Source organism: Ranitomeya variabilis, chromosome 2 (assembly GCF_051348905.1).
Source record: "Ranitomeya variabilis isolate aRanVar5 chromosome 2, aRanVar5.hap1, whole genome shotgun sequence".
Lineage (NCBI taxonomy): Eukaryota > Metazoa > Chordata > Amphibia > Anura > Dendrobatidae > Ranitomeya > Ranitomeya variabilis.
In genome coordinates this window covers 1,058,912,005-1,059,056,183 of record NC_135233.1, presented here as the reverse complement: position 1 = coordinate 1,059,056,183, position 144,179 = coordinate 1,058,912,005, and positions in this window count along the sequence as shown.

Sequence of the window (144,179 nt, the reverse complement as noted above, 5' to 3'; positions counted from 1 at the left end):
CCAGGAAAGAGCTCCATTAGCGCACGGCGCTGCACTGGCGGTCACTGCAATCAGATGCTGTATCGTGTGCTAGCTTTGTGGGTTAGCACTGTCAGGCGCTAGGTAGCTTGCACAATTTGCAAACAGTCAAGAACACTAGGGATGGGAATGATTCAGAGCTTTCATCCATTAACAGGCATACATCCACACACGTTAATAAGTTTATACTAGCGCATGGCCGTGCTGCCATGCAAACCATTTATAGCAGAAGCTCTCCAGGACCTTCCTAGTGGTCCAATAGGAGCTGCTACAGGGCCTGAGCATGTGACCCCCGACCTCCAATGAGAGGTCGTCCCTTGGGCATGCTCAGAATAAGAAAAGCAGGACTTAGTCCCAGGGATGCCTGCTCGCCGCTGATCAGGACTGGTTACAATGGCTGAGCCTGGAAGGACAGCACTAACCAGCCACACAGTATCAGCTTGAGCCAGACGCTGGGACCGACGTCTCTGCAGAGTATGCTCCACTGCGGCTAGACGAGAATGGGAGACCGCAGCGGAGATGGTTCGAGATTCCCCCTGTGCAGCGGTGGGCAATCAACACCTAACACGCACATTAAGAAAAATTCTAATTTTTTCTGTTGCTGAATGTGATACAGTCCACGGTATGCCAGATGGTCATTTTGTGGCGGTGATATGAAAGTGTCTGCAGACCTTAAGCACATTAAAATACTTATTTTTTTCTGTTGATAAATGTGATACAGCCCGCTATATCCAACCTTTTAATTTAGTGGTGTTGAAATTGTTCTGCGTGCAGAGCTGTTGCACATTGAATTTAATTTATTTTATTTTTTTTTACAACTGTGATACAGCACCCAAGATCTGAGTTTGAAATTGTTTGGAGTCTATTTTCTAGATTATGTCCATTTTTGGCATCCAATTTCTCATGGGCATCTTTTATAGCTAGCTTGAGACGAGCATCTGTTACACCTATCTTCTGACGAGCATCAAATGCTCTCTGGTAATTGGTGTTGGGCAGATGAGAAATAGTTGTAGGTTGGATCCTGGATCTCGTACTTCCCATAGCCATCCTGTTATTGATCCTGTTGTATGTTCCCATTCTCACTGTCGTCATGGCCCTTTTCCTGATCAGTTCATGTAATGTCACGTTGGTCATATTTCTCCAGCAAACCTGCACCTTACCAGCAGCAACTGTAGGAAAGAGGGTATTCCAATGCCACAGATAATCTTCTAGATTATACAGGCCTCATCCACAGGAAGAAAAAAAAAATATGTTACAAACCGAATACAGAAGGGGAGATCTCACTTTGAAATTGTTTGGAGCATCTAGTCAGTGTTATACATGCCTTATCGACAGGCCCCAAAATATTCTTCTGTTACTAATGTCATACGTTAGGGGACATATTACTTTGAAATTGTTTGGAGAATCTAGTCAATGTTATACAGGCCTTATCGACAGGCCCCCCAAAAATTCTTCTGTCAATAATGTCATACAGTAAGGGACATCTCATTTTGAAATTGTAACATCTAGTCAATGTTATACAGGCCTCATCCACACAAAACAAAAAAAATCTGTTACTAATGCCATACAGTAGGGGACATCTCACTTTAAAATTTTTTGGAGCAGATCTTCTTTGTCATACAGGCTTCATCGACACTAAAACAATTCTTTCTGCTGTGAGTAACATGATTAATCACTAGTGATGAGCGAATATACTAATTACTCGAGATTTCTCGAGCATGCTCGGGGGTCCTCCGAGTATTTTTTAGTGCCCGGAGTTTTAGTTTTTCTTGCCGCAGCTGAATGATTTACATCTGATAGCCAGCATAAGTACATGTGGGGGTTGCCTGGTTGCTAGGGAATCCCCACATGTACTTAAGCTGGCTATCAGATGTAAATCATTCAGCTGCGGCAAGAAAAACTAAAACTCCAAGCACTAAAAAATACTCAGAGGATCCCCGAGCTTGCTCGAGAAATCTCGAGTAACGAGTATATTCGCTCATCACTATTGATCACGCTATATTTCATCTTCTAATTTTGTGCATCTGAAATTCAGCTGTGTGCAGAGGTTATGCAGAGTGAAAAATCTATTTTTAGTTGCTAATAGTGTGCTCCCACCACACTATCTGAGCAACATGACTGTTAAAAAGCGAGGTCATGGAGGAAGGGGGATTAGGCCTGGTGTTCGAGGTGTATATGGGGTAGGTGTTAATGGTTCTGAAAGCACTATTGATCCAATAATGTGACGTCCTATCCAAAGACAACTGACAACTTCTGTTACTGGATGTTGTAGTTTTTAGTGTGCTGCATTGTTCTTGTGTAATTGCAGTCTCTGATATGTTTAGTGGGGCTTTTGTGCCTGCTGTTGCTGCTGGAGATGTTAACAATAATTTGTGGAAATGTGAAGAGTCCTGCTTGCGTGTCAATCTGCTGGGTTGGGTGTAGTGGAAGACCTGTAGGTCCCTATTATACTATTTCTACTGTGGTAAAATTGATGCCACTTTGCTAGTGTCTAACACAAATTTTTGTAAATGTATAGATTCCGCGTTGGGTCGTTTTCATGTGTGTTGTCTGTAGCAGTAGGCCTCCGATACTGGCAGTCCTCCACTGTCTTTGAGTTAACTACCCGTGTTACTATCCTTACATTTTTCTGACAATAGTAATATACCAGGTCTTGGCGCTGCTTCCACAGTTGTTGCAACACATGCAGAGTTTAATTCCATGTGGTGGTCATATCGCATATCAACCGGTTAACCAGTAGTCAGAAAGATCTCTATACCAACTGAAGTGGAATGGTGGAAGTCAGCACGACAGTGGTTTCTGCAGCAGTGCATCCAGTGGGGGAGGAATTGCTGTGCCATCAGGTTGAGGATGCACACCATGCAAGGCATGTGTGTAAGGTTGGCCCGGCATATGGCCACCACCTGGTTTGCACCATTATCACACACAGCCTTCTCTGTAGACAGCCATTGCTCAAACTAGGCATGGATAGCTGTCCACAACTCTTGATCTGTATGACTGCGATCTCCAAGGCATATTATTGTAAACACTGCCTGATTACGGTGAGCCCTGGTTGCGCAGTATGAAGATGGGGGAGGGATTCTCTCTGCAGTGTTGAAACTTGTGTTTAATTAATGCAGAGGTTGCGGGCACAGGTGGCGGCCCTAGAGGAGGTAGAGGAGGCAGAAGTACTGCAGGAACTTTTACATACAGATGTTTGTTCCGCAAGCCCTGGAGATTCCAAGACTTGGTGTCTAGTGACACCTTAGTGTCTACTGCTTTAGCTCTCCATTCCCTGGTGTGTGCTAGTTTAGTTCTCCACCCAAAGCTATTTAGTATTTTAGTTATCCAATCCCTGTTGTCTATTAGTTTAGTTCTCCATGTTCTGGTGTTAATTTGTTTAGTTCTGCAATCATAGCTGTTTTGTAGTTTAGTTCTCCAAACCCTGTTGTCTAGTAGTTTAGTTATCCATCTTATGGTGTGTAGTGGTTTATTTGCACATCCCCAAGTGCCCTGCAAACCTTGAGGATTTCAAGACTTGTGGAGCAGCCCCTTCCCCGACTGCCCCAACAGCCGCCAGAGTCACCCAGTGCCAAGTCATCTAGCTGTAATTCCCCTGTCCATGCTTGCTCGTCTAGTTGTCATTGTTGAAATGCAGCCTGGCAGACATAGAATTTTTCAGTGAACAGATGATATTGTCTCTGACTTGTTTGCTATAGCACAGGCACATCTTTTTAAGAGAAGTAATGGTGATGGGGAAACTGGTATTGGGGGGACTGCGACAGCCATCAGCTTTTGTAAAGAGTCTGCATCCATAAGGTGTAAATGCTGCATTTCTGTGGCCAACAGATTGGAATGGCTTGGCAATAATCACAGAGATCACAGGCCATGAGTCATACAGAAACAAGCGCTGTGCTCTTAAGGTACCTTCACACGAAGCGACGCTGCAGCGATAGCTACAACGATGTCGATCGCTGCAGCGTCGCTGTTTGGTCGCTGGAGAGCTGTCACACAGACCGCTCTCCAGCGATCAACTATGCCGAGGTCCCCTGGTAACCAGGGTAAACATCGGGTAACTAAGCGCAGGGCCGCGCTTAGTAACCCGATGTTTACCCTGGTTACCAGCGTAAAATCTAAAAAAAACAAACAGCACATACTTACATTCACGTCCCCCTGCGTCCACTTCCTGACTGACTGAGCGCCGTACAGTGAGAGCAGAGCGGTGACGTCACCGCTGTGCTGCTTTCACTTTCACTTTGCGGCGCTGAGTCAGAGGAGGAAGCAGACTGCAGGGGACGCAATGTGAGTATGTGCTGTTTGTTTTTTTTACATTTTACGCTAGTAACCAGGGTAAACATCGGGTAACTAAGCGCGGCCCTGCGCTTAGTAACCCGATGTTTACCCTGGTTACCAGTGTAAAATATCGCTGGTATCGTTGCTTTTGCTTTCAAACACAACGATACACAGCGATCGGACGACCAAATAAAGTTCTGGACTTTATTCAGCGACCAGCGACATCACAGCAGGATCCTGATCGCTGCTGCGTGTCAAACGAAACGATATCGCTAGCGAGGACGCTGCAACGTCACGGATTGCTAGCGATATCGTTATAATGTCGTTTCGTGTGAAGGTACCTTTAGTAGCCAATAGCTCTCAGCTGGCCCCTATCATCCAGACAATGACATGATTGGGCGAAGAATCATCCGAGGAGGCCACAGGCTGTTGACAACAATTAGTTATAAGAAAAGTAATAGTGAGCATATGGCTTAACCACATCCAGATTACAACACATGTAATATGCAAGTATCCCACTGTATGATCACTGCTAACTAGTGTTGAGCATTCCGATACCGCAAGTATCGGGTATCGGCCGATACTTGCGGGTATCGGAATTCCGATACCGAGATCCGGTACTTTTGTGGTATCGGGAATCGGTATCGGGATTAATATCAATGTGTAAAATAAAGAATTAAAATAAAAAATAGGGATATACTCACCTCTCCGGCGGCTCCTGGACTTTACCACCGTAACCGGGAGCCGTTGTACCTAAGAATGCGCGCTTGCAGGGCCTTAGATGAGGTCACTGCGCTCTGATTGGTCCATAGCGGTCGCGTGACCGCTACGCGACCAATCACAAAGCAGTGATGTACCTAAGGTCTTTCAAGCGCTTGAAATACCTTAGAAGACGTCACTGCTTTGTGATTGGTCGCGTAGCGGTCACGCGACCGCTACGGACCAATCAGAGCGCAGTGACCTCATCTAAGGCCCTGCAAGCGCGCATTCTTAGGTACAACGGCTCCCGGTTACGGCGGTAAAGTCCAGGCTGCCTCGGAGGGTGAGTATATCCCTATTTTTTATTTTAATTCTTTATTTTACACATTGATATGGATCCCAGGGCCTGAAGGAGAGTTTCCTCTCCTTCAGACCCTGGGAACCATCAGGGATACCGTCCGATACTTGAGTCCCATTGACTTGTATTGGTATCGGGTATCGGTATCGGATTAGATCCGATACTTTGCCGGTATCGGCCGATACTTTCCGATACCGATACTTTCAAGTATCGGACGGTATCGCTCAACACTACTGCTAACTCATCGATAACCCTACACTCCTCGCTGCCAACAACCATCTTGTTTTTATCCCAATAAATAAATGCAGGCCGATTTGAAACCATTCTTCTTTTGAGGTTCACTCTATCAGGGTGTTCCATCCCATCTCCCTCAGAGTAGCAGTCACATACCATCACCCAGGCTCACCCACCCACTTCCTTGACCACTTTTATGTGTTGCGGCCACACTTCATATCCTCACAATTCACAACCCTTATTCTGGGAGACTTCAACAGCTCCACCTCCCCAACTGCATCCTAGCTTCTATCTCTAGCCAATTCTCATGGCCTCTCACAATTTTCAAACTCTGAGACACACAAGTTACATAGTTACATAGTTATTAAGGTTGAAGGAAGACTTTAAGTCCATCTAGTTCAACCCATAGCCTAACCTAACATGCCCTAACATGTTGATCCAGAGGAAGGCAAAAACCATGTGGCAAAGAGTAAGCTCCACATTGGGGAAAAAAATTCCTTCCCGACTCCACATACGGCAGTCAGACTAGTTCCCTGGATCAACGCCCTATCAAGGAATATAGTGTATATACCCTGTAACATTATACTTTTCAAGAAAGGCATCCAGTCCCCTCTTAAATTTAAGTAATGAATCACTCATTACAACATCATACGGCAGAGAGTTCCATAGTCTCACTGCTCTTACAGTAAAGAATCCGCGTCTGGTATTATGCTTAAACCTTCTTTCCTCCAGACATAGAGGATGCCCCCTTTTCCCTGTCTCAGGTCTATGATTAAAAAGATCATCAGAAAGGTCTTTGTACTGTCCCCTCATATATTTATACATTAAAATAAGATCACCCCTTAGTCTTCGTTTTTCCAAACTATACAGCCCCAAGTATAATAACCTATCTTGGTATTTCAGACCCCCCAGTCCTCTAATAACCTTGGTCGCTCTTCTCTGCACCCACTCTAGTTCAGCTATGTCTTTCTTATACACCGGAGACCAGAACTGTGCACAGTATTCTAAGTGTGGTCGAACTAGTGACTTGTATAGAGGTAAAATTATGTTCTCCTCATGAGCATCTATGCCTCTTTTAATACATCCCATTATTTTATTTGCCTTTGTAGCAGCTGCCTGACACTGGCCACTGAATATGAGTTTGTCATCCACCCATACACCCAGGTCTTTTTCATTGACGGTTTTGCCCAGAGTTTTAGAATTAAGCACATAGTTATACATCTTATTACTTCTACCCAAGTGCATGACCTTACATTTATCCCCATTAAAGCTCATTTGCCATTTATCAGCCCAAGCTTCTAGTTTACATAAATCATCTTGTAATATAAAATTGTCCTTCCCTGTATTGATTACCCTGCAGAGTTTAGTGTCATCTGCAAATATTGAAATTCTACTCAGAATGCCCCCTACAAGGTCAATAATAAATATGTTAAAAAGAAGGCCCAATACTGACCCCTGTGATACCCCACTGCTAACCGCGACCCAGTCCGAGTGTGCTCCATTAATAACCACCCTTTGTTTCCTATCCCTGAGCCAGCTCTCAACCTACTTACACATATTTTCCCCTATCCCCATTATTCTCATTTTATGTATCAACCTTTTGTGTGGCACCGTATCAAAAGCTTTTGAAAAGTCCATATACACTACATCTACAGGGTTCCCTTGGTCCAGTCCGGAACTTACCGCTTCATAGAAGCTGAGCAAATTAGTCTGACATGAACGGTCCCTAGTAAACCCGTGCTGATACTGGGTCATGAGGTTATTCCTCTTCAGATACTCCAGTATAGCATCCCTTAGAATGCCCTACAGGATTTTACCCAGAGTAGAGGTTAAGCTTACTGGCCTATAATTTTCGAGTTCAGTTTTTGTCCCCTTTTTGAATATTGGCACCACATTTGCTATACGCCAGTCCTGTGGTACAGACCCTGTTATTATGGACTCTTTAAAGATTAAAAATAATGGTCTATCAATGACTGTACTTAATTCGTGCAGTACTCGGGGGTGTATCCCATCCGGGCCCGGAGATTTGTCAATTTTAGTGATTTTTTGACGCCGCCGTACTTCCTGCTGGGTTAAGCAGGTGACACTTAATGGGGAATTTTTATTATCACTGATCATATTGTCTGCCATGGGATTTTCTTGTGTAAATACTGATGAAAAAAAGTCATTTCGCATATTGGCTTTTTCCTCATCCTCCTCCACCATTTCCCCCAGACTATTTTTAAGGGGGCCAACACTTTCATTTTTTAGTTTCTTACTATTTATGTAGTTAAAGAATATTTTGGGATTATTTTACTCTCTCTGGCAATGAGTCTCTCTGTCTCAATTTTTGCTGCCTTGATTTGCTTTTTACAGAATTTATTTAATTTTCTGTATTTATTTAATGCCTCATCACTACCTTCTTCCTTTAATTCTCTAAATGCTTTCTTTTTGTCCCTTATTGCGCCCCTTACAGCTTTATTTAGCCATATTGGTTTCCTCCTATTTCTAGTATGTTTATTCCCATACGGTATATACTGTGCACAGGTCCTATCCAGGATGCTAATAAACGTCTCCCATTTTCTTTGTGTATTTTTATGTATCAGGATATTGTCCCAGTTAATTGCACCAAGATCATCTCTCATCCGTTGGAAATTTGCCCTCCTGAAGTTTAGTGTCCTTGTCACCCCTCTACTGCACATCTTATTAAAGGATACACGAAAACTTATTATTTTGTGATTACTATTCCCCAAGTGACCCCCAACCCTTATATTTGATATGCGGTCTGGCCTGTTGGTTAATATTAGGTCTAGCAGTGCCCCCCTTCTTGTTGGGTCCTGAACCAGTTGTGAAAGGTAATTGTCTCTCATAGTTGTCAAAAACTGATTACCTTTGCTGGAACTGCAGGTTTCTGTTCCCCAATCTATTTCAGGGTAGTTGAAGTCCCCCATAATAATTACTTCTCCTTGAGTCGCAGCTTCATCTATTTGCTTTACGAGGATATTCTCCATTGCTTCCATTATTTTTGGAGATTTATAACAAACCCCTATCAGTAATTTATTATTTTTTCCCTCTCCCCTTATCTCCACTCACAGGGACTCTACATTTTCATTAAATTCACCTATATTATCACGCCGGATGGGTTTTAAGGACGATTTTACATAGACACACCCCTCCCCCTCGCTTATCTGTACGGTCATTTCTGAAAAGGCTATAGCCCTGCAAGTTAACAGCCCAGTCATGGCTCTCATCCAGCCATGTTTCAGATATCCCCACCATGTCATAATTATGCTCCAACAACATTAATTCTAATTTGTCCATTTTGTTGGTGAGGCTTCTGGCATTAGTATACATGCACTTGATGTTCCTCTCTGTACCTCTATTCTTTCTTAAATTATTAACTGTTCTAACCCCACCCCCCATGCCACCGCCACCCCCAACTTCCTTATTTGTGCCCAGGTCTCTATCTGCCCTATCTTACCCTCCTATAAATTGAATACCCTCCCCCCAATCCCTAGTTTAAACACTCCTCCAACCTTCTAGCCATTTTCTCCCCCAGCACAGCTGCACCTTCCCCATTGAGGTGCAGCCCATCCCTAGCGTAGAGCCTGTAGCCCACTGAGAAGTCGGCCCAGTTCTGCAGGAACCAAAACCCCTCCTTCCTACACCAATTCTTGATCCACTTATTAACCTCCCTAATCTCCCGTTGCCTCTCTGGCATGGCACGTGGTACAGGCAGTATTTCAGAAAATACCACGTTGGAGGTCCTTGCTTTCAGCTTGCAGCCTAATTCCCTGAAATCATCTTTAAGGACCTTCCACCTACCTCTAACTTTGTCATTTGTGCCAATGTGCACCATGACCGCTGGGTCCTCACCAGCCCTTCCCAGTAATCTGTCCACCCGATCAGTGATGTGTCGGACTGGAGCGCCAGGTTGGCAGCACACCGTCCGACGATCCCTGTCTTTGTGACAGATTGCCCTGTCTGTTCCCCTAATAATTGAGTCCCCCACTACCAGCACCTGTCTGGCCTGTACTGCTCTCCTATTTTCCTTCTTACTGTAGCAGTCACTCCTCCGGCTTTCAGAGGACATGCCTGGCTGCAGCAGTGCTACCCCTGTAATGGCACCCCCCTCATCTGCCAACTTAGCAAACTTATTGGGGTGTGCCAGATCAGTACTAGCCTCCCTGGCACTCTTCCCTCTACCCCGCTTTCTGAATTTCACCCAGCTAGCTACTTTACTGTCCTGCAGCTCCATCCTACCATCCCCCCCTCATCTATCCCATTGAGCGTCTGCTCAGTGAGCAGAAGACTCCTCTCCATATTGTCTATGGATCTCAGTGTTGCCAGCTGCACATTTGGATTCAGAATCTGGGCTTCCAAATGCACAACGTGCTCACATCTCGCACAGCAGTATGCACCCTCAACCGGCTGATCAAGGACTGCATATATGTGGCAAGATGTGCACTGGATGGCATTAACAATAGTGGAGCACATTTCCTAATGGGGATTGCACCAGACAGAAACGTTAAATAAAAATAAATACAAAGTATTATTAAAATACAGACAGCAATTCCTCCCTTGGAAACTCCCTGATTCCTAAGTCACTGAATCACAAGTCACACTTACCGCCGTTCACACTTACACTCAGGTCACACTCAGCTCGTTCACACTCACTAAGCTGAAGACTTAAGGCCCCGTCTCACATAGCGAGATCGCTAGCGAGATCGCTGCTGAGTCACAAGTTTTGTGACGCAACAGCGACCTCAGTAGCGATCTCGCTATGTGTGACACGTACCAGCGATCAGGCCCCTGCTGTGAGATCGCTGGTCGTGTCGGAATGGCCTGGACCTTTTTTTGGTCGTTGAGGTCCCGCTGACATCGCTGAATCGGTGTGTGTGACACCGATCCAGCGATGTCTTCACTGGTAACCAGGGTAAACATCGGGTTACTAAGCGCAGGGCCGCGCTTAGTAACCCGATGTTTACCCTGGTTACCAGCGTAAATGTAAAAAAAAAACCAAACAGTACATACTCACGATCTGATGTCCGTCAGGTCCCTTGCCGTCTGCTTCCTGCTCTGACTGAGATCCGGCCGTACAGTGAGAGCACAGCACAGCAGTGACGTCACCGCTGCGCTCTGCTCTCAGTGTACAGCGGCACTGTCAGAGCAGGAAGCAGACGGCAAGGGACCTGGACACCGAAAGGCGAGTATGTACTGTTTGTTTTTTTGGTAACCAGGGTAAACATCGGGTTACTAAACGCGGCCCTGCGCTTAGTAACCCGATGTTTACCCTGGTTACCGGGTGCTGCAGGGGGACTTCGGCATCGTTGATGACAGTTTCAACGATGCCGAAGTCGTTCCCCTGATCGTTGATTGCTGGAGAGAGCTGTCTGTGTGACAGCTCCCCAGCGACCACACAGCGACAAAACAGCGACGCTGCAGCGATCAGCATCGTTGTCTGTATCGCTGCAGCGTCGCTGTGTGAGACGGGGCCTTTAAAGATTTTTTATTTTTCCCCTCAGCAACAATCCACCTTGCTGTTCAATGCTCTACCAAAAAGGACTTGAGTCCCAAACAGCTGCCCCTTATAACCCCTTAATTATGAGCCCCCACCCTAAGTTAGCCCCTTGTGAATATAGCTACTCCCAATTCAGCAACTCACACCAATTCACACAGGTATTTGTTAAAGGCTTTCCAAATACCTCTTCACTGAATCACAAGTCACACTTACCGCCGTTCACACTTACGCTCAGGTCACACTCAGCTCGTTCACACTCGCTAAGCTGAAGATTTAAAGATTTATTTTTTTTTCCCCTCAGCAACAATCCACCTTGCTGTTCAATGCTCTACCAAAAAGGGTAATGGGTAAAAGACGGTAACACCCCTGATCTGGACTTTGTCTGGTTCAGTTCAATCTCCTACCTAGATGACTCACCTCTTACCCTTTGTCCCCCATGAAACTAGGAGTATAACAACAACTTAGATATTTTTAGGTGCTCCCTGAAAACCTGTTTAGGGCAGATTATCATAAAAAACCTGTCGTACCCGATTATACTATTTCTACTGTTGAGAAATTGATGCCACTTTGGTGGTTTCTACCAAAAATTTTTGGAAATGTGAGCACTAGGGTTGAGCGAAACGGGTCGGCAATTTTCAGAAGTCGCCGACTTTTGGCAAAGTCGGGTTTCATGAAACCCGACCCCTGTGTGGGGTCGGCCATGAAGTCGGCGATCTTCTGAATCTGGAATCGGAATTCCGATACCGATTCCCAATATGTTTAAGATAACGGGAATTGGTATTGGAATTCAGATTTAAGTGTAAAATAAAGAATTAAAATAAAAAATATCGCTATACTTACCCTCTGATGCGCCCTGGTACTAAGCGGGAACCTTCCTTCCTTAGAATCAGCCTTCCAGGACCTTGCGGTGACGTCGCGGTGATGTCGCAGCTTGTGATTGGTCGCGCGGCCGCCCATGTGACCGCTCGCGCGACCAATCACAAGCCGCAACGTCACTGTGACGTCACCGAAGGTCCTGGAAGGGCTGATTCTTAGGAAGGAAGGCTGCCGGAAAGAAGCAGGGCGCGTGCGAGGGTGAGTATATACCTAATAGGAATATACTCACCCTCGGCTTCTTTCCGGCAGCCTTCCTTCCTAAGAATCAGCCCTTCCAGGACCTTCGGTGACGTCACGGTGACGTCACGGCTTGTGATTGGTTGCGCGAGCAGTCACATGGGCGGCCGCGCGACCAATCACAAGCCGCGACGTCACCGCGATGTCACCGCAAGGTCCTGGAAGGCTGATTCTAAGGAAGGAAGGTTCCCGCTTAGTACCAGGGCGCATCAGAGGGTAAGTATGGCGATATTTTTTATTTTAATTCTTTATTTTACACTTAAATATGGATCCCAGGGCCTGAAGGAGAGTTTCCGCTCCTTCAGACCCTGGGAACCATTGGAAACCCAATGCACTGCATTGGGTTTCGAGTTTCGGCCGACCCCGACCCCGACTTTTTTATAGGATCGGCCGATTTCACTCGACCCGACTTTTGAAAAAGTCGCGTTTCGTGAAAACCGACCCGATCCTATAAATGTAAAGGTCGCTCAACCCTAGTGAGCACTGCTGGTTGGGTCTCCTTAATGTGTGTTGCCTGTAGCAGTAGGCCTCCGACACCATCAGGCCTCCTCTCCCTTGGACTCAACTACACGTGTTACTATCCTTACATTTTTCTGACAATCGTAGTCTACAAAACTTATATTTGTGCCACCTGAGTGTGGCTCAGCATGAAAGCAGGTAGAGGTGTTGCATATGATATCAGGGCTCCCAGCAAAGGGGCCATACACTGATCCCTCATCCATCTCATTTTACTGTGACGTTCAATTGAAATCTGTAAATGCTGTGCCAGACTCCCATACCTCATGCCTGGCTGATTGCTGCAGTGCCATATTTAAATCTGTACTGTGGGTGAATTGAGGCCACTTCCCTGGTGTCTGTCCCTCATTTGATATGTTTTGACAGCATTTGGGGCCGTTATAAGATGCTGTGCATGCGTTTGTTTTTGCCTCCAATTGACGTAAATGGCATTTAATTACGTTCGTCGAATATTTGACTAATTAATCGGCGAATATTGCAAATTCGGCGAACGTAATCCAAACCGAACATTGAAATATTCGCTCATCTCTACTAATGAACAGTGTGGCACACAATCTTGGAGTTTTGTGAGTACCGCTGTATTAATTGCTTGAACTCACTGGTCAAGAAAGAAAACTTTTTGAAACACTTAGAAAACCCAAAATGAGGCCTAGCCAAAAGTATAGGCAATTACAAAGATTCCAAAAAACCTACAAAGAAAAGGAAGCAAAATGCCCAATCATAATAAATAATATAAATCTTTATTGAATCTAAAAAGATCAATACAACCCAAGTAAAATGAGATAAAAATGCAGAGTAACTGTGCCAGTCAGAAAGATATATTAAAGACCTTAATATTCATAAAGTGCTAATGTGAAATATGTAAATGCACTATATGATGCACAAGCAGCAGAGGGTACAGTATACCGTATTTTTCGGATTATAAGACACACTTTTTTCCCCAAAATTTGAGAGGAAAATGGGGGTGTGTCTTATAATGCGGATATACCTTACCGGTACCATTGCTGAAAGGCCGCAGACTGGGATGAGGGGGTGTCTGGCACTGCTGTGGGGGTGTCCGATGCTGCTGCGGGGGTGTCCGGTGCTGCTGCGGGTGTCTCCGGTGCTGTGGGGGCTCTGCCAACATTTTGTGAAGGCCAGAGCCCCCTCAGTTCCATGGTTTCCTGTGCGGTGGATTCCGGGAAAATGGACGCTGGGGGCGGCGCATGCACAGATGTAGATCTCGGCAACAAAATCTCTGAAGATGACATCTCAGCTCTGAGATATCATCTCCAGAGATGGAGCTCTCGGCACCAAGATCTTGGGAGATGAGATCTCAGCACTGAGATCTCATCTCCCAAGATCTTGGTGCCGAGATCTCTGTTGTGAAATTGGATTCTGGGCTCCCCCGGTGGCCACTTGGGGAATTGTACTTGTGTGCATCATCCCCTCTGTTCACCTGCTCCTATCAGGATGTGGGAGTCGCTATATAACCTTGCTCCTCTGTCAGTTTCATGCCGGTCAACAATGTAATCAGAAGCCTTTCTGTGCATGTTCCTGCTACTAGACAACTCCCAGCTAAGTTGGACTTTTGTCCTTGTGTGTTTTTGCATTTTGTTCCTGTTCACAGCTGCTGTTTCGTTACTGTGTCTGGAAAGCTCTTGTGAGCGGAAATTGCCACTCTGGTGTTATGAGTTAATGCTAGAGTCTTAAAGTAATTTCTGGATGGTGTTTTGATAGGGTTTTCTGCTGACCATGAAAGTGCCCTTTCTGTCTTCTTGCTATCTAGTAAGCGGACCTCGATTTTTGCTAAACCTATTTTCATACTACGTTTGTCTTTTCATCTAAAATCACCGCCAATATATGTGGGGGCCTCTGTCTGCCTTTTGGGAAAATTTCTCTAGAGGTGAGCCAGGACTGTCTTTTCCTCTGCTAGGATTAGGTAGTTCTCCGGCTGGCGCTGGGCATCTAGGGATAAAAAAACGTAGGCATGCTACCCGGCCACTTCTAGTTGTGCGGCAGGTTTAGTTCATGGTCAGTATAGTTTCCATCTTCCAAGAGCTAGTTCTCATATATGCTGAGCTATGTTCTCTCGCCATTGAGAATCATGACAGATCTCCATCTGCGCATGTGCCGCTACCAGGGAAAGCCACACCAGATGCAGTCACAATATAATTTAATATCACCAAAAGCTACATAAGTGAGTAGTGTACAAAATTGATGTAACACTGAACACTATGAATTTTGTCTGATTAAAATATTTAGTATTTTGTGCCAAACCCATGCAGCCACAGCTGTTTTGGTACAAAAAATGGTGGATAGGTATTTCTCTTTGATGCTGAGCACATGCAATTCATTCGCAAAAGGCAATGTCATCCAGGAGGTCTAGAATCAATTATGGTGGACATATGGGATGACAATTTCCACATAAATGGAAGACTGATCACATGTTTTTGGGAGCACAAAAAGTAGAATCAATGATGCTATTGTGGTAGACGAGTAAGTGTAAGGAAAGCAGTAGATGAGGATGATGATGTAGAAGTCTGCTACAATTTTTTTTTTTTTTTTTCCTCTAGTTCTGAGTGTGCTCTTAATTGAATCACTTGCTAGTCTGCCTATACTGCAGCCTTCCTCTCTTTCTCTCCTTCTTATCCTTGAATGGCTCTGTGTTCACCTGTTTCAAATGGATCTTCAGAGTGTAGCTGCAGGTTTGAATAATCTCGCCACAAAGGTACAAAATTTGCAAGATTTTGTTGTTCATGCACCTATGTCTGAGCCTAGAATTCCTTTGTCTGAATTCTTCTCGGGGAATAGATCTCACTTTCAAAATTTTAAAAATAATTGCAAATTGTTTTTGTCCCTGAAGTCTCGCTCTGCCGGAGACCCTGCACAGCAGGTCAGGATTGTAATTTCCTTGCTCCGGGGCGACCCTCAAGACTGGGCTTTTGCATTGGCACCAGGGGATCCTGCGTTGCTCAATGTGGATGCGTTTTTTCTGGCCTTGGGGTTGCTTTATGAGGAACCTCATTTAGAGCTTCAGGCGGAAAAGGCCTTGATGTCCTTGTCTCAGGGGCAAGATGAAGCTGAAATATACTGCCAAAAATTCCGCAAATGGTCTGTGCTTACTCAGTGGAATGAGTGCGCCCTGGCGGCGATTTTCAGAGAAGGTCTCTCTGATGCCATTAAGGATGTTATGGTGGGGTTCCCTGTGCCTGCGAGTCTGAATGAGTCCATGACGATGGCTATTCAGATCGATAGGCGTCTGCGGGAGCGCAAACCTGTGCACCATTTGGCGGTGTCTACTGAGAAAACGCCAGAAAATATGCAATGTGATAGAATTCTGTCCAGAAGCGAGCGGCAGAATTTTAGACGAAAAAATGGGTTGTGCTTCTATTGTGGTGATTCAACTCATGTTATATCAGCATGCTTTAAGCGTACTAAGAAGCCTGACAAGTCTGTTTCAATTAGCACTTTACAGTCTAAGTTTATTCTATCTGTGACCCTGATTTGTTCTTTGTCATCTATTACCGCGGACGCCTATGTCGACTCTGGCGCTGCTTTGAGTCTTATGGATTGGTCCTTTGCCAAACGCTGTGGGTATGATTTGGAGCCATTGGAGGCTCCGATACCTCTGAAAGGGATTGACTCCACCCCATTGGCTAGTAATAAACCACAATACTGGACACAAGTGACTATGCGTGTTAATCCGGATCACCAGGAGGTTATTCGCTTTCTGGTGCTGTATAATCTACATGATGTTTTGGTGCTGGGATTGCCATGGCTGCAATCTCATAACCCAGTCCTTGACTGGAGAGCTATGTCTGTGTTAAGCTGGGGATGTAAAGGAACTCATGGGGACGTACCTTTGGTTTCCATTTCATCATCTATTCCCTCTGAGATTCCTGAATTCTTGTCTGACTTTCGTGACGTTTTTGAAGAACCCAAGGTTGGTTCACTACCTCCGCACCGGGAGTGCGATTGTGCCATAGACTTGATCCCGGGTAGTAAATACCCTAAGGGTCGTTTATTTAATCTGTCTGTGCCTGAACACGCGGCTATGCGAGAATATATAAAGGAGTCCTTGGAAAAGGGACATATTCGTCCTTCGTCATCTCCCTTAGGAGCCGGTTTTTTCTTTGTGTCTAAGAAAGACGGCTCTTTGAGGCCGTGTATTGATTATCGACTTTTGAATAAAATCACGGTTAAATATCAATATCCGTTACCACTGCTTACTGATTTGTTTGCTCGTATAAAGGGGGCCAAGTGGTTCTCTAAGATTGATCTCCGTGGGGCGTATAATTTGGTGCGAATCAAGCAGGGGGATGAGTGGAAAACCGCATTTAATACGCCCGAGGGCCATTTTGAGTATTTGGTGATGCCTTTTGGTCTTTCAAATGCCCCTTCAGTCTTCCAGTCCTTTATGCATGACATTTTCCGCGATTATTTGGACAAATTTATGATTGTGTATCTGGATGATATTCTGATTTTTTCGGATGACTGGGACTCTCATGTCCAGCAGGTCAGGAGGGTTTTTCAGGTTTTGCGGTCTAATTCCTTGTGTGTGAAGGGTTCTAAGTGTGTTTTTGGGGTTCAAAAGATTTCCTTCTTGGGATACATTTTTTCCCCCTCTTCCATCGAGATGGATCCTGTCAAGGTTCAGGCTATTGGTGATTGGACGCAACCCTCTTCTCTTAAGAGTCTTCAGAAATTTTTGGGCTTTGCTAACTTTTATCGTCGATTTATTGCTGGTTTTTCTGATGTTGTAAAACCATTGACTGATTTGACTAAGAAGGGTGCTGATGTTGCTGATTGGTCCCCTGATGCTGTGGAGGCCTTTCGGGAGCTCAAGCGCCGCTTTTCTTCCGCCCCAGTGTTGCGTCAGCCTGATGTTGCTCTTCCTTTTCAGGTTGAGGTCGACGCTTCTGAAATCGGAGCTGGGGCGGTGTTGTCGCAGAGAAGTTCCGACTGCTCCGTGATGAGACCTTGTGCTTTTTTTTCCCGTAAATTTTCACCCGCCGAGCGGAATTATGATATTGGGAATCGGGAGCTTTTGGCCATGAAGTGGGCTTTTGAGGAGTGGCGTCACTGGCTTGAGGGGGCCAGACATCAGGTGGTGGTATTGACTGACCACAAAAATTTAATTTACCTTGAGTCTGCCAGGCGCCTGAATCCTAGACAGGCGCGCTGGTCGTTGTTTTTCTCTCGGTTTAATTTTGTGGTGTCTTACCTACCGGGTTCTAAGAATGTTAAGGCGGATGCCCTTTCTAGGAGTTTTGAGCCTGACTCCCCTGGTAATTCTGAGCCCACAGGTATCCTTAAAGATGGAGTGATATTGTCTGCCGTTTCTCCAGACCTGCGGCGGGCCTTGCAGGAGTTTCAGGCGGATAGACCTGATCGTTGCCCACCTGGTAGACTGTTTGTTCTGTTGTGAATTTGGATTCTGGGCTCCCCCGGTGGCCGCTTGTGGAATTGGACTTGTCATCCTCTTTCCTGTTTCACCTGGTTCCATCAGTAGTGGGTGTCGCTATTTAAGCTCATTTCTCTGGTGGTTTCTTGCCGGTCAACAATGTTATCTGATGCCTCTCAGTGCTTGTTCCTGCTTCTAGACAACTACTAGTTAAGTTGGACTTTTGTCCATGTTTTGTTTTGCCTATTTGTTCCAGTTCACAGCTGAAGTTTTGTTACTGTGTCTGGAAAGCTCTCGTTGATCAGGGATTGCTACTCTGGCGTTATGAGTTAATGCCAGAGTTTAAGGTAATCTCTGGATGGTGTTTTGTTAGTGTTTTTCTGCTGACCATGAAAGTATACTATCTGTCTTCTGCTATCTAGTAAGCGGACCTCAAATTTGCTAAGACTATTTTCCTGCTGCGTTTGTAGTTTCATCTGAACTCACCGTCATTATATGTGGGGGGCTACTGTCTTCTTTGGTATATTTCTCTAGAGGTGAGCCAGGTCTTATATTTCCCTCTGCTAGCTATTTAGGTCTTAGGCCAGAGCTGGGCATCTAGCGATAAATAGGAAATGCTACCTGGCTATTTCTAGTTGCGCGGCAGGCTTAGTTCATGGTCAGTATAGTTCCATCTCCGAGAGCTTGTCCCTCTATAGGCTTGCTATGATCTCTGCCTGCAGAGATCATGACAGTTTGACCGGCCAATAAAGTGTTAAAGACCCAGGTTGAGAAAGGAGAGTTATAAGAAGTCTGCTGGAATTTTTTTTTTTTTTTTTTTTTCCTCCAGTCTGCCTTGCTGCAGTCTTTTTTCTCTCTCTCCTCCTAATCTCTGTATGCTCTGTGTGCACCTGACAATAATGGATCTCCAGAGTGTAACTGCGGGTTTGAATAATCTCATCACGAAAGTACAAAATTTACAAGATTTTGTGGTACATGCTCCGGTATCTGAGCCGAGAATTCCTTTGCCGGAGTTCTTCACAGGGAATAGAGCTAGCTTCCAGAATTTCCGAAATAATTGTAAGCTTTATTTGTCCCTGAAGTCTCGTTCAGCTGGAGACCCTGCTCAGCAGGTTAGGATTGTGATTTCCTTGCTCAGGGGTGACCCTCAAGATTGGGCCTTCTCATTGCCAGCAGGGGATCCTGCGTTACGCGATGTGGATGCGTTTTTTCTGGCCTTGGGCTTGCTTTATGAGGAACCTCATTTGGAACTTCAGGCAGAAAAAACTTTGATGGCACTATCTCAGGGGCAAGACGAAGCTGAAGTTTTCTGCCAAAAATTCCGTAAATGGTCTGTGCTTACTCAGTGGAATGAGTGCGCTTTGGCGGCAACTTTCAGAGAAGGTCTCTCTGATGCCGTTAAGGATGTTATGGTGGGGTTCCCTTTGCCTGCAGGTCTGAATGAGTCCATGACAATGGCTATTCAGATTGATAGGCGTCTGCGGGAGCGCAAACCGGTGCACCATCTGGCGGTGTCTATGGAAAAGACGCCAGAAAGTATGCAGTGTGATAGAATTCTGTCCAGGAGCGAGCGACAGAATTTTAGACGGAAGAATGGATTGTGTTTCTATTGTGGGGATTCTACTCATGTTATATCAGCATGCTCTAGGCGTACAAAGAAGCTTGATAAGTCTGTTTCCATTGGCACCATTCAGTCTAAGTTTATTTTGTCTGTAACCCTGATTTGCTCTTTGTCATCCATTGCCACGGACGCCTATGTTGACTCTGGCGCCGCTCTGAGTCTTATGGATTGGTCCTTTGCCAATCGTTGTGGTTTTAATTTAGAGCCTTTGGAGACTCTTATTCCTCTGAAGGGGATTGACTCCACCCCATTGGCTAATAATAAACCACAATACTGGACACAAGTAACCATGCTTATCAATCCGGATCACCAGGAGATTATTCGTTTCCTGGTGCTGTATAATTTACATGACGATTTGGTACTGGGATTGCCATGGTTGCAGTCTCACAACCCAGTCTTGGACTGGAGAGCAATGTCTGTGTTGAGCTGGGGATGTAAGGGTATTCATGGGGACGTACCTTTGGTTTCTATTTCGTCGTCCATTCCCTCTGAAGTCCCTGAGTTCCTCTCTGATTATCAAGACGTCTTTGACGAACCCAAGCTTGGGTCGTTACCTCCGCACCGTGAGTGCGATTGTGCCATAGATTTGATACCGGGTTGTAAATATCCAAAGGGTCGTTTGTTTAATTTGTCTGTGCCGGAACATGCTGCTATGCGGGAATATATAAAGGAGTCTTTGGAAAAGGGACATATTCGTCCATCTTCTTCTCCCTTGGGAGCTGGGTTTTTCTTTGTCTCAAAAAAAGACGGCTCTTTGAGACCATGTATTGATTATCGGCTTCTGAATAAGATCACTGTTAAGTATCAATACCCATTGCCATTGCTTACTGATTTGTTTGCTCGTATAGAGGGTGCTAAGTGGTTCTCTAAAATTGATCTTCGTGGGGCGTATAATTTGGTGCGGATCAGGCAGGGGGATGAGTGGAAGACCGCATTTAATACGCCCGAGGGCCACTTTGAGTATTTGGTCATGCCTTTTGGTCTTTCTAATGCCCCTTCAGTTTTCCAGTCTTTTATGCATGATATTTTCCGCGATTTTCTGGATAAATTTATGATAATATATCTGGATGATATTCTGATTTTTTCTGATGACTGGGACTCTCATGTCCAGCAGGTCAGGAGAGTTTTTCAGGTTCTGCGGTCTAATTCTTTATGTGTGAAGGGGTCTAAGTGCGTTTTTGGGGTCCAGAAAATTTCCTTTTTGGGGTATATTTTTTCTCCCTCTTCCATTGAGATGGATCCCGTCAAGGTGCAAGCTATTTGTGACTGGACTCAGCCCTCCTCTCTTAAGGGTCTTCAGAGATTTTTGGGCTTTGCCAACTTTTACCGCCGATTTATTGCTGGTTTTTCGGATGTCGTTAAACCACTGACTGATTTGACCAGACAAGGCGCTGATGTTGCTAATTGGTCCCCTCATGCTGTAGAGGCCTTTCAGGAGCTTAAGCGCCGTTTTGCCTCTGCCCCTGTGTTGCGTCAGCCTGATGTGAATCTGCCTTTTCAGGTTGAGGTTGACGCTTCGGAGATCGGAGCTGGGGCAGTGTTGTCGCAGAGAGGTTCCGACTGCTCCGTCATTAGGCCTTGTGCCTTCTTTTCTCGCAAATTTTCGCCCGCAGAGCGGAATTATGATGTTGGGAATCGGGAGCTTTTGGCCATGAAGTGGGCGTTTGAGGAGTGGCGCCATTGGCTCGAGGGGGCTAGGCATCAGGTGGTGGTATTGACTGACCACAAAAATTTGATTTATCTTGAGACTGCCAGACGCCTGAATCCTAGACAGGCGCGCTGGTCTTTATTTTTTTCTCGCTTTAATTTTGTGGTGTCATACCTACCGGGTTCTAAGAATGTTAAGGCAGATGCCCTTTCTAGGAGTTTTGACCCGGACTCTCCTGGTAATTCTGAACCCACAGGTATCCTTAGGGAGGGAGTAATTTTGTCGGCCGTTTCTCCTGATCTGCGGCGGTCTTTGCAAGAGTTTCAGGCGGATAGACCGGATCGTTGTCCGCCTGATAGACTGTTTGTTCCGGATGATTGGACCAGCAGAGTCATCTCTGAGGTACATTCTTCTGCATTGGCAGGTCATCCCGGAATTTTTGGTACCAGGGATTTGGTGGCAAGATCCTTCTGGTGGCCTTCTCTGTCACGAGATGTGCGAGTCTTTGTGCAGTCATGTGACGTTTGTGCTCGGGCCAAGTCTTGTAGTTCTCGGGCTAGCGGACTGCTGTTGCCCTTGCCTATTCCTAAGAGGCCTTGGACACACATCTCGATGGATTTTATTTCAGATCTGCCTGTTTCCCAGAAGATGTCTGTCATCTGGGTGGTCTGTGACCGTTTCTCTAAAATGGTCCATTTGGTTCCTCTGCCCAAGTTGCCTTCTTCTTCTGAGTTGGTTCCTCTGTTTTTTCAGAATGTTGTCCGATTGCACGGTATTCCTGAGAATATTGTTTCTGACAGAGGTACCCAATTTGTGTCTAGATTTTGGCGGGCATTCTGTGCTAGGATGGGCATAGATTTGTCTTTTTCATCTGCTTTTCACCCTCAGACTAATGGCCAGACCGAGCGGACTAATCAGACCCTTGAGACATATCTGAGGTGTTTTGTCTCTGCTGACCAGGATGATTGGGTTGCTTTTTTGCCATTGGCAGAGTTCGCCCTCAGTTCTTCCACCTTGGTGTCCCCGTTTTTCTGTAATTCGGGGTTTCACCCTCGATTTTCCTCCGGTCAGGTGGAATCCTCGGATTGTCCTGGAGTGGATGCGGTGGTGGAGAGATTGCATCACATCTGGGGGCAGGTTATGGACAATTTGAAGTTGTCCCAGGAGAAGACTCAGCGTTTTGCCAACCGTCATCGTCGTGTTGGTTCTCGGCTTTGTGTTGGAGATTTAGTGTGGTTGTCTTCTCGTTTTGTCCCTATGAGGGTCTCTTCTCCTAAGTTTAAACCTCGGTTCATCGGCCCTTATAGAATATTGGAGATTCTTAATCCTGTTTCTTTCCGTTTGGACCTCCCTGCGTCCTTTTCCATTCATAACGTTTTTCATCGGTCGTTATTGCGCAGGTATGAGGTACCTGTTGTACCTTCAGTTGAGCCTCCTGCTCCGGTGTTGGTTGAGGGTGAGTTGGAGTACGTTGTGGAGAAAATTTTGGACTCTCGTGTTTCCAGACGGAAACTCCAGTATCTGGTCAACTGGAAGGGTTACGGCCAGGAGGATAATTCTTGGGTCAATGCATCTGATGTTCATGCTTCTGATCTTGTTCGTGCCTTCCATAGGGCTCATCCTGGTCGCCCTGGTGGATCTGGTGAGGGTTCGGTGCCCCCTCCTTGAGGGGGGGGTACTGTTGTGAATTTGGATTCTGGGCTCCCCCGGTGGCCGCTTGTGGAATTGGACTTGTCATCCTCTTTCCTGTTTCACCTGGTTCCATCAGTAGTGGGTGTCGCTATTTAAGCTCATTTCTCTGGTGGTTTCTTGCCGGTCAACAATGTTATCTGATGCCTCTCAGTGCTTGTTCCTGCTTCTAGACAACTACTAGTTAAGTTGGACTTTTGTCCATGTTTTGTTTTGCCTATTTGTTCCAGTTCACAGCTGAAGTTTTGTTACTGTGTCTGGAAAGCTCTCGTTGATCAGGGATTGCTACTCTGGCGTTATGAGTTAATGCCAGAGTTTAAGGTAATCTCTGGATGGTGTTTTGTTAGTGTTTTTCTGCTGACCATGAAAGTATACTATCTGTCTTCTGCTATCTAGTAAGCGGACCTCAAATTTGCTAAGACTATTTTCCTGCTGCGTTTGTAGTTTCATCTGAACTCACCGTCATTATATGTGGGGGGCTACTGTCTTCTTTGGTATATTTCTCTAGAGGTGAGCCAGGTCTTATATTTCCCTCTGCTAGCTATTTAGGTCTTAGGCCAGAGCTGGGCATCTAGCGATAAATAGGAAATGCTACCTGGCTATTTCTAGTTGCGCGGCAGGCTTAGTTCATGGTCAGTATAGTTCCATCTCCGAGAGCTTGTCCCTCTATAGGCTTGCTATGATCTCTGCCTGCAGAGATCATGACATTGTTCCTGATGATTGGACCAGTAGAGTCATCTCTGAGGTTCATTCTTCTGCGTTGGCAGGTCATCCTGGAATCTTTGGTACCAGGGATTTGGTGGCAAGGTCCTTCTGGTGGCCTTCCCTGTCACGAGATGTGCGAGGCTTTGTGCAGTCTTGTGACGTTTGTGCTCGGGCCAAGCCTTGTTGTTCTCGGGCTAGTGGATTGTTGTTACCCTTGCCTATCCCGAAGAGGCCTTGGACGCACATCTCGATGGATTTTATTTCGGATCTGCCTGTTTCTCATAAGATGTCTGTCATCTGGGTGGTGTGTGACCGTTTCTCTAAGATGGTCCATCTGGTTCCCTTGCCTAAGTTGCCTTCTTCTTCCGAGTTGGTTCCTCTGTTTTTTCAAAATGTTGTTCGTTTGCATGGTATTCCGGAGAATATCGTTTCTGACAGAGGGACCCAATTCGTGTCTAGATTTTGGCGGGCATTCTGTGCTAGGATGGGCATAGATTTGTCTTTTTCGTCTGCTTTCCATCCTCAGACTAATGGCCAGACCGAGCGGACTAATCAGACCTTGGAGACATATTTGAGGTGTTTTGTGTCTGCGGATCAGGATGATTGGGTTGCTTTTTTGCCTTTGGCGGAGTTCGCCCTCAATAATCGGGCCAGCTCTGCCACCTTGGTGTCCCCGTTTTTCTGTAATTCGGGGTTTCATCCTCGATTTTCCTCCGGTCAAGTGGAATCTTCGGATTGTCCTGGAGTGGATGCTGTGGTGGAGAGGTTGCATCAGATTTGGGGGCAGGTGGTGGACAATTTGAAGTTGTCCCAGGAGAAGACTCAGCTTTTTGCCAACCGCCGTCGTCGTGTTGGTCCTCGGCTTTGTGTTGGGGACTTGGTGTGGTTGTCTTCTCGTTTTGTCCCTATGAGGGTTTCTTCTCCTAAGTTTAAGCCTCGGTTCATCGGCCCGTACAAGATATTGGAGATTCTTAACCCTGTGTCCTTCCGTTTGGACCTCCCTGCATCCTTTTTGATTCATAATGTTTTTCATCGGTCATTGTTGCGCAGGTATGAGGTACCGGCTGTGCCTTCCGTTGAGCCTCCTGCTCCGGTGTTGGTTGAGAGTGAGTTGGAGTACGTTGTGGAAAAGATCTTGGACTCTCGTGTTTCCAGACGGAAACTCCAGTATCTGGTCAAATGGAAGGGATACGGTCAGGAGGATAATTCTTGGGTCACTGCCTCTGATGTTCATGCCTCCGATCTTGTCCGTGCCTTTCATAGGGCTCATCCTGATCGCCCTGGTGGTTCTGGTGAGGGTTCGGTGCCCCCTCCTTGAGGGGGGGGGTACTGTTGTGAAATTGGATTCTGGGCTCCCCCGGTGGCCACTTGGGGAATTGTACTTGTGTGCATCATCCCCTCTGTTCACCTGCTCCTATAAGGATGTGGGAGTCGCTATATAACCTTGCTCCTCTGTCAGTTTCATGCCGGTCAACAATGTAATCAGAAGCCTTTCTGTGCATGTTCCTGCTACTAGACAACTCCCAGCTAAGTTGGACTTTTGTCCTTGTGTGTTTTTGCATTTTGTTCCTGTTCACAGCTGCTGTTTCGTTACTGTGTCTGGAAAGCTCTTGTGAGCGGAAATTGCCACTCTGGTGTTATGAGTTAATGCTAGAGTCTTAAAGTAATTTCTGGATGGTGTTTTGATAGGGTTTTCTGCTGACCATGAAAGTGCCCTTTCTGTCTTCTTGCTATCTAGTAAGCGGACCTCGATTTTTGCTAAACCTATTTTCATACTACGTTTGTCTTTTCATCTAAAATCACCGCCAATATATGTGGGGGCCTCTGTCTGCCTTTTGGGAAAATTTCTCTAGAGGTGAGCCAGGACTGTCTTTTCCTCTGCTAGGATTAGGTAGTTCTCCGGCTGGCGCTGGGCATCTAGGGATAAAAAAACGTAGGCATGCTACCCGGCCACTTCTAGTTGTGCGGCAGGTTTAGTTCATGGTCAGTATAGTTTCCATCTTCCAAGAGCTAGTTCTCATATATGCTGAGCTATGTTCTCTCGCCATTGAGAATCATGACAGATCTCCATCTGCGCATGTGCCGCTACCAGGGAAAGCCACACCAGATGCAGTCACAATATAATTTAATATCACCAAAAGCTACATAAGTGAGTAGTGTACAAAATTGATGTAACACTGAACACTATGAATTTTGTCTGATTAAAATATTTAGTATTTTGTGCCAAACCCATGCAGCCACAGCTGTTTTGGTACAAAAAATGGTGGATAGGTATTTCTCTTTGATGCTGAGCACATGCAATTCATTCGCAAAAGGCAATGTCATCCAGGAGGTCTAGAATCAATTATGGTGGACATATGGGATGACAATTTCCACATAAATGGAAGACTGATCACATGTTTTTGGGAGCACAAAAAGTAGAATCAATGATGCTATTGTGGTAAGTGTATGGAAAGCAGTAGATGAGGATGATGATGTAGTTGCTTTCAGCAACTACAAGGCACTAATTGCAGATGCAGACTGACTAACAGAAAGTTATTCAAGAGGAGAAGGAGCAGTACAGCTTAAGCCTTGCTCATTTTTCTGGTCAGATTGCTTTCTCCATATAGAACACCTTAAGCCCTGTTCAAGTTTCTGGTCAGCTTGTTTTCTCCATATGCACAGGTGATGCATTTTCATGTGGTGAAAGAGTGACATAATTCTTAATCCATGTGTGTCAGGATGTACCCTGCTTATTTTTTAACAGCACAGCCTGTACACTGCAACAGATTGGTACACAGGCAAAGGGAAAAGAATTCCCACACCCAAGATGCCCAAAATTTGGAATTACCACCACCATAACTTACAGGTACTGTTGAGCCTCCTTCATCAATAGCAGTCCTGACATCATCTGCTCTTGAGCTGACTGCAGAACAAGCAGATTTTGCCAAATATGTTGTACTATTTGCACATCACCTGCACTGTGCATCAACAAGGCCAACACCCGCCTCCCCTGATAACCTCACTCCGTTAGCATTTCTGTCTGGTTTCCAGGTCTTGTTCACCATAGAATCATCATCACCATGAATTTGAATATCATTTACGTTTATGCGGTAAATGGGATGAGTTCTTTTCACCAACCTGAATTTCACCTTGAGATTTCTACTGGCTCAGAGGGCTACTATTAATGCGAGTGCTCCTACCACATGGCTTGCAGAGCCATCAATCCAGTTTGGTTTTAGAACTGGATCCTCCATCTCCACAGGCTCCATATATTCCAAGTATAAATGATGAATGTTTATCTCCTCCAGTAAGTCAACTTGTGGAAGTTGTTTTGGTGTAGTATCTTACTTAGTCCACAATGTGCTGTGAGTTAGGGGAATAAGGGGCAGAAAAGAGACAGGTATCAGTTATGAAATGGAAATTCTTCTTTCCACAACTTATGTGCTATGGCAGTGGAGGAGTTAATGGTGTCACTGTCACAGGCTACGTAAACCTGAAATGACTCATGCTAGCAATGTGACATATATTCCATTACACCCTTTGCTTTATCCACACTCATATGTTTTCAACAGGCAAAATTGGCCAATTATTATGTGTGTTTTGTACTTCTACAGCCGAGCTGATTTCTGCCAGAAGTGCCGATGGTGCTGCTGCTAGTGGTTAATAGATGAGCCTTTTCTGGAACGGCTGTGGGCTGCTATTTTTATCTCCATGGTAACGGGTCACATGGTCAACAAAGTGATTCATGATGAGCAAATGGAAAAGCTCCTAAAGTGCATTCGCTCCGCTCCCCCGAACGTGCCATGGCACCAAGCGTAACCACGCACACACGAGGGCATATGAAGATTCACAGCACATGGTTATGCATAGAGGCTAGATTGCACGCGGGACAAATGGCAGCAAGATGTGCACAATAGTTCCATCAGGAGATGTAATATGAATGCATAAGGTGAACAGTTTTTTTTTTATATTTCCTCCTCTGTTCCCAGTATGGATGACATCAATTTCCCTAACCATGAATGATTTAGGATCACAGTTGTGGTAAGCCTTAAAAAGACAGGGGATTGATTTGGGATCCGAGGGGTCGGCCACTGTGTTGGCCGCACCAATGTCCCTCACATGTTCCCGCACCCGTACTTGAAGTTCTCTAGATATCAAGCCCACATACACTAGTGGGCAACTGCATGTAGTATAAGAGATTATGTACATTCGGGCTACTGCATTATATAAGATGTCTAATTTGAAATTGTTTAAGTCTATCTGTCGAATCGAATGTGGAGCAGCAAAGGACATTGGGGCAGACGTGACAGTGACCGCTGGAGAAAACATCCCAGCACTGGTCCTCTTGATCCAAAGAAATTGGATTAGGCCAGCACGTAGTGACTTTTCACTAAGAGATCGTGTGTTAATATAAAATAATGCTGTTATACAGCTGCTCTACTGTTACTGTAATATATCACAGATAAATTAATTTACAGTCACACTCTTTTCGGTCCCTATGTTGAATGCATTGTGTACTGTGACCTCCTATCCCTACATTGTAAAGACATAAAGTTTCACTCCTTGGCCAGCCCTCATCTTTTATACTGGCTGAGAAAGTCCCACTTGACTAACTACACTAAACCATGTGAAGTGACAACTGCAGGGCGTTATTGGTATAGCCAGCCCAGCCATGTCTGAAACCATTATTGCACTTTGTGACTCTACTGCAGTGTGACTTGGCACTAGACATTTATTTTTGGGGGCCAACTGAATCACAAACTGTTTGATTTCACAGTAAATGGAAATTTCTGGAAATTCCACTCAAAGTCCATTCTTTGTGAATTGATTCGATTATCTCTAGCCATAAGTCTTGAGTGCCACCAGGGTACCAAAAAGACACTTTGCCTTGGCCAGATACACAGTTTTGATAGCATACTGAAACTTTACACCAGGTGAAAGTCTAACCATGGCTCTGTCCTTAATTCTTTAGTTAGAATCTTTACTCATGTAGGTAAGTTGGAACTGGGAGAACAACCTCTCTGAAAATATATGTAGAAAATAATTATGAATTACTTTATTCCCATGAATTTAATCATATATTGGCCTAAGGTACTCTTTAGCAACAACGTATGTATATTTCTATTTGGCCACTATCTTGTCTACCATTCATGACACCTCCAGAATAAACTCCAGTTGACTCCTCCAGCATAAATTCTTCATTAAGTTGCGTGCTATGCCACAATATATCTGCCACGGAAATCAAGTTCCCCAAAATCTTATTTAACATTTCCTGTAACAAAACATAAAAACATGTCAAAAAGAATTAACTGCAATGTTGGACAGGATTTTTTTTTGTTTTGTTTTGCTGGTTCAAGAAGTTCTGTTTCAAGCATAGGTGATTTATCTAAAGTTCTCTAACCTGGCGGCTTCTGTAATTGAAATGTTGTATTAGTTATGGTACAAATTTATGATACACATTTACATAAATGCATATTCAGATGAAACATAGACCTATTGACTGCCTTTTAAAGTCTCATCCTCCCTTGTAATGTAACAGACTTCATGAGTTCACACCATATGGCACAGTAATGATGACTAAAGTTATATTTTCAGGTTGAGACATTTTAAGCATACGCCATTCTCCGGTAGCCTAAAAAAATTCAGTATTTTATCATTTCTCAGCTCTGTTTACTCTGAAAATCTATTTTATGTTTCAAACACAAATGGAAATAGATATGATACATTAAAACTTCCCGATCTACAAATCTATACAGAAATAAAAGCCATGGAATAGCATAAAAAAATGAAATCTGTGATTATGACTAAGTGATTTTTTCTTTGATTTTCTTCCATGACAGATGGTACGTTAGGCAGTTCATAAATTATTAAAGAAAGCCCAAACAAATGTTATAAAGTATGACACAATAAGGACATTTACTGGGAGTTATGTCAGGGAGGCTTGAAGGTTACAGCTTACAGTAATGTTATGAAATAAAAATAGAGAACCTTCTAGGAAGAATAGGACAAAAAGGCCAATGAACAACTAATATAGGACTGAGGTATATAGTAATTTTACTTGGTATTTTCAACCATTATTAAATGGAAAAACATATGAATTACGCACCTGTTACAGTTGGAGATTTGTAAATGCAAGTTTAAGGTATCACTGTTTTAAAAATTGAAATGAATTTTAGTTTTAACATATGCAGTACCATGCAAAAGTTTTAGGCAGGTGTGGAAAAAATGCTGCAAAGTAAGAATTTGTTCAGTTATAGAAGTGCTAATAGTTTATTTTTGTCAGTTAAAATGTAAAGTGAATGAGAGGAAGGGAAAACTAAAATAAATCAACATTTGGTATGACCGCTCATTGCTTTCAAAACAGCTGAGATGTGTTAGGTGATTTGCTCACTGACAAGTTTGAAGCAAGTGACAGAAATCAGTTTTATTAGTTTAGATGGGTTTAGTTGGATATATAAATAATCAAAAGTAAAATATAAAGGATATAAAAAAAAATCCTAGGCCAGCTAGCTGCTATCTGTACAACAAACAATTGCTTCACTCACACAGCAGTTTTTCCTGGAGGCATTGGCTTGTAGACTTTTTGCCCTTTTCTTAACATACTTAGAAATTGCAGGTGATTTGCCACGAGTATTATAAAAACTAGCTGTGGCTAAACAGAGCAGAGAAATAGACAGATCTCTGTTACCAAACTCCCCAGCTGATTTATTTACACAGTATAATACAGGAACCTAGGAGAAATGTACAGTCACAATCAACCCTTTATCGAGTCGTGCAATATGACTTAAGGTACCGTCACACTCGGCGACACTGCGGCGATATAGACAACGAGCCGACCTAAACTAGATCGCTGGAGCGTCGCTGTTTAGGTCGCTGTAGAGACGTCAAACACAGCAACTCCAGAATGATGCAGGAGCGATCCTGTGACGTAACGGCGACTCACTTCTCGTTCTCGCTGGTTGTTAGCTCCATGTCAAACAGCCGGAGTGTACCGACTGGCTAGAAGGAGACGCTGCGACGCCCCCTATGCTCGTTGCTGGCGTCGTTGCTTTTGATGTCAAACATGACGATACACGCCGTCCTGGCGACAAAATAAAGTTCTGGACTTCTAGCTCCGACCAGCGATGGCACAGCGGGATCCAGATCGCTGCTGCGTGTCAAACACAACGAGATCGCTATCCAGGACGCTGCAATGTCACGGATTGTTGTCGTTCTCTTTGCAAAGTTGCTGAGTGTGACGGTACCTTTAGGATAAAAGCCAAATCAGTATCTCAATTCGCAGACACGGTATTTTGGGCTCCCTGAGGAGCATTGCACGGACAATAAGCCTCCTTACTTTGACAAGCCAGAGCTGGTATGTCACTCTCCACAAGGAGAACCCTTACCCTTTAGACCCCCGGTCCAGAGCCTCTCACCTAGGCAAATTAGTTCTCATGCTTTGCACTGACAAGGGCCAACAGCCCGAAACATCGTGTCTGCGAATTGAGATACTGATTTGGCTTTTATCCTAAGTCATATTGTATGACTCGTTAAAGGGTTGTTTGTGACTTGTAGGATCGCTACTTCCAACAGGTGGCGCTATAGAGTTTAAGTCCTCTTTTTCTCTGAAGATCTATAATATAATGGTAGGAGCGTCACTCTGTCCAAAGCCTATATAGACTGAGCAAGCGCGACGCTTCTAGCGTTAGATTATAGACACAGAGTCCGTATTCAAGAAAAAATGGTGCAGGAAAGTGCAGACTGCGCTGGCGCCAAAATCTGTGTCACAATCCCACCCATATCACTTAGTTTCCACCCCCACAGTGTCCCCACGCCCCCTGATTTCAGCCCATAATTGTCCCCCTGCTTCCGGAATCAGGGGGCGTGGAGACATGGTGGACACGATCCCGCCTTCATGACATTGCAGCAGGTCATGCCACATCAATTATTTACGCCCCCTCATTCCGGCACATGAATGTCCCCCTGCTCCCGGAATCGGCACCTGCGCAGTCCGCGCTTTCCTGCGCCATTTTCTTGAGTACATACTACAGTGTGTCTTCAAGAATATGGCGCCGGAAAGTGCGGACTGCGCATGCGCCGATTCCGGGGGCAGGGGGACATTAATTAGCCGGAATCAGGGGGCGTGGGGACACGGTGGACACGATCACTCCCTCATGACATGTGGCAGTTCATGCCACAGCAATTACTTACTTAGATCCCCTGATTCCAGGGCATGAATGTCCCCCTGCTCCTGGAATCGGCGCCTGCGCAGTCCGCGCTTTCTGGCGCCATTTTCTTGGATACTGCAATGTGTATTCAAGAAAATTGTGTCGTAAAGTGCAGACTGCGCAGGCGCCGATTCAGGGAGCAGCAGGACATTTATGGGCTGGAATCAGGCCTCTAGGGAAGGGTAGCGCCATGCCTGGAGACAGGAGGGATCTCTTTGGCAGGTAATCTTACATGCAACACTTTCTGACTCCAGGCCAGAAGGGGGAGCTCTAAACCCGGTTTAAGGGGAACTTCCCTATATACATCCTGGTCTGGAGGAGGAGTCAGTCTGGTGCAGACAATCAGACAGTTGACAGTTGGTAGCAGACAGTGAGGGTATGTGCACACGTCAGGATTTCTTGCAGAAATTTTCCTGACAAAAACCGGACATTTCTGCCAGAAAATCGCATGCATTTTTTGTGCGTTTTTTGTGCGTTTTTTTTCCAAATGCATAGAATTGCAGGAAAAACGCGGAAAATCAGCTAAATTAATGAACGTGCTGCTGTTTTTACCACGATGCGTTTTTTCACGGAAAAAAAATGCACCATGTGCACAAAACATGCAGAATGCATTCTAAATGATAGGATGCATAATGTATGCATTTTTAATGAGTTTTTATAGCATTTTTATCGCAAAAAAACCACGAAAAAACCTAAACATGTGCACATAGCCTGAAGGAGCACAGACAGACTTAGGAGCTAGAGGAGGCCTGCGACTGGGCCTTTCTGTGCTGAGCGCAGAAACCGGGCACCGGAAGCCCGAAGTTGTGAGGAACTACAGTTCCCATGGCAGAACCAGAGGGCAGGAAACTAAAAGGGACTTGCCCACAAAATACCTGAGGTATAGCAGCAATCAGAGCCCAGAGTCACCATGGACAGAGACCCCAAAGAGACGGCTCAGGTTGCCTACCATGCAGGTACTGTCCCTGGACAGGGGAAAAAGAGGACCTTTTTAGACAACTACAGGCAGCAAGGGACTACAGACCAGTGCATAGTGGAAGGCTCCCAAACTGATCTGTCAAAGGGATTTCCACTTGTCTTCAGGCTGCCTGGACTCCATCTACACCTGTTGCCGGTACCCTGGACTGAGGCTGCTTAACACCAGTAAACCAGGTAAAGACTGCAACCCTGTGTCCTCCATTTATCTGCCGGCATTCACCATCCCTGCCAAACACACCGGGAGACCTGGGGACCCCACTTCACCTGTGGGAAGTGACACCATCTTTGCTGCAGCACAACTGCCCCAGAGGACCCCTTTAAGCAGAAACCACAGGTGGCATCACAAACTTTCATTATTTCCACAACCCCTTTAATGACCGTCCCTTTTACTTGGGCGCCCAGGGCCACGGACCAGCCTTTAATTGTGACCGGACCCAGTAGCGAGTATCCCCACTGCCCTGACGGGCGACTAACTTGCAATGAATATTTAATTTCCAATCTCTCTTACACAATGGTATAATTTTTCTCTACACCTCACTGGTGACAGTACCACTATTGTATCCACATCTGAGGTATCAGTTTGCAGAAGAAGCTCTTTTTGGAAATCTGGTGTTATTAACACCAGCTGGGCACACAGAGTTTGCTTTAATTTCCAAAATGCCTGCTGGGCCTGAAGGGTCAATTTCACTAATCCTTACTTTATATTTGTACTTATATCTGGCCAATGTACCTGATCATTTACCGTTCATGCCTTCTCCATAATTCCATAAGGACTTTACAATGTAGCCAGAAATGTACTCCCCACTGTGGGAACCAAGACCTTGGAATTGAAGCTCCTAATTTTAGCAGACCTATTCTAAACTCAGGTGTGACTCTCCTGGGTTTGCTGTAAGTGCTCTTTTGTATCCTTCATTTGGGCAATGTGCTCATTCACACTTTTGTTTGGGATAGCTTCCTGCTCCCAAGTCTCTTTAGCAATCTAGTTATCTGAGGTGTTGATCAGTATTGAGATTTGAGAGAGTTTCTCGCAAATCAAATTTTTCCAGAAAATTTGGCAAATTCGTGCTACCAAAATCCCTGGCTGGTTTATATGCACAGTACAAGACAGTGACTTGGAGAAAATGTACACACCACCAAACACTTTTTCATTGATCCTGTTAAACAACATAAAAGTATCAAATATTCTAGGTACTTGCCACTTGCACACAGTTTTTGAAGAAACTTAGAAGTGAGGTTTTTCCAAACATCTTGGAGAACTAACTACAGATCTTCTTTGAATGTCAGTCATGCAAATTCTTCTTTCTCTTCATATAATCCCAGACATACACCGTGGTAAATTCAGGTCTCTGTGGGGGCCGTATCATCACTTCCACTTGTTCTTATTTATGCCGAAGATACTTCTTAAATACATTGGCTGTATGTTTGGGATTGTTATCCTGCTACAAAATAAAATACTATCAAATCAAATGCCTACCTAGTGGTATTGCATGACTGATAAGTATCTGGCTGTATTTCGCAGCAAACAATAAACTATCCTCTGTTACAGACAAATATTTCAAATTTTGACATATTAATCGAGAGTACTAGCAGACATTTTTCTACATTTCAGTTGCTATGTTTTCATGAAAAGTTGAGTTGCTTTGCCATGCTTCCAAGTTGAAGGTATGGGCATAAAGCTGCAGTTCTTCTGTGACTAACACTTCCGGCCAAAATTCGTTGAACACTAGGTGATCACACTGATTGCAGTCAGTTCTAAGCTGATGACATTGCTGGAGATCAATTTCAAAGTGAAGTAAGCATGATGTGCCTTTCATCTGGTGCACTAAGTTTCCTTGCCCGTCTACTGCATCTGCGTTCCTCAACATGCCCATTTATTGGTGTCCTCAGTGCTGAGAAATACATGCAGATACTTATACATCATGCAATATCATCAGCATCTGATTGGCGCCAAGTTTATTCTTCAGAAGGACAACAACCCTAAACTTACAGCCAATGTAATTAAGAACTGACATCAGTGTTAAGAAGAATAAAGAGTTCTGAAAGTAATAATATTGCCCCCACAAAACCCTCATCTAAATATTATCGATCTTTTATTTTCATTACACAAATAATTATAATGTAAGGTAAGACCCCTATCATAACAATGGAGGCAGATAACACAGGATCCACCACTGAAAGTATGTAAGGAATAATACATCTCATACCCTTCCCTGCACACCGCTCAATATGCACTGGGCTAATCTCTGGATTTACCATGCGGATGCATGCAATTAAAGGTGTTTTCTGATTTATTTTTTTTAACAAATTGCGTGAACTTAGTTTAATGTACTGTCCGTTGCTGGAATGCATCTGCAATCAAGGCTTCCATGCAGGCATATGATCATGTCATTGTTGTTTATGTACTGTTTCATATCCTTCTCTTTCAATATGTGAATATTTGCTCTCTCATTCACTCCAATACTACATTGCCACACATTACTTTACTTGCATCATATCTTTGTTGTTAATGTGCTCTCCATCTATGCTATTGAAAATATTGTGTTTCACATGCTGGGCAGCTGATTGTGCAGCATCCAATAAGCAGCAGTATTTTAGGGAGGTCTTTTAGCAGCAGAGTTGTGGTCTTGCACATGGTTGAGTTGGGGCACCGTGGTTCTTTACTTGGTTATCCCACCTGCTGTAAATATTAACAGAATTAAAGCAATGAATCATCACTGAACTGGGCAAGATAATAAAAATTGAAAAATAACTAATTATGAAGTGTGATACCATCACCTGTAGCATTGAAGAAGCTTTTTCATTAGCTTTTTTGCTCTAAACCTCTGTGAATGTTAATGTTGTGTCAATGTGTTAATATACTCACCGATTGCCACCTTCTCTGGTTTTCAGTGCCATTCCAGTGCTATTCTGGGTCACCCAAAGGCTATTCAGTCTTTCTGAGTTACACTACACTATCTGTCCCAGATTCGGCATTCACAATGTAAGCCTATTGAGCAGCAGAACAAGGCTCCATAGCCTACATTGCACATGAGACTTCCGGCTCACTCATGGAGGCAGTGTGTTCTGGAGAGTCTGAATCAACATCACATGATTCAAAAGATAAGTCAAATGGCACTAGGTACTGGAAAAAAATCATTAACATTTACACAAGTTTAGGAGTGAAAAAGTTAATATGAGTGTTTCTTTAAGGCACTGTTCTACTGCAATGTCAAGTGTTATTACAGTACCTAATAAAAGGGTCCTGAGTAGTAATGAGTGAATTTGTTCAAAAAACGATCACCAAACTTAAAATCGGCACAAATATGGGATTCATGATCAGAAACATGAGCACAATTTTATAAAATCAGGAAAATCAGAAACATTCGATAAAAGGTGCAGGAAAATATTTGCATGGCCACTAAAGTATTTTGATCACTTTGACTACCATAATGGTGGTGTATGATGAGCGTTGGTCAAATGTTTGATGAGGGTAGGTGGATGGTAGGGCTAAGAGGAGCAGCGTGCTTGTAAACTTTTTTCCCTAACTTTATGTGTGCAGATTGTAGCTAGCCAATCAGGGAGCAGGAAACATCCACAATGTCCTGACACAACAGCTTGTGTCATTGGCTGATATAATCACGTCCCTCTCTTTATAAAGAAGGGACATCTTGTTTTAGTGCCATTTTGACATTGTAGCAGTGCAGAGAGGCTGCTCCTGACAATAGTAATGTTTATTCTGATAGATTTTAGCTAGTTAGCTATGCAGTTGTTTCTTAGTCAGATAGTTTAGAAGGCCAGTGTCCTGTGTGGCTATGAAATTGACCTTTCCATCTGTTTTCTTTTATGCCATTGCTGAGGTACACATTCATCGACAGCAAGGCACGGTTCATAGAAGTGTGTTGTGGCCTTGCCCTGCTTTTATTGTGCTCCATGCATGAGTATAGCATTCTAAATCTTATTTTTTCACTTGCTAAATGTGATACAGCAAGGCATATGTCACCTTCTCAATATGCACCTTGTCATTTAGTGGAGTGGTGGCATTGTTCTGTGATTTGAGCTGTTGGCCATGAAAAATATTTTTTGTCAGTTGCTACAGTGATACAGCCCACCATATCCCATTTTGCAACTTGTGGCGGTGAGATGAAGCTGTCTGCAGAGCTCATTTGCAATAAAATATATATTTTTTTTTGTTTCTAAACGTGATACAGCCTGACATATCCCATGTTGTAATTTTATTGAGGTGGACTTAAGCTGTTTGCAGTCCTCACACACATTAAAAATAAATTCTGTAGCTAAACGTGATGCAGCCTGCCATATCCCACATTGTAATTTTGTGGCGGTGAAGTTGTTCTGTATGTAGAACTGTTGTACAGTATTTCTTTTTTTTGTTTGCAGTTGCTAACGTGATTCAGCACTCCATATATTACCTTGTCATTTAATGGTGGTAAAATTGAACTGTTTGCATAGCTCATGCAAAATTGCAGATTGAAAAAAAAATTCTGTTGCTAAACGTGATACAGCCTGCCATATTCCTTGTTGTAATTTTAAGGTGGTGAAATTGTTCTGTGTGTAGAGCTGTCGTACAGTAAAACATTTTTTTGGCAGTTTCTAACGTGATTCAGCATGCCCTATATCACTTTGTCATTTAGTGGCTGTGTGCCTGAACAATGTTGTTAGTTTGCCTTGCATGCTTGCTAGTTATCAGGTTCCCCAGGTCCACCCGTCTTCTTGTCTACCATGTACCCATCTGCTTGTCTACCCTATACTTATCTGCTCATACCTGTCTGTGCCCATCTGTGTAACATCCAGTCCAGCCCCCACATGCCAGTACTTTTTTGTTCCTCAGCCGGTTCCACTGCACCCGTGCTTCCAGTGTTCCTACAGTGCCTAATAAGAAATATATTGCTTTATTGATAATTATAAAAACATGATTCCACAAAACAACAAAAAATATTGATAAAATAATATGCACATACGGGAAAAAATTGATGTCACAAAAATAATTTATTTTAAAAATAGCAACACAAAACAATGTTAAAAAAGGAATCAGGCTGTGAGGTAAAAAAAAAAAAATATATATATATATATATATATATATATATATATATATATATATATATATATATATATATATATATATAAATTTTTTATAGATAATATATAAATAAATTCAAAATAATGCACCATTGTGACCCCTATAACCATACCATGTGGGACATGAAAAAATGTGAAGAATAGTGAATTAAAAATAAGTAATACATACCAAGTGGAAAAAAATATTAAAAAATAATAAAAATAAATGTGTACACAACAATGAAAAAATGAAACAATCAATCAAGAAAATCATATAATTGATGAATAAAAATTAATGTCTATACAAAATCGTTATAGTGCACATATTTTAGCCAGAATGTATAAAACAATTAATAATAGGACCATGCCAAGAAGTGATAAAAATTAATAGACAAGCGTAATAGCTATAGTGTACATTTAAATAACCATGTGGTCAGCAAACATCAATCCAAAGGTGCAGTTAATAACAGTGTATAAAATAAATAATACCAACCAGTCTGAAACTCCACTTTCCCCTGCACACACCTTTCAGGCTCTCCATACATGTGCTGTAACTGTGACACAGCCGCAGCACATGCAGCTGCGGCGCTGATCAGCCGCACACTCCATGTATCCAGATTCCCTCTGCAGCTTATTTGGTAAGCGCTATAGCTTGCCAAATAAGTGGGGACCTGAACAAATTCGCTCAACTCTACTAACAAGTATAATAACGTATTTTCTATTAGTTAGTTCACAATAAAATACTTGATCCTTTTCTGCTCCCAAGTCATTGAAATGCTGCACTATCTTAACTTAAATGACAAATCCAAACACAAAATTCTAAACTATATGTTTTAGAGGTGAGTAAATGTTGCCAAATTTAATTTTGTGCAGACTTGCTCAGTTTAGTGGATGATTTGGTACTTTGCTAGATTTGAACAAAACAAAACAAAAAAAAACATAAAGTGAGCATATGTGGCACCCCAAGAGTCCGGTTGCCACAGTGGCATTGCCTCCCTCACAGGGGGGTGATGTCATGCCTGGAAGCAAGGAGGAGTCCCCATACCAGGTGATACCAGCAGCCAACACCTTTCTGACTCCAGACCAGAAAGGGGAGCTCTAACACCCGGTTTCAGGGGAGATTCCCTCTAAGTTCTGGCCTGGAGGCAGAGTTAGTCCAGTCTAGTGAGAAGTCTGAGAGGGAGAGGAGAGCAGGCAAGTCGAGGAGAACCTGGGCAGTGGAGCTGTAAGCAGGCTCACCCCTTAACAGAGCACTGACAAAGAGGACGCCAGAGTCCTTGGCTGTGTGGGTGCTGCACGACCCGAAAGCTGAATCTGGATGGCAGGGAACTGCAAGCTCCCTGGCCACACTGAATGCCTGGAGGCACCCCAGCAAAGAGCTGGGGCTGCCAGTGAAAAGGCAGTGTTCACGCTGCCTGCCATACAGGTTAGAAGCAACATGAAGGAGAGGAACTTGAACAGAGATTAAAGCAGCAAGGACCTAAAAGAATAGTGCAGAAGGAAGGCCTCTAAACCCACCTGGCTAGGTTGACCCTAATTTGCTTCCAGGCTGTCCAGACCCTATCATCACCTGGGACCTGTGTCCCAGACTGCACCCGCAAATATCAAGTAAAGGTAAAGGAAACTGCAATCCTTGTGTCCTCCAGTCATTTCCTGCACCCTCAGTCCTGCACCCCATCGCCTACTATCCCTTACCAACTATACTGGTTGCCCTGGGGCCCCGCTCCACTTGTTAGGAGCAGAACCATCCCAGCTGCGCCACCATCGGTCCCAGCGGTCCCCTTAAGCAGCGTCAGCCATTCATTACCGAACACCACAGGTGGCATCACGAACTACCTCCCTATAGACTCTATTTCCCCTTCATTTCATTAATTTTTTTGGATGCCCAGGGCCATGGACCGGGTCACTGCTGCCATGACCACCGCTTTAAAAACTGTCGGACCCCGCCCGAGTACCCCACGGCCCTAGTGGGCGCTCCACATATAACCTTCAGCAAGTAATTAAGTAAATAATATACATTCATATATATGAGTATGTGTAAATAACATAAGAAACTTAGTCAATGCTACTTTGATCAAAAACACATAAAAGTCATCCCACCATGACAAGGTGTGCAAAATTTGGACAGTCCTAACTTGTCTCTAGTATTAAAACCTTACTAAGTGTCAAATGACATCAATGTGAATAAAGGTTAGTGTGATGATGAGTTAGGATAAGCAGGGAGTCAAAGGTCAAAAGCCAGGAGGGTAAGTCATAAACAAAAGGAAGAGACAAGGTCAAAATATTAGGGGGATAGCAGAACAAAGAGGATAAACAGATGGAGGGTCAGAATAAGATCCATGGTCACGCAATGAAATATCATCAAGCAAACTATAAGGCACAGAGAAAACCAACCCCACTTAGCTGAAGCTATGTCTGGCAAATGTCTGGGACTACAAGCCCAGCTAAGTAGTCAGGCAATCATTTGGGACAATGAACACCTGAAGACAGCCCAGCACCTCCAAGTCTCAGATTGGAAATCCGATCTGACAATCAAAATCCTGCAGCTCAGTCTCCAGTCTGGTTCAGGGGGGTGCTGAGCTGTCAGTGTTTTTATTGACAGCTCCGACTTCCAATCTGATACTTGGAAATGCTGAGCTGTCTTCAGGTGTTCATTGTCCCAGGTGATCAATCAAAGAACTGACAGCTTCAGCACACCCCTGTACCAGATTGGATGGCTGAGCCACCAGTAACTGCATCCAAGACACACTGAGGGGTGAAATATTTACAGGCAGAACAGAGACACCTTTTCATGGCAGGCTATACAAATTTAATACTTAGATCAGAAAGGCCTCTTATTGTACAAAGTACAAGAGATTACAGCAAAACTAAAGAAATGAGCTTGACTATAAGCTGGTATATGTGCAAAGTGTAAGAGCTTGTTTACACTGTGGCCATTTCACAGACAAAACCCTTGAAAAAAGGAAAAAAACTAAATGAACATATACCCTACAGAATGTAAATAAGTGAAAAGTAATAATACATGGAAATAACATAAGCTACTTAGTCAATGCTATTTTAATTAAAAAAAATACATAAAAAACATTCCACCGTGACAAGGCATATGCATCGGAATGGTCCTAACTTGTCTATCATATTAAAACCTTATTATGTATCAAATGACATCAACGTGAATAAGGGTACAGAATAAATCCTTAGTCCAGAAAGGGGAGCCACACACTTGTTTGTACAAACTACAAGGGCTTACAGCAAACCAAAGAAATGATAGTACACGTAAGGCCAAGTTCACAAGTTGAGTATTTGGTCAGTATTTTACCTAAGCCAAAATCAGGAGTGGGTAAAAGATACTGAAGTGGTGCACGTATTTTTACTTTTCCTCTGTTTTACTCCTGATTTTTGCTTATAAATACTGAGATAAAATGCTGACCTAATACTGAACGTGTGAACATGGTCTAATAGTACATGTTATTTTCTTGTACTATTACTATTTATTTACTTATTTACTTGCTGTAGAATACTCTATATGCTCTTTTTGTTTTTTAATTTTTTTTCTTGGGTTTTGTTTGTGAAATGGCCACATTGTGAATGTACTCTTATGCTTTGCACATATACCAACTTATTGTCGGGCATATTTCTTTGGATTTGAGCAAAGCAAATCCAATGGAATTTGATTTCCCTAAATCCACAAATTTTAGAAAATTTTAAACAAATTCAGTACATTTAGCATAGACTTGCTCAAGTCAAATAAGTTTTACCTAATTTAATATAGTATATGGCAAATTATGAACGGGTATTACAATAGGAGAGACAGAAGTATAAGTCCCCCATGGGTTCTATCCACATGAACCACCACAATTAAAAAATGGAATGTGAAAGGCCTTAAACATATATTTAATTGGAGTCCTAGAATACAGGACATCAGGAAATCATGTGAATAATTTGGTCGCATTTAATGAATTATTGTATCCAACTACTGTTTTAATTAAATATAAAATATAGTGTAGATAAACTTGGAGAAGAACATATTCCAGGGCTCTGGCAACTCAAAATTTCTGATAAAAGAATTAGCCCCAAGGAATAATTTGGATTGTAAAGCTGTACACAGCAGTATTTTCCATTCAGAATACATAGTGAAATGTCTTTCAGATGATCTTTACAATATCTATGGGAGGTATCTGTGAAAAGGTTCTTCCAAAACTAGAGAAAAAAAACACAATAACTTTTTTTATTTTATTTTATTTTGTATAAAAAGATTCACTACAAAATTAATCGTGAGTCTGAATCAGATTAGCCAACCTCATCTGACTTAAGTTGAATTTAAATGAACCTCTAGAAAAAAAAATCTGAGAACCACTATATGACTTTGTCATGACTTTGGAGAATAATTTGAGTATCTCTTAAAATTCATGTGTAAAGCCGGATTTACAGTACATTAGCGTAAGTGATCCTGTACATAAGAGAGGATTGGCAAAAAAAACAAAAAAGCTTAACTGAATTCTTAATATTTTTAACCTGTTATAATAGGATAAATGTGTAATTCATGGGCATCCAAGGACACATTCTAAATTTTTCAGGGAAACAGGTAACCATTGCTACAAAATACTTTAATAACTCATCTCCAACGTGTATTATAGTTATTATTCTAAAATAATTGACCAATTCATCCAATGACCTAAACTATTTAAATATAGTTTATAAAGTATTTAAAAATGTAAAAAATATAAAACAGTATTGAACAATAGTGATGTGAGAGTGTGCTCCACACTCATCTGGGTGCTTGATCAGGTATCAAGCAGTGCCAAGTATCACATAGTGCTGGAGTGCTCGGGTCCTTGTAATAAGCTCATTTGATTCTGAATCAACTGAGCCCCCCTCCACACTGAAGCCAGGAATTCCCCAGCTTGGAAAGAAAGGACTCCTCTGTCAGCCGGACACTTTGTGAGTTGAAGAACTCCGGAGGCATTTTCTATCTATCTATCTATCTATCTATCTATCTATCTATCTATCTATCTATCTATCTATCTATCTATCTATCTATCTATCTATCTCCAGTATCTATATATTGATAGATATAGATATATAGATACAAGTACATATATAGCTATAGAAATTTTCAAGAAAGATATACATTAAACTTCCATGCAAGGACTGTAGTAGACTATGCCATTACAGATATGGACTCGGCAATTATTGGCGCCTTCATAGTTACCCCACAAAAGCACCTAACAGATGACAGCCAACTTCTTCTGTATATGACATCTACAAAGAAATCAATATTAAAGCCTTACTAGAGCAGCCTTCATCCTATAAATGTAGAAAAACAAAGGCTGACAGCACTGACTGTTCTGGGGCGCCCGTTCCACATCCAGGGAACCGTCCCGGATATAACCAGACCAATCAATGTATAATGAACAGCGCTCCATCCAGGTGTAGAAATCTTCAAAATACGCTTTATTGAGACATGGTACAGCAGCAACTTTTCAACCACAACTTGGTCTTTGTCAAGCACAACAACTTGGTCTTGACAAAGACCAAGTTGTGGTCGAAACGTTGCTGCTGTACCTTGGCTCAATAAAGTGTATTTTGAAGATTTCTACACCTGGATGCAGCGCTGTTCATTATACATTGATTCATCCTATAAATGGTCCAAGATGTCGGCAGAAAATTATAAAGAGGTTCCAAACAGACCCAAAACACAGGCTATGCTCCACCACTTCTACAACTATAAGTACAAGTCAGGCCCAGAAGGAGTGAGTCAAGCTGCAAGAGACCTCAATGATACACATTGATCCACAGTGATAATACACCATGGCCAAATTGTCCGAACTTATAAAATGTTAACTACAAGAGGCCAAAAGAAAAACAGATCAATGGTTGATCTGACAGAGAATGTAAAGCTATTCGAAATACCCTGAGAACAGCCTCAAACAAGAAACACAGAGACCTCAACCACCTGGGTCTGAGGGATGCCTAGGTGTTATGACCCCAATGGCGAGGGTCTCAGAGGAACGTGGAAGTCTGCAGAATACAAAAATCCAGCTCATAGGGCAGTGGTAGCTGGGTTGACCATATATCTACTCCTAACGCCAACACTAGAAGTAGCCGGGGATCATTCCTACGTTGATTCTAGATGACACGCTCCAGCCGGAGAATCTAGCTACCCCTAGTAGAGGAAAACAAAAGACCTTTCTTGCCTCCAGAGAAGGGGACCCCAAAGTTGGATAGAAGCCCCCCACAAATAATAACGGTGAGGTAAGAGGAAATGACAAACACAGAAATGAACCAGGTTTAGCACAGAGAGGCCCGCTAACTGATAGCAGAATAAAGAAAGGTAACTTATATGGTCAACAAAAACCCTATCAAAATCCACACTGGAAATTCAAGAACCCCCGAACCGTCTAACGGTCCGGGGGGAGAACACCAGCCCCCTAGAGCTTCCAGCAAAGGTCAGGATATATATGTGGAACAAGCTGGACAAAAATACAAAACCAAAACAAAATAGCAAAAAGCAAAAAGCGGACTTAGCTGATATAACTGGAACCAGGATCAGTAGACAAGAGCACAGCAGACTAGCTCTGATAACTACGTTGCCAGGCATTGAACTGAAGGTCCAGGGAGCTTAAATAGCAACACCCTTAACTAACGACCCAGGTGCGGATAAAAGGAATGACAGAAAAACCAGAGTCAAAAAACTAGTAACCACTAGAGGGAGCAAAAGGTAAATTCACAACAGTACCCCCCCCTTAGTGAGGGGTCACCGAACCCACACCACGACCACCAGGGCGATCAGGATGAGCGGCATGAAAGGCACGAACTAAATCGGCCGCATGAACATCAAAGGCGACCACCCAGGAATTATCCTCCTGACCATAGCCCTTCCACTTGACCAGGTACTGAAGCCTCCGCCTGGAGAGGCGAGAATCCAAGATCTTCTCCACCACGTACTCCAACTCGCCCTCAACCAACACCGGAGCAGGAGGCTCAGCAGAAGGAACTATAGGCACAATGTACCGCCGCAACAAGGACCTATGAAATACATTGTGAATAGCAAACGACACAGGAAGATCCAGACGAAAAGATACAGGATTAAGGATTTCCAATATCTTGTAAGGCCCAATAAAACGAGGTTTAAATTTGGGAGAGGAGACCTTCATAGGAACAAAGCGGGAAGAAAGCCATACCAAATCCCCAACGCGTAGTCGGGGACCCACACCGCGGCGGCGGTTGGCAAAGCGCTGAGCCCTCTCCTGTGACAACTTCAAGTTGTCCACCACATGATTCCAGATCCGCTGCAACCTATCCACCACAGAATCCACCCCAGGACAGTCAGCAGGCTCCACATGACCCGAAGAAAAGCGAGGATGGAAACCAGAGTTGCAGAAAAAAGGCGAAACCAAGGTGGCGGAACTAGCCCGATTATTAAGGGCAAACTCAGCCAACGGCAAGAATGTCACCCAATCGTCCTGATCAGCAGAGACAAAACACCTCAAATAAGCCTCCAAAGTCTGATTGGTTCGCTCCGTCTGTCCATTAGTCTGAGGATGGAAAGCAGACGAAAACGACAAATCAATGCCCATCCTACTACAAAAGGATCGCCAGAATCTGGAAACGAACTGGGATCCTCTGTCTGACACAATATTCTCAGGGATGCCGTGCAAACGAACCACGTTCTGGAAAAACACAGGAACCAGAACGGAAGAGGAAGGCAGCTTAGGCAAAGGAACCAAATGGACCATCTTTGAGAAGCGATCACATATCACCCAGATAACGGACATGCCCTGGGATAGCGGAAGATCAGAAATGAAATCCATGGAGATATGTGTCCAAGGTCTCTTCGGGACAGGCAAGGGCAAGAGCAAACCGCTGGCACGAGAACAGCAAGGCTTAGCTCGAGTACCAGTCCCACAGGACTGCACAAATGACCGCACATCCCTTGACAAGGAAGGCCACCAAAAGGACCTGGCCACCAGATCTCTGGTGCCAAAAATTCCCGGGTGACCTGCCAACACCGAGGAATGAACCTCGGAAATGACTCTGCTGGTCCACTTATCCGGGACAAACAGTCTGTCAGGTGGACAAGACTCAGGCCTATCAGCCTGAAATCTCTGCAACACACGTCGCAGATCCGGAGAAATAGCTGACAAGATAACTCCATCTTTAAGAATACCAACAGGATCAGCGACTCCAGGAGCATCAGGCACAAAGCTCCTAGAAAGAGCATCGGCCTTCACATTCTTTGAACCTGGTAAATACGAGACAACAAAATCAAAGCGGGAGAAAAACAATGACCAGCGGGCCTGTCTCGGATTAAGGCGTTTAGCAGACTCGAGATACATCAGATTTTTGTGATCAGTCAAGACCACCACACGATGCTTAGCACCCTCGAGCCAATGACGCCACTCCTCAAATGCCCATTTCATGGCCAACAACTCCCGATTGCCCACATCATAATTTCGCTCGGCAGGCGAAAACTTCCTAGAGAAAAAGGCACAAGGTTTCATAACAGAGCAACCAGGGCCTCTCTGCGACAAAACGGCCCCTGCTCCAATCTCTGAAGCATCCACCTCAACCTGAAAGGGAAGTGAGACATCGGGCTAGCACAAAACAGGCGCCGAAGTAAACCGGCGTTTCAACTCCTGGAAAGCCTCCACGGCAGCAGGAGCCCAGTTAGCTACATCGGAGCCCTTCTTGGTCATATCCGTCAAAGGTTTCACAATGCTAGAAAAATTAGCGATAAAACGACGGTAGAAGTTAGCGAAACCCAAGAACTTCTGTAGACTCTTAACTGACGAGGGCTGAGTCCAATCAAGAATAGCTCGGACCTTGACAAACAAAGAATTTTCACGCAAAATTTTAAAGACCAACCTGACCTGCTCCACATGCGAATCCCAATTATCAGAAAAAACCAAAATATCATCCAGATAAACAATCAAAAATTTATCCAGATACTTCCGGAAAATGTCATGCATAAAGGACTGAAAAACTGAAGGCGCATTGGAGAGCCCAAAAGGCATCACCAAGTACTCAAAATGACCTTCGGGCGTATTGAATGCGGTTTTCCATTCATCACCTTGCTTAATGCGCACAAGGTTGTACGCACCACGAAGATCTATCTTGGTGAACCACTTGGCACCTTTAATCCGGGCAAACAAGTCAGACAACAGCGGTAAAGGATACTGAAATTTGACAGTGATCTTATTTAAAAGCCGATAATCAATACAAGGTCTCAAAGATCCGTCCTTTTTTGCCACAAAAAAGAATCCCGCACCAAGAGGGGAAGAAGACGGACGAATATGTCCTTTCTCTAGAGACTCCTTGATATATGAACGCATAGCGGTATGTTCAGGTACCGACAGATTAAACAGTCTTCCCTTAGGAAATTTACTGCCTGGGATCAAATCTATAGCACAGTCACAGTCCCTATGAGGAGGCAGTGCACTGGACTCAGACTCACTGAAGACATCCTGATAATCAGACAAATACTCCGGAACTTCCGAAGGCGTAGAAGAAGCAATAGACACAGGCAGGGAATCCCCATGAATACCACGACAGCCCCAACTTGAGACTGACATAGCCTTCCAGTCCAGGACTGGATTATGGGTCTGTAACCATGGCAGCCCTAAAACAACCAAATCATGCATTTTATGTAAAACCAGGAAACGTATCACCTCGCGGTGTTCAGGAGTCATGCACATGGTAACCTGTGTCCAATACTGCGGTTTATTTGCTGCCAATGGCGTAGCATCAATACCCCTAAGAGGAATAGGATTTTCTAATGGTTCAAGAGTAAAACCACAGTGCTTAGCAAATGACAGATCCATAAGACTCAGGGCAGCACCTGAATCTACAAACGCCATGACAGGAAAAGACGACAGTGAGCAAATCAAAGTTACAGACAGAATAAATTTAGGTTGCAAATTACCAACGGTGACAGGACTAACAACCTTAGCTATACGTTTAGAGCATGCTGAGATAATATGTGTAGAATCACCACAGTAGTAGCACAAGCCATTCCGGCGTCTATGAATTTTCCGCTCATTTCTAGTCAGGATTCTATCACATTGCATTAAATCAGGTGTCTGTTCAGACAACACCATGAGGGAATTTGCGATTTTTCTATCACATTGCACCGAATTAGGTGTCTGTTCAGACAACACCATGAGGGAATTTGCGGTTTTGCGCTCCCGCAACCGCCGGTCAATTTGAATAGCCAGGGACATGGTATCATTCAGACCTGTGGGAATGGGAAAACCCACCATAACATTCTTAATGGCTTCAGAAAGGCCATTTCTAAAATTAGCGGCCAGTGCACACTCGTTCCAATGTGTCAGCACGGACCATTTCCGAAATTTTTGGCAGTACACTTCAGCCTCGTCCTGCCCCTGAGACATAGCCAGCAAGGCCCGCTAACTGATAGCAGAATAAAGAAAGGTAACTTATATGGTCAACAAAAACCCTATCAAAATCCACACTGGAAATTCAAGAACCCCCGAACCGTCTAACGGTCCGGGGGGAGAACACCAGCCCCCTAGAGCTTCCAGCAAAGGTCAGGATATATATGTGGAACAAGCTGGACAAAAATACAAAACCAAAACAAAATAGCAAAAAGCAAAAAGCGGACTTAGCTGATATAACTGGAACCAGGATCAGTAGACAAGAGCACAGCAGACTAGCTCTGATAACTACGTTGCCAGGCATTGAACTGAAGGTCCAGGGAGCTTAAATAGCAACACCCTTAACTAACGACCCAGGTGCGGATAAAAGGAATGACAGAAAAACCAGAGTCAAAAAACTAGTAACCACTAGAGGGAGCAAAAGGTAAATTCACAACACCTAGGACACCAAGAACAATACAAAACCATCCTCAGGAGGAAGAAGCAGAGTTACATCTACACCAAATGTAACAATCTCCAAGATGCCCTCTAAGACAATTCCTTCTGAGAACTATGGAATCACATGGGCACAAATGGCAAATCTAAAGGCAATGGAGGAAAGTGTCCAAAATTTCTAAAATCCTCTAGATCCGCCAATCAAATTACAGGAAGTTATAGAGAAAATATCTGAGGTATAGAAAAGCCAGTGGCCTTGATGGAATCTCACCAGAAATGCTGAAATACAGCCCATCAGAAACACAGGCTGTAATTGTTAAACTGTTTAATATTGTGCTGAGCGCTGGCTACTTTCATTGTACCTGGAACCAAGGCCTCATCACACCCAACACTCATCACACACAAGAGTGTGGACAGTAATGACCCTCTCAAATACAGAGGCATGTGTGTCAGCAGCAACCTGGGAAAACTGTTCAACAGCATTCTGAACAAGAGAATTCCCAGTTCCCTCACCGAGCACGATGTCTAGAGCAAAATCCAAGCAAGATTCATGTCAAACCACCGCTCCACCGACCACATTTACACCCAGCACAGCCTTATTCAGAGTCACATCCACAACACAAAACACAGGAGGATATAAGTCCAAAGCTCTTCATCATCTACATCCACAAACTGGCCACTGCTCTGGAATCCTCCCTGGCACCATGTCTCACACTACATGACCCTCAGGTGAAATTCCTGCTGTATGCAGATGACCTACTGCTGCTGTCACCAACCGAGAAAGGTCTCCAAGACAACCTGAAAATCTTGGAGGTATTCAGTTCCACATGGGCACTGGCCATCAACCCAAGCAAAAAGCAACATAATGGTGTTCCAGATGAGAAAGACAAGATTGGGCCAGCACCCTTCATTTGTGCTAAACAACTGTGCTCTTATAGGAGATGACAAATACACTTACCTGGGCCTGGATATTCACCAGTCAGCTTCAAACAAGCCATGCAGACACTGGGGGACAAGACGTGCAAAACTTTCTATGCAATCCATAGGAAACTCTACCATCTGAAGCTGCTAGTGAGGGTCTGGCTAAACATATTCAATGCCATCATGGCCCCAGTCCTCCTTTATGGCAGCTAAGTCTGGGACACATACCCAGACTGGTCCAGGTGGGATTCCAGCCCAATAGAAATGTTCCACCTTGAATTCTGTAAGCACATTCTCCAGGTGGTCAACTGATCACCACCAACAGTGCCGGTTGTGTAAAATTATGGTAAAGAATTTTAAAAACTGCTTGGCCATTGGCCCTTTTCTGCAAGTTGGCTTCAGCTGCCGATGCTCCGGCAGTGTTGCAGCAGTGCATGCAAGTGCCAGCTCACCGACTGGTGTGCGACATCACCATATGCTGAAACTCCACAATGTATATATATTGCAAAATGGTGAAGAATTTATTGACAAAATTGACTATGTGACATGAAAAGCGACCAGAGGTAATTATTATGACGTTTCAGCTCATCCAGAGCCTTAATCATATAATCGCTATGGAAAAACAAAAAAACAAAAATACGTAAACATACAATATATACAATAAACAATATTCAAAGTAAAAGGATAGGGTGGAGATACAAATAAAGTTCCCAACCTGGATGGAGAAAACAAAGGAACGGGTAAAAAAGGGAAAAAAATATAGTAACTGCGTCTCAACATAATATGCTTGTTACATGTAACACCACGTATATCAGAAAAAGAAAATATATACAAAAGCATGATAACAGGGGTGGACTAAGGCTTGGTAAGCCAGACCCTACGACATTGCACTTTGAATATATAATATAATACAAACAATTTACCTTATATGTGCACAGAGGAGAGGATAATAGTCCTAGGAGCTGGAGTTTAACACTGTAGATAGGATGGTAGAAATACGTAAGATACAGAAGGTACATAGAAAATATAGTATAGCTGATGGAGTTGTATCAGGTGTAGTGTACCTTAAGTGCCAGGTGGTAATGCGTGAGATCACGCTGAGGCTGCCCTTTTGTGGGGTCTGCAGGGAAGTAAGACATAGCGATTATATGGTTAAGGCTCTGGATGAGCCGAAACGTCATAATAATTACCTCTGGTCGCTTTTCATGTCACATAGTCAATTTTGTCAATAAATTCTTCACCATTTTGCAATATATATACAGAGTGTGCGGTGTACTATCTTCTCTATTTACGTGGGGCTATCACAGCCCACTACACCAGCACCTCGCTCCCATATTATCCTGAGTGCGCTCCAATTTTCTTTACTTATCCTGCCATAGTCTTGGCTGCTGCACCGGATTGCCCTAATGTCCACTACTACTTTCACTTACGATACAGCTACTAGCGCCAATATTATTTCAACAGTAACTGGTTCTACTGAGTTTCTCAGAACACCCGTAACTGACCTGAGAACCAGGGATTATGAAAAGACTAAGCGTAAGCTAGTCTCATACGACTTGCATTGTACTACTCTTGCCGAATACTATCGCCAGAGTAAAATCCCTAGAGGATTGAGATGCAATTTGCGACCCACATTATTCGCGGACAATCCCGAATTTTGTGAAAGATACAAACAGATCCTCAATAAATGCTCACTGGACATGATTGTCCTTACTATTGAACACCTCCAGAAGGAAATTATTGACGTTAAAAAAAACATTCAGGCCATCGAGACCCAGCTGACGACCACTCTCACGTCTACCGATTGGACTGCACTTAAAACGAAGACCGATAAAGCCATCACCGAATTCCAAAGGAACCTACAGGAACGCAAGAGACTCAAGTTCCAGAGAGACAGTGAGGACTACGCCACCGACAAGGTTTATAGATGGAGCGACTCCACCAACACCACAAACTGGCGGCGGCGCAACAATTACAGGCGACCAGGGTCATACAGTTCCGGCAGTGACTCCTCCACCGGTTCCACCAGGCAACATTTTTTAGCCACAAGCCGCAGGGGAGGACGACACCAAACAGACCAACCCGATGAGCGCGGCGAAAGGATGGTGACCCGAAGCCAGGTAAGCCAACCAATCAAGTGGTTAACATCTCCAGCTATTCCCTGTCACCAGCAGAACTGACAGTCCTACAGAAAGGATTATCCTTTTGTCCAACACCCCACTGGGATCCATTCCAACTGGAAAAAGACTTACATCGTTTCTACAGGTCCATTAGACTTAAGACTCATTTTGGCAATATGCCCGCATTGGACCCACTTGTAAGGTCCTCCGGATCTACCGACACTACTTCGGCACTATCTATTTCTTCTTTGGGGCTTCGTAATGTCAGCACCTTTTCACCGCCACACTCAGATCATGCCATTGAAACTTTCATCTCCCTTGTAGATCGCGACATCAAATCCCTGTCACACGAACAGAGATTAGGGTTTTTTCCAACACATACGAACATGACACTGGAAGAGAAACAGGCACTCTCTTCCATACGGTCCAATAATTCTATTACAATAAAACCTGCCGACAAAGGGGGCGCTACAGTTGTCATGGATCGGTCCCATTACCAGGATGAGATACTCAGACAGCTCTCCGATACCAGTACCTACAGGGCCATCCCTAGGGACCCTCCACGGATTCGGTCCTCTCACCACTGTCGATATTTCTTGAAAAAATTCTGACACCTTTAACCAAAAACACCAGGTCGTTTATACTAGACACAAGCCAATTTCTTGAAAAAATCAAACAGATCCATCAGGTACCACCCCATAGTCTTCTCGTAACTATGGACGTCAACAGCCTATACACTTCCATAACCCACGAGAAGGGCATACGTGCCACTAGAGAGCTCCTGGAACAAACAGATATGTGTCATAATGCCATATCCTTCTGTCTCGATCTTTTGAGTACAGTCCTATTCGAAAATTACTTTCTTTACGAGGAAACATACTACGTCCAAGCGTGCGGGACCGCAATGGGCTCGAATGTGGCACCGGCTTACGCCAATGCATACATGAATCATTTCGAGGTACATCATGTTTATAACAATGAGTTTTTTTCCCAACATGTCCTAAATTACTGTAGGTACATAGATGATATCTTCCTAGTCTGGACAGGGTCATCTGGTACCCTTAATTCATTTTTTTCCATCCTTAATTCAACTTTTCAAGAGCTTAAATTCACCATCCACACCCATGAGACGCAAATAGCTTTTCTGGATACCCTTGTATTGAAAGATGCCAACGGATTCCTCAAAACGGATCTGTATACAAAACCCACTGACTGCAACAGTTTGCTACTCTATTCAAGCTGCCATCCAACCACCACTAAAAATAGCCTACCCCGGTCTCAATTTAAAAGAGTTTCCCGCATAGTCATGGACCCTGAAGTACGACAAATCAGACTTACATCCATGGCTGAGAAGTTCAGCGACAGGAATTATCCCTCTACCCTTCTGGCACAGGAGCTCAGTAGGTCCTCCGATCCACTGACAAGTCCTGCACCACGCCAACCCCAGGAGAGGATACCGTTTGTACACACCCATCATCCGTTCATGACCAAGGTGTATTCCGTCATTAAGAAACATTGGCCCCTCCTGGGTAGAACCCATCCGGAAATCCCATCGTTCAGGGTGCCTGCGCTCATGAGCACAAGGAGACCCCCCAACATCCGTGATCAATTGGTCAGGGCCGACATGGGTAGCACACTTCGAGTACCAACCCAACAGTTCTTAAGCTCACGCCACAATGGGACCTTCCCTTGCTTGAACTGTGCCGCCTGTTCGAACGTGATTAAATCCGACAATGTGACCCACCCTAGGACTGGGAAATCTTACCCTATCCGCGGATTCTACATGTGCAATTCGAATTTCGTAGTTTACATCATTAAGTGCCCTTGCGGCCTGCTCTACGTGGGAGAGACCACGCAGCACATACGGGATAGGATCGCAAGCCATAAGTCCACCATCAGGTGTAACAAAGTCTGGCTCCCCCTTCCTGATCATTTTACGAAGGCGAGACACACAGTGGCCCAACTTAAATTCCAGGTCTTGGAGCAGGTACCTCGCCCCAGATGGGGAGGTAATCACATTAAACTATTAAGGTCCAGGGAAACATATTGGATATACACACTTGTTACCCTCGCACCAAGGGGCCTCAATAGAGAAATTGACTGGCTGCTCTAAACATCATTGTAGCCTACTAACACTTTCCTCTTCCCTTACAGATCCGTTGAATATCTGGGTGAGTGTCTCCAGTTGTATGATGATACCTTTGCCCATATTTGCTCTCTATAAAATATACATGGCTTCCAGCCTGTCTCCGTAGTAGTGTATAACTATGGGGCGTTCCCCTCCATAACACCATATGTACCTTTGCCCATATCTGCCCCTTATTGTTTTATCTTATTATTTTTTATATATATATATATATATATATATATATATATATATATATATATACATATATATATATTTACCATTTTCCTACAGCCAGCCTTCACATTAGTGTATTAATTTGGGGCATTTCCCCTCTTTAACACCACAAATACCTTTGCCCATATCTGCGCCTTATTATATTATACATATTGTTAGGTATATATATATATATTCTATCTTCATATCAAGTGCATTACTCTGGGGTTAAACCCCCCCCCCCTTAACACCGCACACATACCCATTTATGCCACCACTACCATCATCCATACATCAGTTTATTAGACCATACATTATTCCTCCTACATACCGCAGCAATTGCACAGTACTCCACACTCCATTTCTCATTACCCGCACGGGCGCTACATCTTTATCCAGCCGCTGACATCTTGCCAGCGACTGGGTTCCCTAGCAACCAGGCACGCTTAGGATCGCCAGCAGCGCATGCGCAGTGACATTCCTGAGCCACCCGCGTCACTTCCGGTACCGCAGGTCCTACTTCCGGTCCGTGCATTTAAGGCACAACAACGCCGGCCACGCTACATACCGGCAGCAGGGCGCGGGAGCGCCACTTATCTACCTTGATTGTAAGGTATTTACTCCTCCACCACCTCTCCTCATGTATTCTGCCATCGCCATTCCAGCGCATTTATGGCCGCATATGTTGCATACTCCTTACCTCCCCATGTCTTACTTCCCTGCAGACCCCACAAAAGGGCAGCCTCAGCGTGATCTCACGCATTACCACCTGGCACTTAAGGTACACTACACCTGATACAACTCCATCAGCTATACTTTATTTTCTATGTGCCTTCTGTATCTTACGTATTTCTACCATCCTATCTACAGTGTTAGGGTATGTGCACACGTTGCGGATTTCTTGCAGAAATTTCCTGAAGAAAACCGGAAATTTTCTGCAAGAAATCCGCATTTTTTTTTTTGCGTTTTTTTTCCGTTTTTTTCGCGTTTTTTTAGCATTCTGCAAGCGTAATTAGCTTGCAGAATGCTAAAGTTTTCCAAGTGATCTGTAGCATTGCTTGGAAAACTGACTGACAAGTTGGTCACACTTGTCAAACATACTGTTTGACAAGTGTGACCAACTTTTTACTATAGATGCAGCTTATGCAGCATCTATAGTAAAAGATAGAATGTTTAAAAATAATAAAAAAAATAAAAAAAAAGGTTATACTCACCCAGACATCTCCTCACCGGCGTCCGTTCCTCTTCCTATAGCTGGTCTGTGCGCGCAGGACCTTCCGTGACGTCACGGTCACGTGAGCGGTCACATGACCGCTCACGACCAATCACAGGACAGTGACGTCATCGGCAAGGTCCTTCACCGCACATCAGCTACAGGAACCGAAGCGACAGCATGCAGTGGAGGCGGGAAGACATTGAGGGTGAGTATAGGACTATTTTTTATTTTAATTCTTATTTTTTGACCACTTATATGGTGCCCAGTGCGTGGAGGAGAGTCTCCTCTCCTCCACCCTGGGTACCAACCGCACATAATCTGCTTACTTCCCGCATCGTGTGCACAGCCCCGTGCGGGAAGTAAGCAGATCAATGGACCCCTAGGTGTGCGGAATCCCCTGCAATTCCGCATTTTAATGAACATGTTGCTTTTTTTTCCGCGATGCGATTTTTTCACGGAAAAAAAGGCTACATTTGCACAAAAAATGCGGAATACACTTAAAATAATGGGAGGCATATGTAAGCGTTTTTTTTCGCGTTTTTATCACATTTTTATAGCGAAAAAACGCGAAAAAAACGCGAAAAATACTTAACGTGTGCACATGGCCTTAAACTCCAGCTCCTAGGACTATTATCCTCTCCTCTGTGCACATATAAGGTAAATTGTTTGTATTATATTATATATTCAAAGTGCAATGTCGTAGGGTCTGGCTTACCAAGCCTTAGTCCACCCCTGTTATCATGCTTTTGTATATATTTTCTTTTTCTGATATACGTGGTGTTCCATGTAACAAGCATATTATGTTGCGACGCAGTTACTATATTTTATTCCCTTTTTTACCCGTTCCTTTGTTTTCTCCATCCAGGTTGGGAACTTTATTTGTATCTCCACCCTATCCTTTTACTTTGAATATTGTTTATTGTATATATTGTATGTTTACATATTTTTGTTTTCTTGTTTTTCCATAGCGATTATATGATTAAGGCTCTGGATGAGCCGAAACGTCATAATAATTACCTCTGGTCGCTTTTCATGTCACATAGTCAATTTTGTCAATAAATTCTTCACCATTTTGCAATATATATACAGAGTGTGCGGTGTACTATCTTCTCTATTTACGTGGGGCTATCACAGCCCACTACACCAGCACCTCGCTCCCATATTATCCTGAGTGTGCGCCAATTTTCTTTACTGAAACTCCACAATGCACATGCTGGCAAGTCTTTGTGAGCAGCAGAGGTCAGTTGTTAAATACCACCTCCCACACACCCGTCGGTATACCACCCAGCCCAGCCTCATCTCACCTCAGTGCATATTGGGTAACAATGTGGAGGCTAAGGAGGAGGAACAGGAGATGGTTGATAGTGCAACAGAGGCTAGTATCCACCTAAGCTTTGTTTCATCTCTCCTACTTGGATGATCTGAGGAGGGGAATGAGGAGGAAGAGATGGAGGAGGAGGGCAAGGAGAGTAGTTATCATGATGGAGACAAGAAAGTCTTGGCTGTAGGGAGCTTGGCAAATATGGCCGACTTAATGTACTAGACCCTCCCATTACATTTATCTTGGCCAAAAAAGAGCACTGGATGTTCACCCCGCTAGACCCATGCTAAAAAGAGAACCTTACATCTCTCCTTTCTGAGTTAGAGAGGTCTATTAAAATGGTGCTATACCAGAGGTCCATTGTGGAAAATATGTTGATAAAATTTCTATCAAACAATGCTATGGAGAGGGGCAAGCTTCCTTGTCCAACCAAGAAGGAGAGACAAGGGAAACACACACCAGGTACAGCAGAGGCAGGAGTACACTGTGAAAGGCCTAGGCCATTTCATGATGCCCTCCCAGAGTCCACTTCTTGATGACCAGGTATTTTTGATGAGGAACATTTTTAAAGATGCTCAAGCAATACTTGTCCTACAAAACTTGCATTCTCCCTAATTCCTTTGTGACCTTCAACTATTGGGACACAAAGCTTAACACCTGGCATGAGCTATCACTCTATGCTTTTGAGGTGTTGTGCTGTCCTGCTGTTAGCATCTTGTCTGAGTGGGTTTTTAGTGCCACTCAGGGGGTAAAAACAGACAGGTACAGCACATAAAGATTACAGTAGCAGGTAAAGTATTTTTTATCTTCAATATTTGAATGAGTCTCGCTAGTTGTTGCCTTTCCTGCTTTTCCTGGTGCACTTTGTATAAAGCTTTTATGAGTGTAGGAGTACATCAACTACACTTTCAAAATATTTTAATGAGGCCCACAAGTTGTTGCCTTCAAGGGTCTATGGATGACTGTATTACCCTACTTATCATCTTTTCCTGGCTTTGCACTTTTGTGAAAAGCCTTTATGAATTTAGGAGACTGGAGTTCATCAATTACACTTTCAAAATATTTGAATGATGTTCAACCATTGTTGCCTTTCATGTTGTGAATTCAGCTCTTGGGCTCCCTCCGGTGGTTGTTGGTGGTAGTGCAGTTGTCTTGGGGTTGTAATCCGAGCAGGTGTTTCTGCTGATTGCAGTTCTATTAGGTATTTAGGTGTGCAGGATCCATGAGTCTGTGCCAGTTGTCCATTGTACTTGGAGGGATTGCATCTCTCTCTGGCTCCTCATGCCCTGCTGCCAATTCATCTAAGATAAGTGTCTGGTTTTTTGTCTCTGTGCACACATGCAGTGTGCTTTGCAATTCAGTGCAATTTATTGTGTTTTTGTCCAGCTTAGACTTTGTTTGGATTTTTCAGTCATGCTGGATTCTCAGGAGATGCAGATATACTTTCTATGTCTTTAGTTAGATGTGGAATATTTGTATTATCTGTTGTGGATATTTTTAGGATTTTAATACTGACCGCTTAGAATTCTGTCCTATCCTTTTCTATTTAGCTAGAAGTGCCTCCTTTGCTAAATCCTGTTTTTCTGCCTGCGTGTGTCTTTCCTCTTATACTCACAGTCAATATTTGTGGGGGTCTGCCTATCCTTTGGGGTTCTGCTCTGAGGCAAGATAGAATTCCCATTTCCATCTATAGGGGTATTTAGTCCTCTGGCTGTGTCGAGATGTCTAGGACGTGTTAGGTACATCCCACGGCTACTTCTAGTTGCGGTGTTAGTTTAGGGTTTGCGGTCAGTACAGGTACCACCTACTCCTGAGAAAGTCTCTCATGCGGCTCCAAGGTCACCAGATCATAACACTTTCAGTGGTCTATAGATCACAATATTTGAATGAGGTAATACAGTTGGTGCCCTCAAGTGTGTATGAATGAATCTGCTTCTAAGTTTTGGCAGCCTTTGCTCTTAGTACATAGCCTTTATGAGTAAAGGAGTACCAGTACATGACAATTTGAAAAGAATATCTATGAGGCCATCCTTTATGTCTTAAACAAAGTGTATCTGAATCTCTCTGCCGTCAAATGTCTGGCAACTCTTCCTGTATAAATTACATTGAAATTTCCAATTTTTTCATGAAGAATTAAATTTTGGTTTACTTAAATTATTTTTTTTAATCTTTTTTAATTTTGCCTTATATACACATCATTATACAGGAAAGAATGTTTCTTAATATTATTTTTCTTGTAGACACCAATTTCTGTTCGATTTTGAATGTTTTATTGTCAGTACTTAAAGTGAAGTAGAAGTGTGACATTATTGTTCTCAATAGCGATTTGGGAGTCAGAGATGCTTGCAGGGGTCTTCCATATGCTATTCTCCTTACATTCAGCACTTTTTCCATCCATTTCAACATTTCCACTGCTCCCCCAGACAACCTTGTAGGGACTGGTGGAAAGGTGCTCTGATTTCCTATTAACTCCCATTATACTCTTTACTCAAAATGAGCATTCAAGCATTAGGAATTGCTCGGTTCGAGTAACGAACATCCGAGTATTTTAGTGCTCACTCATCCCTAATAATAAACACTTAAAGAAAGTGGTGCACTGCTTTCATATTGATGCAACACCCTGAACTCCCGCCAATCAGCTGCTCCCAGTGTTGGCGATGGTTAAAACTGCTCAATTACAGACCTGCACAGTACAGCTCGGTTAACCCTCCAGTGGTCATGGCCAGCTATTGCACATCTGCTCCCTATTAACATTAATAAAGGATTTATGTGCTTCACTCTTCCATGGTTTGAAAGAGTGGGCAGGTAGCCAGATAAAACCAAAAGGACAGGAAGTTCATAATCAAAATACTCAAGAATAGTCAACGAAACAAGCTGAGTTCAAAAACTGAAAACATACACTCTATACTGAGCTGAGCTAACATGATTGAACCAGTAGAATGCAAGGGTATATCTGGCTGCCTCCAGCAGTAAGCTGGAAGCTTAAAGGGAAGGTGCCATAAAAAAAAAAAAATTTACAGCAATTGTAAAAATGTAAAGAATTAATGTTTAAATTTTCTTAAAAAATATTTTCATTTGTTTATAATTTAGTAAAATATGAAAAATAATTTGAAAAGTTTTGGAATTTCCACTTTTAAACACTAGGGGGAGCAGCTGCTGAAATTTCAGAAAAACCTAGTGTACAACTAGCTCACATTACTGCACTGCAGTAATTATGGGCGGAGTCTGCTGACGTGTGTGTGATGTCACTCCTCTCCTTCCCTTCTGGGTGTCTGCTAAGGGATAAGAGCGGATGATATTCAGGAACCCAGTGAGCAGCCATTTTGTTGGTCACTGCAGAGTAAGGCTGCCGTCACACTAGCAGTATTTGGTCAGTATTTTACATCAGTATTTGTAAGCCAAAACCAGGAGTGGAACAATTAGAGGAAAAGTATAATAGAAACATATGCACCACTTCTGTATTTATCACCCACTCCTGGTTTTTGCTTACAAATACTGAGGTAAAATACTGACCAAATACTGATAGTGTGACGGCAGCCTTATACTGACAAGTAGACAGTCACCGAGGATGGCAGACAGCAAGGATTCTGGGAGATATGTGGTGGAGGGAGCAGGGTGACAGCAGCACAGAGTATTTCAGGAGAGCAGTGTGCTGGTCTATGGAGGGGGCACCATGTTCAGTGCGCAGAGCAGCCAGGGATTGTACATAGAGCGCTGTCTTTTATACACATGGATGGACCGTCTGTTTGTCTGCTCCACAGAAATCCAGGAAACATTTCTGTGGGTTGATGGCCTGTTCTGATCCAGACTTTGCATGCAGACCCCATTCCCCTCCTCAGACCCTGTCTTCTCCATCCTGTCCTGGCGATGTGTGAAAGTGAGACGTCAGGCGAAGTACGGGGTGACGCTGGGAAGGAAATGTAGCCATATAGTAACGATAAAAATGAGACCCCTCTCTTCAGCTGCCTCACTAGCCCTGACTGCACCTAACTGAAGGTCATGCTGCCCCCTCTATTACCCCAGACCCACGTGCAGGTGCTCAGCCAGAACCACCATAGAATGGGTCCACTTTCTGAAGATAATACTGCCATAGTGTTCTCACATAATGCCACCATATAGATCACACATAATACCGCCATATACATCACACACAATACTATCAAATAGATCACACAATACTGTCATACAGTTCTCACATACCACCATATAGATCACAAATAATACCGCCATATAATTCTCACCTAGTACTTCCACATAGATCACACATAATCCCACAATATAGTTCTCATATACCACCGTCATATAGTTTTTACATCATTCCACAACACTGAGCAAACATAATATTGCCATATAGATCACATATAATACCGTCACATAGATCACACAATACTTGGCGGCATAATGTGTGATATTATATATATATTATAATATCCCGGCATAATGTGTGGTCTTTATGGGAGTATATGTGAGATATATATATATATATATATATATATATATATATATATATATATCGGCATTATACGTGATCCATATGGTATTGTGCTGCTCTAGGGAGGTGAGAGACGTATGGTGGAAGGAGCAGGGTGACAGGAGCACAGTATTTCAGGACAGCAGTGTACTGCTCTGTGGGTGGGAGGGTGTGCTCACACTCACACGCTCGCAACTGTATACTTATAGCCTTTACTGGCTATTAAAATGGGGGACACCCCCCCAAAAAAGACGTGGGGCCCCCTTATAATTAATAACCATCAAATATTATGCAGACAGCTGCGGGCTGACATTAATAGCCTAGGAAGGGGCCATGGATACTGTCCCCCCCAGGCTAAAAACATCAGCTCTCAGCCGCCTTTTACATGCGCCTTTTCTGGCGCTTTGCCTGGCAATTTCCACTTACCCTGTAGCGGTAGCAAGTGGGGTTCATATTTGTGGGGTTAATGTCACCTTCATATTGTCCGGTGACATCAAGCCCACGGCTTAGTAATGGAGAGGCGTCTATAAGGCACCCATCCATTACTAATCCTATAGTTGTATTGTAAATAAAGACTCGGCCAGAATAAAGTCCTTTATTAATCTTTTTTAAACCATACCGAACGCATAATCCTCGACTCCCTCATCTCCCACAACAAAAATAATAAACCACATTGAGGAAAGACACGCGGGGGGGAGAGGAGTGCATAGGAGAGGATTAGATACTGACTGCTGAGCCGTGTATCTAATCCTGGCCTGTGTGATACCGACAGCTGAGCCGTGTATCTAATCCTGTCCTGTGTGATACCGACAGCTGAGCCGTGTATCTAATCCTGTCCTGTGATACCGACTGCTGAGCCGTGTATCTAATCCTGTCCTGTGATACTGACTGCTGAGCCATATCTAATCCTGTCCTATGTGATACCGACTGCTGAGCCGTGTATCTAATCCTGTCCTGTGTGATACCGACTGCTGGACCGTGTATCTAATCCTGTCCTGTGTGATACCAACTGCTGAGCCATGTATCTAATCCTGTCCTGTGTGATACTGACTGCTGAGGACACAGTACACGGGACAGGATTAGCTACCCAGGACAGAGGTAGCAGTGGTAGGTGTATATAGAGGCAGGTAGCAGTGGTATATAGAGGCAGATAGTGGTATACAGAGGCAGGCAGGTAGCAGTGGTATACAGAGGCAGGCAGGCAGTGGTATACAGAGGCAGGCAGACAGTGGTATACAGAGGCAGGCAGACAGTGGTATACAGAGGCAGGCAGACAGTGGTATACAGAGGCAGGCAGTGGTATACAGAGGCAGGCAGTGGTATACAGAGGCAGGCAGACAGTGGTATACAGAGGCAGGCAGACAGTGGTATACAGAGGCAGGCAGACAGTGGTATACAGAGGCAGGCAGACAGTGGTATACAGAGGCAGGCAGACAGTGGTATACAGAGGCAGGCAGACAGTGGTATACAGAGGCAGGCAAACAGTGGTATACAGAGGCAGGCAGACAGTGGTATACAGAGGCAGGCAGTGGTATACAGAGGCAGGCAGTGGTATACAGAGGCAGGCAGACAGTGGTATACAGAGGCAGGCAGTGGTATACAGAGGCAGGCAGGCAGTGCTAGGTGGTATATAGGGGCTGGTAGCAGTGGTAGATGCATAAGAAAATAAAAACGCTGTACTTACCTTCTTTCCTCTACCAGGAAGTACCGAGTCATGTTCAGGGCAGACTAGTGTGACGATCTCCCTGCTGTGCTCTGAACAGGTCGGCAGTGATTGCAGCCTGTAATGTAATACTAAGTACAGGCTGCAATCACAGCTCCTCGCTGCAGATACTTACCCTGGACCCTCGGCAGCAGCTTCTCCCAGCAGCAGCTTCTGCCATCGCACGCACTGAGCTGTGTGTGCGATGGCAGAGGGAAATAAACAAAATGGCCGTGATCTCCTCTCACAGCTGTGACGTGGCAGCTCAGTGGGCGTGGCCAAGTCACAGCTGAGAGGCAGGAGATGTGGTCGGAGCCCGACCGTTGGCTCCTATGTACATGGCTGCCGTAAGTGAGGAGTGCAAGTGTCGTGCCCAGACACTTACACCCACACTATTGAAAATGGCGGCCTCCAGTGGTGAATGTAAAAGTGAATAAATAAAAAAGTATGAAAGAGGTACATTTACTTTTGTATTAAAAATAATTGATTGTATAATCAATAATTATTAATACAAAAACTAAAATCACGGCACCCTCCCTTTAAGTAAGGTGTGGTGCTCTCCAATTGACTGGAGCAGTAAGCTGATAACTTCAGCTGGACAGCACACACACCCATATTGTTACACAGGGCAGCACTGCAGGTCTTAGTGACTGGACAGAGCTTGCGCCTTCCAAAACTTCTTGTTCCAACATCTCTTCTATCAAAAGCACTGTCTGCAGAATAAATATGGCTTGACCTGTCAATAGAAGCAGACATCGCAACCCTTATTGAAGGGGTTGTCTGGTTGGTAAACATTTTTTTAAAAGAAGCTTATAATAGGCTAAAATAAAAGAAAGAAGCAATTTCTTTTTCCATGTGTAGGGAAATGTGTCTGTTTTCATATTTTTAAAACTTTATAAGCTTTGGGCAGAAAAATAATATAATTCCTCAACTGTCCGTTTAAGGGGTTTTTCATTGATTTGCATGCAAGGTACAGAGAAGAGTCAGTTCTCTTCCTTTTAGAGGAAAGTATCTTTGCATGCTAGATTTTAATGGAATCCATTCCATATAAATGGTGTACAGATAACACCATACATTGACCCACATATCCCAGGAATTAATTTCCCTATTGTGTATTAGCATTAGCTATTCTAAATCATCTGACTTGTTTCGAGGAAGTTTTTGATTCAAATCTCGTCATTGCATGGGCCTAAGAAATGAACAGGCGGTTTTACATTAACTTTAATAGAAATAATGATACCAATTTATCTTTGACAGATTAAAATATTAAAGGAAAGGAACTACTAGTTATGCAGAGCCTGATAGTGTATCACAGAGGAAAAATGATTGTCTGAAGCTGTAATGTAACTACCGCTAAAATAGCCAGTGTCAGCAGAAAGAGGCGACATTTAGAGTAAAATCTAAGAAATTTCCATTTAAATGACTTTTTGAATGTTCTGTACTATAATTTAAAAGTGATACTTCCAACTATAAAGGAAATCCGAAAACCAATAGTTTATTTTTTTATATTATTATTAGCAAAATATAAAGTGAAAAGACATATAGTGTTATTTTTATTATCTTATATAAATTATTTTAATTAACACATAGACAAAATTACATTTTTCTGACAAAACAGACTCAGCATGTGATATTTCTTTGAAATATGAATAAAAATGAATTCTAAGAGTAGAAAAATTCTCAAGTTGAACTGTTTCTTGTCTCTTAAAGTAGTACTCCCGACATTTTATTCCGCTAATACTTACAAAATATTTATGTGACAAAGTGTGTCTTAAAATCTTCACCAATTGCCATCTTCTCTAGTTTCCAGCGCTGCTTCAGTCCTCTTCTGGACCATGGGACCACTTTCCAGCTTTGCTGGCTCACACAGGGTCTACTATGTGGAGCGGTGTCTCCTTTCTCAATGTAAATCTATGGGACTCAGAAGGAAGCTCGATAGACTTACATTGAGAAAGTTACTTTATACACCATTGTGAGCTGGATATTCTAATTTAAGGTCATGTGGTCCAAAAGTAGCCCGGATTAGCTCTGGAAACAGGAAAGACAGTGATCGGTAAGTGCGTTAAAACACCAACACTGCATTACATAAACATTTAGAGATGATTAGTGAAAAAATAGCTCTGAGAGCTTCTTTAAGATACTTTATCTTGAAACAAAGGCAAAAACTGCAGTGTTAGGTCTGGTCAGAACCAGGCAATCTTACAAGTCAAAGTTTTACTTACGTCAACTCCATGTTTAAAGATATCTCCTTCACTTTTGAATCATTAACAGTAGACAGAAAACCAATCAAAAGACGGAGGATAAAGTTTGACTCGAATTTCCTGAAAATGACGGTTTCACAAGAAGTCAAATATATTGAGATTTAATTTGCAGTTTGCAAAAGAAAACATGCCTGATACCATTTTCCCACATTGATAAAGTATCATAGAGTGAATTAACATAATTTTGCATTGCCACTTGGCATCTCCATGATGTCTTGCATCTATGACATAGAGCAGGTTATACTGTGTACAGTGATGGTCAGTATCTGGGTCACCACAGATCAGTGGTTCTTAGTGGAGCACGGCAGAGTGATTTTCCATCTCTATGGTCACTGTGTAAGTCTTTCACCTTTAGAGTGGAAGGGCAGCACCCACTAGGGCCGTGGGGTTTTCGGAATGGGTCGGACGGTTCTTAAAGGGGTGGTCATGGCAGCAGTGACCCGGTCTGTGGCCCTGGGTGCGCAATTAAAGGGATTGTAAATAGAAAATGGATGATGGTGGAAATGGGAATAAAGTTTGTATAGGGAAAGGGGATTGTTTGTGACGCCTCCTGTGGCATTCGGCCACAAGTAGCCGATACTGCAGTTCAGGTCCTCTGGGGCAGATGGGGAGGCAGCAAAGTTGTTACAGCTCTCCACAGGCAGAGCTTGACCCCAGGGCAGTTAAAGGTGATAATTGAAATGAAGGATGTGATGGTGCAGGGCAGGTGCCACAGTAAAGAATGGAGAGGACACAGCAGGGTGCAGTTTCCACCCTTTTACTCACAGTTCGGATGTTATTCCCCAGCCGGGGTGCTGTGTCCTCCATGTCAGTGATCCAGCAAAATCTTCAATAGCTTAGGGAACTCATCCAGAACCCCTTTTGTAGGTGCCTTTCCTGCCTGACTCACTGCGCTGGCTCCCTCCTCTCCTGTCCTGCTCTGCACAACCAGTGTCCCAAGCCTGTAATCGTGGGTCCTATCGGGTGACGTCTTCACTGTCCCCTGAACTCTCTGTGTCTGACTTTTCAGCAAAATGGGTGTGAGTCTGGCTGTCGCACTTGCAGTCACAACAGCCTCCAGGTTCCTAGCTGGGACCTGTAGTTCCTCCACTAGTTCAGGGTCCGGCTACCCTCCTGCGACCTGGTCCCTCCAGGAGTTTCAGACCCACACATCTGCTCTGTTCCACTTCTCCTCATCAACTCTCTCTTACGTCTGCTCTCCTCTCTTCCTTCCCACAAACTGACTGACTTCCTCACTCTCTCCTCCCCTTGTTTACTTTCTCCACCCACACCCTCTACCTAATTCATCCCTGGCCTGGGGAGGTCTAGTGATGGATGCAAGTGTTAGGGTTCTGTACAGTGTCCCCTCCTTACAAGAGAGTTGGGGCGCCACACCTCTGGCTGAGATGCAGTACCTCTGTGATGACTAGACCCTCAGGGGCGCCACATAAGCTCTTATGGTTAACAGGGTCCTCTCTTATTTTCTAATGTAGCATATAAACTCTTATGGTCAGTAGAGTTAACTTTCCTGTTGAGTGCAAGCTCTTATAATAAGCAGGTCTTTCTCTCCTGTAGAGTGCAAGCTCTTATGCTCAGTGGGGTCCAATCTATCATCTGTAGAATGTAAGCTCTTATGGTCAGCTGGGTGCTCTCTCCTCTTCCCATGTGTAATTTCCAAGCAATTGCAAGCTTTTCATTATTGAGGTTCTTGCAAAATTAATCACGGCAAATACATTTCAAAAGACCTGCTCCTCTCTAATTTAAGGGCTTCAGCTGAAGCCTAGCCTGGCCATGGCTATAATATAAGAGCCAAACAGTAAAGGTATACGGATGTATTCTTACTCATCTTTCCTCTTTGCTTAACATATTGACATGATGACTGGCATGAATTGATCAACTTTGAATAATAAGACTATTTTATATTTTGTTCTGAGCTGTTTGTGTTCTATGTGTCAATATTTTGAGAGGTTTGCTATGGTGTCAGCATATTGCTTTGAATTTGTATTGTGTGAATTTAAAAATACATGTCAAATGTTGTGCAATGCTACCTGAGTGGGTTGGGGAACACTCGCTTGGCATAGGATTTAAGCACTCAGGCACAGTTTCTCCATGTAAACAGTCTTATTCGGTTTATTAGACATCATAAACCATAACACAAACAGTTCATTGCATACATCAATGGAACATGTTAACCATCGATAGTCTGTTCCAATGGCATATCCGTGTCTACCCGTAACCCCTTGTTACCTGGAGTTACCTTACAGGAGCTCCAGCTCCACCCACTGACTCCTGCCAGTGCTGGTTCACAGGGGAAAGCTGCCTCACTGGGATCACCGTCCTTGTGACCAAGGCACCTCGGATAGTCCAGACTCACAGTAAGAACTGTAGCTTCCCCAACACAGAAGCCATCTCAGCCTCTCCATGTGCTTTCAGGAAGTCCAATCACAGGCACTTCCAACACAGGCCATCAGTCCATGGTCTCACCAGGTGCTTGCAGGACTCCAGTCCATCCCAGGACAATCCAACACCCTGAGCATTCAGGTTCACGGTCTCTCAGGTGCTTCCAGGAAGTCTCCACTCACAGGAGCTTCCAACACCGACTGTCCAGGACCTTGCACATGGACCAAATAGATCCATACACTCTGACCATGTGACCAGACCTCAGTCACATTATATGGTTGTAACCACTCCCCTAGATGGGAGTTTGTGTGGTTAGCCTGTCCCGCCCAGCTCACCAGCTAACCCTATAAGCCCACCCTTATAGGTAAACACAACAAACTCTTGTGGAACTATAAATCTCAGCATAACCATATCATTTAGGGCTTACAGCGCAGAGCACCTCTGTGACACATACCGGCCATTTACAATCCTGCCAGACTTTGTCCTATCACCATAATTATGCCTCCAAGCGCATCCCGAAGCACACACAGCGCCCCCTGGCTGTAACATGGGTTACCGCACCACACAAGGTAAAAGTAGACCCATCTCTAAGCCACTAAGCAGTCACCTAATGTAGTTACTAGTTGCAATTAGTGATGAGCGAATATACTCGTTACTCGAGGTTTCTTGAGCATGCTCAGAGGTCCTCCAAGTATTTTTTAGTGCTCGGAGATTTAGTTTTTCTTGCCACAGCTGAATGATTTACATCTGTTAGCCAGCATAAGTACATGTGGGGATTCCCTAGCAGCCAGGCAACCCCCACATGTACTTAGGCTGGCTAACAGATGCAAACAGCTGTTTAACTTGGCCTTAAAAGTACTTGGGTGATCAAGTCAAAGGAGTTTGCCATTTTACTTGAGAAACTTGTTGTTGAGCACAGCAAAGGGTGGCATACATAGAAGAAGGGAGCAGAGCCAGGCTTTAGTGCCTGGACTGGTGAATACATTTTTGCCTCAATTTTCACTTGCTAATTATCTCAAAGCCAAAGTTTCACACAAGCAGTACAACAATCAGCATTACACATACTTAAGTCAATTTCTAGCTCTTCCTGGACCAGCCCTAACAATGGCATTTCCTTTAGAAATATTTTGGCAAAGTCTAATCTGGCCTTTCTGTTATTAAGGCCGATTAATGGTTTATATCTTATAGTGAACCTTCTGTATTTACTCTCATAAGGACTTTTCTTTATGGGAGACTTAGAAACTGAAACACTTACTTCCTGGATAATGTTCTTCCCTTGGGTGGATGAAGTGAAGAGGTTTTTCTTCACTATGTAAAGGATTCTGCTGTCATTCACCACTGTTTTCTTCTCTGGATGTCCAGGATTTTTTGACTTCCCAAACTCACCAGTGTGCTTTTTTTGTAGAATGTACCGAACTGTTGATTTGGCCACTAATAACATTTATGTTATTTCTCTGATGAATTTAGTATTATTTTTAAGTCTATTGATGGTCTTTTTTTTATTTCCATTGAGAGATCCTTTGACCACATGTTGCGAGTTCACAGCAACAGCTTTCAGATGCAAATGCCACACCTAGAATCAGCTCCAGACCTTTTACCTACTTAATTGATAATGGATTAATGAGGGAAAAGCCCATGAAAGCTTTTGAGATACTTGTCCAATTACTTTTGGTCTATTTAAAAAGAGGCAGCTACTATTAAAGAACTGCAACTCCTTAACCTTTACTCCAATTAGGGTGTAAATACCCTCAAATTTAATGTGAAATATGAAAGCAGCATGATGTAGGCAAATAGACTGAGACTGAGTTGAACCCACTGAAGCGCAGCTGCACAAAATGGACATCGTTCTCTATGCCTCTCCGGCACACTCCCTGCCCTCTGCTCTGCTATGAATAGGAAATAAAAGACTTTTTGAATCACATACCTGATGAATACTGCTTTTCATCTTTTTTTTCTTGGATGCACGATTTGGAACTCTAATGCGCCACCTATAAATGTGATATATAGCATATTACTCTGTAAGTGAGGACTATTAAGGTTATTTGCAAGGCCATATGCTGGGACTGGTGCCTGATCAGCTTCTCTGAATGTTCTGCATAGTGAAAAATTGTTTGCTTCAATCAATGCAGTCTCTGGTTGCCATGTTGGCGCTCTTGTGAAGCCACCCATAGAATGGAATACATAGAAGACTATCCAGTAGCATAGCTACCGGGGGGGGGCAGAGGGGGCCATCGCTCCGGGCCCGGTGCTCAGAGGGGACCCACCCGGAGCTACGCTACTGTAACTGTATCGATGCACGCAGCGCGCCGATACAGTTACATTCTGCGGCAGAGCAGGGAGAATCAATCTCCCTGCTCTGCCGCTATGGGGCCTCCCGCCCGTCATTGCAAGGTCAGCTGTTTTGGCATTTAGCCGATACAGCTGACCACATTGATGAGGTAAGGAGCACTGTGCTACGCTCCTTCTCCCATCATCCCCCTGTCAGCTTCTGACATCACCGATTCTGACACTGACAGCAGGTGCAATTATGTCACTACCTGGGGCCCGCTGTCAGGAGATGAGCAGGAGCTCGGGGCAGTGTGGGACCAAGGAGGAAGAGTGGTGAGTTTATTTACTGTTTTTTTATGGGGTGCTGCCTTATACTACAGGGTCTGCCTATGGAGTGCTGCCTTATACTAGAGTCTGCCTATGGGGGTGCTGTCTTATACTACAGGGTCTGCATATGGGGGTGATGCCTTATACTACAGGGTCTGCCTATGGGGTGCTGCCTTTTACTACAGGGTCTGCCTATGGGTTCTGCCTTATACTATAGAGTCTCACTATGGGTGCTGTCTTGTGCTATAGAGTCTGTCTATGGGTGCTGCCTTGTGCTATAGAGTCTGCCTATGGGGTGCTACCTTATACTACAGAGTCTGCCTATGGGTTCTGCCTTGTGCTATAGAGTCTGCCTATGGGTGCTGTCTTGTGCTATAGAGTCTGCCTATGGGGGTGTATTACACAATATAGAGTTGGCCGATGGGGAGTGCATTATACTATATTTAGGACAATCTGGTGCGTTATACTATATGGAGGCTATCTAGGAGACCATCATACAGTGTGGGGATTACAGTGAAGGGGCCATCATACAGTGTTGGAGCCATCAAACAGTTTGGGGGCTACTAAGGGGTCAGTATACTGTGTGGGTGGTACTATACAGTGAAGGGGCATTATACTGTGTATAAGAGAGCATCATACTGTGTATAGGGGAGCTGTACAGGGGAGACTTGGGACATTATTCAATGTTAAGTGGGCACTTATTGTTATAGGGGAACTCAGGTTACTGTGACTGTCAAAGGGGCACACAGAAGGCAATATTACTTTCTAGGGAGAAAAATATGGGCACTGTTTTCTAGGGCACTTGCACCCGGCATTACTATATTATAAAGGGTTGCTTTAGAATTTTGAAGGCACAGAAAACCACACAGCAGGTGCAGTAATAGGGGCACATATGGCAGCAGTGGCTCAGTATTTGGGATATCAGCAGGATGAGGGGTTTGTGCAGGTTGGGAATAGATAGTGATGGCTGGAATGTGAGAAGTGGAACATGTCTTTGTTTTATTCTCTGCAGATGAGCCCTGGCTGGAAGAAGTAGTCATGTCGGTCTGGGCCAGATGGAAAAGATGGGAAAAGTGAACAATTCCATCATAAAGAACATCAGCGGTAAGTCATTATCTATAACTGTGCTGTGATCTCTTATATGTTCAGTAGGACTGGTATCTACCACTGACCATATGGTGCTAATATCCATGTTGATCTATATATAGAGATTATCTTCCAGTAATAGCGCTGTCATTTGCTGAGGTTCTCCTCCACTATTAGGGCATGTCACTGAGTTGTAATGAAGGTTACCTGGTTAGGGGCCCACTCAGAAGTTTCATCCCCGAACCAAAACCCTAGCTAAGCCTCTGAGTCTGTCTAAGACTATATACTGCAATATTAATTAATTGACCTCATCTTCACCTGCCTCTGTTCCCTATCTAACCTCTTGAACTCACCTCTCCCTCCTTCTGACAACCTACTTATATTCTCTTCCCTCTCTTCTCTGAGTCTACAAACCCCACTCCACAAACTTGCACATCCTCTCAGAAATCTCAATTGCCTCAACCTACACTCACACTGAATCCCTTCTCACTCTTACAGACATAAGTTCCCTACACAATGCAGATGCTGATGCCACTTTATATAACACTACAATAGCTGCAGCTCTCTCACACATACAAAAGCTTGAACAATCAACAAGCAACACTGGCACAAGAGCCTGACCTCAGAACTGAGGCAGGCTTCCAGGGTCTCTGAGCAGAGATGGAAAAGGTCCCATGCCAATGAGCACTTCATTGCATTCAAACAGTCCCTCACTACTTTCAAGTCCACACTCACTTTACCAAATCAAACATACTTCTCATCTCTCATATCTTTCCTGTCTCACAACCATAACAGCTATTCAACACTTTCAATTCTCTCGTCCATCCCCTAGCACCTCTTCCCTCTCCCATCATCTTAGCTGAAGACGATGCCTTAGTCTTCAAGCAGAAGATTGACAAAATCGGGCAAAGCTTTTACCTAAAATCCTCACAGCCTCTCCTCATAACTGCTCAATTCTCCCCCTCCAAAACCAGCTTCTCCGCTATTACAGAAGATCAACTTTTCTCTATTCTCTCAAAATCACATCTCACTACCTGTGAACTTGACCCAATCACGTCCCACCTCATCCCAAATCTCACCAGTCTTCATCTCAACCCTAACCCATCTTTTCAACATATCACTAACTAGTGTCTTACCTTCATGCTTTAAGCATACCTCAAAAAGCTCTCCCATGACCCATCCTCTCTCTCCAGCTATTGCCCTATGTCACTTCTCCCCTATGCCTCAAAACTACTGGAACAATACATCCATTTTGAACTGTTCTCTCACTCCCCCTTTGACCTCTAACAATCTGTCATATGACCGCACCATTCCACTGAAACTGCCCTGACTAAAGACACCAATAACCTACTAACTACCAAATCCAAGCGACACTACTCTGTCTTCCTACTCCTGGACTTGTATTCTGCCTTCAACACAGTGAATCATTCCCTCTTAATACAGATTCTCCCATCTATTGGCATCACAGACTTGGCCCTATCCTGCATCTATTCATACCTAACAGACTGGACAATCAGAATCCCCCAGTCACACATCACCTCCTCCTCTCACCCCCATCTGTCAGTGTCCCCCAAGGTTCAGTTCTAGGACCTCTGCTCTTCTCCATCTACACCTTTGGCCTAGGACATCTCATAGAGTCCTATGGCTTTCAGTATCAGCTATATGCTAATGATACACAGATCTATCTCTTTTGACCCAATATCACATCATTACTAACTAGAATTCCACAATGTCTGTCTGATATTTCATCTTTCTTCTCTGCTAGATTTCTAAAACTTAACATGGATAAAACAGAATTCATCATCTTTCCACCATCTTACTCAAACCTCCCAAAAGACCGCTGCCTTGGGGTAACCCTTGCCTCTGATCTCTCCTTTAAATCACACATCCAAGACCTTTCCACTTCCTGCCAACTCCAACTCAAATATATCTCCTGGATCCACACATTCCTCTACCACGTATCTGCAAAAACACTAGTACTAGCCCTCATCATCTTTCTCCTCTACTACTGCAATCTCCTGCTTTGTGGCCCTCACTCTAAAGGTACCTTCACACTAAACGATATCGCTAGCGATCCGTGACGTTGCAGCGTCCTGGCTAGCGACATCGTTGAGTGTGACAGGCAGCAGCGATCAGGATCCTGCTGTGATATCGCTGGTCGTTGAAGAAAGTTCAGAACTTTATTTGGTCTTCAGACCGGCGTGTATCGTCGTGTTTGACACCAAAAGCAATGATACCAGCGATGTTTTACACTGGTAACCAGGGTAAACATCGGGTTGCTAAGCGCAGGGCCGCGCTTAGTAACCCGATGTTTACCCTGGTTACCAGTGTAAAATGTAAAAAAACAAACAGTACATACTTACCTTCGCGTCCCCCGGCGTCCGCCTCCTGCACTGACTGAGCGCCAGCCGTAAAGTGAAAGTACAGCACAGCGGTGACGTCACCGCTCTGCTGTTAGGGCCGGCACTCACAGTCAGTGCAGGAAGCGGACGCCGGGGGACGCGAATGTAAGTATGTACTGTTTGTTTTTTTACATTTTACACTGGTAACCAGGGTAAACATCGGGTTACTAAGCGCGGCCCTGCGCTTAGCAACCTGATGTTTACCCTGGTTACCCGGGGACCTCGGCATCGTTGGTCGCTGGAGAGCGGTCTGTGTGACAGCTCTCCAGCGACCAAACAGCGAAGCTGCAGCGATCAGCATCGTTGTCTGTATCGCTGCAGCGTCGCTAAGTGTGACGGTACCTTAACACTCTTGCACTCCTCCAATCTATCCTAAGCTCTGCTGCCCGACTAATCTACCTATCTACCCACTAATCCCAGGCCTCTCCTCTCTGTCTATCCTTTCACTGGCACCCCATTGGCCACAAACTCCAGTTCAAAACCCTAACCTTGGCATAGAAAGCCACCCAGAATCTGTCTCTTCCATATATCTGTGACCTAGTCTCGGTTCTTACTTGCATGTAACCTCCGATCCTCAGAAGATCTCCTTCTGTATTCCCCTCTTATCTCCTCTTCCCACAATCGCATACAAGATATCTCCCATGCATCCCCTCTACTCTGGAATTCTCTACCGCAACATATCAAACTCTCGCCTACCATACTTTCAAAAGGAAACTGAAGAACCACCTCTTCTGACAAGTATTCAACTTGCAGTAACCCTCGTCCCACCATACTGCTACACGACCAGCTCTATTCTCACCTGCTGTATCCTAACCCATCCCTTGTAGATTGTGAGCCCTTTCTGGCAGGGTCCTCTCTCTCCTTCTGTATCAGTTGGTGACTTGTATTGTTTAAGATTATTGTACTGTTTGTTTTATTTATACCTCTTTTCACATGGAATAAATGTTGCTATAATAATAAGTAATAATAACAATAATATATAACAAATGTTATCTGGTTCAAGTGTCTATGGAGACTAAAAAAATATAGAAGAAAATGTTTTTAGGAATTTTGACTGACTATTTAATAAGCTTAAATATGATTAAATAAATAAACATTTTGTTTGTTACATCAGTACAAGAATCATCTATTTAAGCATAAAATGATTTTGTCCATGCAGTAAATGGCAACAAGCTGAAAAATTGAAATACCAGAATTGCCATTTTTTAGTCACCGCATCGCCCAAAAATTGCAATAAAAAATGGTTAAAACATTGTATGAATCCTAATATGGTACTAATCAAAATGACAATTCACAGGTAAAAACAAATAAACAAATAAACCCATATTCAACTTTATTAACCCCTTAATAAACCCTGATATGCATTATAACGGCGGTCGTTAAGGAGCCTTATTACCTCATCACCATTTTAAAAAGGCGATCAGGAATAAGAGAATAGAGCCACCACATGGCCAAATTCCCACGAGTGACATCTGTACATGACAGCTGACACTCTGTGGTATTTTCCCTGGACAGTTTTGAAGCCGATTTGGGCCTAATCTGATGACCGCAGGGTGCGGTGGCATCCAGCCATAAGTTTGGTCTCACAGGCACAGTCAGTGACTCACTGACAGGTCTCAGGCACTGCAGAACATGACTACTGCAGTGCATGAGACCAGGAAGTGGACATTTGCAGTTCACTACTCATTAGACTGTCTTGCAGACTAGACGCCTCACAACCTCTTGGAGCAGCAAACAAGCAAACAAGCCTCAGAACTATGTGAGTATATCCTATCCAATGCATTTCTTTTCTATAATCTGTGTCTATATGCCCTAATTTCTGCCATTTCTTTCTTTCTGCACACATCAGAATGTCTTCTTCTTCTGATGAGGAAACGCCTGGGCCTGCACAAGGGGAACATGTCAGCGAAGTGAGTATTCACCTCCTCAGATTGGTAAGTATTCACTGTCACATCTACACATATGACAATGTATATTTTCCTTTTTTCAGACCACTCCTTCTACAGCGGAAGAGACTGGGCAGGAGCAGCGTAGTCACGGTCGGGTGGCACGGCGGCATCGTGTAAGTATACCTGGCTGACTGTTTATTGTATCCTCACTTTACAATTCTTGAATCTTCATTTCTTTCTACTTCTTTCTTTCTTTCCCTTTTGCTTCAGCACCAGTGTTTTTTTATATCAATATTCATGCCATTCCTCTGATTCTGTTTTCTGTCTTCCGTATGTGAATGCTTCCAATATTAATGTCCTTTTTGTTTTTAGGTTCCAGAAGGGGATGAGGACCTCATTGAGAATGAACACCTCATCTCCCTGGTCCATGAGCGAGTCCCATTGTGGGACACCCGGGATCCACTGCACGCCAACAACGTGACGATCCGGAGGCTTTGGAATGAGGTGGCCACAGCATTGTGGGATGGCTGGGCCAATGCCCCGGCTCGGGTCCATTCTGCATTTGGTAAGTATCGCAATGCAGTGTGATGTAGTCAATACCTTGTCCATGCTCACACAACTGTGTATGATGAGAGAAAGTCATTACTTTTACACAGCACACACAGTTGTGTGACCACGGTCAAAAGACCATTGTCCTAACTATTATGTTTTGTTTTGTCAACAGTGTCAAAAATCAAAACACGTTGGCGATCGATGAAGGACCGCTTCAACAAGGACCTGTGCCAAGAGAGCCGGCTTCCAAGTGGTTCTGGAGCAAGGATACGAAAATACAAGTACCACCGCATCCTTGCGTTTTTGAGACCGGTCCTTGCACGAAGAACGTAAGTATATTGGTTAAAAAAGAAAAAAAAAATTTGTATAATGCTAGCTTTTTTGGGTCACTATTTTGAATCAGTATTTGGAATGCGAAACCATGAGTGATTGATACATGCAGAAGTGGGGTACGTGTTCTTTGAATACTTTTCCTCACATAGTTCCTCTCCAGGTTTTGGCTTAACAATACTGATTTGAAATACTGAGCAAACACTGACAGTGTGACAGCAGCCTACACAACAGATCTATACTCATCAAGTCAGGTGTCAGAAATAATGAATTCAGGATGCCAATGGCTCCTGAATTCATTTTTCCTGGCACTTGTCCTGGTGAGTATACATGTGTCTCGTATAGAGATATGGCTTGTATCGCCTCCATTGTCTCTTCATATTTTACATCAGTATTTTTAATCCAAAACAAGGAGTGGTTGATGCATGCAGAAGTTGAGCATGTGGTTTTATGAAACTTTTCTTCCTATTGTTGCACTCCTGGCTTGCAAATTCTGATGTAAAATTCATTCCAAATAGTGCTAGTGAGACCTTTCCCTATCTGAATGTTTATATAACTCTTGAGTTATCTTTTTGTAAATGTTTGGTATTAATTTTTTTTTTTTTTTCACAGCACATGGAGCTCCACTGTTGGCCCAGGTTCTGGAGCGGTCCTTCATCAGTCAGCCACGGACCCGTCCCAGCCATCCTCCAGCGCTGCAGCACTTGGGCCTGCCACACAACCTGGAGATCAGGAAGCTGGTCCATCAGGTGTTCCCCTTCCCCAGTCCTCTGCCTCTAGCCAATTTTTTATGGGTTCCTCCCGGCAGTGGCAGAGGGCCGCAGACAGGTCACTCATGCCCGAGTTTTTGCACTTGAGCTCAGTCTTCCACGAGGGACTCAAGGCGATGGGTGACCGACTGGATACTGCCATTAGTCATATGAGCACACGTATCCAGGAGGTTACCACAGCCCTTGCCCAAGTGAAAGCCAACCTCCAGAGGCCAGCACGTCATTTTTTTAATCAGATAGAACAGGGTATGTCGGAAAACACCTTAGTCCCGATCTCCAGATTACTGTTATGCAGGCCTGCAATCCTGCTTACGTGCAGGCTATGCAGCAGAGTCGGTATTTTCAGCAGACAGTCTGGGCATTTCCACCAGTGCCCACACTGTCACACTTTACGTCAATGCCAACATCTGCTGCATACCACTGCACGGCCACCTCCATTCCAAACACTGCCGGACCGTATTATAGCACCACCACCATGCCCAGTGCAGTGGGTCAGCCCACTGCCACCACCATGACAACTGCTGCTCCTGCTTGGACATCCTCCACTGCCACCACCATGCTGCCGCCGCAGGACCCTGGCCTGGCATTCCCCACCACCACCACATAGTGCCGTTGCCGGACCCTGCCCTGGCGTTCCCCGCCACCACCACATGACTGCCGTTGCCGGACCCTGCCCTGGCGTTCCCCGCCACCACCACAAGACTGCCATTGCCGGACCCTGCCCTGGCGTTCCCCGCCACCACCACAAGACTGCCGTTGCCGGACCCTGCCCTGGCATTCCCCGCCACCACCACAAGACTGCCATTTCCGGACCCTGCCCTGGCGTTCCCCGCCACCACAACAACTAACCCGCGCCAACCAAAGAAAGGGAAAGGCAAAACAAAGCAAAAAAATAACATAGCTATCCCTCCCCCCTCACCTCCCAATGTGTCTGTAATGTCTGGTTTGTCTCACCCTTCCAGTGTGTCTCAGCCCTCTCATGTGTCTAGCCCAATCCCTGAATTTCCTGACCCCAGCAGTTTTATAGCGCCTTCTCCTGCCATCCTTATGTCGGCTACAATAAGCCAGACCTCACAGCTCGACACCACACAATATCGGCACTCAACCCCAAGCAGGCGCAGTTAATTTTTTTTTGTTTGTTTGTGTTTAATAAACCTGTGTTTTGCCCCAATAAGGTTTGGATAATTGTGTATTTCGCCGCCGTCAACACACACCGTGCGCCAATAACAAAAAATGCGTCGAACACTTTTTTGGGGGCCACCTGCAACCTCCAGTACTTACTTAGCAGAACACTGAAGCTTGGTGTGTGATTGGTTGAGAGATATGAGGTTGACCCCAAATATAACACTTGTATTTTCTACAAAAACACTTCTTTCAGTTTACTCCGTGACTTTTGATCGCACACAGAAGACAAAATGGTGGTAATACCCAGCACAACTATACTCAACAGGTCGTGTCTTATCAGAAACATTATTTATGACCCCTGACCTGCTGATTTGAGAAATGCATTGTATTACCTCCATTTTATCTTCTTGGTACATTACATATATTTCACACAAAGTGAAGGGACAATGTACGTCATACATTGCATATCTATACTCACCCGGACAAGTGTCAGGAAAAATGAATTCAAGAGCCATTTGCATCATGAATTCATTATTTCTGACACCTGACTTGGAGTATAGATCTGTTGTGTAGGCTGCTGTCACACTGTCAGTATTTGCTCAGTATTTCAAATCAGTATTGGTAAGCCAAAACCTGGAGAGGAACTATGTGAGGAAAAGTATTCAAAGAACACGTACCCCACTTCTGCATGTATCAATCATTCATGGTTTTGGATTCCAAATACTGATGGAAAATACGAATGGACGATGGAGGTCATACGAGACACATGTATACTCACCAGTAGTGTTGAGCGATACCGTCCGATACTTGAAAGTATCGGTATCGGAAAGTATCGGCCGATACCGGCAAAGTATCGGATCCAATCCGATACCGATACCCGATACCAATACAAGTCAATGGGACTCAAGTATCAGACGGTATCCCTGATGGTTCCCAGGGTCTGAAGGAGAGGAAACTCTCCTTCAGGCCCTGGGATCCATATTAATGTGTAAAAGAAAGAATTAAAATAAAAAATATTGCTATACTCACCTCTCCGACGCAGCCTGCACCTTACCGAGGGAACCGGGAGCGTTCTTTGCTTAAAATTCGCGCGTTTACTTCCTTACGTGAAGTCCCGGCTTGTGATTGGTCGCGTGCCGCCCATGTGGCCGCGACGTGACCAATCACAGCAAGCCGTGACGTAATTTCAGGTCCTTCAGGATTTTGCGACCAATCACAAGCCGGGACTTCACGTAAGGAAGTAAAGGCGAGAATTTTAAGCAAAGAACGCTCCCGGTTCCCTCGGTAAGGTGCAGGCTGCGTCGGAGAGGTGAGTATAGCAATATTTTTTATTTTAATTCTCTCTTTTACACATTATTACATTAATGTTGTTTCGATACCGATACCCGATACCACAAAAGTATTGGATCTCGGTATCGGAATTCCGATACCCGCAAGTATCGGTCGATACCCGATACTTGCGGTATCGGAATGCTCAACACTACTCATCAGGACAAGTGCCAGGAAAAATGAATTCAGGAGCCATTGGCATCCTGAATTCATTATTTCTGACACCTGACTTGATAAGTATAGATCTGTTGTGTAGGCTGTCGTCACACTGTCAGTATTTGCTCAGTATTTCACAGCACTATTTGTAAGCCAAAACCAGGAGTGGAACTATGTGAGGAAAAGTTCAATAAACACATATACACCACTAAGCAATTAACTACCACTCCTGGTTTTGGCTAACAAATACTGATTTTAAGTACTGGACAAATACTGCGACACCTAACAGCCATCGTCTATACAGTCTGCGTCAAATAGCTACTGGTGAACCAAGACAGGACGCAATGACGTCAACAACCTAAGCCCAAAAACCCTAAGTGGTTTGTTAAGGAAATAGATAGGAGACATGGTGAAGAAAGTAAAACACAATTATTTTATTAGAAAAAACATTAACATTTCAAGCATAACTTTACGGACCCGAAGCCAGCAGAACATTTTACACCATATTGTCCTGCCATGGCACACGCCCAATGTCAGAATCAAAAAAGGCAGAAAATTGGTTCCGCATGTGGCCTACTTCAACTGTTGACCGCAGCGGGTGATGACGGTAATCAGGCAAAGGGTTTGCAACAGGTTCATCAAGTTCTATGATGGGTCGCTCCTTAGCCAGAATGAAATTGTGGAGAACCACACAGGCTTTAACCACCTCATCCACTGTCTCCATTTTTAGATTTATGGCAGTTGCTAGAATGCGCCATTTGGACACCATAATCCCAAAGGCACACTCTACTGTTCTGCAGGCCCTGGTTAGTCTGTAGTTATAGATCCATTTTGTGCAGTTCAAGTTCCGACTTGAATAGGGCTTCAGGAGATTTTCACTCATCTGAAAGGCCTCATCCCCAACCATTACAAATGGCAGCGGTGGGCCTTGAGTGTGGGGGAGTAGTCGTGGCTGTGGGAAATTAAAATTTTTGCCATAAACACGTCAGCCCATATCAGAGTTTTTAAAAGTCTGTGAATCGTTACCACGGCCAAAAGCACCAATGTCCACAGCAATCCACAGAAGCAACAGTCCGCATCGGCTATTGCCATGAGAACTACTGAAAAATATTTCTTGTAGTTGAAGAACTGTGATCCCGTTCTGGCTGGTTTGATAATCCAGATGTGCTTCCCATCCACCGCACCCAAACAGTTGGGAAAATCACAAACAGTCCAAAATTTTTCAGCAATTTCTTTCCACATGTCCTCCGTGGGTATGGGTATAAATTCCTCACGGAGAATGGTCCATAAAGCCCGGCAGGTGTCAAAAACAATTCTGGACAGCGTGGAAATTCCAAGGCGGTACTGGAAATGAAGGGATGACAAGCTCTCTCCAGTTGCTAGAAATCTGTAGAAAGAATAAATAATTTACAAAAATGCCAAAAATACATGTCAGACCTGCAAAAATTATGGATAGCTTTTGATTAGAATTATTACGTACCTTAAGGTAACCAGGAGACATTCCTCTGGTGGAATGGCTCTACGGAGCTGTGTGTCCTGTCTCCGGATGGCTCCTTGGATGCGATCAAGGAAATCCCGGAAAGAGTCTTGTGACATCCTTGTATATTCTGGGAATTTTTCTGGGTTCTCATTGAGCTCACCATACAGGGAGTGATATGCACCACGGCTCTCCCGCAGTTCTACTATGGGGTGTTGCCAAAACCGCCTACGCCGTGTCCTTCTCTGTCTTTCCCGGTTTCAGTGTTGCTCCCAAGGAAACGCACACGCCATAAAAATCTTGATGCTCAGATCCAGTTTGAAGTAAAAGCTATCCATGTGAAGATCCATCTTGTCACAGGATGTAGGAGCAAAATCTGAAGATTTCAGCTGTCCTAGGGTCTATATATAGATATGCCATAATACACGCCCTCTGTAGTCCCATTGGCTGTTTCTTGTGATCTAGATTTTTCTCCTGTAAATTTTTTCAACATTCGCACAAAAAACGCAAACGCATGGAATCGCAAGAAAAAGCATGTAAACGCAGCGTTTTAATGACGCATGCGGTAACCGTATGCGGTTTTAAAACGCTGCGTTTACACAAATTTTCTTACGTTTTTCGTGTCCTTGCGTTTGCGGATTAAACGCTGCAGATTAAAACGCAAATGTGAAAGTAGCCTAACACAAAAGTACACATCGCTGCTTCCGGAACAATCTGATCTATAAAACTAGCATGTTATTTATACCGTAATTTTGTTCTGAAATAAACACTTCAAAAATATCACTTTTTTATCATACTGACACAAATTTTTTTATAAAAAGCGATCAAAAAGTGATATGTAAAAAAAAAGATAACAAACAAAACACCAGATCTTTCTGCAAAAAACAAGCTCTAATTTGACTCATTCAGGAAACATACAAAAGTTACAGCTCTCAGAATATGGAGATGCTAAAACAAATTCAATTTTATAAAATGCTGTTTTTAATGTGTAAAAATAGCAAAGCATAAAAAGCATATAAGTATGGTATCGCTGTAGTCATACCATCCTGAAGAATAAATCACTCATTACTTTACTGAACAATGAACCTAAAAAAATTAGGTAAAAACAAATATGGAATTGCTGGTTTTAGTTTATTCTGTGTCTAAAAGATCTGAATAAAAAGCGATCAAAAACGTTATGTACACCAAAAAGGTATAAAAAAAAATCTCCAACTCATCGTGCAAAAAGGAAGCCCTCACAACAGCTCTGTTCACTAAAAAATAAAAAAGTTACAAAATATGGCAGCGAAATAACTATTTTTTTAAATTAAAAAAAGCATTTTTACTGTGAGACATAAAAAAAACTATATAAATCTGGTATCCCTGTAATGGCACTGACCCAAAGCATAAATTAATCTAATCTCATACCGCATGGTGCACTGCACAAAAATAAAAATAAGAACTATTCTTTCACTGCTGTCTATTTGTTCATTCCATTTTCCAAAAATCAGAACAAGTCTCGGCTCACATTTATCCTATCATCTCGGCTGAGCACTTACAGTACATCGTCGTTTCTGTGTAAATTCCCCAAAACTGCAATTCAGACAAAATCCCAGACAAAACCACCCCGTTATGAGGCACATGGAGTCCCTTTGGACTTTGTCTTTTCTCTGTTTTGGCAGTATTCCATCACTTTAGCCATCTGTCTAGTGCACAAGTTTGAACAATCACAGTTTTGTGAAAACCTAAAAAGATGGACACCACAGGATAGTGTTGAGCATTCCGATACCGCAAGTATCGGGTATCGGCCGATATTTGCGGTATCGGAATTCCGATACCGAGTTCCGATATTTTTGTGATATCGGAAATCGGGATCGGGAGCCATATTCATGTAAAAAATAAAGAATACAAATAAAAAATATGGATATACTCACCGACCGACGTCCCCTGGCTCGCTGCGGTGCAACCGGCAGCATCCGTTCCTAAGAATGCAGTGAGTGTAGGACCTGCGATGACGTCCTGGTCTTGTGATTGGTCGCGTGACCGCTCATGTGACCGCTCACGTGACCGCGATGTAATCGAAGGTCCTTCACTCTCTGCATTCTTAGGAACGGAGGCAGACGCTTGCAGCGGTGACAGCCAGGGCTCGTCCGAGGGTGAGTATATCCATATTTTTTATTTGTATTCTTTATTTTTAACATGAATATGGATCCCAGGGCCTGAAGGAGAGTTTCCTCTCCTTCAGACCCTGGGAACCATGCAGGATACCTTCCGATATTTGTGTCCCATTGACTTGTATTGGTATCGGGTATCGGTATCGGCGATATCCGATATTTTTTGGATATCGGCCGATCCAATCCGATACCGATACTTTCAAATATCGGAAGGTATCGCTCAACACTACCACAGGAACAGACACCAAATGGAATCCCAAGTTTCTCCATCTGCCTAATTATGGTGTATTGTTCCGTTAAAAGTTTTTTCTGATTTTGTCTGAATCAAATTTTAAGAGATTTTTTTTTCTCTTTTCTTATCAGTTACCAGTTTTTTACTTGGTACCTAGATTTTCAATGGGGTTCGGGTTCTGGTGGAAGTGTGGGTACTAGGGTTGAGCGACTTTCATTTTTTTAAGATCGAGTAGGGTTTTGGGAAACCCGATTTTGTCCAGAGTCGAGTCGAGTGCAGTCGGCCGATTATCGCTAAAAGTCGGGGATCGACAGAAACACGAAACCCAATGCAAGTCAATGGGGAAGCATAGTCGGCAGTGAGTGGAGGCCAGGAAAACACCTACAGTGCCCATTTTAATGCCAAAAACATCCATTCTTGTTTCTGAAGCTTGCCAATCTTAATTAACTGTATAATAATAGTTGGGCATAGGGAATTGGGGGAAAGTTGTGGGGGGAGTAGGGCTGGCTCAAGTTTTTCGTGGGCCCAGGAAATGCGGACTACGTCACGGCGGTGTTGCAGGGAAAGGTAAGTATTTAAACGTTGCAAGTGCTGTGATCCTGAGCAAGCAGGGGGGGGCCCACTCGTTCGCATTGGCACTGGCACAGGGCCCCTCAAAGTACGGCGGTGTGTTTGCATGGCGGGGGCGCCTCCCACCAGCAGCGACACTTTTGCGTACTCTGAGGGGCCCTGTGCCAGTGACGTCGCCAACGAGTATGCCCCCCCACCTGATGAAGGAACCTGCACTTTCATCTGCACCTTCCTCTTTGTCCTTGTGTAAGGTGGTATAACATGCGGGAAGGGGAACCTTACTTTCAGCAGGGTCAGATTCTGGCTGTGTAGAGTACAAGGGGAATGTAGTGGTCTAGGTCAATGTACCAGCAGACTCATTTAGCAGTGGCTGGGCAATGGGCAGGATGAGGAGGAAACAGATATAGGGCCAAAGAATAAAGTAGGCTAAATGCAGTTCAAAATTGGTAACAGGACTAAACAGGCGGCATTGCTTTGTTCAGTGGAGTAGCAAACCCAAGAGCAGCAGACACTGTTTCAAGGGCCTAACCACACTAGTAGGCCAAATGCAGTTTAATATCTGATAGTATAGGGCGAAAGCCAGAATGTGGAAGCTCAGCTTTGTTCAGTTGAGGACAACACCAGGGAGGGGCAGACACCTTTAGTAGGCCGGAAAAGCCTATTGCATTTTTTAAAATGGTAATTTGGAGCAGAAGGTTGAAGCTCAGCTTTATTTAGTTGAGGACAACACCAGGCAGGGGCACACAGACAGACACCTTTAGTAGGCCGGAAAAGCCTATTGCATTTTTTAAAATGGTAATTTGGAGCAGAAGGTTGAAGCTCAGCTTTATTTAGTTGAGGACAACACCAGGCAGGGGCACACAGACAGACACCTTTAGTAGGCCGGAAAAGCCTATTGCATTTTTTAAAATGGTAATTTGGAGCAGAAGGTTGAAGCTCAGCTTTATTTAGTTGAGGACAACACCAGGCAGGGGCACACAGACAGACACCTTTAGTAGGCCGGAAAAGCCTATTGCATTTTTTAAAATGGTAATTTGGAGCAGAAGGTTGAAGCTCAGCTTTATTTAGTTGAGGACAACACCAGGGAGGGGCAGAAGCCGTTAGTAGGCCCTAACCACCATTTTTTTTTTTAAAAACCACTTAATGAGAGCCGGAAGGTTGAAGCTCAGCTTTATTTAGTTGAGGACAACACCAGGCAGGGGCACACAGACAGACACCTTTAGTAGGCCGGAAAAGCCTATTGCATTTTTTAAAATGGTAATTTGGAGCAGAAGGTTGAAGCTCAGCTTTATTTAGTTGAGGGCAACACCAGGGAGGGGCAGAAGCCGTTAGTAGGCCCTAACCACCATTTTTTTTTTAAAAAACCACTTAATGAGAGCCGGAAGGTTGAAGCTCAGCTTTATTTAGTTGAGGACAACACCAGGCAGGGGCACACAGACAGACACCTTTAGTAGGCCGGAAAAGCCTATTGCATTTTTTAAAATGGTAATTTGGAGCAGAAGGTTGAAGCTCAGCTTTATTTAGTTGAGGGCAACACCAGGGAGGGGCAGAAGCCGTTAGTAGGCCCTAACCAAAGTTGAAGGCCAAATGAAGTTTAATTTCTGATACTATAGGCCGAAAGCCAGAAGGTGGAAGCTCCGATTTAGACAGTGGAGGACAATTTGAATTAGGGACTGCAGACAGACTTAGTAGGCTGTCCCCTGTGGACCATGCATCCACCACATTAACCCATTGCGTCGTAATGGACACGTAATCTTCCGTGGCCATGCCTACAGGTCCATGCGTCTGTTGTCAGGTGCACCTTTGTACTCACAGATTGCCAGAGTGCATGGACAATGCGGTCTTCTACATGCTGGTGGAGGGTTGGGATGGCTTTTCTCGCAAAAGAAGTGTCGACTGGTTAGCTTGTAGCGTGGTACAGCGTAGTCCATCATGGCCTTATTAATAGTAAATAAAATATATAACTAGGCTCTATGAACTTTTAAATAGGTTCCAGGGGTACACGGGCAGCATTGGTGTGGTCAGTGGAGGAGTATTGCAAGTAGGGGCCGCAGACAGGCTATCAAAGGCCTAAAATAACAAACAGTAGGCAGTCATGGCAGTTTTACATCGGTTACATGGATACACAGGCAGGCACTCCAGGCAGCATTGTGGTCAGTGGAGGAGTATTGCAAGTAGGGGCCGCAGACAGGCTATCAAAGGCCTAAAATAACAAACAATAGGCTCATTGCAGTTTTACAGCGGTTACATGGATACACAGGCAGCTAGGTGGTGAGTGGAGGAGTATTTAAAGTAAGGACCGCAGACAGGCTATCAAAGGCCTAACATAACAAACAATAGGCTCATGGCAGTTTTACAGCGGTTACATGGATAGACGGGCAGGCAGCTTGGTGGTGAGTGGAGGAGTATTTAAAGTAGGGACCGCAGACAGGCTGTCAAAGGCCTAACATAACAAACAATAGGCTCATGGCAGTTTTACAGCGGTTACATGGATACACGGGCAGGCAGCTTGGTGGTCAGTGGAGGAGTATTTAAAGTAGGGACCGCAGACAGGCTTCAAAGGCCTAACATAAGAAAATGGGCTGGCTGTAGGCACTTTATAATTGGTTCCAGGGGTACACGGGCAGCAGTGGTCTGGCCAGTGGAGGACTAGTGGAAGGAGGGACCGCAGACAGGCTTCAAAGGCCTAACATAAAAAAATGGGCTGGCTGTAGGCACTTTATAATTGGTTCCAGGGGTACACGGGCAGCAGTGGTCTGGCCAGTGGAGGACTAGTGGAAGGAGGGACCGCAGACAGGCTTCAAAGGCCTAACATAAAAAAATGGGCTGGCTGTAGGCACTTTATAATTGGTTCCAGGGGTACACGGGCAGCAGTGGTCTGGCCAGTGGAGGACTAGTGGAAGGAGGGACCGCAGACAGGCTTCAAAGGCCTAACATAAAAAAATGGGCTGGCTGTAGGCACTTTATAATTGGTTCCAGGGGTACACGGGCAGCAGTGGTCTGGTCAGTGGAGGACTAGTGGAAGGAGGGACCGCAGACAGGCTTCAAAGGCCTAACATAAAAAAATGGGCTGGCTGTAGGCACTTTATAATTGGTTCCAGGGGTACACGGGCAGCAGTGGTCTGGTCAGTGGAGGACTAGTGGAAGGAGGGACCGCAGACAGGCTTCAAAGGCCTAAAATAACAAACAATAGGCTCATGGCAGCTTCACAGCGGTTACATGGATACACGGGCAGCTTGGTGGTGAGTGGAGGAGTAGTGCAAGGAGTGTCTGTCCCAGTACTCCCAAAATATAAATAGATGTTAATGTCTCGCAAAACAACCAAAACAAAAAAAAAGGTGGCATACTTAGGTACAGGGGTGGGCTCATCTGCTGAGTTTCTGACATAGTAATTTGGCAGCAACTATTTAATGGTGCCAATATAGGACACAGACACAGACTACTTTAAGTTGCATCATAGATGTCTACAAATTTGTATTGTCAGTGCCAGACATTGAATGATGTCAGCGAATAGACTAAAGATTGGTGGAGCTGTGCGACATAATTTTGCACGTGGTAGAGCACATTTTGAGCTGGGGTAGGGGGGAACTCTCTTGAGGCCGGCGGGACCGCCCCAGGGCCCCTCATGTTATAACGGTGTGTCTGACGTTGGGTGCGCACCACCACCGCCAGAGACACTACATTGTACTATGAGGGACCCAGTAGCAATGCCGTCAACCAAAAGCGAGCACACCCACCTCTTCAGACAAACAGCAGTCTCACGGGTGCTTGCGCCAAGTCGCGATACCACGGCCCCGTGTGGGGAGTTTTGCCATTTAGGGAGGTGTAAACATGTCGTATGCTGTACAATCAGCTGCAGCAAATTAGACATTAGAAAAGTAATTCACAGGCAAGAGCTTTTCATAGGAAAGCTAGGTGTCGGCTGGGCAAGGTGGGGCAAAAGATTTCGAAATCCAGTTGTGGTTCATTTTAATGAATGTTAGATCGTCAACATTTTGGGTAGCCAGACGAGTCCTTTTTTCGGTTAATATTGAACCTGCAGCACTGAATACTCTTTCTGATAGGACACTTGCTGCCGGGCAAGCAAGCTCCTGCAATGCATATTCTGCCAATTCTGGCCAGGTGTCTAATTTGGAGGCCCAGTAATCAAATGGGAATGACGGTTGAGGGAGAACATCGATAAGGGATGAAAAATAGTTAGTAACCATACTGGACAAATGTTGTCTCCTGTCACTTTCAATTGATGCAGCAGTACCTGTCCTGTCTGCGGTCATAGCAAAATCACTCCACAACCTGGTCAGAAAACCCCTCTGTCCAACGCCACTTCTGATGTGTGCACCCCTAACACTCCTAGTCTGCTGCCCCCTGGAGCTCGTGTGAGAACGATCACGTGCGCTGTGTGCTGGGAATGCCTGAAGCAAACGGTCAACAAGAGTTGATTGTTTGGTTGCTAATATTAGTTCCAAGTTCTCATGTGGCATAATATTTTGCAATTTGCCTTTATAGCGTGGATCAAGGAGGCAGGCCAACCAGTAATCGTCATCGTTCATCATTTTCGTAATGCGTGTGTCCCTTTTTAGGATACGTAAGGCATAATCCGCCATGTGGGCCAAAGTTCCAGTTGTCAAATCTCCGGTTGTGATTGGTTGAGGGGCAGTTGCAGGCAAATCTACGTCACTTGTGTCCCTCAAAAAACCAGAACCCGGCCGTGACACGCAACCAATTTCCTGTGCCCCCGGGAAAGGTTCGGCATTAAAAATATACTCATCCCCATCATCCTCCTCGTCCTCCACCTCCTCTTCGCCCGCTACCTCGTCCTGTACACTGCCCTGACCAGACAATGGCTGACTGTCATCAAGGCTTTCCTCTTCCTCTGGTGCAGACGCCTGCTCCTTTATGTGCGTCAAACTTTGCATCAGCAGACGCATTAGGGAGATGCTCATGCTTATTACGGCGTTGTCTGCACTAACCAGCCGTGTGCATTCCTCAAAACACTGAAGGACTTTACACATGTCTTGTATCTTAGACCACTGCACACCTGACAACTCCATGTCTGCCATCCTACTGCCTGCCCGTGTATCCTCCCACAAATAAATAACAGCACGCCTCTGTTCGCACAGTCTCTGAAGCATGTGCAGTGTTGAGTTCCACCTTGTTGCAACGTCTATGATTAGGCGATGCTGGGGAAGGTTCAAAGACCGCTGATAGGTCTGCATACGGCTGGCGTGTACAGGCGAACGTCGGATATGTGAGCAAAGTGCACGCACTTTGAGGAGCAGGTCGGAGAACCCAGGATAAGTTTTCAATAAGCACTGCACCACCAGGTTTAAGGTGTGAGCCAGGCAAGGAATGTGTTTCAGTTGGGAAAGGGAGATGGCAGCCATGAAATTCCTTCCGTTATCACTCACTACCTTGCCTGCCTCAAGATCTACTGTGCCCAGCCACGACTGCGTTTCTTGTTGCAAGAACTCGGATAGAACTTCCGCGGTGTGTCTGTTGTCGCCCAAACACTTCATAGCCAATACAGCCTGCTGATGCTTGGCAGTAGCTGGCCCATAATGGGACAACTGGTGTGCAACAGTGTCATCTGCCGATGGAGTGGTTGGCAGACTGCGTTCTGTGGAAGAGCTGTAGCTTCTGCAGGAGGACGAGGAGGAGGAGGAGGAGGGGGTGCGAACGCCTACAGCCAACTGTTTCCTAGACCGTGGGCTAGGCACAACTGTCCCTAAATTGATGTCGCCTGTGGACCCTGCATCCACCACATTCACCCAGTGTGCCGTGATGGACACATAACGTCCCTGGCCATGCCTACTGGTCCATGCATCTGTAGTCAGGTGCACCTTTGTACTCACAGATTGCCTGAGTGCATGGACGATGCGCTGTTTAACATGCTGGTGCAGGGCTGGGATGGCTTTTCTGGAAAAAAAGTGTCGACTGGGTAGCTCGTATCGTGGTTCAGCGTACTCCATCAGGGCTTTGAAAGCTTCGCTTTCAACTAACCGGTAGGGCATCATCTCTAACGAGATTAGTCTAGCTATGTGGGCGTTAAAACCCTGTGTACGCGGATGCGAGGATAAGTACTTCCTTTTTCTAACCAGAGTCTCATGTAGGGTGAGCTGGACTGGAGAGCTGGAGATCGTGGAACTTTCGGGTGTGCCGGTGTACATGGCAGACTGAGAGACGGTTGGAGACGGTATTGTTTCCGCCGGTGCCCTAGATGCAATATTTCCTCCTACAAAACTGGTGGTTCCCTGACCCTGACTGCTTTTGGCTGGCAAAGAAACCTGCACAGATACTGCCGGTGGTGCGGAAAATGGTGGCCTTACAGTGACGGAAGGGATGTTGCGTTGCTGACTAGCTTCATTGGCCGAGGGTGCTACAACCTTAAGGGACGTTTGGTAGTTAGTCCAGGCTTGAAAATGCATGGTGGTTAAGTGTCTATGCATGCAACTAGTATTTAGACTTTTCAGATTCTGACCTCTGCTTAAGCTAGTTGAATATTTTTGACAGATGACTTTGCGCTGATCAGTTGGATGTTGTTTAAAAAAATGCCAGACTGCACTCTTCCTAGACTCGGATCCCTTTTCAGGGATTGCAGACTGAGCTTTAACCGGATGGCCACGCTGTCCTCCAACAGGTTTTGGCTTTGACACGCGTTTTGGGCCAGATACGGGCCCGGCAGATGGAACCTGTTGCGATGTTGATGCCTGCTGCGGCCCCTCCTCCACCTCCGCTTCTGAACTACTGCCGCCTGCACCCTGTTCCCCCAATGGCTGCCAATCGGGGTCAATAACTGGGTCATCTATTACCTCCTCTTCGAGCTCGTGTGCAACTTCGTCTGTGTCACTGTGTCGGTCGGTGGTATAGCGTTCGTGGCGGGGCAACATAGTCTCATCAGGGTCTGATTGTGGATCTGTACCCTGAGAGGGCAATGTGGTGGTCTGAGTCAAAGGAGCAGCATAGTACTCTGGCTGTGGCTGTGCATCAGTGCACTCCATGTCAGAATATACTTGTAATGGGCATGGCCTGTTAAATGTTTCCCTTTCTAAGCCAGGGACGGTATGTGTAAAGAGCTCCATGGAGTGACCCGTTGTGTCGCCTGCTGCATCCTTCTCTCTTGTTGTAGTTTTTGCTGAGGAGGACAAGGAAGCGACTTGTCCCTGACCGTGAACATCCACAAGCGACGCGCTGCTTTTACATTTACCAGTTTCGGAAGAGGAGGCAAAAGAGCTAGAGGCTGAGTCTGCAATGTAAGCCAAAACTTGCTGTTGCTGCTCCGCCTTTAAAAGCGGTTATCCTACTCCCAGAAAAGAGAGCGTTCGAGGCCTTGTGTAGCCTGATGACGAAACTGGCTCCACAGCTCCAGACTTAGGTGGAATATTTTTATCCCCACGACCACCTGATGCTCCACTACCACTACCATCATTACCAGCTGACAATGAACGCCCACGACGACCTCTTGCACCAGACTTCCTCATTGTTTTAAAATCTTAACCAAAGTAACTTTATTTGTTGCTGTCAAACAACTTACACGGTGAGCTATAACTTCAGTATGATTTCAATATCCCTTAACAGGTTGGTGAGACCACAAGGAAAATCAGGCACAATGTTACACACTCTGTTTTCTGTGGCACAAAATCACAGAGATGACACACACGCAGGACTGTCACTCAAGCACTAATGTCAATATTAATCTCCCACCTAATTTATTTTTTTTTTTTTCTCAGGGAGACTTTAGAAACCAAATAATATTAAAAAAAACAAAAAAATAAATAGGCTTTCTATGGCCCACTGAATGAGAGGGAGAGAGGTGGCACACCCAGGAGTCAAGACTGGCACACAAGCTGAAAGGGCAATAGTACTCTCCCACTGTTTTTTTATGTTTTTTTTTTTTTTTCAGGGAGACTTTAGAAACCAAATAATATTAAAAAAACAAAAAAAAAAAAATAGCCTTTCTATGGCCCACTGAATGAGAGAGAGAGGTGGCACACCCAGGAGTCAAGACTGGCACACAAGCTGAAAGGGCAATATTACTCTCCCACTGTTTTTTTATGTTTTTTTTTTTTTTCAGGGAGACTTTAGAAACCAAATAATAAGAAAAAAATAAATAAATAAATAGGCTTTCTATAGCCCACTGAATGAGAGATAGCACACACAGCAGTGGCACACAAGCCCTGACTGAGGCCAATATTTTTCTCCCACTGATTGATGTAGTGTTTTTGTGTTGAGGTAGATTTTAGAACACAAATCAAGGAAAAAAAAAAATGCTTTCTATGGCCCACTGAATGAGAGAGAGGTGGCACACCCAGGAGTCAAGACTGGCACACAAGCTGAAAGGGCAATATTACTCTCCCACTGTTTTTTTATGTATTTTTTGTTTTTTAAGGGAGACTTTAGAAACCCAATAATATTTAAAAAAAAAATAAATAGGCTTTCTATGGCCCACTGAATGAGAGGGAGAGAGGTGGCACACCCAGGAGTCAAGACTGGCACACAAGCTGAAAGGGCAATATTACTCTCCCACTGTTTTTTTATGTATTTTTTGTTTTTTAAGGGAGACTTTAGAAACCCAATAATATTTAAAAAAAAAAAATAAATAGGCTTTCTATGGCCCACTGAATGAGAGGGAGAGAGGTGGCACACCCAGGAGTCAAGACTGGCACACAAGCTGAAAGGGCAATATTACTCTCCCACTGTTTTTTTATGTATTTTTTGTTTTTTAAGGGAGACTTTAGAAACCCAATAATATTTAAAAAAAAAAAATAGGCTTTCTATGGCCCACTGAATGAGAGGGAGAGAGGTGGCACACCCAGGAGTCAAGACTGGCACACAAGCTGAAAGGGCAATATTACTCTCCCACTGTTTTTTTATGTATTTTTTGTTTTTTAAGGGAGACTTTAGAAACCCAATAATATTTTTTTAAAAAAATAAATAGGCTTTCTATGGCCCACTGAATGAGAGGGAGAGAGGTGGCACACCCAGGAGTCAAGACTGGCACACAAGCTGAAAGGGCAATATTACTCTCCCACTGTTTTTTTATGTATTTTTTGTTTTTCAAGGGAGACTTTAGAAACCCAATAATATTTAAAAAAAAAAATAAATAGGCTTTCTATGGCCCACTGAATGAGAGGGAGAGAGGTGGCACACCCAGGAGTCAAGACTGGCACACAAGCTGAAAGGGCAATATTACTCTCCCACTGTTTTTTTATGTTTTTTTTTTTTAGGGAGACTTTAGAAACCAAATAATATTAAAAAAACAAAAAAAAAAAATAGCCTTTCTATGGCCCACTGAATGAGAGAGAGAGGTGGCACACCCAGGAGTCAAGACTGGCACACAAGCTGAAAGGGCAATATTACTCTCCCACTGTTTTTTTATGTATTTTTTGTTTTTTAAGGGAGACTTTAGAAACCCAATAATATTTAAAAAAATAAATAAATAGGCTTTCTATGGCCCACTGAATGAGAGGGAGAGAGGTGGCACACCCAGGAGTCAAGACTGGCACACAAGCTGAAAGGGCAATATTACTCTCCCACTGTTTTTTTATGTTTTTTTTTTTTTTTTCAGGGAGACTTTAGAAACCAAATAATAAGAAAAAAAATAAATAAATAAATAGGCTTTCTATAGCCCACTGAATGAGAGATAGCACACACAGCAGTGGCACACAAGCCCTGACTGAGGCCAATATTTTTCTCCCACTGATTGATGTAGTGTTTTTGTGTTGAGGTAGATTTTAGAACACAAATCAAGGAAAAAAAAAAAATGCTTTCTATGGCCCACTGAATGAGAGAGAGGTGGCACACCCAGGAGCCAAGACTGGCACACAAGCTGAAAGGGCAATATTACTCTCCCACTGTTTTTTTATGTATTTTTTGTTTTTTAAGGGAGACTTTAGAAACCCAATAATATTTTTTAAAAAAAATAAATAGGCTTTCTATGGCCCACTGAATGAGAGGGAGAGAGGTGGCACACCCAGGAGTCAAGACTGGCACACAAGCTGAAAGGGCAATATTACTCTCCCACTGTTTTTTTATGTATTTTTTGTTTTTTAAGGGAGACTTTAGAAACCCAATAATATTTAAAAAAAAAAATAAATAGGCTTTCTATGGCCCACTGAATGAGAGGGAGAGAGGTGGCACACCCAGGAGTCAAGACTGGCACACAAGCTGAAAGGGCAATATTACTCTCCCACTGTTTTTTTATGTTTTTTTTTTTTTTTCAGGGAGACTTTAGAAACCAAATAATAAGAAAAAAAATAAATAAATAAATAGGCTTTCTATAGCCCACTGAATGAGAGATAGCACACACAGCAGTGGCACACAAGCCCTGACTGAGGCCAATATTTTTCTCCCACTGATTGATGTAGTGTTTTTGTGTTGAGGTAGATTTTAGAACACAAATCAAGGAAAAAAAAAAATGCTTTCTATGGCCCACTGAATGAGAGAGAGGTGGCACACCCAGGAGCCAAGACTGGCACACAAGCTGAAAGGGCAATATTACTCTCCCACTGTTTTTTTATGTATTTTTTGTTTTTTAAGGGAGACTTTAGAAACCCAATAATATTTAAAAAAATAAATAAATAGGCTTTCTATGGCCCACTGAATGAGAGGGAGAGAGGTGGCACACCCAGGAGTCAAGACTGGCACACAAGCTGAAAGGGCAATATTACTCTCCCACTGTTTTTTTAGGTTTTTTTTTTTTCAGGGAGACTTTAGAAACCAAATAATATTAAAAAAAAAAATAAAAAAAAATAGCCTTTCTATGGCCCACTGAATGAGAGATAGCACACACAGCAGTGGCACACAAGCCCTGACTGAGGCCAATATTTTTCTCCCACTGATTGATGTAGTGTTTTTGTGTTGAGGTAGAATTTAGAACACAAATCACGGAAAAAATAAATAGGCTTTCTATGGCCCACTCAGTGAGAGATGGCACACACAGGGATGGCACTGTAGCAGAAATGCCAATCTTAATCTCCCACAAAAAAAACAAAAAAAACAGGGACTGTCCTACAATTACTATCTCCCTGCAGTAATCTAAGCCAGGTATGGCAGGCAGCAATAGGAGTGGACTGATGCACAAATTAAATAAAAAGTGTGGACAAACAAAAAAGATAGCTGTGCAGAAAGGAAGGAACAAGAGGATATGTGCTTTGAAAAAAGCAGTTGGTTTCCACAGTGGCGTACACACAGCAATACAGCTATCACGGAGCCTTCTAGGGCAGCCCAATGAGCTACAGCGCTGAGGGAAAAAAAAAAAAAAAATAGCTTCCACAGTCCCTGCACACCGAAGGTGGTGTTGGACAGTGGAAATCGCTGCAGCACAAGCGGTTTGGTGGTTAGTGGACCCTAACGCTCTCCCTGCTTCTGACGAAGCGGCAGCAACCTGTCCCTAAGCTCAGATCAGCAGCAGTAAGATGGCGGTCGGCGGGAACGCCCCTTTATAGCCCCTGTGACGCCGCAGACAGCAAGCCAATCACTGCAATGCCCTTCTCTAAGATGGTGGGGACCAGGATCTATGTCATCACGCTGCCCACACTCTGCGATCACCTTCATTGGCTGAGAAATGGCGCTTTTCGCGTCATTGAAACACGACTTTGGCGCGAAAGTCGCGTACCGCATGGCCGACAAGCACAGGGGTCGGATCGGGTTTCATGAGACGCCGACTTAGCCAAAAGTCGGCGACTTTTGAAAATGATCGACCCGTTTCGCTCAACCCTAGTGGGTACTGTTCTGTTACCACCTGAACAAAACTTTCTAAAAAGCTCGGGACATGTACCTGAACCCAAACATACACCGGTCCACCCATCCCTGCCTGTGAGTTCAAAATGCTCACTATACCCCTGACTAAAATCCTTGAGGGGTCTAGTTCCCAAAATGTGTCACATGTGGGGGTTTTCTGCTGTTTGGGTTCCTTAGGGGCCATGCACATATTACATGGTGCCGGCAATTTACTTCAGCCAAATTTGTGTTCCAAAATTCAAATGTTACTTCTTCCCTTCCGAGCCCTGCCATGTGTCCAAACAACTTTTTGACTACATGTGGGATATCGCCATGCTCAGAAGAAAGTGGGTAACAAACTGTGGTTCATTTTTTCATGTTACCTCTTGCAAAAGTGAAAAATTTTGGGTTAAAGCAACATTTTCCTGAAAAAAACATCTCGGATATCAGAGCGTTCAGAAAAAACTAGGTAACAAATTGTGGGATCTATTGTGGTATTCCTTGTAAAAGTGAAAGAAAATGGGGCTAAAGCAATATTTTAGAGTTAAAATTTAATATTTTTTTTCATTCAACTTTTCTTTCATTCCTGTGCAGCACCTGAAGGGTGTAAAAAAGTCCGGACAGCAGTTTTGTAGTATTTGAGGGTGGCAATTTTTAAAATGGTATCACTTTTTGGAAGCTTTGACCATATAGGCCTCACAAATTCAATTTAAATCTGAAAAGTTCCCTAAAGAAACAGGTTTTGTAAATATCTTGAAAAAAAGTAGAAATTGCTGCTAAACTTTAACCCTGTCTAACATTCTAACAAAATTAAATGACATTTGAAAAATGATGTAGGTGTGAACTAGACATATGGAAAATGTTATTTATGAATTATTTTGTACAGTATGACTGATGGATTTAAGGATATTCAGATTGAAAACTTGAATTTTGCAAGCTTTTCAAACTTTTTACTAAACTTCTGACATTATCACAAATAAATGCAAAACATATGGACCTAAATTTACCACTAACATAAAGTGTAATGTGTCACTCAAAAACTTTCATAGAATCACTGGGATAGGTTGAAACGTTCCAGATTTATTACCCCATGAATTGACATTTGGCAGATTTGCAAAATATGGCTTGGTCATTAGGATAAAATTGGGTTGCTCACTGGAAAATGTTTAAAAATGGCAAATATAAACTATTCTTTTTTACAAATTTTTGAACTTTTTTTCACGCTTTTTTTTTTTTTTAAAATAACTTTACAAAAGTTCGGTATTGACATAGTCATACAGACCTGAAAAATCATGTTAACAGGTCATTTGCCTGCACAACAAAAAAACAAGCAAAACTCAAAAAAGACAATGATAGAATTTAATTTTTTTCACATCGTCACTGCACTTATCTTCTTTTTTTTCCTGTTTTCCGGTACATTATATGGTAAAGTGAATGGTGTCATTCAAAAGTATAAATCATGACACCAAAAACACTCATATGGCTAAATTGTCATAAAAATAAATAAAATAAGATATGGATCTTGGAAGATGGGTGGAAAAAAATGAACCCCCTAAAAATGGATAATTTATAACTTTCATAGAAAGACTTAAAGGGAACCTGTCACCCCCAAAATTGAAGGTGAGCTAAGCCCACCGGCATCAAGGGCTTATCTACAGCATTCTGTAATTCTGTAGATAAGCCCCTGATGTATACTGAAAGATGAGAAAAAGAGGTTATATTATACTCACCAGGGGTGGTCCCGCTGCGGTCCTGTCCGATGGGCGTCACGGTCCGGTCCAGGGCCTAATATCTTCTTACGATGACGTCCTCTTCTTGTCTTCACGCTGCGGCTCCGGCGCAGGCGTATTTTGTCTGTCCTGTTGAGGGCAGAGCAAAGTACTGCAGTGCGCAGGCATCGGGAAATGTCAGATAGGCCCGGCACCTGCGCACTGCAGTACTTTGCTCTGCCCTCAACAGGGCAGACAAAGTACGCCTGCGCCGGAGCCGCAGCATGAAGAAAAGAAGAGGATGTCATCGTAAGAAGATGGGAGGCCCCGGACCGGACCGTGACGCCTATCAGATCAGACCGCCATCCCAGGTGAGTATTATCTAACCTCTTTTTCTCATCTTTCAGGATACATCTGGGGCTTTTCTACAGCATTACAGTATGCTGTAGATAAGCCCCTGATGCCGGTTGGCTTGGCTCACCTTCGATTTTGGGGGTGACATGTTCCCTTTAACTTTTAAAAATGGATAATATAAAACTTTCATAGAAACCCTCAACTGTTAAAAATGGATAATATAAAACTTTTATATATAACTTCAACTTTTAGTTTGTTACAGCGCTGTGTTACATTGTTTTATACGATACTTGTGTTGAAAAGTGCATGTCAAGTACTTAACTAGTTACTACCTCAAATGACACATATTTTTAATGGCAGAGAAACTCTCCAAAAAGTACAATTAGTTCTGTAGATGGTAAATAAGATAAAGACATAGAGGCTGGGAGATTGACAGCGATTCACAATTACCATATGTTTCAAGCAATCACTTTGCTCTATTTTAAGTTCTGTAAAGATTAAGGGTGACAATTCTATTCTGTTACTGAAAAAAACAGCAGTATTTGATTGTTCATGACATTTCGTTCAGAATCAATCACAGTCAGCGCGAGTTAGACTGATCAGACTGCCGTACACAAGATTTGCCACAATTGGGAAGGCTCAAAGCGGTTTCCACAGAACTGAACATAATGATGGATTTATCACTGCAATCATCATGGTATAACAGGAGGCTCCCCCGAGGAGTGAACAGGGCAAATTGATTACAAAATACCTCAAGAAAGAAGAGATCTTTGTTTACCAAAGCTCAATGTCTTACATTTCATGGCTCACTTCCATGCAAGAGTCTGATATTAATTCCCAAAGCATATAAAGATAGCTAATGGATGAAGACTGAAGCAAAAAGTTCATCTAATGTTTCTCTATAGGCCATCTCCATTTTTTTGGAATTTTTTCTTCTTTAAAATAGGCTCCCTGAAAATAAACTGATTACAAATGGCTGGTCATATTCACAACAGCACTCCCACAGGGGAAATGGAGTATTACACACTGATCATTCAAATCAATCAAGTTATTTATGTAAAGCAGGTCCTCCAGAAGGAAACAGGTTATTTAGAACTGCCCTGCGCCTGGACAAAACGTGAGCATCTTTAAGTTATGTTCACACGTGTTATGGCAACATTTTTTTCTGCAGTTAAAACCTGCTCTCCTGGCCGTAACTATGCTGCTCAGAAAAAGTAGGTTTTGCTGCTTTTTTGCTCCTTATTTTGTTGATTGATGCATGTTTATGCATTTTTTGGTACGGATTATAAGTATCATTTGCCTATAGTACATGTGTAAGAAAGTTAGTTATATGAGCCAAATATTCTGAAAAACGGCATATTTGTGCTGCAAAAATATCACAAAACATTAAACTAACTGACATGTTGCACATAACAAAAATGCAGCTGTTTTCCAATTCAATCAGGCAAAAAAACAAGCTGTGTGCATGAGATTTCTGAAATCTAGTTGCTTTTGCTGGTAATGTAAAAAGCAAATTTTAAATTGTAGTAAAAAAAAAACTGCAAAAAAAAACAACAAACAAATAGAATAAATCACCAGAGTCTCGAAAAACTGTCTAACATAAGAAAAAAAACAACCATAAAAGATGTGTTTTATTATTATATATATAATTATTAGTGATGAGCGAGTATACTCGTTGCTCGGGTTTTCCCGAGCATGCTTGGGTGGTCTCCGAGTATTTGTTAGTGTTCGGAGATTTAGTTTTCATCGCCGCAGCTGAATGATTTACAGCTATTAGCCAGGCTGAGTACATGTGGGGGTTGCTTGGGTGCTAGGGAATCCCCACATGTGCTCAGCCTGGCTAGTAGCTGTAAATCATTCAGCTGCCGTGATGAAAACTAAATCTCTGAGCACTTACAAATACTCGGAGACCACCCGAACGTGCTCAGGAAAACCCAAGCAACGAGTATACTCGCTCATTACTAATAATTATACCCAATTACAAAATTAATAAGCTGGCAAAGTTATTCAAGTGACCACAATGTTAGATCACAAATTAAGCCAGCATATACGTAGACAATAAAGATGAGTATGTATCCATATATTGGATTAACTCTTTCATGACAGGCACCGTACAAGTACGACACAAGTCGGAAACGGGTGTATGGTGCAGGTAATGGCTGTGGGTTACAGCCAAGACCTGACTCTAGCAATTGCTGGTAGTGTGAAGCACTGCCCTCAAGTTTTTATCTGTTCAACGCCGCTGTCAAACTCTGACAGCATGCATCATTACATGTGGTATTGCTGTACATAACGCAAGAGGTCAGAAAATGGCATACTCAAGTTCTATAAGGAAACTAACACGAACAGTAAAAGTAATAAAAAATGTTAGTTAAAAAAATCATAAAAAACAAGTTCAAATCACTCCCAATGTTCCCTCATTAAAAATAAAGAAAAATATATATATACTGTATATATACACTGCTCAAAAAAATAAAGGGAACACTTTAAACAGCAGAATATAACTCCAAGTAAATCAAACTTCTGTGAAATCAAACTGATCACTTAGGAAGCAACACTGATTGACAATCAATTTCACATGCTGTTGTGTAAATGGAATAGACAACAGATGGAAATTATTGGCAATTATCAAGACACCTTCAATAAAAGAGTGGTTCTACAGGTGGGGACCACAGACCACATCTCAGTACCAATGCTTTCTGGCTGATGTTTTGGTCACTTTTGAATGTTGGTTATGCTTTCACACTTGTGGTAGAATGAGACGGACTCTACAACCCACACAAGTGACTCAGGTAGTGCAGCTCATCCAGGATGGCAAATCAATGTGAGCTGTGGCCAGTACACCAGGAGACATGGAGGGAGCCGAAGGAGGGCAACAGCCCAGCAGCAGGACCGCTACCTCTGCCTTTGTGAAAGGAGGAACAGGAGGAGCACTGCCAGAGCCCTGTAAAATGACCTCCAGCAGGCCACAAATGTGAATGTGTCTGTACAGACGGCTAGAAACCAACTCCATGAGGATGGTCTGAGGGACCGATGTCCACAGATGGGGGATGTGCTCACAGCCCAACACAGTGCAGGACGCTTGGCTTTTGCCACAGAACACCAGGATTGGCAATTTTGCCACTGGCACCCTGTGCTCTTCAAAGATGAAAGCAGGTTCACTCTGAGCACATGTGACTGATGTGACAGAGTCTGGAGATGCCGTGGAGAGTGATCTGTGGCCTGCAACATCCTTCAGTATGACCGGTTTGGCAGTGGGTCAGTAATGGTGTGGGGTGGCATTTCATCGGAGGGTCACACAGCACTCCATGTACTCACCAGAAGTAGCCTGACTGCCATTAGGTACCGAGATGAGATCCTCAGACCCCTTCTGAGACCATATGCTGGTGCAGTTGGCCCTGGGTTCCTCCTAATGCAGGACAATGCCTGACCTCATGTGGCTGGAGTGTGTCAGCAGTTCCAGCAAGATGAAGGCATTGAAGCTATGGACTGTTCTGTTGTGTTCTGTTGTGAATTCTGCTCTTGGGCTCCCTTCAGTGGTTGTTGGTGGTAGTGCAGTTGTCTTGGGGTTGTAATCCTGGGCAGGTGTTTCTGCTGATTTCAGCTCTATTAGGTATTTAGGTGTGCAGGATCCATGAGTCCTCGCCAGTTGCCCATTGTACTTGGAGGGATTGCATCTCTCTCTGGCTCCTCATGCCCTGCTGCCAATTCAGCTAAGATAAGTGTCTGTTTTTTTGTCTCTGTGCACACATGCAGTGTGCTTTGCAATTCAGTGCAATTCATTGTGTTTTTGTCCAGCTTAGACTTTGTTTGGATTTTTCAGTCATGCTGGATTCTCAGGAGATGCAGATATACTTTCTATGTCTTTAGTTAGATGTAGTATATTTGTATTATCTGCTGTGGATATTTTTAGGATTTTAATACTGACCGCTTAGAATTCTGTCCTATCCTTTTCTGTTTAGCTAGAAGTGCCTCTTTTGCTAAATCCTGTTTTTCTGCCTGCGTGTGTTTTTCCTCTTATACTCACAGTCAATATTTGTGGGGGGCTGCCTATCTTCTGGGGTTCTGCTCTGAGGCAAGATAGAATTCCCATTTCCATCTATAGGGGTATTTAGTCCTCCGGCTGTGTCGAGGTGTCTAGGACGTGTTAAGTACATCCCACGGCCTCTTCTAGTTGCGGTGTTAGTTTAGGGTTTGCGGTCAATACAGGTACCACCTACTCCTGAGAAAGTCTCTCATGCGGCTCCAAGGTCACCGGATCATAACAGTACAACTGGCCAACAATGAGTTAAATGCATCTCAGAAGAAGGGAAGAAAGAGCCATTTTTTTCTGTAGCCTGCTTTGTCTTTTCTTCCCTCTTTTCCTCTGGGTGACTGAGGAGTCTTGTGCTAGCATGGCTGTTCAGGGATTAGTTTCTCGTATAGACCAGCTTGCTGCTAGGGTACAGGGTATTTCTGATTATATTGTTCAGACTCCGCTTTTAGAGCCTAGGATTCCTACTCCTGATTTGTTTTTTGGGGACAGGTCCAAATTTTTGAGTTTTAAAAACAATTGTAAACTGTTTTTTGCTCTGAAGCCTTGTTCCTCTGGTGATCCCATTCAGCAGGTTAAAATTGTCATCTCCCTGCTGCGTGGCGACCCTCAGGATTGGGCATTTTCCCTGGAATCTGGGAATCCGGCCTTGCATAAGTAGATGCCTTTTTTCAGGCTCTAGGATTATTATATGATGAACCAAATTCTGTGGATCAAGCGGAGAAGACCTTGTTGGCCCTGTCTCAGGGTGAAGAAGCGGCAGAATTGTATTGTCAGAAATTTAGAAAATGGTCTGTGCTGACTAAATGGAATGAGGATGCTTTGGCGGCAATTTTCAGAAAGGGTCTTTCTGAATCTGTTAAAGATGTTATATTGGGGTTTCCCATGCCTGTTGGTCTGAGTGATTCTATGTCTCTGGCCATTCAGATTGATCAGCGCTTGCGGGAGCGCAGAACTGTGCGCGCTGTGGCGTTGTCCTCAGAGCAGATGCCTAAGCCTATGCAGTGTGATAGGATTCTGTCTAGAACGGAACAACAAGGATTCAGACGTCAGAATAGGTTGTGTTTTTATTGTGGCAATGCTTCTCATGTCATTTCAGTCTCCCCAAAGCGTACAAAGAGAATCGCTAGTTCAGTTACCATCGGAACTACACAACCTAAATTTCTGTTATCTGTGACCTTGATCTGCTCATTGTCGTCATTTTCTGTCATGGCGTTTGTGGACTCGGGTGCCGCTTTGAATTTAATGGACGTTGAATTTGCCAGGCGTTGTGGTTTCCCCTTGCAGTCTTTGCAGAACCCTATTCCTTTAAGGGGCATTGATGCTACACCTTTGACTAAAAATAAACCCCAGTTTTGGACACAGGTGACCATGTGCATGGCGCCAGCCCATCAGGAAGATTGTCGTTTTCTGGTGTTGCATAATTTGCATGATGCTATTGTGCTGGGTTTTCCATGGTTGCAGATACATAATCCTGTGTTGGATTGGAAGTCTATGTCTGTGACTAGTTGGGGTTGTCAGGGGGTTCATAATGACGTTCCTGTGGTGTCAATCTCCTCTTCCTCCTCTTCTGAAGTTCCAGAGTTTTTGTCTGATTTTCAGGATTGTTCGATGAGCCCAAGTCCAGTTCCCTTCCACCGCATAGGGACTGTGATTGTGCTATTGACTTGATTCCAGGCTGTAAGTTTCCTAAGGGCCGACTTTTCAACCTGTCTGTGCCGGAACATACCACCATGCGGAGTTATGTTAAGGAGTCTTTGGAGAAAGGGCATATTCGACCATCTTCTTCACCGTTGGGAGCGGTATTTTTTTTTGTTGCTAAGAAGGATGGCTCCTTGAGACCCTGTATTGATTATCGCCTCTTGAATAAGATCACGGTCAAGTTTCAATACCCTTTACCTTTGCTTTCCGATTTGTTTGCCAGGATTAAGGGGGCTAGTTGGTTTACTAAAATTGACCTTCGGGGGGCATATAATCTTGTTCGTATTAAGCAGGGTGACGAATGGACAACTGCGTTTAATATGCCCGAAGGCCATTTTGAATACCTTGTGATGCCATTCGGGCTCTCTAATGCTCCATCTGTTTTTCAGTCCTTCATGCATGATATCTTCCGGAATTATCTTGATAAATTCATGATTGTATATTTGGATGACATCTTAATTTTTTCCGATGATTGGGAGTCTCATCTGAAACAGGTCAGGATGGTATTTCAGATCCTTCGTGATAATGCTTTGTTTGTGAAGGGGTCTAAGTGTCTCTTTGGAGTGCAGAAGGTTTCTTTTTTGGGCTTCATTTTTTCTCCCTCATCTATAGAGATGGATCCGGTTAAGGTTCAGGCCATTCATGATTGGATTCAGCCCACATCTGTGAAGAGCCTTCAGAAATTTTTGGGCTTTGCTAATTTTTATCGCCGTTTCATTGCTAACTTCTCCAGTGTGGTTAAACCCCTGACCGATTTGACGAAGAAAGGCGCTGATGTAGCGAATTGGTCCCCTGTGGCTGTCTCTGCCTTTCAGGAGCTTAAACGCCGATTTACTTCTGCCCCGGTGTTGCGTCAGCCAGATGTTTCTCTTCCGTTTCAGGTTGAGGTTGACGCTTCTGAGATTGGGGCAGGGGCCGTTTTGTCTCAGAGGAATTCTGATGGTTCCTTGATGAAACCGTGTGCCTTCTTTTCCCGTAAGTTTTCGCCTGCTGAACGCAATTATGATGTCGGCAATCGGGAGTTGTTGGCTATGAAGTGGGCGTTTGAGGAATGGCGACATTGGCTTGAGGGAGCCAAGCACCGTATTGTGGTCTTGACCGATCATAAAAATCTGATTTACCTCGAATCTGCCAAACGGCTGAATCCTAGACAGGCTCGATGGTCCCTGTTTTTCTCCCGTTTTTATTTTGTGGTCTCCTATCTTCCGGGTTCTAAGAATGTTAAGGCTGATGCCCTCTCTAGGAGTTTTTTGCCTGATTCCCCTGAGGTATTTGAGCCGGTCGGCATTCTGAAGGAAGGGGTGGTCCTTTCTGCCATTTCCCCCGATTTGCGACGGGTTCTGCAGGAATTTCAGGCTGACAAACCTGACCGCTGTCCAGTGGGGAAACTGTTTGTTCCTGATAGATGGACTAGTAGAGTGATTTCTGAGGTTCATTGTTCTGTGTTGGCTGGCCATCCTGGTATTTTTGGTACCAGAGATTTGGTTGGTAGGTCCTTTTTGTCTTTTGGTGGCCTTCTTTGTCGCGTGATGTGCATTCTTTTGTGCAGTCCTGTGGGACTTGTGCGCGGGCCAAGCCTTGTTGTTCCCGTGCTAGTGGGTTGCTTTTGCCTTTGCCGGTCCCTGAGAGGCCCTGGACGCATATTTCTATGGATTTTATTTCAGATCTTCCGGTTTCCCAGAGGATGTCGGTTATCTGGGTGGTTTGTGACCGGTTTTCTAAGATGGTTAATTTGGTGCCTTTGCCTAAATTGCCTTCCTCTTCTGATTTGGTTCCGTTGTTTTTTCAGCATGTGGTTCGTTTGCATGGTATTCCGGAGAATATTGTGTCCGACAGAGGTTCCCAGTTTGTTTCTAGGTTTTGGCGGGCCTTTTGTGCTAGGCTGGGCATTGATTTGTCTTTTTCTTCCGCATTTCATCCTCAGACAAATGGCCAGACCAAGCGAACTAATCAGACTTTGGAAACTTATTTGAGATGCTTTGTGTCTGCTGATCAGGATGATTGGGTGGCTTTCTTGCCATTGGCTGAGTTTGCCCTTAATAATCGGGCTAGTTCGGCTACCTTGGTTTCGCCCTTCTTTTGTAATTTTGGTTTTCATCCTCGTTTTTCTTCAGGGCAAGTTGAACCTTCTGATTGTCCTGGTGTGGATTCTGTGGTTGACAGGTTGCAGCAGATTTGGGCTCATGTGGTGGACAATTTGGTGTTGTCTCAGGAGGAGGCTCAGCGTTTTGCTAACCGTCGTCGGTGTGTTGGTTCCCGGCTTCAGGTTGGGGATTTGGTCTGGTTGTCTTCCCGTCATGTTCCTATGAAGGTTTCTTCCCCTAAGTTTAAGCCTCGGTTTATTGGTCCTTATAGGATTTCTGAGATTATCAATCCTGTGTCCTTTCGTTTGGCCCTTCCGGCCTCTTTTGCCATCCATAATGTTTTCCATAGATCTTTATTACGGAAATATGTGGTGCCCGTTGTTCCCTCGGTTGATCCTCCTGCTCCTGTGTTGGTTGATGGGGAGTTGGAGTATGTGGTTGAGAAGATTTTAGATTCTCGCTTTTCGAGGCGGAGGCTTCAGTACCTTGTCAAATGGAAGGGTTATGGCCAGGAGGATAATTCTTGGGTTTTTGCCTCTGATGTCCATGCTGCTGATTTGGTCCGTGCCTTTCATCTGGCTCGTCCTGATCGGCCTGGGGGCTCTGGTGAGGATTCAGTGACCCCTCTTCAAGGGGGGGTACTGTTGTGAATTCTGCTCTTGGGCTCCCTCCGGTGGTTGTTGGTGGTAGTACAGTTGTCTTGGGGTTGTAATCCTGGGCAGGTGTTTCTGCTGATTTCAGCTCTATTAGGTATTTAGGTGTGCAGGATCCTTGAGTCCTCGCCAGTTGCCCATTGTACTTGGAGGGATTGCATCTCTCTCTGGCTCCTCATGCCCTGCTGCCAATTCAGCTAAGATAAGTGTCTGGTTTTTTGTCTCTGTGCACACATGCAGTGTGTTTTGCAATTCAGTGCAATTCATTGTGTTTTTGTCCAGCTTAGACTTTGTTTGGATTTTTCAGTCATGCTGGATTCTCAGGAGATGCAGATATACTTTCTATGTCTTTAGTTAGATGTAGTATATTTGTATTATCTGCTGTGGATATGTTTAGGATTTTAATACTGACCGCTTAGAATTCTGTCCTATCCTTTTCTGTTTAGCTAGAAGTGCCTCTTTTGCTAAATCCTGTTTTTCTGCCTGCGTGTGTTTTTCCTCTTATACTCACAGTCAATATTTGTGGGGGGCTGCCTATCCTCTGGGGTTCTGCTCTGAGGCAAGATAGAATTCCCATTTCCATCTATAGGGGTATTTAGTCCTCCGGCTGTGTCGAGGTGTCTAGGACGTGTTAGGTACATCCCATGGCTACTTCTAGTTGCGGTGTTAGTTTAGGGTTTGCGGTCAGTACAGGTACCACCTACTCCTGAGAAAGTCTCTCAAGCGGCTCCAAGGTCACCAGATCATAACACTGTTCCACCCGTTCCCCAGACCTGAATCCAATTAAGCACATCTGGGACATCATGTCTTCCTCCATCCACCAGCATCACATTGCACCACAGACTGTCCAGAAGTTGGCGGATGTTTTAGTCTAGGTCTGGGCGGAGATCCCTCAGGAGACCATCCGCCGCCTCATCAGGAGCATGCCCAGGCATTGTACAGTAGGGAGGTCATACAGGCATTTGGAGGCCACACTCAATACTGAGCATCTTTTCCTTTTCATGAGGCATTTCCACTGAAGTTGGAGCAGCCTGTAATTTGATTTTCCACATTGATTTTGAGTATCAATCCAAATCCATGGGATATTCATTTTGATTTACATTGATAATTATGTTTTATTGTTCTGAGCACATTCCACTATGCCATGAATAAAAATTTGCAACTGGAAAATTTCATTCAGAGATATCTAGGATGTGGTATTTTAGTGTTCCCTTTATTTTTTTGAGCAGTGTATATGCATATGTGGTATTGCCAGGCTCAGAAAAGTCAAATCTAATAAATGGAAAAAACAAAAAAACGCCAAAACTATGTTTTTTATAGTCACTGCAATACAACAAAAAATGCTGTAACAAGTGATCAAAACCTCATATCTATTCCAGTATGATATAAATAAAAACATCATCTCACCCTACAAAAGAAAAGCCATCCTACAGCTCCATTGGCTAAAAAATGAAAACGTTAACTTAGGGGTCTTGGAAAATGGCGACACAACCGTCCAAAATTTTTCTTTTTAAACTTGAAAAAAAAATGTTCACCATTAATTAAAATAATACTAAAAAACTGTACATGTTTGATATTGACATAATCGTACTGATGTTAGTGGATCGCCCCCAGGCGCAGGGCAGTGGGGTACTCGGTAACGGGTCCCTTCTGTCTCGGTTCTGGGGATGTCACGGTGGCCCGACCCAGTCCGTGGCCCTGCTAAGGGGCGTCCAAATAAAGGGGTGAAGTTTGTCAAGTGTTTGTGACGCCACCTGTGGTGTTCGGTCAGGGTGACCGACGCTGCTTAGGGGTCCGCTGGGGTGATGCTATGGCAGCTAGATGGAATACCTTCCCACAGGTGAAGTATGTCCCCAGGGCTTCCCAGTAAGGTAGATGATGATGGTGTAGGTCGCAGTAAATAACGAGGACACAGGGTTGCAGTCTCTTTACCTTTTACTGTAGACTTCAGCGTCCACAATCCAGAGCACTGCTAACAGGGCCGGCTGAATCCGGCCGGTCCGAAGGCACATCCAGAGTCCCCTTTGCAGGTGGAAATCAGTAGCCTTCCTACTTGCGCCTGTGTGTTGTAGTACTTCCCTGCTGAGCACCACGGGATAATCCTCACAACTGTCGTGTATGTTTCTGATATTCTCTTTCTACGTCCCCCAGATGATATGGATAGGATGACCCGTATGATGGGGTAGGCCTGGAGCTATTTTATAGGGACCCTAGAGACTCCCCTCTCCCACAATTTGCCTCCGTTGTCTTCATTAGGTTAAAGCTTGGACAGCCAACTTGGAATTAACTGCCCTGCCTGTTGTGAATTCCGTTCTTGAACTCTCTCCTGTTGTCATTAATGATACTTCGGCGAGTTCTGTCCATGGACTCCCTCTGGTGGCTGTGAGTGGAACTGCTGGTTCTGAGGTTGCTTCCTCAGCTGCCCTCGTTTGCGGCTGGGTTGGCTTCTCTATTTAACTCCACTCAGATCGTTACTCCATGCCAGCTGTCAATGTATTAGCACTGGTTCAGATCTCTCTCGGATCTTTCTGATGACCTGTCTACTCCAGCAGAAGCTAAGTCCCTGCTAGTTCATTTGTTGTTCATTGTGTACTGAATATATTTCTTAGTACTTGCTAAGGCTGGTTTCACACTTGCGTTTTTGTCTGCATGCGTTTAAAAAAAAAAACGCATGTGTGAAAAACGCATGTAAACGCGGTAAAACGCATGCGTTTTTTAGACGCATGCGTTTTTATAGAAAAACACAAGAAAACACAAGAAAACACAAGAAAAAACAAGAAAACCCTAACCCTAACCCTACCCCTACCCCTAACCCTAAATGTGACTGAAATATGTGGCACTGAAATACGTGCAACTAAAATACGTGGCACTTAAAAACGTGGCACGTGGCACTTAAATACGTGGCACGTGGCACTTAAATACGTGGCACGTGGCACTTAAATACGTGGCACGTGGCACTTAAATACGTGGCACGTGGCACTTAAATACATGGCACGTGGCACTTAAATATGTGGCACGTGGCACTTAAATATGTGGCACGTGGCACTTAAATACGTGGCACGTGGCATACGTGGCACTGAAATACGTGATACGTGGCACTTAAATACGTGGCAATATGACTGTCAGAAAATGTTCATTAAACGGTTAGGGGTGAGGTTAGGGGTAGAGTTAGGGTTAGGGTTTGGATCCCTTTATCACCTTGATGGTGGTGGGTGGCTTTTCAGTGTGTTTTCTGGTTTTTTTCTATAAAAACGCATGCGTTTTTAGCGCAAACAAACGCATGTGCTTAAAAACGCATGCGTTTACATAGACAGCAATGCATTTTTTTGCCGCGAAAAAACGCATGCGTTTTTTCGCGGCAAAAAAACGCGCAAGAAAATACTGCAGGTAGCATTTTTGAAAATGAACGCATGCAGACAAAAAACGCATGCGTTTGAAAACGCGACCACACGCATGTGCAAAAAAACGCATGCGTTTTCAATGTTAAATATAGGAGAAAAAAACGCATGCGTTTTTTGTGCAAAAAACGCTGCAGACAAAAACGCAAGTGTGAAACCAGCCTAAGTTCTAGTCCAGCTCGCTAACATGATATTGCCTTGCTAGCTGGAAGCTCTGGGTTGCAGAGTGGCACCTCCGCACCGTGAGTCGGTGCGGGGGTCTTTTTGCACACTCTGCGTGGCTTTTTTGTGCTGACTGCATAGATCCCTTTCCTATCCTCAGTCTATCTAGCAAGTCTGGCTTCCTTTGCTGAAACCTGTTTCATCCCTGTGTTTGTGACTTTCCTCTTAACTCACAGTTAATATACACTCACCGGCCACTTTATTAGGTACACCTGTCCAACTTCTTGTTAACACTTAATTTCTAATCAGCCAATCACATGGCGGCAACTCAGTGCATTTAGGCATGTAGATATGGTCAAGACAATCTCCTGCAGTTCAAACCGAGCATCAGTATGGGGAAGAAAGGTGATTTGAGTGCCTTTGAACGTGGCATGGTTGTTGGTGCCAGAAGGGCTGGTCTGAGTATTTCAGAAACTGCTGATCTACTGGGATTTTCACGCACAACCATCTCTAGGGTTTACAGAGAATGGTCCGAAAAAGAAAAAAAATCCAGTGAGCGGCAGTTCTGTGGGCGGAAATGCCTTGTTGATGCCAGAGGTCAGAGGAGAATGGGCAGACTGGTTCGAGCTGATAGAAAGGCAACAGTGACTCAAATCGCCACCCGTTACAACCAAGGTAGGCCTAAGAGCATCTCTGAATGCACAGTGCGTCGAACTTTGAGGCAGATGGGCTACAGCAGCAGAAGACCACACCGGGTACCACTCCTTTCAGCTAAGAACAGGAAACTGAGGCTACAATTTGTACAAGCTCATCGAAATTGGACAGTAGAAGATTGGAAAAACGTTGCTTGGTCTGATGAGTCTCGATTTCTGCTGCGACATTCGGATGGTAGGGTCAGAATTTGGCGTAAACAACATGAAAGCATGGATCCATCCTGCCTTGTATGGAGCATCTTTGGGATGTGCAGCCGACAAATCTGCGGCAACTGTGTGATGCCATCATGTCAATATGGACCAAAATCTCTGAGGAATGCTTCTAGCACCTTGTTGAATCTATGCCACGAAGAATTGAGGCAGTTCTGAAGGCAAAAGGGGGTCCAACCCGTTACTAGCATGGTGTACCTAATAAAGTGGCCGGTGAGTGTATGTGGGGGGTTGCCTTTACCTTTGGGGAATTTTCTCTGAGGCAAGGTAAGGCTTATTTTCCTATCTTTAGGGGTAGTTAGCTCTTAGGCTGTGAAGAGGCGTCTAGGGAGAGTTAGGTACGCTCCACAGCTATTTCTAGTGTGTGTGTTATAGGATTAGGATTTGCGGTCAGCAGAGTTCCCACTTCCCAGAGCTTGTCCTGTCTTCTAGTTTAACCATCAGGTCATTCCAGGTGCACCTAACCACCAGGTCCATAACACCTGCCGTAGTTTGAAGTAATGTGTAGAGCCTATTACTCCCTCGGCGTTCTGGACACCGGCTACGCGCCTCAGAAGGATGTTGCCGATCTTAAGGCAGGACTCCTCCTGGTGTTGTCTCCTTGTGCTGTGATCTCGTTTCTCACTTCTCCACAATATACTCCGCTTCTTGTCCTTTCTTAGGATGCTGCCGCAATGAGGTGCAGGCGCAGCTCCTTAACGTTCTATCTCTCGCTCAGTCTCTGCCAGGATCCCACCCCTGACAGGGACCTCTGTCTGCAGCTCAGATGTTCCTCCTTCTCTCCCTGTCTGCCTGACAGGTCTTTCCTGGGTCTCACCCAGTAGCGTTCTCTCCTAACTCCCTATCCAACCCCCAGTTTTACCCGAGTGTGAGGAGTGGCCTAATACATAGAACCCTTTGCTTCCCCTGGTGGCCGGAGTGTGAAGTGTAGTGTGTGACTGTGATACCTGGTCAGGTGAACTCCTTTAGTGCCATCAGACGTACCATCACTCCCCCTGGTGGAAGAGCGACAGTACTGCAACGACCAGGACTCTGGGGCGCTGCACTAGCACTAGCTAAGTAAAGGTCCATGGACATTCTAAGCTATGCCATATTCTGTACCAATGTCCCAATTATGATATAGACTATTGGTCACCAGACAGCGAATAATCAGACTGTTAGGCCAGCCTCACACTCAGCATATGAAAATACGGTCCATATTTTACGGCCGTAATACGCCGCAAAAATCCAAAAATGGTGATCAGTATGTAGTCCGTTGGCAAGGTGTGGTCGCGTATTTTGCGCATGTAATGTTGCGTATGTAATCCGTATGATAATGCGTTTTTTTCGCGCAACCTGACAAAATGGACATTTAACGGTTTTTCAGGCTGAAATTGATTTAAATCACCACCATCAACCCTATTTAAGGCCTCTACAACAGGTGGCACCCTCCCATATGGCCATTTTGCGGTTGTGCATTTGTTGGTGTGTTGTGGTAACGTTTGCACCATATCTGACCTACTACACTTCACCCCAACGCAGCGGGTTTTGTTTAACTGGCTCTTGTCGCATCAGTTTGGCCATCCATATCTTGTGATTGTAGATTCACGAAGGAGGAGAAGAAGAATGTGGGTGCATCCTCTTCTGACTAAACACCTCACTAAAGGCCCTTTTTATAGGCTCTATACAGCTTTGCGGGCACATCCTGACAAGTTCTATGTGTACTGTCGCATGACCATTACAACATTTGATACATTGTTGGAGAGATTACGTCCAGGTATCACCTATCAGGACACAAGGATGCGCAAAGCCATATCCGCAGAGGAGCGTCTTCTCCTTACCTTACGGTATGTATTCTACAACCTCACATACTGAATGTTGATGATCTTTTATTGTTATGTGTTGTTTTCTAGCAGGTATTTTCATGGAGATGTCTACATTATGTCACAAGCAGATCTAAAAAAGTGTGTGAAATGTTATATTTAAGTACCCTAAGTAAATATTTCATTTTCCAGTGTTAAGCATGTTTGAGAAAAGAAAAAATGTAATTGTGCTTCTTCATGTTTTGTCTGAACTCTTGGAACCTACCTAATATTTTTTTTATCAATGTCAGCTTCCTGACAACTGGATTGTCGTATGCGGGACTACACCTTGAGTTTTTGATTGGCCGCTCCACAATTTCGGGCATTGTGCTGTCAACCTGTAGGCAAATATGGGAGAAACTCCAGGACCTTGTGATGCCTGAGCCAAAACAGGCTGATTGGCCCAAAATATCCCATGGTTACCAGGACAATTGTGACTTCCCAAACTGCATTGGAGCCATGGATGGGAAACATATCAGGGTACGTAAGCCGCCAAACTCTGGCTCCCAATTCTACAATTATAAGCAGTTTTTCTCTGTAGTTCTGTTAGCTGTAGTTGACAGTAACTACAGGTTTATAATTGTAGGCATTGGGGCCTATGGGCGAACTGGAGACTATAGGATCTTCAATTCGTCCATTATGGATTCGCGGCTACGTGACAACCAGTTAGTTCTCCCACCACCACAACAACTCCCAGGCTCCACTGCAGAAGCAGTGCCTTTTGTTTTTATTGGAGATGAGGCGTTCCAACTGACGAGACATGTCATGAGGCCTTATCCACGCCGCAACCTCGACAACCGGCGGAGGATCTTTAATTTGCGGCTTTCTAGGGCGCGGAGACTGGTGGAGTGCGCCTTTGGTATTCTGGTGGCCAAATGGCGTGTCCTCGTCTGCCATTCAGCCAAGTGAAACTTCAGTGACTGAAGTCATCAAAGCCTGTGTAATTTTGCACAATTATACCCGCATACATGATTGCTCCTCAGATGATATTGATGAACACATGTTGAGCAATGTGATTAGGCCTACACCACATGGCCCTCCTCCGCGGCGTCCCCTTTCTGGCATAAAAGTTAGGGATGTTTTCACAAATTATTTTGTCTCTCCTCAGGGTGCTACTCCTTGGCAAGATGATGCTGTGTCTCAGTTGTAATTTCCTTTGTTTAAAAAACATTTGTAAAATATATTTTTTTCTGCAAATGAAACAATACTGTGTGTGTTGTATTTAATTAATTAACAGATGATTATGAACAGAGCAAATGTGTGTGATGTTATAATGATTAGTCCACAAACATCAATTTGTTTTTGTCTAACTTTTTTAGTAACTGCAAAAGCTTTTTTTTGGCAACTTGTCACCATATTTGTGTCATATGTTTTTTTTTTTGGTTTAGGCAAAACACTCAACAGAAAAAAGTGTATATACACCACAAACGAGCCAAATACATTGTTTGGCTGAACATATAACCAGAAAATCAGAACATAAAAACCATTACAGATCCCGTTAAGTTGGCGGGGGAGATGGCGGCAGCTCAGGGTCCTGTTCAGGGGGCCTTTGTTGGTCCAATTGTCCTTCACCCTGTGAGGATGCTGTGGCTTGCTGAGCCGAATACAGGCCTTGGTCATATTGGCCAGTTGGTTGTTGAACATAAGGTAATTTTCTGGGTACCTCTGGCTGACATACATATTGGCTGTAGTCATACCCAACCCCAAAATGGCCATATTGTCCAAACCCAGGTTGGGACCAGCTCACATCACTGAGTCTGGAAAAGTGGCCATATTGGGAATGTGGGTTGTAGGCTGCCATTTGGTACAGTGCAGGCCTTTGTACATTTTGGGGTGGGAGGGGATGAGGTGTAGGCATACGTGGATTAGGTGCTTCAAATCCTGATTGATCCTTCACCTGTTGAGGAAATTGAAGGCGCAAGAGGTTTGTTTGGGAAAGCTGCCTTCTCTCCAGATATTCAAATACCTCATAGGGGTTATTTGGAGGGGTGCTTAAATCAATCAGGATTTGAATGCACCCTCTCACACATAGCCTCACCTCATGGGGAAGGGGACGAAGGTAACGGGCAAGGCTGCTAGAAAAGGTCTCCTCTCCATCATCCGTGGCTGCCCTGGCCAAATAATTCAGGACCCCAGCGTCAACATCCCTCCTTGTGGCTTGCAGCTCTCTCCTTCGGCGCCCTCTTTGTAAAGGCAGAGCTGCCTGTGGGGAGGACACCTGTGGGCCAGTAGGGCTGCTGCTATGGGCTTGCTCCTCCTGGCTTCCAGGTTCATGTGCTGCTGAGGGTGGTGGTGCTTGATCACCCACACTTGCTGCTGGGTCTTGTGATTCTGTAGCTGATTGTCCTGGAATGATAGAGGTAGAGGATGAACAAGATGGGCCTGCCACCTCTTCTTCCACACCGACTGGATCTATTACTGCTTCTGAATCAGACCCGGTCTCCCTCTCTGTGAGGTTGGACTGTGTTGTGTAATTAAACAATAAAGCAAAAAAGAAGACATTAAATGTTTGATTAATTTGATAACATTATTTTCTGACACATCTGTGACCTCATCCCATGATAATTATCTACACACAACCTCCGATCCTCACAAGATCTCCTTCTCTACTCCCCTCTTATCTCCTATTCCCACAATGAGATAGAAGATTTATCTATCACCACAACTGTGGAAACAACTACCACAACACATCATACTGTGGCCTACAATTGTAAGCTACACAAAGAGCCTGAAGACTCAACTCTTTCAACAATCAGATAACCTGCAGTAACCACAGATCAAACAAACCACTGCTTGAACAGCTGTCCCCTCGCCTACTGTATTGTAACCCATCCCTTGTTGTAACTTGTGAGGCTTTGCGGGCAGGGTCCTCTCTCATCCTGGCCCATTTTGGTCTATATTTTTTTTGGGGGGGTTAAAATATGTTTACCCCTCCTTACATCTAAAGTGCCATGGAATAACCATGAAAAAAAATGTAAAAAAAAACATGTGTTGTGTGGTTATGACTTACTGTCTTAGATCCATACTGCCATCCAAAAAGGAAAGACGGTCATAATAGATGTATTTCCTTTTTTTGGGTGGTGCTGCTTACCCACTTCTTACACGCATCTGACGTTCCCGCCGGTACTGGTCCCTGATGCTGCGCCATCTTGTCATAACATCATCCACTGCAATGACATGGTAACAAATATTGTTTAAACTCATTCTGCACATTGCTTAATACAGTTGGCATTGATTGATCATTATTGTTATAATTATTTATTTATATAGCACCATTAATCCCATGGTGCTGGACATGAGAAAGGGGTTACATACAGGGTTATAGATATTGTTGACAGTAAACACGTTTACAGTGACAGACTGGTACAGAGGGGAGAGGACCCTGTCCTTGCGGACTTACATTCGATCATATTTGAATGAGGATAATAAAATGCCTTCTTAAATGATTACCATCAATTTACTAATCATTTTAAAGTAAACAAAAAAACAGGGTCAACACACCTCTGTACGAGTTTGGCCTTAACACAAATAGTACCCAACGCAACATCAAGATTAGCTATGTACGTAAACACTTTATCATCTTAATCATCTTTGTTTTTTAACAAAATGTCCAAAAAATACATACTAAAAATAATGCAAATATTCCTGTAATGATGTAGGGCAAGCATTTTTGAAGGTTACATAATGTTAATACATTAGTGTACTTACAAAGTTGGGTCTGCTCCGCACGTGGCCGTTGGGCATAATCTGGGAATAAGATCCCACATATGGTCCTCCAAGCTGCCTCTTTCCTGGCCCGGTTAGAATACTGAGGATCTCGCTGGTCCCAGATTTCTGGCCTTTCTTGGACCAGGATGAGGAGCATATCCACGTTGATGATGCTGGCCATGCTGCTTGGAACTCCGTGGAGGCGAGCACCAAACTTCCGGGATGTCTGTGTGGCTTTTTCAGCTAATTAGCATGTCTGAGCTTCCTGATTGAGGGTTTGGCACAATTCCTTGCACCTGGCGATGTCTGGAGATGTCTTGAGATGTCTGGCGTATTTCTCGCAAGTCACACTGCTGGTCCGTGTGTAATCCGTATTTTTCTCGCCCCCATAGACTTTCATTGGCAATTTTTTTGCGCAATACGGTGACAAACGCAGCATGCTGCGATTTTCTACGGCCGTAGAACACCGTATAATACTGATCCGTAATATACGGCTGATAGGAGCTGGGCCATAGAGAATCATTGTACCGTATGCAATACGTATTTTCTGCACCTCTCATACGTCTGTAAAACTCGCTAGTGTGACGCCGGCCTTAGAGGGGAAACTACTAAGATTTCCCCCCACAGCTGTTAAATCAAACAGTGGAAATTACCCATTATACCATCATTCATCCTTAAAAGGGGAAGAATTGAATAATACTTACTCCCAAGGAAGACGATAGACAGTTTAATCAAGGTAAACTTACCGCTGATATAAATGATTTACCCCTTAGGACACCTATGACGGTTAGGCTTACACAGTGGAAATTTCCAGTGTAATTCTATCCTTAAAAAGGGGAATATTGAACAATACTTACCCCCAAGGAAGATAATAACTAATCTAATAAAGCAAGGTAATTTTACTGCTGAAAACTAGTCTATATCTTGGGATTAATAATTCAAAAATCAAATAAAACCAACCGTGTTAGGCACTGTGATTTTAATGGGCACTTAATTAGTATTAATTCATATTAAAAGTTAAGTATTAATTTTAGAATCTGTCAATCTGGTAATTAAATGTAAAAAAAACCTGCGCTGATTCTTAATTGAACGCCTCTACAATTTTTACCAAAATGTCACTCCATTTGGATTTTTTTTTCTATTTTCCAGTACACTATGTGGTAAAATAAATGATATAATTTCAAAGTACAATTCATCCTACAAAAAAAAGTCCTCATATCTATTTGGACAGAAAAATAAAAAAATTATGGCTGTGGGAAGAAGGAAGAGGAAAAACGAAAACGTAAAAATAGAAATTGCCTTCATCATTAAGGGGTTAAAGAGATGAGGCCTAGAAACATAAAGACAATGTTAACGTATAGTTTTCACTAACAAAAAATCCCTGTATATCACCCTACCTGACTGTGGAGATTGGCATCTGTAAACCTCGCAAGATAGGCACCCCCACTCACTATCGTATGACCCTTGGGATCCCTAGAGTGCCCTAGTAAAAAAATCTCCTTTAGGGCAGAGACAAACTGCCATATTTCTGATGAGAGAATCGCATCGCACTGCACGGATTGGCCTGGCATCTCTCCTGACATGAGCAAAACAGTGTGATGGATTACTATGCAGCTGTCAATCTCTGGTCAGGAGAGCCGACAGTCAGTACGAGGTTTATGATGCGATTCTCGCATGAGAAATGCGGCAGTCTGTCTCTGCTCAGAGACAGAGAATCGCATCACACTGCACGGACTGGCCTGGCACCTCTCCTGACCTGAGTAAGACAGCATGATGGATTATTATGCAGCTGTCAAGCTCAAGTCAGGAGAGCCAACAGCCAGTACGAGGTTTACAATGCGATTATCGCACGAGAAATGTGGCAGTCTGTCTCCACCCTTAGACAAAATGTCTTCCAATGTATAAAAAGGCAAAAAAAGACATTCACTGAATCATGGATAAAGAGTGACCATCCACGGATGTTTGCAACTACAATCTGGAGACATACTGGATATTGTCATAGCCAAACTGCAAAAAGGCAAACAAAAATGTCATACCATAGTTACTAAATGAGAGCCAGTGAGCTAAAAAGTGGATAATTCCAAAGGATCTACAGAAATTAGTCTGATACACAGTCACACAGAGAAAATAACAAAGTATATTTGTGAATACAAGTTACTGAAGATGTCCCTCAAAAAAATACAATAAAATCCCATATAGCTACCATTCCACCAACGCATTTCACCATTATATATGTGGTTCTTCAGGAGGTTTTGAATAGCAGTAGATGACAAGAAGCCTACGGGAATGGAGTAATGATGCAATGGCGGCTGAGCAAAATGTCCCTTTAAGCAGGTGCCTGATGTTGAGCCCATATCAGCTGGTATTTTCCCCCTAGTGTTGTAGCTTTATCATTATGTTCAGTTGAATAACTTTACCAGCTAGTTAATTTTTTTTTATTGGAAATAGTTACCGGTAAATCATTTTTTTTTACTTTTAAATGTTAGCATAAAGTACATTTTTGTATGGATTTTTTCTGCATAAAAATGCAGCAAAAGGCAGCATGTGAACATAGCCTGGCCCTAAGTGATAGATTTTGTATCTAAAGATCTACTTAGAGAGGACCTATCACTTAGCACAAAAAGGTTTTTACTTGGGGTAACTGCCGCTGTTCTCCTGATACTGCCAATGTTTTTTTTTCCCTGAGATATAGCCCTCTCTTTCCTGTAAATAAATCTAGCCTTTTTTTAGCCAAGTGGGCATGGTAGACACACATAGAGAAGAGTTGATGAAATCTGCATCATATCAATTGAAATCTTTGTGAGTATGCTGAGTTTTCCGATGAAAAGTCATATACGTCACTCATAAAACAATGAGGGAGGTACTGAGTTTTCTGTTCTAATTTTCCCCAAAAAGTTGAAATCCTTAGGTAAAAATAACTAATATGATTTTTTTATGTGTTTCCGCTGTGTAAACACACTAAAACCTATGTAAACGATAACTAATGGTATCAATAAAGTTTTTATAGAGCCAGATACCAGGAAGCATAAATAAATACCAAAAATAGATAAAAGCTATTGCTTCAAAAACACAATAAAAATATTTAATTAGCTAGCACGGGCTCCAATGACATGTCAACTAGCATTTTTTTTTCTCATGTCGAGTTGGAGTCAGAAAAAAATAGCTGCATGCTGCGATGGAAGAGTATATTGGACGGCGTGCACCCATACAAGTCTACGGGTACGTGCAAATCATTGGGCTGCACTGAGATGTCATCCGAATGCTGTCCTATAAACATCAACTCACAGAATGGAGAAGATCAAGAAATTAAGTTGTCCATCTTCTCCGCACATGAGATCTGATTCTCGCATGCGAGAGAATGGGAGGATCAAAGTAAAATGACCCTTGGCTCGTTCTCACAGCAGAGTTTGAGCTGAGGGTTATTTGCATATAGCATTTGATTCTCTCGTGTGTAAGAATCATCGGATGCTATAAGCCAGTGTGAGCGAAATCTAAGGGGATAAATGGTGCATTACGTAGTTTTTAGGTCTAAACCTGTGTTCCAGAGTGTGTAATGTCATCAGTTTATTCCCAGTTGAAGATATATGATTATACAAAGCTGAGATGTTAGATTTTTTCTCCTTTTCTTGGGATACAATTTGCCTGATATTTGTACAAATATTTTTTATTTAAAAAAACAAACAAACACTGAAGCTGAATCCTAAGAATTAGACTGCCCATAATTAGATGTGCACACTGAACCAATGTTATACTTTTTGTAACCCAAAAGCATAAGCATAACTTGAAACTCCTTGTTAGACATTTTTTCCAGGTAAATCCAATTTGCAGAGAAGTTATTCTCTGTGAACTCAATGTCCCGAACTACATTCTGGGGTCTCAACAGACCCCATAGCATATTAAATATAAGATGTAAAAAACACTTAGGGGTCTTCAGGTGGATTGAGAGAGCAATAAAATATTAAAACAACCGCTGTGTTTATTTCATTAAAATACTTTTTAATAATGTGTGTGTGTTTTTTTTTAACCATTTCATACAATTGGATTAATAATGGATAGGTGTCATAATTGACGCCTCTCCATTATTAATCTAGCTTAATGTCACCTTACAATAGCAAGGTGGCATTAACCCTTCATTGCCCCATATCCCACCGCTACAGGGAGTGGGAAGAGAGTGGCCAAGTGCCAGAATAGGCGCATCTTCCAGATGTGCCTTTTCTGGGGTGGCTGGGGGCAGATGTTTTTAGCCACGGGGGGGCCAATAACCATGGACCCTCTCCTGGCTATTAATATCTGCCCTCAGTCACTGGCTTTACCACTCTGGCGGAGAAAATTGCGCGGGAGCCCACGCCAATTTTTTCCGCCATTTAACCCTTTATTTTAGCAGCTACAGCGCCCAAATTTTGCACATTCACACTACTAACATTAGTAGTGTGGAATATGCAAAAAAAAGGGGATATGAGATGGTTTACTGTATGTAAACCATGTCTCATATCATGTCGGGTTTAGGCAGGAGAAATGAAAAGCCGGCAATTGAATTACCGGCTTTTCACTAACACCGCTGCGTATTTCTCGCAAGTCACACTGCTGGTCCGTGTGGAATCTGTATTTTTCTCGCCCCCATAGACTTTCATTGGCGATTTTTTTGCGCAATACGGTGACAAACGCAGCATGCTGCGATTTTCTATGGCCGTACAAGACCGTATATTACGGATGCGTAATATACGGCAGATAGGAGCTGGGCCATAGAGAATCATTGGGCCGTGTGTAATGCGTATTTTACGGACGTAGTTTATGCGCTCATACGTCCGTAAAACTCGCTAGTGTGAGGCCGGCCTTATACTAACCTTACTGATCACCTCTACAGCCCCTCTGCTCCTCACCATCATCAATCAATGTTGATGATTTATTAAAACAGGAACAGCAGCACAGAGTCATTCATTAGTCAGTCTTTATACCACACAGTAACACCTTGTATACCACTCACTTAGAATGTAAAATAAAGTAATTTACTCTGTTACTGTAGGAGAAAAGCCTTTTTGTCTTATTTTTTTGGAAAAAAAGTTGTGTCAAAAGGTGGCAACAAGGACTTCAACGTTCCATGGTCGTGTGGCCGGTCAAATGCCAAAATCAAAACGTTGGCTTATAGAGCATTAATGTCAAATTATTCTTCAGCATTACCCAACCCCGTAATGTGATTTATCAATACAACTTTAAGGGATTGAATTCATTCATGCTTGGTGCCGCAAAGCTCAGCATGACTCCTCCGAAATGTAGAACACATTACAATATTTTTCACACTAATGATGGGACCAAACTGTTACTGGTTTATAAGAAGGAGGCATATGTCTCTCAATATGTTAATCCATTGTATGCAACTGACAAATGTAGAATGCATTAGAATTTCCATAATTTTGGGCAAAAGCTCTTAAAACCAAACTTTGTGATGGTCTTCTATTGAAGAATCCCTACCGAGAAAAGCAGTAATTAACCTCTGAGTGCAAAATGGAAATACCTGTACCTTGACGCTGGGTTACGCAAGTGTGGAAGTGACTTAAGAGCTGAGCCTGCTTCACACTCAGCAGATGCCGGCATGTTTCTCTAACAGCAGAAACTGAATACTGCTGTTTATCCATTTTGATGACAGTCTCTGCCAGTGGCATTTACGGTAAATGGAACATGCGCATATGCAAAGGCATCAACTCACATCTACCCACCACGATTACTAATGGGTTATCTTTTGAAGGTCCCATTGGTTGCCATCTCAGTAATCCTATGTAGCTGATTCACAAACTGGACTTCATAAAAGGCCATGATATACACTCTATACTGCAATATTATGTTATGGAATATACATACAGTATAAGATGTGATGAAAGGATTGCAGATTCAAGTCCCCTAAGGGGACTAAAAAAATCGCAGTAAAAGGTAAATTAAAGCAAAAAGTTAAAAATCTAGAAAAATGTAAATCACCCCCTTTTTTCCATTCTAAAAGTAAAGAAATAAAAAATACGTACAGTATTTGGTATTGAAAAGTTTGTAAAATTCTTGTCATATGGTGAAGCATAAGTTGGACTTCATAGGAGTTCATGACATACACTTTTTTCACAACCATTTCCTCTTTTAAAAATAAAAAAATAAACATATTTGTATTGCTACTACTTTGAAATTCCGAACGATCGAAACATAAAATTAATACATCAATATGGTAAAAACTGTAAAGAGATAAAAAATGTTAAAACACCTGAATAGTGTTTTTTTGGTCACCAACCCGCCCTATAAATGAATGCAATCAAAACTTTGCAACCATCACAAATTGGGTTCAACAAAATAATCAGCGTGCTCTAAGAAAAAAAACAAGCTTTCACGCAACTCCGTTGATGGGAAAATAAAAGCCTTTTGGATATCTGAGCATTGGCAACACAAACCCTAAAAGTTTTTTTTACCAATTTCCTTATTTTTTCATTACTTAATTAAAAAAAAAAGCTAAAAACAAAACTATGCAAGATTGTTGTCACTGTAAATTTTACAGACCTGGATAATCACATGTGCATACAAAACCCAATAAACAATTATAAAATTGCATTTTTTTGCCCAATTCATCCGACTTGAAATATTTTCAGTTTTTTCACTATATTGTATACTAACGTAAATGGTGTAATTCAAAACTATAAGTCATTCCACAAAAAAAGCAAGCACTCATGTGACTACATCAACTGGAAAATAAACATCTTATGGCACTTGCAATAGGGAGAGGAAAAAATGAAAACGCAAAAACAAAAATTTGTTCTTATGGAGTTAATGCTAACACAAGCCATAAAGTCCAAACGCAGCTGAAAGTTTTAACAGGATTGGTGGCTGATCTTATTCGGTTTGATGGTGGTCAGAATTCCATGGTGATTCCATGGGACATTTATGAAAGATCTGATTCTCCAAGGATAGAGAAGGGTTGAGTTTTGTGTCCTGAATCTTCATGAATTTTTTTTTTAGAATATATTTTCTTGTTAACCTTCTTCGGCATAACCATACTCTGTTATATGATTTATCAATGCAGTTTTAAGAGATTTCTTTAATTCATTCTTGCCCCATGCTGCAGAGCTCAGCATGACACTTGCATAATATGGAACACATTACAATATTTTTTAAAGTAATTAAAGAAACAAACTGTTACGGTCTATAAGAAGGAGGAATATGTGTCTGAAAAATGTATTCATTACATATCACATGAGAATGAAAAATTGCTAGAAATCTTTAGAAAACAAGGACCCTTTGTGGTGAAATATGTGTATATATATATATCTATATGTGTGTAGTGGCATATGTCTAGGGTTATATGTGTACCTAGTGATAATGTAACATCTGTCCTGAAGGCAAGTCTCACCTAAGTGTTAATAGGTACTTCCTTGGAACTAGTAGAAATTGTGTCTCCATATCTCACCAGGAGGTCTAGCTCGGGCCAAGAAGAAAAGGAACATTTGGCACCTTCTAGGTCTTGGAGGGGAGATGCTAATTGCGGCCGGAGGGCAGCTATTCCTGAGAACCTTTTCACACGTATCTCAAGAGAAAATAATGTATTCATTGGGGGCGTCCGTGGCCCAATCAAACAGGCAGCAGTTATGATATTGACCTAAGGGGCCGGTCCAGAAACCTGACCTCCAGACCAAAATTATAAATTTAGGCTGCAGACAGAGAATTGTGTTCACATGTGAGGGCAGCCTGAGAAGCTGATGTGTTCCACCAACTCCATTCACCTCCCCCTAAGGGAGCGGAAAGCAACTACCAGTTAGATAATTTCTGTAAGTTTCTCCTGTTTATTTTATACTGTTTTGCATAAGTTGTATGTCTTTTTATTATCATATTTATAAGCATTGAACCTTTTGTTATTAAAGTATAAAACTTTAACAAGTTGAACCTTGAATGTTCTAAAAGAATCCATAGCCTAAGGTGTGTGAGCCTTATGAGTGATAGACATATTTTTATTAGTATTATTATTATTTTCCGGGACTCATCGCCCGTGTATTCGATGAGTGGTGGCAGCGTGTATGAGAAGTTGGTGTGTGGCCTGGGTCGGTGTGTGATTTACAGCATAGGACAGAGGTTGAATGCTGGACTGAGAGTGGGGAGATAGATTAACCCTTGCAGGCACAACCCCAAGTCACATGTGAGAGCGGGCACGTGACGAATTAGTGATACCATGGAGGAGGTATCCGTGACAATTGTGACACCCTTGTTATTAAATATGACACCATTTTGATATTTCGGAATGTCACCATTGATACTATAGGACTGGATGCAGGCAAAGAACATGGTTTTGCTTTTTTTTCCAAAACAGTTTACAGTAATAAATTGTAAATATTCACTGCAAGGAACTGCAGGTTAAAATGAAACTTATCGTGAAAATGCTGCGCAGACTATGAGCACCAGAAAATACAAAAGAAGCTGAAGAGATTAACTTTTAATTGATTAAATTTAATGACATATCACATACTATGTATGTTATATGCCATTCCCCTGTCTCCGATGCAAGCTCGTAAGCAGAACCAGGATTTTTCCCATCAGATGATGGCTGAAATATTCAGCCATCATCTGCCTATAAAAGAGAAAGCACAGCAGCATTATGCAAAAGTTTAGGTCATGTGAAAACACAGAAAAACATGAAAAACATTCAATCTATATTTTACTACTCCCAAAAATGTTTTTTCTAATTTTGTTTTTTTAAGTTACGGAAATTAATGAAAATGAAAGTTCTTAGTACATAAATTGGCCAATTAATGTATGCCCATCAACCACGGCAAGGAGACCTCATTTTCATTAACTTCCGTAAGTAAAAAAAAAAAATAATAATGTTTTTTGAGTAGTAAAATCTAGATTGAATGTTTTGAATGTTTTTCTGTGTTTTCACATGGCCTAAACTTATTCTTTATTATTACTTCTTTTTTATATTTAATGCAGTCTGGCAGCTTGCACATGTTCACACTTAGGAGGTGCTGGTCAAGTTTTTCTGTATATCATCTGCCTATAGCAGCCGCAGCTTGAGTGAAGCGGTTCTAACCGTCCATTGGCGCTCCCAAATGATGCCGATGGGTTGCCGCAATAGCTTGGGTCTTCTGATGTCCTCCATGCCAGTCATGATGGTACACCTGTGAAAACCAGCCCCTGTCTGGTGCTTATAGGAGACCATGATTTGTTTTACTACATTCAGCAATGCTGTCTATAACACACGCATGTAATGAGATGATCACAAGTTCAAATCTCCTAAAGGGACTAGCAAACGCAGTGAATAGTAAAGCAAAAAAATATGAACAAAAAATATATATAAAAGTTCAAAATCACCCACTTTTCTCCCATTAAAAGTTAGGAAAATAAAAAATAAAATTGCATTTATAAAAGTCATATCAAAATATAAAATAAATTAGACCAGAGGGGGTGATATTTAGAGCTCACCACGCCATGTCGTCTGATGTTGGAGGTTGGAATCTGTGTATCGGGTGCTGGTTCTGCTGGTGAAGTTAAGCCAAAAATTCAAAGATAGGAAAATGAGCGGCACATCCGTCCACAATGTGTAAAAATTAGTTCACACTTTATTAGAGATTCATTTAAAACATGGAATCCAAATTGTATATATAGAAGCTGACGCGTTTCCGGTGTCCACGTGCCTTTAGTCTTAACATATGGCAGAATATGCTGAGTGATCTATTTATATAGCGCTATGCCAATTGCAACAGAACTAGACAATCATTCTTAACCCCTTCATGACCCAGAGTATTTTCGTTTTTTCGTTTTTGCTTTTCGCTCACCTCCTTCCCAGAGCCATAACTTTTTTATTTTTCCATCAATATGGCCATGTGAGGGCTTATTTTTTGCTAGACAAGTTGTACTTTTGAACGACTTAATTGGTTTTTGCATGTCGTGTACTAGAAAGCGGGAAAAAAATTCCAAGTGCGGTGAAATTGCAAAAAAATGACAATCCCACACTGGTTTTCTGTTTGGCTTTTTTTGCTAGGTTCACTAAATGATAAAACTGACCTGCCACTTTCGTTTTCCAGGTCATTACGAGTTCATCAACACTAGAGTTGTCTAGGTTATTTTTTATTTAAGTGGTGAAAAAAAAAAATACTTTGCTAAAAAAAAAAAAATAAATAAAATAAATTGCGCAATTTTCTGATACCCGTAGCGTCTCAATTTTTCTTGATTTCTGGTTGGATGAGGGTTTCTTTTTTGCATGCCGAGCTGATGTTTTTAATGGTACCAGTTTGGTGCAGATACATTCTTTTGATCACCCATTATTGTATTTTAATGCAATGTCGCGGTGACTAAAAGAACGTAATTCTGGCATTTCTAATTCTTTTCTTGCTGTGCCATTTAGCAATCAGGTTAATCCTTATTTTTGTTGATAGATCGGGTGATTCTGAACTCGGCAATATCAAATATGTGTAGGTTTGATTTATTTTTTATTGTTTCATTTTGAATGGGGTGAAAGGGGATGATTTAAACTTTTATATATTTTTTTCACATTTTTTTAAAACTTTTTTTTACTTTTACCATGCTTCAATAGCCTCCATGGGAGGCTAGAAGCTGGCATAGCCTAATCGCCTCTGCTACATAGGAGCGAAGCTCAGATCGCTCCAATGTAGTAGAATTGCTGCATTGCTATGAGCGCTGACCACAGGGTGGCGCTCACAGCAATCCGGCATCAACAACCCTAGAGGTCTTCAATAGACCTCTGGTTATCATGCCAACTGCTGACCCCCGATCCCCAATCACATGACTGGGTCAGCAATGCACAGATTTCCTGCCCGATGGCCAGATGCACTTATTAAATGCCACTGTGTTTGACAGCAGGATTTAACTAGTTAATAGTGGTAGGTGAATCGTGATTCCACCTACGGCTATTACGGGCAAATGTCAGCTGTTCAAAACAGCTGACATGTCCCGGCTTTGATGCGGGCTCACCGCCGGAGTCCACATCAAAGCAGGGGTTCTGACTTCGGACGTACTATCCCGTCAGAGGTCAGAAAGGGGTTTTTAAACATGGAACACAGGTGTTAACTGCCATGTATTTAATTAATTTTTAATAAAGCATTAATTAATTTTTACACATTGTGGATGGATGTACTGTTCATTTCCCTGTCTTTGAACAAAATAAAGAAATTAAATAAATAAAACTGCAGCAACACACAAAAATGTAATGACAGGCTATGAAAACAATGCATCTACTCCAAAATTATAAAATAAAAATATTTGCTCAAGGTGCAAAAATCAAGCTATCACACAAACCCCATATACTCAAAACTGAAAACATTACAGCGCTGAATTAATTGCTGAAAATTAAAAAAAAAAAAACAACTGAATTGTGCTTTATTTTTTTTGCTATTTTGCCACACTTGGAATTTTTCTCCTGCTTTCCAATATATGAAATGATAAAATAATGGTGTAATTTAAAAGAACAACTCATCCCACAAAAAAACAAGTGATAATATGCCTATGTTGACTAAAAAATAAAAAGTTATGGCTCTTGAAATAAGGGAAGAAAAAATTAATCCACAAAAGCGGAAAAAAAATCACCTGTTCCTTAAGTTAATTTGTCATTAATTATCTGAATTATGTGCTCATTCTGCCCTTAGGAGTCCAGTGGATGGTTCCAATGAGTATCTGACAGCATTTCATGTAAACAAGCAGGGCTGCCACTAGGAATTTCGGGGCCCCATACTGGCAAAATTTTCAGGGCTCCCTTGAAACTCCGCCCAGGCTCCACCCCAGCCCAGCCTCCAACCCTCGTACCATCCACAGTCCCACTGCCCTCTCTTGGAAAAACTCTATTTCTGCACCACATCCTCACCAATCACAGATTTAGGCTATGTGCACACGTTGTGGAATTGCCACGGAAATTTCCGCAGCAATTCCGGAACTCCCAGCCGCAGGTAAAACGCATGCGGAATTGGCATGCATATTACCATTAAACACTAGCGTTTTGCAAGCGTAATTAGCTTGCAGAATGCTAGCGTTTTCCAAGCGATCTGAAGCATCGCTTGGAAAACTGATTGACAGGCTGGTCGCACTTGTCAAACATAGTGTTTGACAAGTGTGACCAACTTTTTACTATTGATGCTGCCTATGCAGCATCAATAGTAAAAGATAGAATGTTAAAAATAATTAAACAAATGGTTATTCTCACCTTCCGACGGCCCCCGATACCCTCAGCAGCGCTCCTGGCGGCTTCCTTTCCCAGGGATGCTTTGCGCGAAGGACTTTTGTGATGTCACGGTCACGTGACCGCAACATCATCCCAGGTCCTTCAAGCAATGCATCCCTGAGAACGGAAGCAGCCGCATGCACTGCTGAGAGGCGGGAGGACTCCGGGGGCCATCGGAAGGTAAGTATATCACTATTTTTTATTTAAGTTTTTTTTTACACAGGATATGGTGCCCAGTCCCTGGAGGAGAGTCTCCTCTCCTCCAGACACTGGGTACCATCTGCACATGATCCGCTTACTTTGCACATGGTGGGCATAGCCCCATGCGGAAAGTAAGTGGATCAATGCATTCCTTGTGAGCAGAATTGCCACGATTCCGCACAAAGAATGAGCATGCTGCGTATTTTTCCACAATATGATTCCGCCGAGGAAAAATATGCAGCATTAGCACAGCATTGCGGAATCCCATTGAATTCAATGGGTTGTTTTATGTATGCATTTTCGCAGTGGAAAAATGCAGCAAAAACACATACAATCCGCAACTTGTGCACATAGCCTTACAGTTCCCATCACCACGTACATAGCCAGCAGCTTTTGTTTTCGCCAAAAGATTTTTTAATCCATCATCAAGACAAGGTAGACTCTTCTGGCCAGACTCTACTCTACTATAACTTACTAAACATTTGTTAAAATATCCAATACAATTTAGGTATATTTTTATTTATTTTTCAATTTTTAAAATGACCAATAATATCATAAACAAGGAAAAATACTGACGCACCATGATCAGACACCATATTACTACAACATAGTGACCTATAATACCACATACAAAGAACAAATACTGCCACGCCATGTCCAGATCACATATTACCACCACAATGACCGAATAATAGCACATACAAGGAACAAATACCACCGCACCATGTCCAGATCACACATTACTACCGCCACATGGTGACCAATAATGCCACATCCTTCCCGGTGAAAGACCTGGCTATTCATTGCTTGCGTTGAGAAACACGTGATGGTGTCTCCGCGGCTTTTCTACATGCATTTGCATATTTCCCATAAAGGATGGGGGCAGTGTTCTGGATCACTGCGTTGAGAAACACGTGATGGTGTGTCCGCGGTGTTGAATGTTTTGATCTCCCCGAGGTCATTCATCCTTATGTTTATAGTCTTTTCACTAGGCACTGCTCCTAATAGCCAGTTTCCTAGTCCACACTGATGAGGGGCAAATACCCCAAAACAGCTGTCTGTGGATGGATACCATGGCATAGGTGGTTTTCCTTTATTGGATGCTGCCCTTCCCGTGGTTGTTCCTTCCTGGTGAAAGACCTGGCTATTTATTGCTTGCGTTGAGAAACACATGATGGTGTCTCCGCGGCTTTTCTACATGCCCCCGTGAAAAGTGTCAGATAAAACCCATTTCACCTTGCAAAAATGTTAACTAACTAATGCCAAATATATTTGTTGATAATATCTCTGCAACAAAGAAGGGGGAATTAAAAAGTTTTATTCACCCTGCAACCACTGACAAGTTTTATTTAGCTTTGCAGCATCTATCATGTGTCCAGTTAAACATGAAAAAAAATGTAGAAAGGTCCTCCTTAAAACATACAAAGGATATAAAACAATGCAATAAATACTAGTCCTGCCCACAAAAAGTGTACCACACAATATTTTTTATGCAAGTAAAAGAATTATTAATTATCACACATCACACTATTAAATCAGGGTCAACAATTTTCAAATTTTGAGAATAAGTTACTTCTAATAAAATTAGCAGTAATGTGTGTTTATATTGAAGCTGTTTAAACTCTTCTGCCCTGATAATGTGGACAGTACATCTGCATCGTTTGTTTTTGTACTGAATATTAAGTGAGACACATTACAAGCTGTTACGGTCTTTAGCACAGTGGGTATTATCAGACATAGCTTACATTAACAATATGGTTCCTGGTGACAGCTGGAACGAAGACACATGAGATACTCGTGACTGTAACCAGGCAGGTCGGACATGTTTTCTCACCCAAGGCTCTGCCATCTGTATGCTACAAGTTTCTGCTGTTATTCTTTATTACATAACATTTACTTGGAGAATGTCAACAAGTATAAGAAATTTTGCTTTCTCTTGTTATATTTTGATGTCCATCCATTTTTATTTTGATAAGGATTTGATTTTTTATATGTAATATATCTAAAAAGAGAATTATGAATATTCTTAAAGTTCATTCAAGGTTTACAGTAGATATAAAAAGGCTGCTTACACTTGGTAAAATCTCAGGAGTAGAGATGGGAGAACCCCTGGATGTTCGGGTCCAGAAGGTTCAGCCGAACAGTTAAAGAAGGTTTGGGTTCAGGTACTAGAACAGAACCCGAACCCCATTCACTTGAATGGGGGGCCTGAACATCCAGTGTTTGCCATGTGTGCATGACAGCGCCGCAAATACTGCCTCTGATCAGCGGTTATTAGGGTTCACTAATGCAGCCGCGCATCTTTAGTTACCTAGTAACGGTGACGTCCGGTACTCACTGCGCATGTCTGCAGGCACCGGCCCTCATCTTCACGCAGGCGCTTTGCGCATCTCGTGGTTGTTGGCGTGTGACGTCACCACATAGGTGAGTGTACCTGCCGTTACCTTTTATAGCGCTCACAGCGCTTTGTGTATTGTATAGTAGGGTCCACCGATGTGGCTAGTTACATACTCTAGCGCACTAGCCAATTATAATAGTTGTTACGTGTGTCCCATGGTTGCCACACAGGTGACGTGATTGCCCTATCTCAAGTGGCTGAATGTTTGAACCACTTCCTATTTAAAGTTCGGCCCTAAAGTCTGTTCACTCTCTGCAAGTTAGCATAGTGGGTGGCAAAACTTATTGTCTCCCTACTTGAGCACGTAGGCACTTATCTCTCTACACAAGCAGGTCCCCTGATGATTAGCTTGGAGGAAACGCGTCGGGACTGACCACAGGGAGAGTGCAGGGCATGTTGTTACAGGGGTAGATGTGGACTGCCCTTGTAAGGGCGGGAGCTCTTGGGATAGCTTACTGGTAGCCCCATAGGGAATGACAGGGTATTGTCGTCTCTTCTCATCAAGTCCCGGATTACTCCCTGACCAGAGGTTTTCTGGTGCTCCTGCTCATGCATCTTGGAATTGGTGAGATTGTTCCTTTTCCGTCTCATTCTAACAGTTATTAGTTACACCATCTTGTAGGTGCTATATCTTGTTATTCAGTGATAATTGTTTTACATGCAACCATGTGTATGGAGTATGGCTCTGCTATTCATATGAATATGATTCCAGCAGTTATGGTTTAAACCATACCTTGGTCTGCTTTCATTCCGCAAGTGCCACTGCAGGCGAAGGTTTTTGAATCCTAACGGGGGGGTTTTGTAGGTCCTATGGTTGGGACCTTACCCCATGTTTTTATAACACTTTGGGTGACATTGGTTTGACTTTTATCCATTTATTATTGATAAAAGTTATGTTTTAATTCCACTTTTGCTGTATTTTTGATATCATTTAGTGGGTTCATCTGTTGAATTTATAAATAGTGTTGAGCGATACCGTCCGATACTTGAAAGTATCGGTATCGGAAAGTATCGGCCGATACCGGCAAAGTATCGGATCTCGCCGATACCCGATACCAATACAAGTCAATGGGACTCAAGTATTGGAAGGTATCCCTGATGGTTCCCAGGGTCTGAAGGAGAGGAAACTCTCCTTCAGGCCCTGGGATCCATATTACTGTGTGAAATAAAGAATTAAAATAAAAAATATTGATATACTCACCTCTCCGACGCAGCCTGGACCTTACCGCTGTGAACCGGCAGCCTTCTTTGCTTAAAATGAGCGCGTTCAGTACCTTCCATGACGTCACGGCTTCTGATTGGTCGCGTGCCGCTCATGTGACCGCCACGCGACCAATCAGAAGCTGTGACGTCATCCCTCAGGTCCTAAATTCCTAGAAGGGAATTTAGGACCTGAGGGATGACGTCGCGGCTTGTGATTGGTCACGTGGCGGTCACATGAGCGGCACGCGACCAATCAGAAGCCGTGACGTCATGGAAGGTACTGAACGCGCTCATTTTAAGCAAAGAAGGCTGCCGGTTACCAGCGGTGATGTCCAGGGGCCTCCAGAGAGGTGAGTATATCAATATTTTTTATTTTAATTCTTTATTTTACACAGTAATATGGATCCCAGGGCCTGAAGGAGAGTTTCCGCTCCTTCAGACCCTGGGAACCATACACTGGGAACTTCCGATTCCGATTCCCGATACCACAAAAGTATCGGATCTCGGTATCGGAATTCCAATACCGCAAGTATCGGCCGATACCCGATACTTGCGGTATCGGAATGCTCAACACTATTTATAAATTAAGTACAGATTGTGCTATTTTTGTCTGATCAGCGGTACAATCATTACCACCAGTCAGACAGCTGCTGTTCCCACACTGTTAAATGGTAATGTGATCCTGCAGCTGTGATTGGAGGTAAAAAGTTTATCTCAGGTCATTGGGCCGACTAATGAGACTACTACTCCTTTCAGCCTGCACCTGCTGCCACTAATAACAGCAAGATCAGGCGGCGGCTGATGAGAGTAATTATCTTTGCTCTAAATTAATAATTATTAAAAAAAAACTGCATGGGCTCCCCTGTATTTTTGATAACCAGTCAGGCAAAACTGACAGCTGCAGGCTGCAACCCTCAGCTGTCAGCTTTAGCACGGTTGGATATCAAGAATAGAGGGTTCCAGACACCGTTTTATTAAATTATTTCAATAAATAATTAATAGAAAAGGAGTGGGGCCCCATTAATTTTTGACAGCCAGCCAAGCTAAAGCAGACAGCTTGGGGCTGGTAATCTCAGGCTGGTAAGTGGCCTTGGATGCTGGCCCCCACCAGCCTAAAAATAGCAGCCTTCAGATTCCCAGAAAAAGCGCATCTATTAGATGCAACAATTCTGGTGCTGTTCCCAGCTTTTCCCACATGCCCTGTGGTGGTGGCAAGTGGGGTTCATATTTGTGGGGTTGATGTCAACTTTGTATTGGGCAGCATGTTGGCTCAGTTAGCACTGCAGCGCTAGAGTCCTGGGTAGTGTTGAGCATTCCGATACCGCAAGTATCGGGTATCGGCCGATATTTGCTGTATCGGAATTACGATACCGAGATCCGATACTTTTGTGATATCGGGAATCGGTATCGGGATCGATATTAATGTGTAAAATAAAGAATAAAAATAAAAAATATTGATATACTCACCTCTCCGACGCAGCCTGGACCTTAGATGACGTTGCGGCTTGTGATTGGTCGCGTGAGCGGTCACGTGACCGCCACGTGACCAATCACAAGCCGCGACATCATCTAAGGTCTTTCAAGCGCTTGAAAGACCTTAGATGACATCGTGGCTTGTGATTGGTCGCGTGGCGGTCACATGACCGCTCACGCGACCAATCACAAGCCGCGACGTCATCTAAGGTCTTTCAAGCGCTCATTCTTAGGAACGGAAGATGCCGGTTACATCGGTAAGGTCCAGGCTGCGTCGGAGAGGTGAGTATATCAATATTTTTTATTTCTATTCTTTATTTTACACATTAATATGGATCCCAGGGCCTGAAGGAGAGTTTCCTCTCCTTCAGAACCTGGGAACCATACAGGATACCTTCCGATACTTGGTGTCCCATTGACTTGTATTGGTATCGGGTATCGGGTATCGGTATCGGCGATATCTGATACTTTTCGGGTATCGGCCGATACTATCCGATACCGATACTTTCAAGTATCGGACGGTATCGCTCAACACTAGTCCTGGGTTCAAATCCCACCAAGGACAGCATCTGCAAGAAGTTTTTGTATGTTCTCCCCATGTTTGCAGGGGTTTCGACTGGATACTCCAGTTTCCTCCCACTTTCCAAAGACATACTGATAGGGAATTTAGATGATGAGCCCCATTAGGGACAGCAATGATAATGTGTGCAAACTGAAAATCGCTGCAAAATATGTTAGCAGTATAAAAAAATCATTATTATTTATTTATTATTGTCCATGGCTTGATAATGGAGATTACCAGCCCCTAGCTGTTTGTTTTAGTTTAACTGGTAGTCAAAAATGGGCGGGACCCCCACAACATTTTTTAAAATTATTTATTCTTATTTATTATCTATTCTTGATAACCAGCTTTGCTAACACTGACAGCTCAGGGTTGAAGCCCGCAGCTGTCAGTTTTGCCTGGCTGGTTATCAAAAATGCAAGGGAAGCCACACTGTTTTTTTATTATTATTTATTTAGAGCACAGGTGCCAGCTGATTAATACTCGCATCATCCGCTGCCTGCTCTCAGTGCTATTAGTGGCAGCAGGCATAGGCTGATGAGAGTAGTAGTCCCATCAACTGACAACAGTGACCGGAGGTAAAGTTTTTACCTCCGATCACCATTGAGGGCTCACACTGTCACCTGACAGCGTGAGAACTGCGGCTGTCTGACCGTCGGTGATGATTTTTACCGCAGATCAAAAGCGGTGTTTGCTGTGCTGTCATGCACATGACAGCACAAGAGACAACCGGTGTTCGGGGTACCGAACCCGAACAGTAACATGAACTTCCTGGTGAAGTCCGTGTTTGAATTCTATGCCCGAATAGTAGGTGTTCGGTACGGACCTCGAACTTTACTGTTTGGGTTCACCCATTTCTACTCAGGAGTTTTTCATATTAAAAATCATACCAAGAAGAAAAATTTCAGAAATTTTCAACCTTTAATGTTGCCTACAATCTGCACAAATCCACTAAGAAACAAACTGAAATCAATTTGGAGGGAAAAATAAAAATAACAATACTAAAATAATGTGGTTGCAGACGTGTGGACACCGTTTTATGACAAAGCATTTGGTTGTGTTCAGAAATAGTCAATCACATTTACACTCACATTACATAGTACTTAGCACACAGCTGTCATCATCTACAGTGATTCTGAATAACCTCATACAAGGTTTAGCTGTTCTAGGAGTGTTCTGACATTTTCTAAGCGGCACTATCAATTAATGACAGAATTAGTTAAATGACTAAGTAGCATGTACACGTGATCACTGGCACCCATTGGTTCTCCCACGACATCATCATGGGTTATCAATCAGTCACCATGGAATGCATAAGTGATCAATTCTCCCATAGCTGCCATGTTGGTCCTCCTATAAAAACCTGTCAAATGAACTGTATATGGCAGTGCTGTATTATTCCAGTATAAAGCAATCAAGTAATTGCAAGCTCAAGTACACTCTGGAAACTAAGAAATGTTGTGTAATTTTTTTACAATTTGAATCCCCCTTATTCCCATAAAAAAATAAATAGAAAAATCAGGTATTATTGTCATGTTCATAAAAATCTAATCTATCAAGTCATAAAATTATAAATTGTTTTAACCATAGGTTAAAGGTCAACAATAAGAAAAGAATTGAAACACAAGGATGACTTTTTTTTCCTATAACTGCATTCCCCACAAAAATTGCAAAAACTTTAAAACATCATGTGTATGCCAAAATGATATCAATAAAAATTAGACAAAACAAGCCCCCTTACTGTTTGAATGACATGACATGGCCACAGAAGCCACATTTTTTTCTACACAGTTCATTTTTTTAACATAATAGACAGTACAGACCAAAAGTTTGGACACACCTTCTCATTTAACGATTTTTCTGTATTTTCATGACTATGAAAATTGTACATTCACACTGAAGGCATCAACACTATGAATTAACACATGTGGAATTATATACTTAACAAAAAAGTGTGAAACAACTGAAAATATGTCTTATATTCTAGGTTCTTCAAAGTAGCCACCTTTTGCTTTGATGACTGCTTTGCACACTCTTGGCATTCTCTTGATGAGCTTCAAGAGGTAGTCACCGGGAATGGTTTTCACTTCATAGTTGGGCCCTGTCAGGTTTAATAAGTGGGATTTCTTGCCTTATAAATGCTAAAAGGAGTTAAATTTACAGTAACTGTCAATGGAAGCTCTTCTAAGGGCTGCTAGTCTTCAATATTTTGTGCATCATCAGCAGACATCTCAGCTGTTCAGTGTCTAGTGAACTCCATCTTAGACTTGCATATTTTACTTGCAAGGTCTTGATGCGGAATCAGTATATGAAATTATTAACCTAATAAATAAAATGATTTTTATATAGATGTTATTCTAAATTCTCCTCCAATAATTCTGCACATTCATCTTGCAAAATGTTCAGCATTTGTGATAGGCAGATAGAAGGGACCCTCACAACCCCTCATCTCTGTGATTGTTTTAATACCTGTTAAGCTGTTTATATGCCTCTGATTGCTAGCATAACGCTTTATTTATTCTTGAAGTCAATTTGCATAATAATAGCGCCTCATTCTTCATCTTGCAGAAGGTATGTTTGTCCTCTGTCCTTTCTGCCGCTATAATGAAAGTCATTTTTACTTGTTAAATGTTGCCACTCTTGTGTCATTTTGTATATAAATATATGAAATTGCTTTACAACCAATGTAGCCTGTCTTACATTCCACAGAGCCTTGAAAAAATCAAGAATGTAAATGAGTTTGGAACTTGCATCAAAGACATTGGACCTACATTTACACAATTTAGCGATGGCCAACATATGGTTGCCTGGATAAGACAGGATTTAAAAGTAAAATTCTAAAATTAAATTCTTTTGCATTTAAGAAAATGATGCATTATATACAGTACATTTCTTAACTGGATCTGAAATGCTTTATTATTTTGACATAAGGTATGCACAGTTATGCACAGTCTTTACAAATTGTAAATTGGTATTTTTAGAGAATTGTCTTGGGCACCATTTTGGTGTGGAATTAAATCCCTGTTGCAAAAACTGCAATTATGAATAGTGATGGGCGAACCCAAACAGCAAAGTTCACGGTCTGTACCCGACACCTGTAGTTCATACTCGTACAATGAACACGGACTTCTCCCAGAAGTCCATGTTAAAGTTCAGGTTCTGCATCCTGAACAAAGCTTCTTGAAAGGTGGCAGTACAGTCAATCAACAAGCATTTCCTTTGTAGTCACTTCCGGCCCCATCACAGCCTTGTCAAGTTTTGGCATGGCAATGATTGACTGGCGCACTGTGTAAAGAAAAGTAAATAAATAAATAAAAAAAAAAAATTGGGATACCCTCTATTTTCATCACAAGTGCAGGAAAAACTGACAGCTGGGAGATGCAGCCCTCAGCTGTCAGCTTTTTCTTGGCTGGTTGTCAAAAAAAGAGGGCCTCTAATCCATTTTTTTTTAAATTATGTAAATAAATAATTAAAAAAAAACAGCATGGGGTCCCCCCCATTTTGAGAACCAGTTGTTAGGGTTGGTGGAATGCACTGAATAAATATAAAGATAGTAATAAGGTACGTTCGCAGCCCGGGATCCACCGTGCAGAGATGGAACCTGCCGCTAGGTAATGGCGGCACTATATGGCAGTACTATGCCAGAATAAACATGGGTTCCATCACCCGGTATGAACTGATGCCAACTCTGTTGCTTCACAGAGTCGCAGGGAAACAAAAGAAGCGCTGTGCCCTGTTAGCAGTCACAGGGTGCAACAGATGGACACTAATGGGATCCCTGAAATACACCCCCACTATGCTGGTGATTGATCTCGCTCTGACACTCAGTGGCTTTTGAGCCCATGCCTGAGGACGCCCTGAGTCAGATGCTGAGATCAAGCTGGAGTTCCCACCCTACACTGACCGGTTGTCAGGACTAATTAAAGATTTACTGCACAGAGTGCGTACAGCGCCACACTGGCGGACGCCACTAACCACCCTAACTAGGGCTAGGAAAGCGCACTAGTTGCGCATGGCACCGCACTGGCGGCTGCTGCAAATTGACGCAGTAAACTCGTGCCTGGTGCTGGATGGCACAGTCTGGCGCTATGTAGCTCAATCACTCAAGTACATTCAACAACACTAGGAATGGGTATGATTTGGAGCTTTCACCAGATTCAGGCATACATCCACACACACACGATTACAGATTTATACTAGCGCATGGCCGAGCGGTCATGTGAGCCTTTTATAGATGTAGCCTTCCAGGACCTTCCTAGTGGTCCAATCGGAGCAGCTTCAGGACCTGAGCATGTGACCTCCGACCTCCAATGAGAGATTGTCCCACTCGCATGCTCAGTAGATGAGAAGCAGGACTTAGTCCCTGGAATGTCTGCTCACCGCTAATCAATGCTCGTTACAAAGGCTGAGCCTGAGGCGGCACAGTATCAGCATGAGCCAGATGCTGGGACTGACATCTCTGCTGAGCAGACTCCACTGTGGCTGGGCAAGAATGGGAGACCGCAGAGGACATGGTTCAAGATTCCCCCTGTGCAGCGGCAGGAACTCGACACCTAAGGCTGCCGTCACACTATCAGTATTTGGTCAGTATTTTACATCAGTATTTGTAAGCCAAAACCAGGAGTGGGTGATAAATGCAGAAGTGGTGACGTGTTTCTATTATACTTTTCCTCTAATTGTTCCACTCCTGGTTTTGGCTTACAAATACTGATGTGAAATACTGACCAAATACTGCTAGTGAGACGGCAGCCTAACACCAGTCAATCTAAACAGACACCTGGGGGTTGGTATTCTCAGGCTTGGAAGGCACATGGATTTTGCCCTCCCCAGCCTAAAAATAGCAGCTTTCAGCCGCCCCCAAAAATGGCACATCTAATGATTGCATCATTCTCATCAATACAAAAAAGTTTAATTTTAGAATTATATTTTTTATTCTTGCCTTGTACAGCCGACCATGTGTTGGCCATCACTAAATTGGGTAAATGTAGGTCCAATGACTCTGATGCAGGTTCCAAACTCATGTATATTATTGATTTTTTTCAAGGCTAAATAAATAAATAATTAAAAAAAAACTATATTTTTCTCTCCCCAGCCTTAAAATAGCAGCTCGCAGCCGCTCCAAAAAGGTACATACGTTAAATGCGCAAATCCTGGCACTTTGCAACGCTATTCCTGCTTGCTATGATGTTTGGCAAGTGGTGTAATATTTTGGCGTTGATATATGCTTTGTAATGTAAGCTGACATCAAGCCCAGGGGTTAGTCATGGAGAAGCATCTATCAGATGTCCCCATCACTAACCCTGTAGTCAAAAGTAAGAAAGGCAACCACAGAAAAATTGTTTAATTGAACACAACCCTCCCTGACAAATTGCTTCTTTTTAGCATTTATTAACCTAAAAATGAAAAAACAAAAAAAGTAATCTTCACCTGTCTGATGTTAATTCACAATGATGATGTCCCACGAAGAACAGATGCTGATGTCACCCCGCAGCATTGCAACCAGATGTGGCAGAGTTGGTGTTCTTCGTGGGACATCATCATTATGAATTAACAGGTGAGGAATGCTTTTATTTTTTATTTTTATTTTTATGCTATTAAATGGGAAAACGGGATTTGTCGGGAGTGTTTTGTTCAATTAAGGGATGCTTTTTCTGTGTGTGTCTTTTTTTATGTTTGACTACGGGGTTGGTAATTGGGGTGTCTTATAGACTCCTCTCCATTACTAACTCCTGAGGTTAATGTCAGCTGTTTTATGTCCGTCTCAAAACCATTTCCCCACTTGCCAACGCACCAGGAAAAGTGTGTTGAGCCGAGGCTAAGCGTATCTTATCGATGCTCCATTTCAGGGGTGACTGAGGGCTGATGTCATTAGTTTAGGAGGGGGCCGATATCAGCCCCCATCTGTCTGTTTAGCCTTTGTTGGTTATTAAAAATAGAGGGGACTCCACGCCATTTTTTAAAATTATTTTTATAAATAATTTTAAAAAAAAGTTAATCCATAATGTTGATGTCTCACAATGAACCCCATCTCTGCTACAACTAGTTGCATTGCTGAGTGGTGACATAAGTAATTTGACCTCTCAGCCTGGCAACCAGATTACACTGAGCTTAGCGTGAGAACACTGCTTCGTGTGATCAGCAGAACCCTTAAGGATATCACCACCAATCACATGCAGCCACGTTCTCAAGCTCAGCTCAGTGTTATCTGGCTGCTAGTCTTAAGGTACCGTCACACTTAGCGACGCTGCAGCGATATAGATAACGAGCCGACCTAAACTAGATCGCTGGAGCGTCGCTGTTTAGGTCGCTGTAGAGACGTCAATCACAGCAACCCCAGAACGATGCAGGAGCGATCCAGTGACGTAACGGCCACTCACTTCTCGTTCTCGCTGGTTGTTAGCTCCATGTCAAACAGCCGGAGTGTACTGACTGGCTAGAAGGAGACGCTGCGACGCCCCCTATGCTCGTTGCTGGCGTCGTTGCTTTTGATGTCAAACATGACGATACACGCCGACCTGGCAACGAAATAAAGTTCTGGCCTTCTAGCTCCGACCAGCGATGGCACAGCGGGATCCAGATCGCTGCTGCGTGTCAAACACAACGAGATCGCTATCCAGGACGCTGCAACGTCACGGATTGTTGTCGTTCTCTTTGCAAAGTTGCTGAGTGTGACAGTACCTTAAGCAGTCACATTGCTCATGTCACCATTCAGCAATGCAACCAGATGTAGCAGAGCAGAGGCTACAGCCTTATGGATTATCAGGAACCGCAGCTCTGTGATCAATGGTAATGTCAGTAAGGTTACCGCTGATCAGACATGGTGTTTCCCGAGCTGCCAAACAGATGACAGCTTTGGAACTACGAGATTTTCACCCCTTCCCCTTCCCATTCATTTGAATGGGGTCCGGGTTCGGGATCAAGTTTGAATACCCGAACCAAATGTTTTTAGAGAGTGGGGCTTAACCCAATGGACCAAAACATCCATAGGACCACCCATCCCTAATTATAAATAAAGGAATAATATTTATATAGAATGGGGCTGATTGATTTAGAAAGCCTATTATCAGCTGCTACTAGAAAGTTCTTAGTTAAAGGGCATCTATCAACAGGATTTTGCTACCTAATCTGAGATCAGCATAATGTAAAGAGAGAGACACTGATTCGGCGCTTTGTCACTTACTGATGTGCTTAGTGCAAGGACTTTATCATTAAAGGACTATTTGGACTGCTGTCAGGTAGTCCAACCACTGATTTCTGCCTGTGCATGGAAAGCTGCCAAACAATGCTCTAGGCAGGGCTATAGAGAGCTCAGTATTCAGAGAATTGTTAGATCTTGCACAGATAAAACAATTTTTAATCAAAACTGCAGCAAGCAATAATGTACAAGTGCTTCTTACTAAATTAGAATATCACCAAAAAGTTAATTTATTTCAGTTCTTCAATACAAAAAGTGAAACTCATATATTATATAGAGTCATTACAAACAGAGTGATCTATTTCAAGTGTTTATTTCTGTTAATGTTGATGATTATGGCTTACAGCCAATGAAACAATGAAAACCCAAAAGTCATTATCTCAGTAAATTAGAATAACTAACAAAAAACACCTGCAAAGTCTTCCTAAGCATTTAAAAAGATTCCTTAGTCTGTTGCAGTAGTTCCACAATCATGGGGAAGACTGCTGACTTGACAGATGTTCAGAAGGCAGTCACTGAAACACTACACAAGTCTTGAAATCATTGTTAAGAAAAGGCCATTACAAAATATGGGAGAGATTCACAAGGAGTGGACTGCTGCTGAGTAATTGCTTCAAGAGCCACCACACTCACACGTATCCAGGATACGGGCTACAAGTGTCACGTTCCTGACGAAGTTACAGCAAAACGCGCGTAGAGGCGGCAGGTCAAGGGATCCAGACATAGTACTAAGATTGTAAGTACTCGCTGAATATTGGCACCTTGTGGGCACTTTTTATACGCACTTTGTGCAACATGTGCCTTTGTGCACCTGCTAGGCCGGTCTCTTAAATTTCCTACTAGAGGTTAACTCCTTATTCTAGGCTGGTGCAGCAACTGCTTTCGCTTTTTGAGTGTTGGGGCGGGCATTAAATTGCCTAACCTCTGCCTACTTATGTAAACTTGTATTGATTGAGGTGCTCCTGTGGTACTTCCTTGTGTTATTTTTGGATCCCTGTGGTTTCCTACAATAGTGGTGTTACTCTATTGTCATTTAATGTATTTTTGTTAATAAAATTTGTAACCTTTTAGTCCAATATACTCTTTGATTCCCCTTTTTCTTGCTCTAATCAGCCTGGTGGAGTCTAGTGTGGTTATATTAACACTAAGTAGCAAGTATTAATGAAATGTAAAGGAAATTATGTGGGTTTCTAAATATTTTTAAGTTATATATCTGAAAACTGTGATGTGCATTTATATTCAGTTCCCCTGTAGTCTGATATTCCTAAATTAAATCTTGAGTGAATAATTGCATTACACTGTGAAGTTTTCCAAATGTTTCCATGTTACCCCAACAAACGTAAATGTATTTTATTGGGATTTTATATGATATACCAACACTAAGGCATTTCAAAATGTCCCATAACTCTGATGCAAGAGGCTTCTAGGTCATGGCATTTGTCAGGTATCGTGGGGTAACAGGGGTGGTGACCTATTCAAAAATTTGGTCAGGGATAAAGTTGTGGAGAACAGTAAAGCAGGGTTAGGTTATAAAAAATAATAGCCCAAACTCCTCACGGAGCACTGTTCAATTCATCAACCAAAAATGGTCACTGTGTCTGTGGTTTCCATAAAGAAGTTACAATTTTGTTTCATCTGATCCCAGAACAGTTTTCTATTTTTCCTCCATCCACTTTAAAAGAGATTTAGCCCAGTGAGGATGTTAATGTTTCTGGATTGTGTTGATACCCTGTAGATTGTGAGCCCTCGCTGGCAGGGTCCTCTCTCCTACTGTACCAGTCGTAAACTATTGTTTAAGATTATTGTACTTGTTTTTATTATGTATACTCCTCACATGTAAAGCGCCATTGAATAAATGGTGCAATAATAATAATAATAATAATAAAAAATAAATAATAATAATAATATATGGCTTCTTCTTTTCTTTATAGAGCGGCAATTGAACGGCAAACTGTGTTCACAGACAATGAGTTCTGAAAATATTACAAACTCATACAATGATTTGCATAACCTAAAAAAGCTCCCGTTTTAATGTAGCGCCACCTGAGGGAACTTAGAGCACAAGCATTCTATATTGACCATTAGCCATGTACCTTGTTAATATGTATTTTCCAGCATCTCTGAATCTTTTGATGATATTATGCTCGGTAAATGGTGGGATGGTCAAAGTCTTTGCAATTTTACGTTAAGGAAAATGTAAAAACATTTTTAATGTGTTTAATTTTCACTTACTTTTTATGCTTTTGTTAACCCTGTTCCAATTTTTTTAAGATGTGTTCCTGCCATAAATTTCTAAACTAGTTTTACTCAAATGAAATGAAATGGAAAAATGTTTAACTTTCTTCATTGTGTTCTATGTTCTGATGTAAATAAAATATAGCTATACGAGATTTCCAAATTATTGCATTCTTGCTTTCTTTCTAATTTACAAAGCATTGCAACTTTTTTTGAATTGTGGTTGTAGAAGT